Raw genomic sequence first — 144,179 nt, 5'->3', positions numbered from 1 at the left:
ACGGATCAGCCTATGTTTGGTAAGATTTAATCTTAAAATCAGTCATTGTGAAGTCTTGTTTTTTATTTTTTTATAAACTTACTAAAACAAGGGTGGGTGTTGGGGAGTCTCGTGGTGATAGCCTCATATGGCTAGTGTCAGGGTTCGATTCCCCTCAGACTCGTTTTTCTTGCTCTAGCTGTGTACAGGGTAATTTTAGCTCCAAGTTCAATGAAAGAAAGTTCGTATCGGGATTCGATTCCCCTCCTCTACCAAGGCTTCTATCTCGCGTTTCAACCCTAGTATCAGCATCTCAACCTTCAGTACCTGCAATCAAGCAAGGTTCCCTGGATTGACTTGGCCTAGTAGTAGACCATTGAAGCGAGCAGTCTTCTAGCATTTTATGGCAGTAGTTCCAGCAGCACCCTCAGTGACTACCCGCAGTACCCTTAACCGCAACACACCCCATGCTGCCCATTGGTATCAGAGCTCTCTGGTGGTAACTTTTTGGTCTCATAGGTCATTTTGGCCTTTTGAAGACGTAAATATAGCATTTCATTTTGTTTCATTTCTCTCTCTCTACTTACCGTCCATTGTCGCATCGATGACTCAGAAGTTTACACAATTTTTTCAGCAAACAACCACTTCCGACTCCATCCTGCACCCCAAACTCCGTCTCCAGTGTGTTGATGACATATTTCTTGTCATCCTCGAGTTGATCACTGCATTGCAAAATAAAGTCAGCTAGTAATTCAAATAAAAAACTGTAATTCATATTCTTTATGTTAAATAATACTTACTGCCATGGTATATGAACTCGCTGTAGATATGACATGCAAAGATCTCTCATCCGTCGTCTAAAGGCAATGTCGGCTCTGACCTGAAGGATACCCCTGTCAAGTGTGATGTCGCATGTGACACCCAAAGTCCCAGTGCACGTGCGCATCGGCACTGGTGGGCACTAGTGGTGTGGTACTCTGCCGCCGTTGATGCCTACGCGCAATACAAACATACGATATATTGAGATGTGAGTTTGTAAAAAATCCGTAATCCCCATAAAGGATATACCTGCGGGAGGAACGGCCACTACCCTGTGAATCAGGTGTCACCACATGAGTACTAGGAGGTACATCAGGAGCCGCTGACTCTCGTGATGTGATGTAACTAGGATAGGAGTCCTAAACAAACAAAGACATCAAAAGGATATATATATTAAGAATTCTATATGTAAAAAATGGATGACATTACTATTTTATCAATCAAGAAGCTTAGCGATGCGTAGTAGTATGTGCATGCCAAGACGTATCCACTCCTGCATGTGGCTGGGAGGATGTACCCTCTCCAGGCCATACAGGCATACTGAATCTCCCAAGAATCTCAATCGCGCCGTCTAAACCTGCATCATCCATCTCCACATAATCTGTCATGGCCTCTGATAGTGTATGTCCAGAAAGTCCAGTGCCTCGTAGCAAAGACTTGATGATCGCCAACGTCACTTTACGACCGTGGTCACTTATCCTATCTATATATTTAAAACAACTATATGTCAGACTAGAGATACATTGTTAGAGAAGAGCTCAATACATTGTTAGAGAGGAGCTCAATACATTGTTGGGAGAGGAGCCCAATCGGTCCAAGGCTTATATTGGCCAACTGACCACCATAAGAGAGAAAAGGGCTAAAAGATTACCCACATCTTTTTCCAGCAACATGTTCTCTATTATTAATGTTAGATATTGTGATTCAAAAGCTGTTGACCCAGGTGATGGTCTATTGGATACCTCTCCTGAATGCCAGGTACGGGAAGGGCATGGAGACAAGGAGCTGCATGCTGAATAAACCACATGTGGGACAAACACTGATGGAAAAGACCACTCGCCCGCAGGAGTTGCAACCAGCAAGAGGACTTCATCGTTTTGATGGGGAGTGTGGTGCAGGAGAAACCACTTGCGGGAGAAAATATGGAGGACAAATTGGCTGCCAGGAACCACGCTCATGAGAGTGAACCGCTACTCCGGAAGAGGACAAGACCGAACAAGAGGTCAACAGAATACCTGGGCCTCAATACGGGGCACGTAGGGGGGCACAACCTGGGGACACAGAGGGAACTTCCCTGTATAAAACAAACGCCCACAGATAAAGAAGAATGGGGACGACCAGACAATGGAGTTCTCATGGACGGATCGTGGGTGTAGAATAGATCCTGGCTGGAAAGGAACTCGAAACCCGAGCCAGGAGATACATGATAACCTGCCAGGAGACGATTCTCATGAAAAGATGAGATACAAAACCTCCGAACAAAAACAAGAGGATGCAACCACCAGAGGAATGGAGGATGGAGAAGGATGCATGGAAGAGTTTGTTCATGCATTCAGCTTTGGCTGGAGGTTGGAAAGAGTTGAAGACGAATTTGACCATTTCCAATGGATGATGCACCAAGAAGGAGACAAGGAAGATAGTAGCGATGAAGAGGAAACTTTACAGGAAGCCATGGAGGAGGCCAAACAGGCACTTGAGAAATTGCATGTGCAGATGGATAACTTATGGGAAGCATTCATGGAGGATGATCAAGAGTGGAAACGATTGGAGGAGCAAAACCATTCGCGTCATCAAGCATGGGAGAATGAAAACCTATGGTTAAGTGAAGCACATGACCGAAAATGCATCATGGCAGTAGCAAATTCGGAAAGAAACTTCACAGTCGGTACGTTGGAAGAGAGATGGCAGGGACTCATGGACAAGTATGAGAACATCACACAGGGGCCAAACAACGATGAAAATGACAAGGAGACGGAAGATGAGGGGAAAACCAATGAAAAGAAGCATGAACATGTCTATGAAGCGGATGAAGAGGACAATGTGAAGGGTGCAAGGTGGTATGTTGAACCAGATGGGGATTGGGATGGAGACCTCCCCATTCTCATCATGGAGGAAGTAACACTTAAGCCGAAGGAAGGTATGGGACAGGAGAAAATATGGAGGAGAAATTGGCTGCCAGGAACCACACTCATGAGAGTGAACCGCTACTCCGAAAGAGGACAAGACCGAACAAGAGGTCAAGGGAATACCTAGGCCTCAATAAGGGGCACGTAGGGGGGCACAACTGTAAGAAGTCATCTCCTGTCTAGATTTATAAACCAGGGCCTTTGTTGTGGGTGTGCTCGCCCTTATGAGGTGTTTTATCATTTTTCCCCACTCTCTGTATTTTTCCCCATTTTTCTATGGCTTGGGAGATGTAGCCCTGAGGTGGCTGGAGGACCCAATAGCTGGCCGACTGCTCAGACATCAGTCGTGGAGTGTCTCACTGCTGGCCGACTGGATGTATGCAGTCATGGGCCTCATGTGCTGCTGACCGAATGTTGCTAAAGTCGTGGAGGGCCTTTTCAACAGGTCCACTGCCCATCTGGGGGCATATAAATAGGCCCCCAGCCCCATACCACTTAGTGTATCATATCGGGATCTTCTTGTGTATATCGGAGCAGAGTTACACGCCTATATCTCTCTCTCTCTCTCTCTCTCTCTTGTGCTGTTTTTTGCATGCGTTTTTTCTCTTGTGTTCCCAGATCTGGTCATCATCTCCGCTGTGTATTTTGACATGGTATCAGAGCCCTAGGCTCTAGATAGTTCTTGGGATTTGTGTGAGCAAGAGGGGGACTATTTTGTGGCTGATTGGTGGACTGTTTTGGACTGTTCGGGAAGAGGAGAAGTAAGAGGAAGGTGGGCTAATTTGTTGGATAGCCACTTGCAGTTTTTAGTTCTTCTTTGTTCCCACCCACTCTTTTTAGAGTACATCCTCGCAATAGCAGATCTGTTTAAGATGGCTGAGAGAGATGTGAAGATCCCGACACTCCCCACATTCCCGGATGGAACGTCAGTTGGACGGGAGCAACTACGGCATATGGAAGGTTATGATGGAATCTGTTCTGGAGTCCTATGACCTGGCTCTGATTTTGTCATTGTTGGGGTTCCACGGCCGGAAGTTGAGGAAGGGGAGTTACCGTCGACCCGAAAGGACTGGGAGGCTCAGACACACATGTGAGATCGTGTCAACGCCAGGGTCCGTTCGTTTATCTTTCTCAATTGCACACCACAGGTAATCAATCATGTAAAGCATATGACGCTGGCCAGAGGTATATGGCAGCATTTGGCCTCACTTTACAACAGGGTATCACCCATGAAGAGGATTTCCTTGGAAGTACAGATGCGGATTATGAACCCTGCAAAGTCACCGACGATGCGGGAGCATATTAACAAGCTGCAGGCTCTTCAGCGGGAAGTTCTTCAGGCTGGGAAGGAGATATCATCTGAGGACATGGCCATAACATTGATGTCAGCATTTTACTCATCGTTGATTACCAGTGGGCAGGCTCAGCACCATCACGTTGTCGTGACGTGGACGGTATTGCTAGGAAAGTGCGAGATTTCTAGCTGTGAGAGTAGCTTCAAATCCCAGCAAGGAAAACAAAAACACATAACTCTTCAAGGAGCTTAAGACATCTCCATTTTTTATGACATGTACATATGCCAATTCACTTCAATACATTCCCAAATTCAGCTTGATGATTGCACATAAATTGTGTGTCAAGAGCATGACCAGTTCCAAGCATAGATCTCCTGACTCTTTTTCCAAATGCCTCAATCATATCACATGTAGGCATAACACAATCTACAAAAGATTTCCATATACATGTGACCATTCACATCACATGTATTATATATTGCCAACTCCATCATTTCAAGATGTCTCTTGATCTCATAAAAACCTGCTTTCAGATTCCAACAACTCACAAAGCAAAAGATGGCATATGGCATATGTACAACATATTCATGTCATTTTAGAAATGTCTCGAAATCCAAAATCCAACCAAGTAACTTCTTACCAAATAAAATCCAAATCCAGGAAACTCTTTGTACCTCTCTACTTTCATATACCAAGACTCTTTTTCAAAGCCTTCTCCTCCACCAAAAAGCTAAAAGGGTAATATTTTTATCCAAAGACTATACGATTATAGAAAATCCAAAGACTATACGATTATAGAAAACAACAAAAATACTTATCTCAGAGTAATTAAAAAAAAGAAGCGAATTCATGAATCTTGCTTTTCCCATGTTTTGCTTCACTGCAGTATGCGCCAAAATCAGCATTTGTAATGTTTTTGACATCATTTCGCTTGTATATTGTGGGATTTTTTGAAGATCATGTCATTCGATAGTGCTCCCTTTTCTCTTTAATTCAAACCCCAGGATGCCCTAAACAGTAGCCTTCCTCACAATTTTTGAATCTCTGGTCGAATTCAACTCTGGTTCTCTGGTTCTCTTCTTTTTTTTTTACACACACCCCCTTCAATATGCGCCGTTTCTCTGGTTTTCTTCTCTTTCCCGCAAGGAATTCGGTCCCCATTCCCTTTTGTAGCCAAAAATTCGGATTTCCTAAATTAAAAAATACGCTGTGCCTCCTTTTTTCATGCTTAATATTCGGATATTCCCTTTTTTAAAAAATCCTTCGCATTTTTGCCACGCAAGCCACCACCTTGCGTCTGCAGAGCTGCTGCCCTTGCTAGGCGTCATGCGAATGATGCTTTGCCTTTGTAAAAAGCATGTTCCACATAATCATTATTAGAGTGATGCGCATCACTCCCCACTCTCATATGACGCACCCTGGTCACTGCATCCAGTTCCTCTATAAGCACATGCAGAACTTCCTTCTCCAATGACCCCATGAGTGGCACTAAAGATCAACACTCAGAGAAACTGCAAAGCCAATGTGTAACCCGCATCGCCACCAGAAATGGTTGTGTGGGTTTGAGTGTATACTTTACGAAGTGCTTCACATCCATTTAAAACCACACGACTCCTCAAGAATAACACTGCACAGTCTCACTAGGCACTCACACACCATAAAATACAAACATCCAAACCATACCTCTAATGGAGTGATCCCCGGTTTCAGTCGATACACACTGCACTCAAATCCTTCATATTCTCCCATCTCTAGCAAACACTCAATAACAACCTGCTCACGACACAGCAACAACTCTCAAGTGCATCCATAGAAGAAGCATGTATAGAAACACCGCCAAGACATTCTCACAACTGGGCCACAAGCAGCATATTTGACGCCAGCATGAAGTGCAAACGGGCTCTTGCTCTCTTGATTCTTCCCTTTCCTTCTCTCTCAAAAAGCTCACAGTTAGCTAAGCAGTAGTCGCCCTCTTCATAGTCTCCCCCAACCTTAATCATGATGGAGGTCCTTGGTGTTGATAACCTCCCATCCACACCCCAGCCTTGTTCTTAATTCTGGTGGTGGGGATGAAAGCCACCACCCAAGACCTTTCCCTCCATTAGCTTCATCATTGTCTTATTAATGCCCGGGCAAACCCCCAGCCTCCAACAGTGCTATGTTTTTTTTATTTGCGGTCCTGTGAGACCTCAAGGTTCACCATAAGCATAAAAACTTCATGATTCACACCACACTTATGTACAGAGGCTTCGAGACCTAGCTCAGCCTCAGCTCGTCTTATTGAACCTCATTTACAATATGAACATATGTACTTAGGCATCATATAATGACTCAAGTCATGGCACTTAATCCCATACATCTAGATTTATATTTAATGGCCTCACATGCATGGTTTCACACCATAGACATGCCGTGGCACGACATCCGCCCCCTCTAAACCTGCACATCCTCTGGTATGTGCCAAATCATCATCAAGATCCACATATATCTGGATGTCGTCTTCATCTTCCACATTACGAGGGAGATCATCCTCTTCCTCTTCAACCATATCCATGCTACCACTATCAAGCCTCTCATCCTGAGTCTCCTGTGAATCAAAAGGATCACTGTCATGCCTTCTTTTAAACATCTTGATACTTCTACAAGATTCTTTATCTCTGTTCCATCAAGCTCACACAGGGTATACGTGGCATTTCCATGCACATGCTTGACAATGTAAGGGCCAAACCATCTTTTTGCAAACTTTCTTTGGACAGTGAACTGGTTGTCAAGACTACTATCATACATTAGGACCCAATCACCTTCTTCAATAGGCTTTGGCCAGAGTCTGTGTCTTCTATCAAATCTTTCTTTATTTTTCAACCTTGCATCTTTCAAACGAGCTTTAGCAAGCTCTACATCTTTAGGCCTCCTCTCCAGCTGCCTTATTCGCAATGCAAGGAGGTCTTCCCTGTTCAATTCTTCCACCCAAGGTAATACATTCCAAGTTGGAACTACTTCTTCAACTGGCATTACTGGCTTCTGACCATACATTAATTCTGCAGGCATGTATCCTGTCACACTGAGCTATGAGTTGTACGGTCAGCCTACAAAGCATATGGTAGCAGCCTCAACCACTCTCGCATTCTTCCTCTGCATGCCTTAGCCAAAGCTTTAATGATTGGAGGATGTCCTCGCTCACTTTTACCATTGCCCTCAGAGTTGTAAGCACATGTTAGGGCCAATTTGATGCCAATTCTAGAGAAGAATTCCCTTGCTTCTTCAACATCTAGCTCACCCCTATCAGCTGTTATTTTCCCAACACAACCATACCGGCAAATCACATCTTTCAAGAGAAATTTGCATACTATTTCCGTACTCTTTGTTATAAGAGCACGCCCTTCCACATGATTTGTCAAATCTTCTCTTGCAAGTGCTATGTACCGCATCTGCCAAATTCCCAAAGGCATTGTAACTAGATCCACTACCCATTTGTAGTGCATGGCAGGTGGGTAGGTTGGTTGCAAGCCATCACGATGTCGCACATTCGAGTACATTTGACATACCATGCATGTTTCTACATATTGGGATACATCCTTGTACATTCCTTTCCACCAATATCTTTCCTTTATCTTGGTAAAGGTGGCCCACACACTTCGATGCCCAGCCCAGAGACTCTCATGGAATTCTTTCATGAGCTTCCCTTGAGTCTCTTTATCACATATGACTCTCTGTGGCATAGCATTTCTTTGCTTAGGATGCTTCCACAGGTACCCATCTTTTAGAAAATACCCATATGTTTTTCTGCGGATCCTCTTAAATTTTGAGTTAGACCAATTTTCCTATCTTGTCAAGGTACTCAAGTATTGACCAATAAGCAAAACAACCAATCTCCTTCATACATTTCCTCAGTAAAAGACTCAAGTGCATTTGATAAGCAAGTATGGTCCCCTTTTGTATATGCAGTAGTATAGAATTTTGTACCTACATCATCAATGTCACTAATCATCCCTTCTTCATCTTCATACTTGGCTCTTGATAGCATATCTGCAACTGGGTTATCTTTTCCTGCAATATGCTCAAACTCAGGATTTAGTGACTTGATATAGACAATCCACCTAAGCATAGCGATATCTGGAGTGGTGCAGCTTACAATCATCCCAAGGAGTGGCAAGCAATCAGTTTCCACAAGTACAGATGCTCCAATAAGATATTCTTTTTCACATTTTAGAGCAGTGACTATTCCCCATAACTCCCTCTTGATTTGCAGATAATTTCGCTGCGAATGCTTAATACCTTTGCTCCAAATCTGATTACATACCTGTGATCATCTTCATCATCTTGCCCTATTGCCCATCCTATCCTAGTAGGACTAGTATCAACTGTAACAATCACAGGCCTGCCACACTCATAGTCTGCCTTCCTTAGAGTAGGTGATGATTGGAGTAGACATTTCAGCTTCCGCATAGCTTTAATATGTACTGCACTCCACAAAATTTTTGATTTTTCCTCGAGTTGATAAAGAGGATCTGCTACATGTGCATAATGTGGGATCCATATAACATAAAAGACACATGCACCAAGAAATCTCCTTAGCTCTGTAACATTAATGCATATCTCTTTCATTCTTTGTATTACATCTATCTTGGCTGGACAAGGTCGGCGTCCATTAGTACTACAAAGATGCCCCACGATTAGCACTTCACCAACCCCAAACACTGATTTCAATCCAGACAAAGTAAGATTCACCTCTTCAAGCCTGGATAGAATCATATCACAATCTTTTATATGATTTGCCACAAACTTGCGGCACCCCTTCGAATCCAAATCCCCATCTTTATCTTTCTCATCACAGCCCTTTATTGGCACATCATCCAAAAAAGGCATAGTTATTTGTGGTATGAAGTCTCGCAAGACTTTATTCATTCCATTCATCATATGTGCCACTGAGTTGGTGGCTCCCTGTGGTAAGGTGCACATCCTTACCAGACCCAAAGGAGTTTTCATTGTGGTCATGTCCCTGCTTTGTATATCCAGCTGGAACTGATCATATCCCGAATACAGATCACCCATAGAGTATATAGCTTTCGCCGCAAATGCTTCTACAAACTCGTCCACAATCAGACCTGCTCCCACATTCCTGATTGTGACCTTGTTTACAGGTTGCATGTCTTGAATGAAGCGCAATGCTCCATTTTTCTTTGGCACAGTAAACCATCTGTTGGAATATGGAGCACATGATGGTTCCAAAATTCCCATCCTGATCTTTTCTTTTAGTAAATCCATCAGCTTTGGCAGGAGAGCCTTTGGTACTGGAATCGACCGCAGGTTCCAGGGCACATGTGGAACAGTGAAGATCACCATTGGCGCTATCATGCTTGGATCAACACAGCCTATCTCATGCGGCTGAAAAGCAAAGGCCTTCCCATGTTTTACAAGCATCTCCTCAAAGCATTTCTTTTCAACTGGTAACAGAAAATCCTTGTCGCCAATCTTCAGCTCTTTTAGGGTTTCCTGTGTAAACTTATGCCCAATTTTCTTTGGATCTCTGAGATTTGGTTGCATAGAGGCTTCATCTATCTTCTCCTTGCTTCCTGGTGGCAAGGGCAAGGCAACTGGTTTCACCTTCTTTGCAACCGTTTTATACTTTGTATCAACATGAGCATCCATCTCACAATTCATGTTTTTACATTCCATCTCCTCAAATTCCCGAATTATATCATACATCCCCACAGATGACACTTCTATCATCTCATTCCCACCCTGTAAGCATGCTCTTTCCATAGCAAAAAGCACACCCATAGTATCCACAAATGACACCTCATCAAGCACCCCTGAAATAAACTCATTATTCTCCAAAAGACCACACTGCTCAAGACTTTTTTGTTCATTTTGTACATGTCGACGCATGCCACGCTTCAAATCCTTGCTTTTTACAAGGACCAGTGACCCATAGCTAGAAAATCCCTGAAAATTTGCTGAAAAGTTATTTACATTGATTGAGTCCTCCGAGAACTCATTTTCCCTTGTACCATTGGAATCCCGCTTTACAATGGCACCTAGCCAAAATCCCTCATCTCCCTGTAATTCATGAATTCTCTGTTTATCTTTGGGAGTGATTATGCTCGAAGAGACTCACGGTTCCTTTCATGGTTAATGCAAACTGTCAAGAACTGAACAGCTTTCTTGCCATCTTTACTCCTTATTCTTGCGTATGCCGAGCCATCATCCAAAACTTTTGTTTCCATCCTCACAGCTGTAATGTAGGGTTGCCCAAGGATGAGGGGATACGATGACATTTCCTGAACAAAGAAGTTCTGATCATCTTTCACATCCCCTATAGTTACCCTTACATTTCGACAGGCTGCATAGAGCTCTCCAGATGAGTTATTAGCTGCTTTAATCATCCACCCATGATCTACATCCATTGGCCACTTACATTTGTTGTAGAGATTTTTAGCCATAAGATTTATTTCAGACCCATGATCGATTAGAGCGACATACGGCTCTTCCAAGTCACCTATCTTGACAAGGGTTTCAGTGGTGGCCCTTGCCCAATGGCTCCTGGAGTAATGACTCTTTGTAATAACTTCTTTTTCATCATCCTCATCCACAAAGCGCACTTGTCGTGCCCCTTCAGCAGAGTGATTACATTCCACCACATTCTCTCTCTCTTCCTTTTGCTGTACCTATACTCCATGAATCTTGGAAGTGCTTGTCTCCCCTTGTGATGGAATAGATTCAATTATGGACTGCCTTTTCCTTCATATAATATCAATTATCTCATCATGGAATTCTTTCTTTGCAATCCCTAAGACTTCCCCTAATTCCACCCTACTGTTTAGAATCCTCTCTTCAAGTACCTTTTTGAGGTCTGTTGCGGCTTCAATATCAGATTGAAGCTTGTAGAGTGGACTTTTCCCTTTACCCTTCTCCTTCTCATGCTTCATTTTTGCTGGCACTTCTTCCATTGATACTTCCGGCGGATAGCTTGCCAGTAGATGGTAGCAGTTGTTGGCTGGAACTTTCCAGTACTGATGTTGGTAGTTCTTGTGTTCGTCAGTCAGAGGAAGCTGAACAGGTCACTTATGCTCTGATGTCTCGTAGTATTCGGGACAAAGAACCTCCAGTAGTTTTGGATATTCTTTCCACAGGGACCTTTTGAAAAGCCAGGTAGGTGGCAGGTGCTTACTTGCAGAAGGAGGTGGTTTCTCCAAGCTTTGTGGTTCCGAATTCAGAGGGAGTGGTTGACAGGTTTCATCAGGTTTCCAGGACTTGTTTGTGCATCGTAACAGGTGTTGATCTTTGTGAGCAGTGTGATGTTTCTGTGACTCAGAAGCTGTATGGTTCATTGATCTGGTTGTTAGATTGGACGGGAGCTTCCTGATGAGGCAGTTGAGCTCATGGTTGCGGATGACTCTTTGGGAGGCAGGATTGCGTTTCCTGTGGTGTCTACGGCATGCGAAGGATCAGGGACTCTTGTACACAGGAGGGGGATTGTTGGATGGAGTCCGACTCCACGGTTGGAGTGACTTGGTTTGGGGAGGAGATCCGGACACGAGGAGATCTACTTCAGGCCCAGGAGCAGTGAGAAGCAGTCATCTTTTGCCTTGTCGAGTACAGAGACAGAGTACAGGGCTACTTGTGATGCTGCTTGTGAGGTGGTGAGGATGCAGAGGTTGCATTGCAGGTTTGGGGGCCTTCCACTGGGGAGGAACCCATGGTCATCTAGAGGCACTTTGTTCGTGAATAGATCGTTTTGCTGATGACATCTTGCTAGAGTTCTGTTCAACGGAGGACAATACGGTGGACCTCTTCATGAAGTTTTTCTCTCTCTCAGGATTTGCTCAGGCGGCACCCTAGCTCCCTTTGTTGGTTTCACAGCCAGGAGTTGAGAGGGGGTGTTAGAAGTTATCTAGATTTATACACCAGGGCCTTTGTTGTGGGTGTGCCCGCCCTTATGAGGTGTTTTATCATTTTTTCCCACTCTCCGTATTTTTTCCCTTATTTTTTTCATTTTTCTGTGGCTTGGGAGGCAGCCTTAAGGCAGCTAGAGGACCCAGTATAGCTGGCCGACTGCTCAGACATCAGTCGTGGAGTGTCTCACTACTGCTGGGCCGACTGGATGTACGCAGTCGTGGGCCGACTGGATGTATGTAGTCGTGGGCCTCATGTGCTGCTGGCCAACTGTTGCTACAGTCGTGGAGGGCCTTTTGAGCAGGCCGACTGCCCATCTGGGGACATATAAATAGGCCCCCAACCCCATATCACTCAGTGTATCATATCGGGATCTTCTTGTGTATATCAAAGCAGAGTTACATGCCTACATCTCTCTCTCTCTCTCTCTTGTGCTGTTTTTTTGCATACATTTTTTGCTCTTGTGTTCCTAGATCTGGTCATCACCTCCGCTGCGTATGCTGACAGCAACCTGGGGACACAGAGGGAACTTCCCTGCAAAAAACAAACGCCCACAGATAAAGGAGAATGGGGACGGCGAGACAATGGAGTTCTCATGGATGGATCGTGGGTGTAGAATAGATCCTGGCTGGAAAGGAACTCGAAACCCGAGACAAGAGATACATGATAACCTACCAGGAGACGACCCTCATGAACAGATGAGATACAAACCCTCCGAAAACAAGAGGATGCAACCACCAGGAGGAATGGAGGATGGAGAAGGATGCATGGAAGAGTTTGTTCGTGCATACAGTTTTTCATGAACATGTCTATGAAGCGGACGAAGAGAACAATGTGAAGGGTGCAAGGTGGTATGTTGAACCAGATGGGGATCGGGATGGAGAAAGAAAGCCAATTCAAAACGGCCTAACAGGGCAGCAACACCCCACGTGACAGGGAGATCACTGGACGAGATAAAGGGTAAGTCTCGTAAACTAGTGATAATGGAGTACAGAGAGGCTAGATTCACCATAAATCGACATCAACATTCATATAGTGCTTTTGTGGAGTATTGGAGCATGCAGGTCATGCAATGGAACGTGGGAATCATAGGTGAAGCAAGGGGAGCTTGTCACAGGCACCTGAACATCACACACAGGGATATGATACACAAGCCATCAATGACAAACAGGCGGTCAGATTCTCAGGTATGTTACATGACATATAGCATTGAAACACACGAATATGCCACCCACAACACAACTAAGCTTGGGTGCCATCAAGTTTGGCATTCTAGAATGTTGCATTGGATCATCTCAAACAATGGCATGATTAACGTAGAGGACGAGCACAATCAACAAGAACATTGGAATACTTGTGTATGTTTCATTTTTGGTGAGTATGGGGATTTCATGGAACTCAACACAGTCCCCACTACACCCATGCAATGGTTACTAATGTGGGAGCATCAAATTGATCAAAGCAGTCAGTCGTTTTACCCATGGACGGTACCAGCTCATGTAAACCCAATAGAAAACCCAACACAGAGAGACAGGTCAGGTCGCATGCAGAATCATGCAATCAAAAACAAGCTCACTGGAGGCTATGGAATGCACAGGAAAATACAGGCTATGGCTGATTGCCTGGATCAATACATACATACACCGGCAAACCACAACAGCATACTATCAGCCCCCACTTAACACTGAATATTACAAATGGGGAGCCACCTGCATGGGATCTTGTCCCAACACTTGGATTAATCTTATTGATCCATAATAGGAACCTTAATTGGACCATAATCCAAAAAAATTCAAAAATCTTGACTCGTAGGCTAAGGTCTTCTAAATCAATTTTTATTAATTTCAATTGCACCTTGGAAAATCTTTTTTGATTTTTTGTTTCAGGAAAACATTTTTTCGATATCTGTAGAATTTATTTATCCAAAAATGTCCCAATATTGATTTACCACTCTCTAGAAATTTTTATCTCACTAGAGAGGAAAAATAATATTTTCTTGTATTCGGAAACATAGAATGATTACAAGGAATTGAAGTAGTCAATATTCAGCCCGAGAAGGAATCTTACATCCTCTCCCACTTGAAAAACGCGAGATGTCCTCATCTCGCAAAGTGGGGGTAATCCCTCGCCAACTCTTCTTCTTTCACCCAAGTGGCGTCCTCTTCTAGAGGGAAGAACTTCCACTTTACTAAGAATTCTCTGAGGACTCTGCTCCTAAGAATCTTCTCCCGAACGTCAAGAGAAGGACAATTAGGTTTACTATCCGTCCCTCACGTAGTCTAACCAAATTTATTCGGTTTAGTTCTACAAGGATTCCCTTCAACTAAACATCTAGATTTTGGGTAAATATCAATTTAGTGATTTTACCAATTAAAATATCCAAAGATATTCTTTATGCCACATAATTTCTCAGCCTTAATTCATTAGTAGGTAGAATTATGGCGGAAATTCATCTTTTAACACTAAAATTTATTTAAAACCATCTTTTGACACTAAAATTTAATTCAAATCCATCTTTTCTTAAATATCATAAAAATTCTTCTTTTAACTAAAATATCAATACCTATTTTTTTAAATAAAAATAAAAATCCTTTTTTTCTCATTTCAATGAGTGCAATCCAATTATCGTGGGAATTCCTCTTTTACCATAAATTAAATCTACTTAAAATTCTTCTTAAAAATTACATAAAATATCCATTAATTCCATTAAGGTAAAAATTCCACTTTTCTCATTTAAACATTTGAATTCCAATATGGTGGAAATTTTCCTTTCATCATTTAAATTTATCTATACAAAAAGATAAATTTAACTAAATTTTATCTTAAAATTTAAATAAAATTCTCCATTAATTCCTTTACACTAGGAATTACACTTTCCTCATTTAAATATTTGAATTCCAATATGGTGGGAATTCCTCTTTCATCATTTAAATTTATCTATACAAAAAGATAAATTTAACTAAATTTTCTCTTAAAATTTAAATAAAAAATCTCCATTGATTCCTTTACACTAGGAATTACACTTTTCTTATTTAAATATTTGAATTCCAATATGGTGGAAATTCCTCTTACATCATTTAAATTTATCTATACAAAAAGATAAATTTAACTAAAATCTTTCTTTAATTTTTAAATAAAATATACATTATTTTAGCATCACAATTTTTCTCTTACTTCATTTGAATATATGGATTTCCATTGTCATGGAAATTACTCTTTTAACATAAAAACAGATTACTAGAAATTTCTCTTTTTTCTAATTAACTATTTATGAATAAACATAAAAATTAATTTTTCCATGATTATAATGAGACTCATTCAATTAATCTAGGATGATTAATCCTAGAATATGGTAGGAAGTCCTCCAAAAGATTCCAACATATCCTCCTGATTCTGTCTAGCGATTACATCCAACGATTCCATCTTGCTGATTAGGTCTTGCTGATTCCGAACTACTAATTCCAAACTACTGATTTTGAACTTGTTGATTTGAAAACTTGTTGATTTCAAACTGTTGATTCCTATAAGATTCCTCCTCGGGCTGAATATTGACTAAGCCTCTACTTCAATCCCTTGTAATCATTCTATGTTTCTGAATACAAGAAAATATTATTTTTCCTTGTTTGGCCTAGTGAGATAAAAATTTCTAGAGAGTGGTAAATCAAGATTGGGATAAATTCTACAGATATCAAAAAAATGTTTCCTTGAAACAGAAAATCAAATTAGATTTTCCAAGGTGCAATTGGAATGAATAAAAATTGATTTAGAAGACCTTAGCCTAAGGGTCAAGATTTTTGAAATTTTTTTGATTATGGTCCAATTAAGGTTCCTATGGACAATAAGATTAATCCAAGTGTTGGGACAAGATAAATCCAAAGAATAAAAGAAAATACCCAAAAATGAGTAAATGCCCACATAAGATGAAGAGTTGACTAAGCTAACGTCAAATGCTGAACTTTCACATGTGCTGAACGTCAACGGCTGGGGAGAAGGCACTGCCTTAGAGGATGTTGTTGATCGTTGATGGCATGAGCTACTGAAGAGAAGGACAACTGAAGAAGAACATTGAATAGCAGATTGAAATGATAGTGGTGCAAATAGGTGGGTTGTAGTAATTGCAATAGTTGAAGGCTGGTTAGCAGGTGACGGTAGAGAGCAACATAGTAGCAGAAGTAGTGTCTAGCTGTGATACAAATTATTAAAAACTATGGTGGATCAAAAGCTAAATATTTCATGGGTGATAATGTAAACATGATTAGGGATACAAGATTCATAGAATAAATAATGAGGCGGACTGACAATAAACGAAAACACGCATATTTGCTTTGTACCTTTATATAGGCAAAAGGTTCAAGTAGTGTACATCATCGATTAGATCCACAGGTTGCATATTCTCCTCCACAATCTTCTCCACGAAATTAGCTCCTTGATTCTCTCAATCAAACCAGATGTTCACGAGCTTCCCCTTTTATGCTTGGTGAAAGTGTTTTACTAAATGACTCCTATAATTGCTCAAACAACCTTAGCAAATTTAGCACATGTTTGGGCATTATTTCTAGCAGTTATAAGCATCATTCTATTGTAGTGCTATAATATGGAGCGTATATTCTTCCAACAAACTTCATCCGAATCAAAATGGTAGGATGTAATACAAGTTTCACCTTGAAGTAGACATGTATTTGGAGATGAAGATGTTAAGGACAATACCCAGGCAGGTAAGATAACATGCCTTAAAAAAACTCTCCTTAAAAACATCTGTAGAAAATGTCGATACTAGGTACATCTCTTGTACTGTTATGAGCACACCAATTTGGTGTCTTAGGTTAATTTGGTCAGCTACCTAGTAAACAAAAACATGACTGGGGATTAGTCTGTAAGTCAATTATTTCTTGAAGATTTAAAACACTGGATTCAAGACATCCCAAATTTTTATACTAGATGTCAAGTGGTTCAATTTAGATGTTGTGTGTCCAGTTCCTCAAGAAACCATGTTGTGTGTCCAGGTCCTCAAGAAACCATGAAGAAGTATCCCAAGTGTATTTGTGGCATTCAATTCTATAAAATTTTAGCAAATAGACACATTTGTGTTTCACATTTCTACTACCTAAACATTGTGAACATGTACAATACAATCTAACCAAAAATATTTAATCCAAGGATCCATTAGAATACTTATGTATGTATAATAATTAGCACTATATGTGTTCTTCTTACTAGGTTGTGCTTGAATCAAACCTAAGTGACAAGAAATGGTGGTATTCCATACAAGTTTCTCCTTGTTAAAATAGTATTTTTCAAGGTAAGTATGTTCAAGAGCTCATGAATGAGGTGCAAGTCAAAAAATGTGTAGAGGTGGGAGTTGAAGATGAACAAGATTCCGAGTTTGTGAGATACCACCAACTAGTCAAGATGAGGGAGTCCTTATCCAAGATCAGGAATCCGATGATGCAATCGAATCCAAACATGCTAATGACAATGATGAAATGTGCAGCCCACTAGTAGTGGGATGACAATACAATCGAATCCAAACATGCTAATGGTAATGTGCAACCCACAAGTAGTGGGATATATCTTTTTCTTACTATCTTGCAACTGGTGGGGATATGAATCTTAAGATATACTAATTAGCATGTATGGATTTAGCTCAAGATGTGACCAATGTCAAGCAAGCTCACCCTAATATACTATTCATTTTCTTAGTTGTTGGATACTAAAGGTAAAGCATTTGTTGGCTACCTATATTAATTAATAAATAAAATGCTCTCTTGGGCACTTATATTACACCCTAACCCAAACAAACACCAAAAAATGTGCTAATTTTCTCTCTTGAAATTTTCCTAGAGCACGAATATATATGTGGCTACTCTCTCTCACTACTTTCTTTCACTATTGAGTGGCTATGACTTCATGCTCTTATATTGAAATTTCTTAAAGATTGGAAAACATCCTTAGTGAAACCATAATATTTGGTTTAGTTAGGCTATGTTCTTGCTTGTTGCCCTCCAGTGGGCTTTTATTACAATGCAATCCTCACTTGTCCATCTTCGACTTTAATCCCTTATTGGGAAGATTCTACAAGAAGGCGTGCTTGGCATGTCCTCTAATGCCCACTCTATACCCATAGACATGATATCACATGTGAGGGTAAATATACAAACACAATGGCCTAATTGCCCTCCTACTAGTACTTAACCTATTCTATGTATTTATGTGTCCTTATTGAAAACGATCGGGCCATCTTAAACGTGATTGTTGCCACTCACATGCAAGGATCGTAATCAAGTCCCCACAAGTCTTCTCTATCAAATAACATGTGGTATTTGGACACGGGTGCAATGTATCACATGACTCATCATCACGCATAGCTCACAAATTAAACTCTTCTTAAAGTGCCTCCTAAATCGTGTCCCTTTTAGTTCACCTAGGTTTTTGCTAAAGGATTTGTTGACATTCAACTCTTCTTATGTGATAGGCAAAACACCATGAGTGAGGTGGCATGGTGCCCATGTAGTGTTCCATCATCAGTATATTATGTGATCAGAACCCACCTCGAAACAAGCTACATGATCTACATAAAGTTTCCACAATGAGGCCACCTCTATTCTCTCGGCGTGACTCATTCCCCTACTCAAGCCCTTGTAATAGTTAGGATCACATGTGAAAACCCTCCGTTTGGCACTACCACCTTAGTCATCCAGGTCATCATGTTCTCCATTAGATGCAAGCTCGTCAATTGGCTTTGGGTTTTAATTTTTGTCTCACATCTATTGATATTTGTGAGGGGTACATCTACGACAAATCCCGATTCCTCACAACAACCCACCCGTATCAACTATCTTACTCTTATTTGTGTAGGCACACTCTTCCTTACAAAGTCTAGATATCTTCTGATCTTCATTGATTTATTAAAATAAAAAGGCCCAAGAAGATAACCATCTCCATGCTGATTCAAGGTAAGACTTTTGGCTTAAAGTGATGGAGCCTTGGGATTGTATCCTTGATCTCCATGGGCTGGGACCTTGTGGCTAAAAATATACCAATAAAGGACTTTTTAAAAAAAATCATCGTTATGTAGAGGTACTTAGCGGTTCTTAGATACTCTTGTATGAGGTCTCTGGGCCATTACTTAGGTCTCTGCAAGGTGGTGTCTCACTTTTATATTTTTTATCTTCTTAGTAAATTAAAAATAAATAAATCAATAGAATCAAAGGTAAAATCTTATGATAATAACTTAGCAATTTCATTTATGAGGCTAGATAATAGCTAGAGATGGTTTCACCAAAGTGATAGTGTGTAGAGACTAGGGTCATAACCCAAGGCATGCTCTTTGCTCCATTTTTGTTTAGATTGAATTTCGACCAAACTTAATGTCTTAGCTAGAAAAATTTGACCAGTCACAACAGTATTTCTTCACTGGTTAATTAGGTGTTTGCATTATGCTTAAATTTCAATTATTTTCCACATAAACACCTTACTGGTTATACCATATTGCCTTGCAGACATTACAAGACCTTTGACATTTCCAATGCCAACATGCATCTAGCATACAGATTCGACGTATCTTCATCAACATATTTCGAGGACGAAATCTTTCTCAGAAAGGGAGATATGTTAACCCTTGTGCCGGAGACCTCTATGGCATCGATGCCGGCCACCGTATCATTTTCACAACCTTTGGGGCACAAGCGCCGAAATGGCCGGAATTCACTTAAAAACCATGTATTGTATATTTTACATATGTGCTCACTGCTTGTCTATTAAAGGCACACCTTGGGATTTTAAGTAGAGATTACTATTTGTGGATTAGGTGTTGCACAACTATAGTGGCCAAATGAGCCCTAGGACCTAATTTTAACTTTGGTCACCCAAGAGTGTAAACCCTAGAGCCACACATTTGTAACTCTCTTAACTCCTTTTATACTATTCAATAGAGTGCTCTTCTTCTCTATCTACTATCTTATGCTATTTCTTGCCTGCTTAATCTCTTATGTGTACTTGCTTGCTTGTATGTGAGAGACTGAGTGTGAGAGATTAAGTGGTGAGAGGAGGGTCAAGCTTCCTTTGGAGTGCGGCAGTGGTGCCAGTGGTAGAGTGGATCTTTCGAGTACTGGTGCACAGCAACATCATCTCCTATATGAGGATCCCACGCAACAAGCTTTCACAAGGTGACACACCCCGATGGATTTGTGTGCTAGGCCATGGTAGTCTATTGAGTTGTTTGTGCTCTTGAGTGTGGTTGGGAAAATCCCCACAACATTGGATTGTTCCTTGCATTCTTTCTATGGTGCAAGGGCTTCCCATGTACCATTGGTTCACCCGTTTGATGATGATGATTGTGTGTGGCCGATACATTGTGACAAAGTTTCTTTTACAGTAGGTCGAGCATGTAAAACCATGTTAACCGTATACCTCGTTGAGTATACCCCCCTTCCTAACCACATCCTAAGTCACCATGTTAACCTACGAAGTGTTGAGTATTACCTCGTTGAGTTACCCCCCTTCCTAACCACATCCTAAGTCATCCACATCAATGGTAAAGCGAGCTACTGGGTTGGAGATGTGTGAATCGTCGTCCCCAAGATACACCATGAAGTTGGCATGCAAGGTTAAGTGGTGGATTCAAGACTAATCCCATAACCGAAGCATGACATGAGATATTCTTTAACTAGCCCTTGAGGTAGGCACGTCATAGTTGGCATGAAAGGTATATGCGATGTAGAAGTTTTTCATGTGGGGGTCTTCTTTTGGTTATGAAAGTGTCTAGGGCCCTTCAAAATCAAGTAGTTACTAAAAGTGGTGCATGCCTTTCAATTTAGTGGAATTAGAACCAGAATCACAAAATGAATGATTGACACGGGTAGATAGAAGTCTCGACCTTCTTGGCATGTGTGACAAGATATTATTCCCAAATCTCATAACTTGACGGTTAGGGCATCTTTATGACTAGCACATCAGCCAAGGTAGGTGTGTGTGCTGAATTGCAGTTGAACCAAAGGTTGTATTTTTTTGAAGCTCTTTGGAGGTACCTAAAATGTTGATGGGTTATCCAAGTGATGGTTACCTAAAAGTTCGATGGTTATCCAAGGAAAGGGTCGCCGCCGTGGTTCCCCCATCTAGAGATATACCTAGAGGGTTGTACGTTGATTATCATGTTTGGATAGCTTAGGGTGGATAGAAGTAGTGCTCATATATGATGTTCATGTTATACTATGTTCATGCATGACAAGCACACTAAACATTGTGAGCTACACTAATGTGATGTGATTAACACTAATGACTCTAAAATTAATGCAATGAGGGTAAGATTCATGATGATGATAATGGCACATAATGAGATTTTCATCAATTAGAGGATTTTTCATAAATGTAACAAAAATCATTCTTTTAGCATAAAAGTTTTTATGCCTAGAATACGATGGAAATTATGTCATGTGTTTAGCTCAAGGAATTAACACCTAACAGTGCATTAATCATCCCTAATCTTCATCATGATTCTAGCCTCCTTTCCTACAATTTGGTCTCTCTTTATAGTGATTGGAATTCTCCTAACCCCACTTGAGCTAGGTGCCTTGTTTAAGGTAGATTCTAGGGCTTTTGACTTGTTACATACTCGGTTACAACATCGAGGTTTCCTCAAGGCTTTAGGCATTACATCATTAGGATTTAGGCTTTACATCACTAGGCTTAAATGGATGGATAATAATGCTTGATATTTCCAACAAACTCTCCCTCAAGTGTTATCCACCCCCCTAGTAATGGATTTAACCTATTCTATTAAATTTTCCCACTTAAATTTGGGTAATGTTTTGCACAAGGTAGGGATTAAGGGGTGACCACATTGCACTTGATTCTTTAGAAATCCCCATCTTCAAGCACAATGTTAGTCTCTTCTGTTGAGCTAGAGGCCTTCTCACCTTTCTCTTCTTCATCTGCAAAGTTAGCTTAAGTTTGTATTTTCTTTTTAAAGTAGCAATCTATCTCTAAGTTTGTATTTTCTTTTTAAAGTAGCAATCTATCTCTAAGTGATTGGTCCTTCCATAGTAGTTGCACTTCAATTTTCCCTTTGCTTTTGATGATGGCCCCTTGTTGGCATGCTTGTTGAAGTACGCTTGATCTAGTACATGTGCTGTCTTTTCATTGATCCTCCTTTCCTCTTCCAAGAGGGCAGTAGCAACTCCTTCCAAGGTTGGGTTAGCCAATTTTTTGTAGGTGGAGAGACCACACCCTATTGAAAGATCTAATCTTTGTGCTTATGAGATCTCAAAAATATTTATGCTTATGATCTCGAATCCATGTGTTCAATTTCATTAGTCACATATGGCTCGTTAGATACACTTTTGAGAAGAATAGCAATGGCATCCTCCTCATCAATGAGTTCTCCAATTGATGTAGAGAGATGTTGCAATCATGTGACATCTCTAAACCAAAGAATATGATTTTCAAAGCACTTTTAGGATTTGTACCCATAGCTCCAAATAATTTCTCTAACTCATCCCATGCATCTTTTCATGTGCCCTTGCCTACAAGATAGTGTTTTTTATGTTGTCACCCATTCATTATGCAATGATACTAAGTTATTTTTCATCGTTTTAATTCCACACTTTATCTCCCCCAATGATCTGTCTCAACAACGATTTCGCTAACTCATCCCCATGCATCTTTTGATTTGTCATTGCCTACAATATAGTGTTTTTTAAGTTGTCACCCATGCCTAATGCAATGATACTAAGTTTTTTTTAATCCTTTTCTTCCCGCAATTTACCTCCCCCTATTGGACAACGATCTCTCTCAGTTACAATTCCTCATAAGAATTCTCTCATAAACATGCATTTTCCATGTGTGTGAAAGCCCTCCCCCATGAACTTTTCTATTGGTTATGATGCAATTAGGATGGTCTTATCTCTTGAGACTCTCAAGTGGATTGTCTAATCCCCAGTAAAATCATGGAAACTAATTACAAGTTGGTCAAAAATGATGGGAGTGACTTAGTGATGGTTGAATGTATATAGACAGCTTATTGGAAAGCTTGACAAGCGCTAGACCAGATATTGCATATGCGGTCAGTCAAGTAAGCCAATTTTTGCATGCAACAAGGAAGAACAATTAGGTGGCCGCACATATAATTTTGAGAACATAAGCGGATTGGTGGAATATGGTATGTTTTATGATGATATTCTAGGTTGCTAGGTTGCCTTACTTGTCTAACCACTATCTTCTTTTGATATGTTTTCCATGCTATAATCTTTCTTTTTCTTGTTTTCCAATTTATGAGTTTTGGATTTTGTGGAACTTTCATATTGCAAACACCCTTATAATACCTCAGGCCACATAAGTGACCTAGTTATAGGAGGGCTGATGATATGTATTCTTGTAAATCAAAAGAAAGTGACCTATTCACTCGGAAGTTTTTCATATAAGTGTGTGAGGAGTCTACTGCCTTGCACAATTGTTGGAACTTGGGCTACTAACTTTTCCACAAAATTCTCCTTTTTGCTTCGTCCTCTTGGGTCCATATGTCGACTTCAAAAAGTTGTGCATCGAATTTCAAGCTAGAACTTATGTATTAGTTTGTTATTGGGTGATAATTGACAACATAGGCTCCCCGACTTAGCTTTGACACCCTATGTGTAGGTTAAGTTATAACCTTCCATTGCATCCCAACACTTGCTTGCTCCATGATCCTCCTTTGATAAGCTAGGTGATGCAATAGAAACAACCTGCTCATTGCTTGTAATTACATCATCCATGTGTATTACATTCTCCTCCTCTTGGGGATTGCCGAAGGTTTTAATTCGATGCTCCCAACGACCGATATGTCCATTCCACATGTGGCACCATTGGCCAAGTCAAAAACGTCATGAGTTGTATGATCCTTCCAAATCTCCTCTATTGCACTTGTGAAGTCTTACTTCCCCCTTCTATCATAGTCATGGTAATCATTTCTAAGTTCAAAATCAAGCATGGCATGAGCTCACTTCATGCCTTGCCTTTCAAGTCTTACCTTGACAGTGGGATGTCAATCACAAAGAATGTGGTTAGGAATGTGTGAACATTTGCATGTAGGCGTGACTTGATATTGGGAACTCAACCACAAAAACTGTGATTGTCAATGTGCAAATTTTGTGATTAGCTCAAGATCTAATTGAAAGAAGGGCTAATTTATATGGTCCATTGGAGATGATGAGCTCAAGATCTAATTGAAAGGATGACTCATTCGTATACTCTATCGGAGGTGATCTCAACAGCTCCCTAGGAGCCAAGGATACAACATTAACAACCAAGCCTATATCCAAGTGTGCTTATTTGACTTGATCTTTTCATGAGACTGAGTGAAGGTCTTTGCTATAGGCAAGGGATATTATTCCTACAGATAAAGTCAGATCAATGAGAGGCCACTATCACATAAGAGATACGGTTCCTGTCTACCAACACATCCACTACTTTTACTTTGATTTCTCACAGCAACCCTGCCCTCAAATGATATGAACATACCTTGCTACCTATATAGGCCTATCACACTCAAGATTCACCTTCAAAAGAGCTTGAATTCCAGGTTCAAAAGGCAGAAATCCATGGGCTTTCCATAGCATGGATGGTATAAGATTTGCAAAAGCACCATTATCAAGCAGACCTTTATAATGGTGCCACTAATTGTCAACAAAGCCACTAGATGAGGAGCATCAAGCAAAACATAGCAACACCCATGGGGGGGATCCCCTACTGTAATCCTTCATAGATAATCAGCCATGGAGTGCTGTTTTCCTTTTCTCACCACTACCATGAGATAAATAAGTAAAACACGTGAAGATGTCCCCATGATATTTTGAAGTCTCAAAAGCCTCTTAACTCTCATCCTTAGGATATACATAACTGAGAAAATGTCCCCATGATATTTGTGGAGAGATGAATTTTATACAAGATAGTTGATTTCCAAGAGAGCACATATGGAAGCAGACAAACTTAAACAGAGGCCATCATCTCTGCCTCTTCATCCTCTCTCATTTGCTCCTCTAGCATCAGCTCGTCCTCCATCACTTCCTCCGAAAAATCTCTTTCGAAGCTGTTCATACAAGGACGGTGCCCAAGAATTTCAGCCAAGTCAAGTTCATGAAGTACTTCCTTCTGAAGAAGCTTCTCAGCAATCTGTTCAACACCATCTCTGTGTTGTTGAATCAAATCCAGTGTGTGCTCGTATATGCTCTCCCAACCCATTCCCTCACTGCTGCATTGTTGAGATATCGAGCTCTAGTGAGGCGGTGGACACTGATGACCCGGCTGGGGGATAGGCCCCGCACTTACACCACTGGCATGGTTGGTGAGATCTTGGGTGATATGCGGCCAGTGGGATGACAGGCTGTGTGACAGCCATTCTAGAGACTGGCATAGTTATAGCGCCAGCTCATTTAGTCGGCTTCACACTATAGAGAACCCGTGTATGTATTGGTTGAGTACCTTTCATATTGTGTGTACTCTTATCTTGTATATGGTGTGTTGAGTGTTGAGTAGAGAAGAAGAAGATTTTCAGCCTCTCACCTTGTGTGTTCTCTATTAGGGTTTTGTGAGTGTGTGTGTGTGCTTGCAAGAGCTCAAGCTCTCTTCCCCCCTGCATCTTTTCATGGTATCAGAGCCTGGTTCGTGCTAAGGGCTGAGCTGCAAGCAAGAGAACCACAAGAAGCGGTACGAGGGTAAGAGCTACAACTACTCTTCCCTATTGTGTTGGTGACTACACCCTTGTCGGGAGCTCTACGGGAGGCACCGGCAAACAATCTCCGATTGAGGAGCTTTCTTCGCGGGAGTGAAGCTACAGGGCAACTATACAGTCCTTCGGACTACAATTTCCGGGCCGAAAACGCGTTTCGGGCGCGTCTGGACCTCCGTTTTTCAGAAAGCAGGCGATTTCGAGCACTGCGGGTAAGTCACCGATTCTCTGCAGAACTCTGTTTTAAGAACTGCAGGAAGACAGATTGACTGTGCAGACACTGTGGGTGCTGCAAAGAGGTCTACAGTTGCCATTGGGTGTATGTATGTGCATTGAAGTCACTGGTTGTGACATTTGAGAGTACTACAGTACCGCTGTGCAGAAAATACAGCATTTGTGCAGAAAAACCAGAGTGCAGTTTTTGGTAAAATTGTGTGTTTGGCAAGATGTCTAATGATGGCATAACACAGATTGTGGCTGAGAAGCTGGACAAGAATAACTTCCATGCTTGGAGGTTCAGGCTGACTAATTTCCTGATGGGAAAAGGCTATTGGGACTACATTGAAGGTGAGCATGAAGAGGCACCGGAGATACCGGATATAAATCCGACTGCTGCAGATGTGAAAGAGTTTAAAGACTGGAATCAAGGAGCCAGGAAAGTAATGTATTGGCTTTCCATTAGTATACAGGACACCATGATTGGGCACATTCAGGATGCCAAGTCCCCCAAGGAGGCGTGGGACACCTTGGTAAAGCTGTATGAAACAAATACCAAGGCACGTAAGATACAGTTGAAGAATGAACTTCATACTGTGGAGAAAAAGAGCATGTCTGTGAATGACTATGCGTTGAAGATAAAGGGCATTGTTGAATCCCTTGCATCTATTGGTGTGTCAGTAGATGATGATGACAAGGTGGAGGTCTGTCTACGTGGTCTCGGGCCACAATACAAGGCGTTCAAGACGTCTATTCAGACTCGGGAAAACATTCCCAACTTTACAGATTTGGTGTCTATGCTGATTATCGAAGAGAAGAACTTGGGTGAAGATCAACAGTCTTCACAAAGCAAAAACAGTTCAGAGCAACAGGCCTTCTACACGAGTTCAGGAAGAGGACGAGGTAGAGGAGGCCGTGGACGCGGTCAAGGAGGTGGCCGAACAGGTAATCAGAATTATGGCCAGCAGCAGCAGCAACAACAACAGTCCCAGAATCAACAACAACAACAACACGCAGGTGGAAGAGGCAGATTCAGAGGCAGGGGGAGTCAAAGAGGCCGTGGAAATTGGCAAAGGCAATATAATGATGCACGTGAATGCTACTATTGTGGTAAGCCAGGACATGTGCAATCAGAATGTTATAAGAAACAGGCTGACATGCAAAATGGGAAAGTGCAGCAAAACAACTATGCATCCTCAAGCAGAAATAATGAGGACAATGAAAGGTTGTTTGTTATGCAGCATGTTGTAAATGCCATGTCTGAAAATGTTGATGCAGCACAAAAAGATAATGTATGGTATGTGGACTCAGGCGCTTCGAACCACATGACGAGTCATGGGGAGTGGTTCAAGGAGATGAAGAACCCGGAAAGACCAGGTTTTGTGGAAACAGGGGATGACACTGCTCATCCAATTGCCCACGTTGGAGATGTGCCATTATCTATGCAGGATGGCAAAGTGAAGTACCTTGCAGATGTACTTCATGTACCGAACATAACAAAGAATCTGGTTTCTGTTGGCCAGATGATTGAGCAGGGTTTGCAGGTTCGGTTTAACCCTGATGGGTGTTATGTTGAAGATTTCAAAGACAAGTGCAAGTTGGTTGCAAAAGGCAACAGAGTGGGCAGAATGTTTACGTTGGATGTAGACATGCCTGAAATGAGTGCTGCGATGTTTGCAAATGGTTCAGGAGTTGTTGCAGACACAGACATATGGCATAAAAGAATTGGACATGTAAATGTTCAGAGATTGAAGTCTATGCAGACAAAAGGAATCGTGACAGGGCTGCCTAAATTTAAGGTGGAAGGTATGCAGAAAATATGTGAAGCATGCCAATTTGGGAAGCAAACAAAGCATGTGTTTCCACGTAACAGATATGTGAGCAGAAATGCACTAGATGTTGTGCATTCAGATGTATGGGGTCCTACGAAGACCGTGTCTATGGGAGGCTGCAGGTACTATGTCACTTTCATTGATGACCACACAAGAAAAGTGTGGGTATATTTCATGAAGGAGAAGAGTGAGGTGTTCACTCACTTTCAGAATTTCAGAGTTTTGGTTGAAAAGCAAACAGGGAAATATGTAAAGTGCCTAAGGTCAGATGGAGGGGGAGAGTACTTCTCCAATGAGTTCTCTGAATTTTTGAAGAAGAATGGAATTCGGAGACAGTATACATGCAGATACACTCCGCAGCAAAATGGAGTTGCTGAGCGGAAAAACAGGCACATTGCTGAGATTGCGCGGGCATTGATGGAAGAGAAAAATATGCCGCATTGCTATTGGGCTGAGGCTGTTTCTACAGCAGTATACATCATGAACAGGACTCCAACTGCAGCCATACATGATGTAACTCCAGAGGAGAGGTTTACTGGCAGAAAACCAGATTTGTCTCATCTGAAAGTTTTTGGATGCATTGCATATGTGCATGTGCCAGATGAGCTGAGAACTAAGCTGGATCCGAAAGCTGAAAAATGTGTGTTTATTGGATATTCCCTTGAGCAAAAGGGATACAGGTGTTATAACCCTGCTACACGTGAGTTGAGGGTAAGCAGGGATGTTGTCTTTGATGAGATGAGCAGTTGGTATGCTGCTGAAAAAGAAGCTATTGGGGCTGATGTGAGTGGAAGTGTGGTTGCACAGAATGCAGGTCAGCAATCACAGTCTTTGAGTGGACCAGGAGAGTCCTCATCTAGTGGGTCTATTGATAGACCATGGAGTGGCAGGCTGCGTCATAATACCAGCCCTGCAAATGTGATTAGTACATCACGTAAAGGAAAAGAGAAAGTGGTTGAGCCCCTTGGTATGCCTGACATTTCTGCAGGGCATTCTCATGTTGATGGAGAGTCTAGTGGCTCAGATATGAGTCTTGATGAGGAGCTTGGGATCCCAGCTATGAGAACACCTGGTGTAAAGAAGGCTATGGAAGCCATGAATGAGAAGCTGCGAAGATCAGGGAGAGTGAAGAACCCTGTGCAGAGATTTACATATGATGGTTATGTGGCACATCATTATGCATATATGGCAAAAGTTGTGCAGGTTGTAGAGCCCACATGCATTGATGAGGCTGTTGGAAATGTGTGTTGGGAGAAAGCTATGGATGAGGAGATGGATGCACTATATGGAAATGAAACTTGGGATTTAGTGCAATTGCCTGAAGGCAAGAAAGCCATTGGATGCAAGTGGGTGTACAAAGTTAAACATAACAGTGATGGAAGCATAAACAGGTACAAGGCTAGATTGGTAGCCAAAGGATATGCGCAGACATATGGGATTGATTATGAGGAAACTTTCAGCCCAGTTGCCAAGATGGCAACGGTGAGAGTTGTGATAGCAGTGGCTGCGTCAAAGCAATGGTCTTTACATCAGATGGATGTAAAGAATGCATTCTTGCATGGGGATTTGCAAGAAGAGGTGTATATGTTGCAGCCACCTGGTTATGAGGATGTGGGTCACCCCGAGCATGTTTGCAGGTTGAAGAAAGCCTTGTATGGCTTAAAGCAAGCACCAAGAGCATGGTCTGACAAGATTTCTGAATATCTTGTCACTATTGGCTTTCATGTAGCCAATGCAGATTTCTCATTGTACGTGAGACATGGTGATAGAGGGGTTGTGCTTGTTGTCATCTATGTAGATGACTTGATCATTACGGGGGACCATGATGCAGAGATCTTTGATGTAAAGATCTTGCTTAGACAGAAGTTCGAGATGAAGGATCTGGGGGAGCTCAGATATTTCTTGGGCATTGAGGTGATTAGGTCACCACATGGTATTGGATTACTGCAGAGACAGTATGGCTTGGACATGTTGTCCAAGTATGGTATGACAGGCTGTAAGCCTATTTCTGTGCCATTGGATCAGAATGGCAAGTTGAGTGCAGATTCAGGAGAGATCTTGGAGGATCCTACTATGTACAGGAGCATAGTAGGAAGTTTGATCTACATGACGATCACCAGACCAGATTTGAGCTATGCTGTTGGGTTGGTGAGTCAGTTTATGCAGGTTCCACGGAAACCGCATTTGGATGCAGTCAGACGCATACTGAGGTATGTGAGGTCTACTTTGCATTGTGGACTATTCTATGAGACTGGGACAGAGATATGTGTACATGGGTACACAGATGCTGATTGGGCTGGTAGTATCTCAGATAGAAGATCTACCAGTGGATTCATGTTTTCTTTGGGGAGTGCTGCTGTGACTTGGAGCAGCAAGAAGCAGCCTACGGTTGCTCTATCGAGTACAGAGGCCGAGTACAGAGGAGCTGCTATGGCAGCATGTGAGGTAGCTTGGTTGAGAAAGCTACTTGCAGATTTGGGTCTATCAGTGGATAGACAAGTTGTCATTTTCTGTGACAACATTAGCAGTATACAGTTGGCCAGGAACCCAGTCTTTCATGCTCGTACGAAGCACATAGAGGTCCACTACCACTTCGTCAGAGAGAAGGTCTTGGCAGGAGACCTTGACCTTGTTTATGTCAGCACAGAGGATCAGGTAGCTGACATCTTCACCAAAGCATTGGGTACAGAGAAGCTCCGCAGATTCAGGGCTTCGCTTGGTGTACATGAGATGGAGTTGAGCTCGAGGGGGAGTGTTGAGATATCGAGCTCTAGTGAGGCGGTGGACACTGATGACCCGCCTGGGGGATAGGCCCCGCACTTACACCACTGGCATGGTTGGTGAGATCTTGGGTGATATGCGGCCAGTGGGATGACAGGCTGTGTGACAGCCATTCTAGAGACTGGCATAGTTATAGCGCCAGCTCATTTAGTCGGCTTCACACTATAGAGAACCCGTGTATGTATTGGTTGAGTACCTTTCATATTGTGTGTACTCTTATCTTGTATATGGTGTGTTGAGTGTTGAGTAGAGAAGAAGAAGATTTTCAGCCTCTCACCTTGTGTGTTCTCTATTAGGGTTTTGTGAGTGTGTGTGTGTGCTTGCAAGAGCTCAAGCTCTCTTCCCCCCTGCATCTTTTCATGCATCAATCACATCTGCAGCTCCATCACCATATGGTTTTGAGTCCTCTTGTGGAAATGAGATTATCCCAACATTCTTGTTAAATCCATACAAAGCGGCTTGCTCATAAGCCATTTGTGTCACTTTCTCCAGATCGTTTTGTGCACCATTTGAGATACTTCCAAGTAAAACCTGTACAAATACATTATCATGCAGCATTAGGAACGTTCTAATGAAAAATAGAACACAACTTGCACACTTTGTGGAGTACAATTCGCAAACACGACTTCGGGAAACCAACACACTAGACCAAGGATGGCTGGCTTTCATGTGGTAGCTTGCTCAAAAGAGCATGGCATTCGGAGTTATTTGATTAGCACTTTTTAAACACCCAGCACTGATGGTTCAAGCCTGCTAATCTAAAGAAGGCGGAGCATAGTATTTTGCTGCGTCATCCCCCAACAGCAGCATTCAGCATCAAGAACCCAATACCAGCAGCAGCCAGAGGTCTGGTCCCTTGTGGACAAACTAATTGGTCATGTGGACAGGGGAAAAGGTACTTTTAGTTTGAAGTGTAACTTAGTCAACTAATGAGTGCCTTGCTATGATAAAATCCAATGAGACACTTATACTCACGACTGTCTATACAATTGCTAGGCTTGTTTTCAAGAAACTGAAATAGGAGTTGGAGAGAGTGAATTTTCAATGGAGCCTTTGAATATTTGTCGTACGCCATGACCCCATTGTGAGCCCTCAGTCCAGGGACAGTCATGCACGAGCTACGTATGTTAGTCTTCGAGCCTTAGAGGTCAGTCGAGAGTCAGTCCTCTTAACCCACTTGGAGAACTTATCAGATAGTGCATATAGAGTCATCCCTAGAAATAGGTATGCATCAATAGCATTAAGTTTAATGCATGGTTTTGCCTAAGGGCCAGCCTTGGGATTTATTGGCCTGTCCAAGGGCTAATCTTAGCCGTGGACAACATTTTGGGCTAGCTAACAAGCAATGGAGCCTCCATATACTAGTCGCCCAACATTTGCAGTAGGCCGACATCATGATATTTGTGAGCCTCCAATCGGCCAGGCCACAACAATTGGGCATCATTTTAAAAAAAGGCCTCTTTTCCATGCGCAACATATTTGGTAGCATTTAATGCTATTTGTCCATTTTTGCTATTGGTCGACAGCTTCTGTTGGCCAACTAGCAGCATAGGAGCATATAAAAGCATGCACATGAGTACCCATTATTTCATTCAGGTATTCAGCAAGTAGAAGCAGCAGCAGATCATCCAATCATCTCCAGGCTATGAAGGATGATCCTCTTCAACATTCAGCGAGCATATATACAGTCCTACAGCTATTTGGACTTGCATCAGTGGCCCGAAGGGTCTTCAAAGCCTTGGTTTGGTGGATACTCAGCCGACGTACGGTCTTCCTCGTCCTTGCATTGGGCATTCATATCGCTTGTTTACTCAAGTATTGTACAACATTCTGCAAAGAAGCTTGCGTTGAATCCGACATTCCTCGTGCTCTCTTTTAGTGCACTCGGCATCGACGTACAACATTGCGACACCCATCTTGGGGGTTTGTTTTGGTCATCAAGTCTCTATTCAGATAGCACGTCAAGGGGATCTGCTGTTGGAATGAGTGATTCTGGTTCGAGTGGCAGTGCACTGCTCGTACCTGTTCCTTCTACACAAGAACAACTCAGATGGGATGCTAAAGATGCGCATGCTCATTGTAGGCATATGCTCACTTATGGTAGTGCTATGTGTGAACAGGGCTTAACCAAGGGCACTTTTTCCCATGTGGTTTTTCCCCTTGGACATCAAGTGTGAAAGGACACTCTAACATATAATATTTTGTAGTTCTATATTATATGGATGTGGCACACATGCAAGGGTTGACTTGCATTTTGTGGATACCACACTTTTGGCTCTCTCTCTCTCTCTCATTTCTGTGTGTGAGCTTCTCTACCCTGCACCTAACCCTAATGTGCAGGTTTGTGTGTGTGAGTGTGTGAGTCCAACACCCAACACTCATACCTTGATTGCTCTCTCGTGTAAACTACGAGTCATTTCTCACATCCGTTCATGTTCTTCTTCTAAGGAAGCATGTGATATACTTGCCTCTATATATCAAATTTGCAATGAAGCTCGTGTAGCTTATCTCCAAAAAAATGCTTGACATGGAACATATGACTAAGGGTAATTCTATGGATGATTTCTCACCCGTGTTAAGGATTTGCAAGAGTAGTTAATCAATATTGATGAGGTGATATCTTACAGTTCACTTGTGTCTACGGTTCTCAATGGTTTGCCTGAATCCTATCAAGGATTTGCTACCACTCTTCATCTCTTGACAAAAAGAAATTTAGATTTGTACACATTTGATGGTTTGGTAGCTCTCTTGTTACAGGAAGAGCAATCCCGGTCCAACTGGAACAGCATGATTGCTGCAGATTAGGCTTTTGCTACCTCTTATCATGGCAAAGGAAAATCTGGGGTTGGCTCTAGTGCTAAGCCTAAGGGCCAAGCACAAGCCCATTTAGATCCTCCCAAGTCTAAAGAGGTGAAGACTGAGAAGAAGAAGAGACGTAACTATTGTCTGAAACCTGGTCAAGTAATTGAGGAATGCAAGAAGCGTAAAGAGAGAGAAAAAGAAGAAGCAGGAAGGTCTTGCTGCAACTATAGGTGACACCAACGAAGAGGCAAACTTCGCACATGGTGGCTATGCATTGACAGTCACATGCAGTGCTATTTCTATGCCTGCTTCATGCTTGTATTTATCTGAAGCTTATTGGTACTTCGATGGTGGTGCTACAAAACACATTACCTCTTGTAAGAAGCTGTTTGCTACCTTGAGAGATGCATCATCAGGTGGTACAATTCTGTGTGCTAATAATGCATCATATGCCATTCAAGGCATTGGCAATGTGGAGTTTACGTCATGCAGTGGGGACACATTTACTCTTGCAGATACTTTGTATGTACTTGGGATTCGCAAGAATATTATTTCTATCTCAGCACTTACAAAAACTAGTTTCAAAATCCAATTTTCTGATCATTGCTGCTCCATTTATGACAGAATTTTGATGCGCTCATGCTCTCTGGTACATTGAGAAATGCCCTTTACAGGCTTGACATGTATGATAGGAGTAGTGATTCTCATGATGATGCTATGTAGTATGGCTGCTTCCACATCACAGGTTATGCGCGACATTGAGCTATGGCATGCTTAGTTTTATCACCTTAATTTCCCTTCTCTTGTGCACTTACAATGTCAGTCTATCGTTCATGAGTTGCCACCTATGCAACTCCCGCACAAGCATGTATGTGAGGGATGTATATTGGGAAAGATGCATCCTCAGTCCTTTCCAAAGGATGGCACTGTGCGAGCTACTTGGCCATTGCAGCTCGTACATAGTGATCTGTGTGGCCCTATGAGGGCATCATCTTTTGCATGACATTTGTACTTTATCACTTTCATTGACGATCACACTCATTTTTGTTGTGTGTATGGTTTGAAAGCTAAATTAGATGCATTTTCAGCTTTCCAACAGTTTCTTCCTATGGCTGAAAATGCTTGCAGCCATAAGCTCATGACATTGGGTATAGATCGAGGGGGGGGGGGGGGGGGGGGGGGGGGGGGGAGATATTTGTCACATGAGTTTATAGCTTTTATGTAGTCACGTGGTATTTCTCATCAATGTACTACTTATACACCACATCAAAATGGTGTGGCCGAGCGCCGTAGTACACTTATGGAAATTTCCAGATGTATGCTTAAAAGCAAGGATCTGCCATCTAGATTTTGGCTTGAAGTGGTCATTTGTGCTAACTATGTGCTAAATCACTGTACCATTAACGCGTTGAAGTCTATGACAACCTATGAGGCTTGGAATGGCAGAATTCTTGTAGTTACTCATATGCATGTTTTTGGGTGTCTGGCTTACGTGCATGTACCGACATGAATATGCATCTCAGCCCATGCTTTCATGTAGGCTACAACCATCAATTGATGCCCCGGATGTCTTTGATACATTGTTGCCATTATTTGGTACAAGTGCCGAACCTGTTGAGCCTGCTTTGGCTCCAAATCAGCCCCCTGTTGACTGCAAATCAGCAAAATCAGCAGCCAAACATTCCCCATATTGCTCCAGATTTGCCACACTTTGATGAGGATGCCATGGGTGATACATTGGTTGAAGAGGATGCAGCAATTCGTGACTCACAGAGAGTTCCGTGCTGGCTCATTGACACCTTGCATGACAGCAAGATGCCTGCACTTATGCCAAGTCGTACACACGCTGCCTCTTGACATACATCTCATTTTGTTGACATAGCCCTTGTTGCTACCACATGTAATGAGGAGCCACTTTCTCATTTTCATGCATTGGAGAGTGATAATTGGGTTACAACCGTGCATTCGGAGTTGGCCTCCATTGAAAAGAATGCTACATGGGAGTTATGTGACTTGCCCGAAGGTCTCTGTCTCTCTCTTTGCCCCCCCCCTCTTTGGGGTTATTGCCATTTGGGGATTGATTAAGGTTTTGTGAGGTGATAGGTACCTTGAGCCTACCGCCTTTTGCCACTGGCAGCGATCAAGAGTCTGCCAGAGCTTCTTGAGCGGGGTTTGTTGCTAATGTGGCGGAGCTGTGCATCCTGTCTGCAGCTGCCTGGGGGGTGCACAACCAGCCTGCCAGAGCTGCTACGACCACCCTCAATTAGTGTCAGGCTGGGGCAAGATCATGTGATAGGCCTCATCTGGCAGAAAATGAAGCACTCACTGGCGAGACCTCAAAACTCTATCCTTCGAATGAAGAGAGAGCCATCCAGGCTGGGAATAGAGAGCTGCTACACAAGATTTTTGAACGAGGGACCAGACATGGCATTTAGTTGCAGTGTGCCAGACATCTGAGGCCTACTGGACTGAAACGACCATTCCCACAACAGCTCTTGTTCCTAGAGATCCTTCAGAGACACAAAAGTGCTCCACCACAAGCAGTGGTTGTTTGTATAAGGTCAGTAACAGATGCGGGGGGAAACACATTAGCCCCTAAAAGAGGGCTTGCAACTGAGATGCTAGTCCTCTCTTTCTTTTAGTTGGGGAGTTATTTCTCACTATATATTTCAGCTACTACATGGAAGCATTGCAACATTGTCATACTCATGGATGTATGTGGGGGAGACACATTCACCCCTATTGGCAAAAAGAGGACTTGCAACTGAGATGCCAGTCCTCTCTTTCTTTTAGTTGGGGAGTTATTTCTCACTTTATATTTCAGCTACTACAGGCGAGCCTTTCAACATTGTCATACCCATGGATGTTTTTGTCTTTTTAGCTATAGATTGTTTTAACTTTATTCCAGAATATAGTAGCTTCATGGATGTATTGTAACACTTTTGGTCTCATAGAACCATTGGTCTACTCCCCCTCCCCTGGTGTGCTGTCCTGTCCTTATCCACCATCCAGCAATGAGCAACTAGAGACAAATGTGTGACAGAAAAAATTATATGAATCTCAACCAACGGATGCACAAATGGTGGTATCAAAAAATAGAGTTCCCAAGCATGGGAACACGTTACACAACACAAATGCAAAGTACTATTTCACATTATCTTTACAAGTACAACTGTGCATTTGAGCTATCAAAAACCACTAACCTGCTCTGCAGCTCGGCCACCTAAAGCCATACAGGTCTGCTCAAAAACCTCTTCCTTGGTCAATAAAAACCGATCACTTGCTTCATATCGAGAGAATCCTAATGCATCTTTGCCATGAGGCATGATTGAGATTTTCTTAGCGGGATCTACAAGCTCCAGAAACCAGCTTACCACTGCATGGCCTGCTTCATGGCAGGCTATTCTCTTCCTTTCGCCGCTAGTCAAAACCTGTTTCAACAGATTAGGCTTATCACAACAATCAAGTTCTTAAAAACAAATCATAAAAGCAATTTCATAACCTCTTGCTAGGTAAACCTCCCCTCCTTTGATTTTATAGAAAGCTCGTTATTAAATTTTAGGTTACTAAGACAAGTATGCATACTGACGGATTATTGGCTACATATTTAAGCTTTTTCATGTGTCTATGTGCACTGGAAATAGAGAAGAGTGCAGCGGAATAACACCAGAAAAGGATGATTACAACTAGATTATCTATACAAGAGAGAGGCTGAGACTGAAAACATCCACAAAGCCCAAACAAAACCCCAAACGACCTGTTGAACCCCTCTTGGCTTGCATGTGTGTAGAGAAACGCTGTGTTGAGACTAGTGCCGAGCAAATGCAAAGGATTAAGACGATTTGGCTACCCACATATATATATGCACCAATGGTACTGGTCAGTTTGTTTTACTGCTGTTGGCACCAGGTCCACGACCTGCCACCAGGCATTGCTACCATACCACCATTGCCACATGGGACCTACACCTGCCCACAGGCCTGTACATGTTATCTTACGGGTGAGAATGTGACACACCTCACCTGTAGGATAAAATGGGTCTCAGATGTGATACCCCTCACCTGTAGGATAACATGGGCCTAAGAATGTGACACCTCACCTGCACCTGCCCACAGACCTATACATGTTATCCCACAGGTGAGGTGTGTCACATTCTCACCAGTACAATAACATGTAGAGGCCCAAAGGCAGGCGCACGTGGAAACGGGCCTGTACATGTTATCCTACAGGTGATATGTGGCAATGCTTTCAGTGACATTTGAGGTCGTGAGTGAGAAGATGGTTTAGTGGAGAATTGTTGCTGAGTCTACATGTGGAGGATCCCTAAGGTTTTTGGTGTTTCTTCTCGTATGTTTGAGCCCATGTCTCAGGGATGTTGAGACACTCATGTATTTTTTTGTCTATTTGAAGAAGTCGGAGAGTTTGGATTGTATCTGCTTTGAATGGATGCAAAGTTTTTGGATTTGATGTTTTAGTTGTGGTGAATGTGTTGCTTTGAGTTTATGGAGATAAAACACCTGTGTGAGTGTGTGTGTGTGTGTGTGTGTGCGTGTGAGTCTGATATCTGGGAAGTTGATGTTGAGTCAGAGCTGACTCAGTCAACGTCAGATGAGAAGATACAGAGTCAGATAAGGTCGATTGAACATCAAATGAAATCAGTTGAAGGTGTAGAGGACTAGGATTGGTTTATCTGGTTTGAAGGGAAGTGGTTTTGAGTCAGGTCTGACAGTCTGGGGACTGTCAGTAGTCAGATAGACTGATTAGTGGACTACGCAGTGAGCAGTGAGTGGTGATTCAGAGTCAGTTGTAATCAGTTGAGAGTCCATAGTGTTGGATCCTTGCAAGGTTTGAATGTTTTGAGGGTCTAAAAGTGTCAGAGGACGCGGAGGAGAGGAAGTCTGACTCAACTGAATCAACTGAGACAATTTAGTCTGAATAGTCAACTTTGAGTCCGCTACAGTCAGTTGAGAGTCTATAATGTTATATCTTTATGAAATTAGAGTAGCCTAAGACTCAGGGAGTGCCAAAGGACACATAAGTGAAAATTTTTTATTCAGTTGAGGCAGCTGAAATCGGTTGGGTCTATTTTAGACAACTGAGTCAATTTCAGTCAAATTCAGTCTGGCAAGTGTCTCAAGGTCAGGAAGCAATCAGTTTTGCTGTCAGTCTTGGGTTTGTTGTGTTGGTTTTTTGTGTTTTCTGAGGTTTTTGAGAGTGTAGTGGTGTTAGAGGACACTGGGGTTGGTGAGTTGTGAGTCAGATCTGAGTCAGCTGAATCAGCTAGGTCAACTATTTCAGGTTGGTGGTCAGCAAGAAGTCAGCAGGGGAGAGCTGATAGGATCGGTGAAGTTCTGAAGCAAGGAATTTGAAGTTTGTTGATACTAGATGACTTTTTGGAGCTTAGAGGACAGTTTGGGAGCTTGGCGGACATATATCTGGGAGCTTGACAAGGGAGAGCTGATAGGATCGGTGAAATTCTGAAGCAAGGAATTTGAAGTTTGTTGATACTAGATGACTTTTTGGAGCTTAGAGGACAGTTTGGGAGCTTGGCGGACATATATCTGGCTCGAATCAACAGCAGGCATTCGACTCAGGTTACGGTCAAGAACTGATTAGCGGAGTGTTAGAGCTAGGAGCTTTTTAGGTCAGCTGGGTCTAAGCTGAAGTCAGCTGAGGGGTTAGGAGTGAAGATCAGAGCTATTAGAGGTTTGATCTGACTTGGGAGGACAGTTGGAGGAATCAGCTGAGTCAGATTGGGGTGTGTATAGGTGTCCAAAGGTGTCAATTGAAGGACTGAGGATAGGTGTGGAGTTGATTGGTGCCCTTGGAGCTGGGATTTTAGAGTCCCGTAATTCTGATCCCTTTACATTTTCTTCTTGTGTGTCTGCTGGTGGTGTTATGAGGCCATCACCCGGCATCCTCACACCATGACCCCATTGTGAGCCCTAGATGAGGGACATGTCAGGCACCAGCTACGTAAGTCTTTCCAAGCCGTAGGTGAGACTATCACTTAACCCACTTGGAGAACAATCAGTTCATGTAGAAGTTATGTTAGCGAAGGCTCTACGCCATTCCTATTGCCAGCCCTGTGAGCCTTGCATGAGGGCCACCAAAATGGCATACAAGTGTCCTATTACCCAGTCGGCAGCCTTACAAAGGCTTCAGCAATCGTGGGCATAACAAAGCAGGCCGACAGGAGTAGGTAAAAACAACCACCAGCAAATGTTCATATATAGGAAGCCCCTCAGCCCATTGCCAAAATCATCTCATTCTTTCATAGATTCAGTAGTAAACCAATGCAAAAGTATGTGTGCTTGAGTCTTAGGGCTTGTGTATACATCATCTAAGCCAAGAACTTCATTGTGCTCTAGCCCAAGGTAGTCCAAAGCTCTCTTCAGCATTCAGCCTTCATTCTTGCATCGCAAGGCTCTCCATGTTACATGCACTAAAGTTGACCATGGTAACACGCAACAAAGCCTTCTTTAAACCTTTATTTTGTTGAGGTCTTTAGCATCCATTCACTGAGTAGAGAGAAAAAGAAAGAAAGAAAAGATATATTAACGTCTACGGAAGGCCATAATATACAGGGCATCTGCATATGTAATGCTCCTGTGACTCTACCTCTCTATGGCATAATCTGCATACTCTGTCCTCTCTAGGGGTCCATGCTGCTCTCCCTGCCTCAATCTCCAGAGTGAGGAAACTCTGTATCTGACCAATAGCCACCCTCATAGCGTGAGACATGTGTACATCCATGTAGCTTGGTCGTCTGACAAATACATCCTCTATGAATCTAAGGAAATGACCTCTGTAGTAGTAGTAAGTACTGCATCTTGGTGGGAAGGGGACATGACCAAGTCTCCCTAGTGTGCATCTGGATCAAATCCCATCTCAGAACTCTATTCCTATCCTCTCAGGAGAGTGTAAAGTATTGCCTGGAGAAGATGGAGGCTGATTTTTGACTTTATGCTTGACTCATGATTGATGATTTATGCTGAATTCCATGCGCCTGCTTATATATGGACATATGCTGCTAGTCGGTGGACTATATGCTGTCGGCCTGTTTTATTTGGACAAATAATGCTGATTACAGCATTTAATGTTGCGTTGAACATATCATGTGCCTTTTTAATGCTGGCCGACTGTAGGCTTTATCCACGACTTGCTGATGCTCTGTCCCTTGCTGGCCGACTAGAGCAAGGCTAGACTGCCCTCTATAGCTAAAGGACTGACCTACGTAGCTCGTGCCTGACTTTCCCTGGATTGAGGGGTCACAATGGGATCACGGTGTAAGACAAATGTTCCTAAAAAGGTACTATTTTTGTACAAATGTTGCATTGATGATGATGCCAGTGTGTCACTGTGTACCCCAGTGCAGGGTGCACGTGACATTCCCTCTTGCTTAGCTTCGTGGCAAGTTCAGGGCTCCAAGTAGTCCGCCAATAGCTGGGGGTACTCCTGAAAGAACTCTTAATCCAACCATACTGCTTCATGGGTTCCTCGGTCCTTGAACTTCGTATAGAACTATCTGATTCTTCGAACGAAACCATGCTTCCATCTCTGGAGGAGAAATTATTTTGGTTCTCTGACTTCTGCTTCATCGATCATATCTGGTTGTTGTTCTTTTGATACATCCTACAATGCTTGACCTACATATGGCTTCAACCAAGAAACATGAAAGACATTGTGCATAGTCCAACTTTTCGACAACTTTAACTTCAAAGAGACATCACTTAACTTCGGAATGACTAGAAAAGGGCTGAAACTACCAAATGAAAGCTTTGGACAACACTTGCCCACTTGCTTCAACTATTGCTTCATGATCCGGAGATATACCCAATACCCTTCCTTAAAATTGACATCTCTTGGATTTGTTGGCTTGCCAAGTATAAGCTTCCTTAGCATTGGCAAGGCGCTCCTTAAATGACTCATTGATTTTCGAGAATGTTTTGGTAGTCTTGTTGGCCTCTAGGGATGGTGATACCTGTCATGTGCACAGTGGGTATCTACCGTGTGCTATACGCATGCAAGACTAGTTTCGAGGCTTGGGAAAGCTTGAAACTAGACAGGCTGATTGACAAACTGAGTTAGGGATATACTAACGAGCAGGCACCCAAGTATGGACGGGCGGGCGGCCAAGTGTGGACGCCCGATGACCGGCCAAGAGCCTATAAAAGGGTGGCCAAGGTTAGTTATTGTATTATAGAGAGTCTCGCGAGTTTGTGAGAGGTCTATGGTCTTGGAGTCTGGATCTAGTGCAGACGTGCACCTGCTTTATGCAGCCGCCGAGGCCGACAGCAGTCTCGAGGCCCGCGAGGGCAGCTTCGTGGCGGTATGGGACGTCGCGAGGAGGAGATTGGTCGGTACGTCATCCTAGTTAGCTCAGCTCGTGGCTCGGTGGGGACAGCCAAGACTGTGGGCTTGCCGACGGCTGTCATGGTTGGGAGGTGAGTCAAGCCTGCACCCCCTTGCTTGTTTGTTGTTCGTTTGTTTGCAGGATTCGAGTTTCGAACCGAGATCGATCACGAGGGAAGATCCGTTGGGGATTTGACAGTGGTATCAGAGCATACCTCGTGAACGAGCAAGTCGGTAGGTAGAGAAGAAGAGGTCGAAGAACGGTATGTGTTAAAAAACTTGCTGTTTTTTTCTATGCATACTACAGTTTTCAGATTTGGTTATGTGTTTTTTTTCTTCATCAAAGAACCCCATGTTGATGGGAGATGGTAGTGTAATAGGGTTGATTGCTTTTGCAAGGAAGAGGAGTTGTGTTTGTGCAGTCGCATGAAAGAAAACAGAAAAAAAAGAAAAAAAATGCATGATGCTTTTCGTTGTTTTTTGGCGAACGAGAGAGAGCAAGAGACGTGTTGTTCGTTTGTTTGGCTGGCGAGTATTACAGGCGGTGGTTATCGGCGGGCTGAAGGCACCTAGGCGAGGCATGGCGGGTGCCCAGGCCACGTGGCCTTGTGGCCAGGCTAGCGCAGCCAGCCCAGGCGGCGCCTAGGCCAAGCGGGCAGCGCCCAAGCCTGCCCAGGCCTACGCAGGCGCCCCAGCCAGGCCTACGCAGCCTAGCGCAGGCGGCTCAGGCCAGGCCGGCCAGCGCTAACGCCAGGCCGGCGCTCTTGCCTCGATGCCCGGCCCATTCAGGCGCAGGCGCAGGTGCAGATTGGCGCAAGAAAGCAAGCCGGCAGCAGCAAAGACGGCGACCACAGCACGTGTGACGCCTGCAACCAGCCGACGGGCGAATCCAAGGGAAGAAAAAAAAACACTAAGGAAAGCTTTCGTTTTTTTTAGCTTTCAGTTTTTTGGAGTTTAAAAATTTTTTTTCTCCAAAGTTTTAAAAGAACCCCCCTCTCCAAGGTTTCAAAGGTTTCAAGATGTTTATTTTTTTTTTTAAGACAATAGAATATATATATATCCATATATATATGTATATATTTATTTATATATATATATTTATTCAAGAAAAAAAAAACACAAAAGCTAAAGCAAAAGCTAAGCCTAGCTTTTGTAGATTTTTGGCTTTTGGGAAACCTTTATAAACCCCTCAAGTGGGCTTCTTGCCACACATCTCTCGAGTTCTCAAGCTCTCAAGTTCCCGTGCACTTTTGTTGTGCAAAGATCGAATTTTCTCTCGGCGTACCCTCTTCACGATGTCGACCCAAGAATCAGAGTTGGAGCCCCTCGTGGAACGGGAAGGCTTGCCGGCTACGGAAGGTACCAATGCCGATCTTTTTGACGATTTTGTGTCAAAATCAGATTTCCAAGAGTTCAAAGTAGCTCTTGAAGCTTCTTCGACGGAACGTCAGGCACAAATCGCAGCCCAGATGCAGGCTTTGCAGAACTCCATCGCTCTATTGACCACTACTCTCTCTACTTTCTCGGGAATGGATACCTTGGCTTCTGCTTTAGGCCCCAATATTACTCCGGAATCGTTCAGGGGTGAGCAAAAGCAGCGAACCAAGGAGATCATGGACACGTGGCTACACAAGTGGCAAGTTCACTTTCAGTTTCATCCATACGATGATGGAAAGAAGATACAGTTAGTAGCAGGTTTCCTATCCGGCAAAGCATTGCTTTGGTAGAAGGAACTGAACCCAAAGCCAACGACTTGGGCACAATTTGAAGATATCTTCAAGAAAGAATTCCTCAAGAAAGAGGATGATTACGATGTTGTTGCCCAGTTTTCAGCTTTGACCATGACCTCGCAGCACCTCACTTATGAGGTCTACCTCCAGAAGTTTCGTGACTTGCAGATGAAAGCTACAAAGATGGATCCCACTACTCTTTTGGGGTTTTTCGTAGCTGGTTTACCCGACTCGTACCGTTTACAGGTTAAAAATAACAAATGTAAAACTTTGGACGAGGCCATTCTCTCAGCTCGTATCTATGATGATACGATGGTCTCTTCCAAGTCAAAACCCGTTACCGAGCAGGGGAACAAGCATAAAAGAAAGTTCTCCGCACCTATGGCTAACACGACAGAGGGAAAGTCTTCGGACCAACCTTCGAAGAATTCCAGTTCGACACCAGCGAAGAATAAACGACTCCTTCGAGCTTTGAAGCTCAAGAAGGAAGGACGTTGTTTTATCTGCGAAGAAAAAGGACACATGCGTAACGAGTGCCCGAAGCAAAAGGGTACCAAGTCAAACGCAGGACCCAAGCCAAAGGCAGCTAACCAGTTGTCTTTGACAGGTACGTCAATTACTGTACTTTCTCGCCCTAGTACTTGTTCTAATTGTCTGTTCAATTCTAAAGAATTTGGCATGCATGATCTTCTCCGAGTTTATGGAGAAGTGAATGGCCATAAAATTCACATTCTTTTAGACCCTGGCAGTTCGCAGAACTTTGTTAACTACAAACTTGTGCAGAAATTGAGTCTTGATATGAAACTCAGCGACCATACCTAGAAGGTACGTCTACCTGCGGGCAGACAAGTTTGGGATCGCAAGGTGGAGATACTTCCAATCCAGATTCAGGACTACAAAGATACTCTAGAATGCTATGCTATGCATCTGGAAAATGTAGACTTGTTATTAGGGATTGAGTGGTTTAAGACTCTTGACGTCCAGATAGATTGGTCTAGTCATATTTTTTCTTTTCAGCATAGGGACACCAAGTATAGTATTTTAGGTGATTGTATCCATCCCTCTCAGGGACCTCTTGTAAATACAATTGATTTTGAAAATATAATGGACCGCTTTTCATTGTATATTGATTCCACTTTCTTCTTTTCTCATCCCTTCCATGGATGTCAATGAATTAAGTGTGTTTGAAAGCAAAGAATTACAGAAGATACTTGATTCGTTTGAAGACGTATTTTCTAAGGAACTGCCATCGGGTTTACCACCTGAACGGGCAGTAGATCATCGTATTGACTTGATCCCTAGTGCTCATCCTGTCAGTATTCCACCTTACAGGATGAGCTAAGCTGAGGAAGATGAGTTGGCTAAACAACTCGAAGATTATCTAAGGATGGGCCAGATCCGTCCAAGTAAATCACCTTGGGATGCACCTATGTTGCTTAGGAGAAAGAAAGACAACACCTGGAGAATGTGTATAGATTACAAGAGATTGAACAAGCTGACCATTAAGAACCATTATCCTCTTCCTAGATCAGATGACCTGATTGACCGGTTAGCAGGAACGAAATATTTCACGAAGATAGATTTACGTACTAGCTATCACCAGATACGTATTCATGAAAGGCATGTCGAAAGAACCGCCTTTCGGACTAGGTATGGCCATTACGAGTTTCTCATATTACCTTTTGGGTTAACCAATGCTCCAGCCACTTTCCAACAAATGATGAACAATCTTTTTCGTGAACATTTGGGGAAATTTGTGGTGGTGTTCCTGGATGATATTTTGATTTATAGTCGTACTCTTGAGGATCATGTCAGACACCTCACGATTGTCTTATCTATTTTAAGACAGAATCGACTATATGCTAAGTTAAGTAAATGTGAGTTCTTTATGACCGACATCATTTACTTGGGACACAAGATCACTAGAGATGGATTGAGCATTGACTATGACCGAGTTCAGAAGGTTTTGGACTGGCCTATACCACGAACAGTGAAACAACTTCGTTCTTTTCTCGGTTTTGTTATATTTGAGAGGAAGGAAAGCTCGTTGGACAGAGTTAATGCAAGATTTTGATTTTGAGATCCGTTATCGAAAAGGGTCCATGAATAATATTGTAGATGCGCTTAGTCGGATTAGAGAGGTGAATACTTTGTCGTTCACCGAGATTTCTACTGACTTATTTCAGTCATTAAGAGGACTTTGCAGGACTGATAGTTATTTTGATCCATTTTGGCAGAAGATCCAGGACGGGAGCTCATTGATTGACCAAGACTCGGTGACTACGCAGTCTACCATTCAGGCTGCAAGAGGTCAGTGGATGATTCGGAATGGTTTGCTATTCCGTAATGACAAACTTTGTGTACCACAGATTCCGGACATTAGGTCCAAGATTCTGAGGGAGTGTCACGACGCCCCTTCTGCTGGACACCCTGGGGTACACAAGACACTATCATTAGTGAAACACACTTTTTATTGGCCGAAGATGAAAGGGTATGTAGAAGATTATGTTCTCAAGTGTCAGATTTGTCAGGCAAATAAAGCTGAACGCTTTAGACAGGCTGGGTTGTTGCATCCTTTGCAAATCCCAGGTAATAAATGGGAAAGTATTTCCATGGATTTTATTACCGGATTGCCAAGAACACATCAAGGCCATGATTCTATTTGGGTTGTGGTAGATCGCTTGACAAAAATGGCTAGATTTTTACCGACCCGGAAGACTATTACAGCTACGCAATTAGCTCGGCAGTTTATCGAGCAATTGTTTAGACTGTACGGGTTACCGCAGGACATAGTCAGTGATAGGGACTCTAAGTTTACGAGTGACTTTTGGAAACTTGTTTTTGAGAAGTTGGAAACAACTTTGAATTTGAGTTCCTCTGATCATCCTCAATCTGATGGCCAGACTGAAAGAGTGAATCAGATTTTGGAGGATATGCTTCGAGCATATGTATCCAAAAGACAGAGTTCATGGGAGGATTATCTTCCTATGTTAGAATTTGCATATAACAGTACTAAGCATATAACAGTACTAAGCATACGAGTACACGGTTTAGTCCTTTCATGCTTATGTATGGTTTTCAACCTAGATCACGTGTTACAGTAGGATTCTCAAGACTTCAGCATGATGCAGCACGTAATTTTTTGCAAGATATGCAAGAAATGTTACAAGTTGCAAAGGAATCTATTAGAAGTGCTCAAGACCGAGACAGGTTTTATTCTAATAGACATCGTTCACCCAGGGAGTTCTCTGAAGGAACGATGGTGTATTTGCGAGTTTCGAAAGATTCCGAGACTTTACGGACAAGTCGATCTCCGAAATTATCCCCTAGATACTGTGGACCATTTCGTGTTACACGACGGATTGGTTCAATTGCATATGAGTTAGATTTGCCTTCTCATGTGAAAGTTCATCCTGTATTTCATGTCAGTAGACTTAAGGAAGTACTGGGTGGAGCAAATCCGTTAGTTACTCCTCAAGAAATTATAGATGTCCAGGACATGACATTTGTTCCGCACGAACCTGAAAAGATTCTTGGATTTCGTGAACGAAGATTGCGTAGTACGCTTATCACGGAATACAAGATCAAGTGGAAGGATCGTGTTGAGGAGGACGCTACATGGGAGACATTGACTTCTCTTCAGAGAGATTACCCTGGCTTTTTAGTGAGCTCTTAGAGAAAGGGGAGTATGTCATGTGCACAGTGGGTATCTACCGTGTGCTATACGCATACAAGACTAGTTTCGAGGCTTGGGGAAGCTTGGAACTAGACAGGCTGATTGACGAGCTGAGTTAGGGATATACTAACGGGCAAGCACCCAAGTATGGACGGACGGGCGGCCAAGTGTGGATGCCCGATGACCGGCCAAGAGCCTATAAAAGGGTGGCCAAGGTTAGTTATTGTATTATAGAGAGTCTCGCGAGTTTGTGAGAGCTCCATAGTTGCCAGGCGTTTCAGAAACGGCAAGTATGAAACGGATTTCATACGTTTTGAAACGTTTCATAAAAGGTAAGAAACGGGTAAAAAAAGGTTTCATACAAAACAGAAAAAACATGTATATTTTTTACTTGAAATATACAAAAGAAAAAACTATTGACATAACTTATAAGAGACCACATTGAATTCATTTCAATAAAAACAGAATACATGTAAGATATGATGATATCACAAATCACGTGGGTGATCATTGATGACTAAACAAAAATCAAAAGCATCACCACGTGGGTGATGATTCATGACTCAAAATCCAAGATCAAAATAAATAACATGTCCAAAGTTCAAACTAAATAACATGTCCAAATAAAATGATACTGGCAGCTGCTAGCTACTATCTGCATCCTCATCTGCATCCTCATGCTCATCCTCATCTGCATCTTCTGCCTCTGCAGCCTCACTCTCAAGGTCACTGCCGGTAGCCGAGTCCTCAAAGGCCTCATCCTCTAGAGGTGCAGGTGCACCACTAGTACTAGCCTCTCGAGAAGATCGTGTAGTGCGAGCCGGAGCCATGATCTCCTCATAGAGCATAGAATAGATGTCTCTCTCCTCCTGAGGAATGTCGGGAATCTCCTTGCACTTCATGATATCAATCTTATCTGGATTCACTTGGCGAGGCTCAATGGGATGACCCTTTTGTTCTAGCAATCGGAGATTGCAATGACAAAAGACAAGCCTCTCCAATTGTGCTGAGGACAGTCTATTTCTCTTTTTCGTGTGAAAAAGAGCCCATGTACTCCAGTTTCTCTCACAAGGCCCTGAACTGCAATCCTGGGAGAGAACTCTCAGTGCAATCCGTCTCTACATTGCACAAAAAAGAATGTTAAGTTAGAGTCAAAAAGAGAGTAGCATTTGAATGTAGATTTTGAAAGAATAGGACTCACGAGACAAAGATACAAGATTCAAGAATCAAGAAACCTTACCAAGTTGGGTGTCCCAATACCGTATTTCTCCCACCAAGACACTGGCTCCAACTGTGTCTCCCTGAGCAATGCAGTAGCTCGCCCAAACATATGGCTACCGTTGTGGTAAATGAGAAGCTCATCCTCGAGCTTTCTCATCAGCTGTATATCACCTCCCACTCCCACCAACTTGGTAATGTACTCGATCCATCATGACTCTAGCTCCTCATTGAGGTATTGCTCCTCATTCCTCCAAAGGGGATGCAAAATGTGAGCAACAGCATGGATTGGCCTATGAAACCAATCCCAACGCCGATTCCAGATCTCCTTAATATCTTGAACTCTACATGTAACATGTGACATACATAAGAGATCAAGATTTATAAAATAACTCAAAGACTAAAGTTAAAGCCCAAGGGTGAGCACCTGTCACGCGACAAGGTAGTGAAATCATTGAGAGCTTCACCAATTCTGTCCATGAACTCATATAGCAGCCCAATGGTACTTCCCTCCATGTCTGTGAGCCGAAGGAAACTATACATGGGCTGAAGTGCCTTCACAAGTCCCTCTGCATCCTGCCACCAAGTATCTCTCATGACCATACGAGAGAATGCTATAGACTTAGGCTCATCCTTGTCCTCCCATGCTGTCCATTCACGACACACAACAGTGCGTAATAAGCCATATCGCACTCTCACTAGTCTCTCCACCACAATAAACATATATGCAAACCGAGTTTTGGAGGGCTTTAGAAGCTTAAGATCACTATTGGCCCTGTACATGCTCAAAACCTTTGGCCTCTTTGTGACAAAGTTCACCATGGTAGATGCAGCTGAAAATACATGGCTCACCCAATCAAGCTTTCCCACATCCTCAATCATCAAGTCAAGGCTGTGTGCTGCACAAGGTGTCCACACAATCTTGGGGAACTCCTCCTCTAACATCCTGCCCATGGATACACAATTGGACCCATTGTCCGTGATCACCTGCACAATGTTATCAAGCCCAATTTCATTGATTGCCTGGCGCATGTGGGACATAATGAACTCCCCTGTAACCACTATCCCTGGCACCGATGCATCTATGGCACGAATGAACATTGTGCCTTTGCAGGAGGACACAAGAATGTTGTACACATTTCTCTTCCGCGTATCTGTCCATCCATCACAAAGCAAAGTACAACCATACTTTGCCCAAGTGGCCTTGAGAGGCTCCATCTCCATCTCCACAGCCAGTTGCTCCTTGCGAAGCTCAGTAGTGCGCAATGTCTCGTAGGAGGGGCCATCCCACTCACACCCAATGCGGGAGATAGCTCTCATTGCCTTCTTCCATCGAGGAGTCCTGACAATGTGGAAGGATAATCCACATTGAATAAACAACTTCATCAACTCCCTCGTTGCCTCTTTCATGGCAGCCTTTTGCATCCCTGCCTGTACATGTCCTTTCTTGAGCACTGGAAGACTAGTTCTTTTGGCTCGAGGTGCCGAGCTAGAACCACCTGCAACACCACCTGCAACCTCACCACTGGTATCTTCCTCTCTGATACTGCGAGTCCTCTTGGAGACACTTTGACGTGCTTCAGGCTCTCCCAGATTGGGGATATCCTCAAGGGGGATACCTAGCTGCATGGCCTTCCAAGCCTTGAGGCTATCATAGATTTCTTGTGGCACATGCTTACATGGCCCAATGCCGAAACCCTTTGTTTGTGAGAAATGTGCCTTCAACCTGGTGACACTGCCATGGTGCTTATCAGCACAAAAGTTGCATTTCCACTTTCCGGAGCCTGAGCCACCATATCTAGACTCGAAGGTGACATTGTTCCAAAGAGAATCACCTGTTCGAGGCATCCTACAAGACGAGGATAAATGCAGATTGTTGGCCCTGCAAGTGCGACACATAACATAAACTAATCTCAATAGAGCAAGGGTGGACCGTGGAAGATATGCCATAAATATTGATGGAAGAGAAAAAAGTGTGCTGTTTTGTGAGTTGTGCAGAGAAAACCAACTTAAAGCAAAACATGACATTACCCCTTTGAAAGACCTCCACAAGGCCCAAGGACACCAAGGAGCAGGGGGTCGACAGAAGCGATGGAAGGACAAGAAGGATGGCACGCAAATCGGCGAACTCACATGCGGCAGCCACTGGGAAGCGTGATAATCTGCGCCGTACGAATCCACGAAAGAAAACGTTTTTTAAGGTTTTTAAAAACTGCATGATGTATGAAACGCGTTTCATACTATACGAAACGTTTCGTACGTTTTGAAAGTGTATGAAACGCGTTTCTATGCAACACTGGAGAGCTCTATGGTCTTGGAGCCTGGATCTAGTGCAGACGTGCACCTGCTTTATGCAGCCGAGGCCGGCAGCAGTCTCGAGGCCCGCGAGGGCAGCTTCGTGGCGGTATGGGACGTCGCGAGGAGGAGATTGGTCGGTACGTCATCCTAGTTAGCTCAGCTCGTGGCTCGGTGGGGACAGCCAAGACTGTGGGCTTGCCCACGGCTGTCATGGTTGGGAGGTGAGTCAGGCCTGCACCCCCTTGCTTGTTTGTTGTTCGTTTGTTTGCAGGATTCGAGTTTCAAACCGAGATCGATCACGAGGGAAGATCCGTTGGGGATTTGACAATACCTATCTCGTCAAAAGAGAGAAGAACCGGCCACCAAATGCTACCTCATACGCTGTCCGGCCAATGCTAGATGAGTGAGTATCATTCAAGATTGATTATACCAAAACGGGAGTAAGATACTCTCCCCATTTGGACTGTTGGTCATGGCAGTAAGAGAGATTATATATCTCTATTTGGCCATCTATCCTGTCCACATCTAAATGATAAGAAACCAAGGTACAGCTCATTTTGTTTGCCAACTACGGAGAGATGGCATCCTCAGAACTGCCCATGTCCAAGAGGACAATGAACTATTGTCCCCTCACAATGCCATAGACACAGATGAGAGCCTTCTTCTGTCCCTTAGCCTCACCCTCTTGCTTATCATCAAATACCACTGGTGGGACCGAATTCAAAGCTGGCAATAGCTGAACAGCATTAGAGACTGATGGTGGAGGTGTGGATGTGAATGCAAATGGTCGCTATTGTGGAAGTGGGTGCTTTGGCAGACTTTTCGGCCTGCCACTTAGTGCAAACCTTCTTCCCATGTCCCACAGTGTGGCAAAAGAAACAACGGTTCTCAGCCTCGTACCATGTCTGCTCATCCGGGTGGTGGTAATCTCCAGTGATGCCCTCCTTAGCTTTTTCCTCAGGTGTTTTCTTGGGCGTGGAATCTTTCTTATAGCCCGATTGACCCTGAGAATTTTTCCTTTGGACCTTCTAGTCTTCGTTGTTCTGATCCCCCTTACCCTAGTTGGATGACTGATGGGTAGATGCCTACGACTAGGGATTAGGACTAGACTATACCTGCTTGGGCTTACCTCACATCATTTCCTGATTCTGAGCAAGGGTTAGTGCCCGTGCATAAGTCTCAGGCTCAAGTTTCTGACTAGGTACCTGATGTTTTTTTTTCCCGGAAACAAGATCCTTCTATTAGTTAACAAAAAACACGCTCAAAAGGCTAGATACAAACTCACCTCCATGTACGGAGCAAGGATCAAAAAACCAAAAAGGCGGAAAGGATGCACTTCTCCTCCGGCGGGTTGCTCTATGAGGAGAATTCTATCTCATACAAGAGGTGGGGGAGGGAATAACCACACAAGTGGTGTGTAGTGCCAAGTGGGCTCACCACCACTATCTGTGAGAAAAGGACCAAGTCACCAGAGCCTCATGAAGGCTTCCCGACGGTTCTGCATATGGTCACAACCACCCTGAAGCTTCCCCCACTAGCCATGGAGGGTATGAACAATGTTGAGTCAAATACTCCTGATGGACTTGGTAGGCGGAGTGTGGGTGCCTTCAATGGCTTCGCTGCATCGAGCTCTCCAAATGGCCATACGGCAATGCTGCTATAAATATCCCATCTTTGGCTCGAACCAAGAGTAGAGATAGTGTGCTAGAGGGCAGCCCTGCCGAACCAAGCGAAAAAGGGGAAATCTATCACCTCTAGCTCTCTGAATGAGAACCTGACTGTGAGAGGCCAAGTAAAGTCCGGAAACACCACAATTCCACTCCTCTGGAAATCCCATCCAGCACATCGTCCCCTCCAAAAAGCCCCAATCAACTCTATCATAGGCTTTCTTGAAATCCAAAAGGAGCACAATGAGATCCTACCGACGTATACTAGCCAAAGCTGTCACCTCCCAAAAAGTGAAGATGTTGTCCAGAATGCTCTGATCTTGAACAAAACCTATCTGAGTATCATGAATCAAGTTGGGGAGGAAGGGCTGAAGTCTCCAGCCAATGGCCTTGGCCAAAATCTTGTAGACGGTCAAGAGGAGCATGATGGGTCTCTAATCTGTCTCCACCCTCCTTAGGAATCAAGTGTCTCAAACCCTCTAAGCGCCTCTCTGCATGACACCCGTAGTCATGATCTCGTTGAAGGATGCTCTAAGGTCACCTTCTGTCAAATCCCCACCGGATCTCCTCGTGATCGTTCCTGGTACGAGACTCTAAACCTGCAAACAAACAAACAACAAGGGGGTGCAGGCCTGACTCACCTCCCAACCATGACAGCCGTGGGCAAGCCCACAGTCTTGGCTGTCCCCACCGAGCCACGAGCTGAGCTAACTAGGTTGACGTACCGACCAATCTCCTCCTCGCAACGTCCCATACCGCACGAAGCTGCCCTCACGGGCCTCGAGATTGCTGCCGGCCTCGGCTGCGTAAAGCAAGTGCACGTCTGCACTAGATCCAGGCTCCAAGACCATAGAGCTCTCACAAACTCACGAGACTCTCTATATCCTAATGACTAACCTTGGCCACCCTTTTATAGGCTCTTGGCCGGTCATCGGGCATCCATCCTTGGGCGTCCGCCCGTCCATACTTGGGTGCCCGCCCATTCGTCTATCCCTAACTCAACTCGTCAATCAGCCTGCCTAGCTCCAAGCTTCCCCAAACCTCGAAGCTAGTCTTGCATGCGTGTAGAACACACAGTAGATACAGACTGTGCACATGACATACCCCCCTTCCTCTAAGAGCTCACTCCTGAGCTCACTAAAAAGCCAGGGTAATCTCTCTGAAGAGTAGTCAATGTCTCCCATGTAGCGTCCTCCTCAACACGATCCTTCCACTTGATCTTGTATTCCATGATAAGCATATTACGCAATCTTCTTTCACGAAATCCAATAATCTTTTCAGGTTGGTGCGGAACAAATGTCATGTTCTCGACATCTATGATTTCTTGAGGAGTAACTAACTGATCTTTTCCACCAAGTACTTCCTTAAGTCTACTGACATGAAATACAGGATGAACTTTCACATAAGAAGGCAAATCGAATTCATGTGTAACTGAACCAATCCTTCGTGTAATACGAAATGGTCCACAGTATCTAGGGGATAATTTCGGAGATCGACCTGTCTGTAAAGTATCGGAATCTTTCGGAACTCGCAAATACACCATCGTTCCTTCAGAGAACTCTCTGGGTGAACGATGTCTATTAGAATAAAATCTGTCTCGGTCTTGAGCACTTCTAATAGATTCCTTCGCAACTTGTAACATTTCCTGCATATCTTGCAAAAAATTACGTGCTGCATCATACTGAAGTCCTGAGAATCCTACTGTAACAAGTGATCTAGGTTGAAAACCGTACATAAGCATGAAAGGACTAAAACCTGTACTCGTATGCTTAGTACTGTTATATACAAATTCTAACATAGGAAGATAATCCTCCCATGAACTCTATCTTTTGGATACATATGCTCGAAGCATAGCCTCCAAAATCTGATTCACTCTTTCAGTCTGGCCATCAGATTGAGGATGATCAGAGGAACTCAAATTCAAAGTTGTTTCCAACTTCTCAAAAACAAGTTTCCAAAAATCACTCGTAAACTGAGTCCCTAACACTGACTATGTCCTGCGGTAACCTGTACAGTCTAAACAATTGCTCAATAAACTGTCGTGCTAATTGCGTAGCTGTAGTAGTCTTTCGGGTCGGTAAAAATCTAGCCATTTTTGTCAAGTGATCTACCACAACCCAAATAGAATCGTGGCCTTGATGTGTTCTTAGCAATCCGGTAATAAAACCCATGGAAATACTTTCCCATTTATTACCTGGAATTTGCAAAGGATGCAACAACCCAGCCTGTCTAAAGCATTCAGCTTTATTTGCCTGACAAATCTGACACTTGAGAATATAATCTTCTACATACCCTTTCATCTTTGGCCAATAAAAAGTGTATTTCACTAGCGATAGTGTCCTGTGTACCCCAGGGTCGTCGTGACAACCTAATGTCCGGGATCTGTGGTACACGAATTTTGTCATTAAGGAATAGTAAACCATTCCGAATCATCCACTGGCCTCCTGCAGTCTGAATGGTAGACTGCTCAGTCATTGAGTCTTGGTCAATCAATGAGCTCCCATCCTGGATCTTCTGCCAAAATGGACCAAAATAACTATCAGTCCTGCAAAGCCCTCTCAATGAGTGAAATAAGTCAGTAGAAATCTCGATGAACGACAAAGTATTCACCTCTCGAATTCGACTAAGCGCATCTGCACAACTATTCATGGACCCTTTCCGATAACAGATCTCAAAATCAAAATCTTGCATTAACTCAACCCAACAAGCTTTCCTTCCTCTCAAATCATCCGCATCAAACACATACTTGATTGACTGATGATCAGTCAATACCACAAACTTGGAGCCATATAAATAATGTCTCCGAACCTTGAGAGCATGAATCACAACATAAAGCTCTTTCTCAAGGGTTGGCCAACGAGATTGAGTGTCGTCTAGCTTTTTACTTTCAAAAGCAACCGGTCTACCATCTTGAAATAGAGCAGTCCTAATAGCATAGTCACTGGCATCAGTTTCAAGAACATAAGGCCGACTAGAATCGGGTAATGCTAAGATAGGTGCTTCCTTGACTTTATCTTTCAAAAGTCTGAAGGCCATATCAAAATCGCTATTCCAAGTGATAGGCTGATTTGACTTACGTCCACGACTTTTCAATAAGTCGGTCATCGGTAGTGTGAGCTGAGAGTACTCCCACACAGATTTCTGAAGAAAAACAACAAAACCGAGAAAAGAACGAAGTTGTTTCACTGTTTGCGGTATAGGCCAGTCCAGAACCTTCTGAACTCGGTCATAGTCAATGCTCAATCCATCTCGAGTGATCTTGTGTCCCAAGTAAATGATGTCGGTCATAAAGAACTCACATTTACTTAATTTAGCATATAGTCGATTCTGTCTTAAAATAGATAAGACAATCGTGAGGTGTCTAACATGATCCTCAAGAGTACGACTATAAATCAAAATATCATCCAGGAACACCACCACAAATTTTCCCAAATGTTCACGAAAAAGATCGTTCATCATTTGCTGGAAAGTGGCTGGAGCATTGGTTAACCCAAAAGGTAATACGAGAAACTCGTAATGGCCATACCTAGTCCGAAAGGCGGTTCTTTCGACATGCCTTTCATGAATACGTATCTGGTGATAGCCATTACGTAAATCTATCTTCGTGAAATATTTCGCTCCTGCTAACCGGTCAATCAGGTCATCTGATCTAGGAAGAGGATAACAGTTCTTAATGGTCAGCTTGTTCAATCTCTTGTAATCTATACACATTCTCCAGGTGTTGTCCTTCTTTCTCCTAAGCAACACAGGTGCACCCCAAGGTGATTTACTTGGACAGATCTGGCCCATCCTCAGATAATCTTCGAGTTGTTTAGCCAACTCATCTTCCTCAACTTAGCTCATCCTGTAAGGTGGAATACTGACAGGATGAGCACCAGGGATCAAGTCAATACGATGATCTACTGCCCGTTCAGGTGGTAAACCCGATAGCAATTCCTTAGAAAATACGTCTTCAAACGAATCAAGTATCTTCTGTAATTCTTTGCTTTCAAACACACTTAATTCATTGACATCCATGGAAGGGATGAGAAAAGAAGAAAGTGGAATCAATACACAATGGAAAGCGGTATACAAAGAAGAATCCATTATATTTTCAAAATCAATTGTATTTACAAGAGGTCCCTGAGAGGGATGAATACAATCACCTAAAATACTATACTGGGTGTCCCTATGCTGAAAAGAAAAAATATGACTAGACCAATCTATCTGGACTTGAAGAGGCTTAAACCACTCAATCCCTAATAACAAGTCTACATTTTCTAGGTGCATAACATAGCATTCCAGAGTATCTTTGTAGTCCTGAATCTGGATTGGAAGCATCTCCACCTTTCGATCCCATACTTGCCTTCCCGCAGGTAGGCGTACCTCATAGGTATGATCGTTGGGTGTCATATCAAGACTCAATTTCTGCACAAGTTTGTAGTTAACAAAGTTGTGTGAGCTGCCAGCAGGGTCTAGAAGAATGTGAATCTTGTGGCCATTCACTTCTCCATAAACGCGAAGAAGATCATGCAAGCCAAATACTTTAGAGTTGAACAGACAATCAGAACAAGTACTAGGGCGAGAAAGTACAGTAATTGACGTACCTGTCAAAGACAACTGGTTAGCTGCCTTTGGCTTGGGTCCTGCATTGGTCTTTGCACCCTTTTGCTTTGGGCACTCGTTACGCATGTGTCCTTTTTCTTCACAGATAAAAGAACGTCCTTCCTTCTTGAGCTTTAAAGCCCTAAGGAGTCGTTTCTTCTTCGCTGGTGTCGAACTTGAATTCTTCGAAGGTTGGTGCGAAGACTTTCCTTCAGTCGTGTTAGCCATAGGTGCAGAGAACTTTCGTTTATGCTTGTTCCCTTGCTCGATAACGGGTTTCGACTTGGAAGAGACCATTGTATCATCATAGATACGAGCTGAATGAATGGCTTCGTCCAATGTTTTGCATTTGTTATTTTTAACCGGTAAACAGTATAAGTCTGGTAAACGGTATAAGTCTGGTAAACCAGCTACAAAGAACCCCAAAAGAGTAGTGGGATCCATCTTTGTAGCTTTCATCTGCAAGTCCCGAAACTTCTAGAGGTAGACCTCATAAGTGAGATGCTGCGAGGTCATGGTCAAAGCTGAAAACCGGGCAATAACATCATAATCATCCTCTTTCTTGAGGAATTCTTTCTTGAAGACGTCTTCGAATTGTGCCCAAGTTGTTGGCTTAGGGTTGAGTTCCTTCCACCAAAGCAAAGCTTTGCCAGAGAGAAAACCTGCTACTAATTGGATCTTTTTCCCATCATCATATGGATGAAACTGAAAGTGAACTTGCCACTTATGTAGCCAAGTGTCCACGATCTCCTTGGTACGCTGCTTTTGCTCGTCCCCGAACGGTTCCGGAGTAATGTTGGGGCCTAAAGCAGAGGCCAAGGTATCCATATCCGATAGAGTAGAGAGGATAGTGGTCAAGAGAGCGATGGAGTTTTGCAAAGCGTGCATCTGGGCTGCGATTTCTGCCTGATGTTCAGACGAAGAAGCCTTCGAGAGCTACTTTGAACTCTTGGAAATCTGATTTTGACACATAATCATCAAAAAGATCAGCATCGGTATCTTCCGTAGCCGGCAAGCCTTCGCGTTCAACAAGGGGCTCCAACTCCGATTCTTGGGTCGACATCGTGAAGATGACAAGTGGAGATAAAATTCGATCTTTGCACAATAAAAGTACAAGGGAACTTGAGAGCTTGAGAGCTTGAAAACTGGAGAGATGTGTGGCAAGAAGCCCATTTAAGGGGTTTATATAGCCTGCCCTAAAAGCTACTTGAGCTTTTGCTTTTGTGTTTTTTTTTTCTATATATATATATATATATATATATATATGAAAGTTCTGTTTTCTTTATAAAAAAAAAGAAAAAAAACACGTTGAACCTTAGGGACCCTTAAACTTTTATATAAAAAAAAGTTTAATAAAAACCAAAAAAACAAAAGCGCCGAATCGGACTGGGCACATGCTTTTGCTATTTTGCTTCTTCTTTTTTGTCCCGTCGAAAACAGTGCCGCCGGCTACCTGCAAACATCACCACGTTGCTGCCGTCGTCACCTGAACTGCCGGTGCTGACTGCGCCAGTCTCGCGTAGGCCTGGCCACAAGGCGGCGTAGGCCTGGCCACAAGCCTCGCTTGGCCTAGGCGCATGCCTATCCCGGCCTGGGCACCTGCCCGCCTGGCCTGGGCACCTGCCCGCCTGGCCTGGGCGCCTGCAGAATCAACCGAATACATCTCTCGCTCTCGCTCTCTCTCTCGTTCTCGTTAAACCTAAAAGCAACCATGCTTTTTTTTCTGTTTTCTCCCAACGGTTCATGCAACTGCACAAACGAATCTTTACCTACCTCTTGCAAAGCAAATCGACCCTTCTTAGACCACCATCTCCATCATCTTGGGTTTCTTTGATGAAAAAAACACATACTGAATCTGAAAACAGCAGTATGCCCAGAAAAAACAGCAAGCTTTTTGAACACATACCTTTCTTCGACCTCCTCTTCTCTACCTACCAACTTGCTCGTTCACGAGGCATACTCTGATACCACTGTCAAATCCCCACCGGATCTCCTCGTGATCGTTCCTGGTACGAGACTCTAAACCTGCAAACAAACAAACAACAAGGGGATGCAGGCCTGACTCACCTCCCAACCATGACAGCCGTGGGCAAGCCCACAGTCTTGGCTATCCCCACCGAGCCACGAGCTGAGCTAACTAGGTTGACGTACCGACCAATCTCCTCCTCGCAACGTCCCATACCGCCACGAAGCTGCCCTCGCGGGCCTCGAGATTGTTGCCGACCTCGGCTACGTAAAGCAGGTGCACGTCTACACTAGATCCAGGCTCCAAGACCATAGAGCTCTCACAAATCACGCGAGACTATATGACTAATGACTAACCTTGGCCACCCTTTTATAGGCTCTTGGCCAGTCATCGTCGGGCGTCCACACTTGGGCGTCCGCCCGTCCATACTTGGGTGCCCGCCCGTTAGTCTATCCCTAACTCAGCTCGTCAATCAGCCTGCCCAGCTCCAAGCTTCCCCAAACCTCGAAGCTAGTCTTGCGTGCGTGTAGCACACGGTAGATACAGACTATGCACATGACACCTTCCATGAGATCCCAGTGAGACAGAAAAAAGGAGACCCGAAGCCCATCTACCCCCGGGCATTTGTCCCTAGGGAGTGCCGCCAGCTCCTCACCTGTGAAGGAAGTCAATAGGAAAGACTGGAGAGCAAGGGAAACCACCTCTCGTGTGCCTCCAGTCTCGCTCTCACACATCCACCACATGTGAGGATATGGAGGCACCCGTGAGAAGGGATCTAAAAAAAAATGTGGCCAAGGCTTTCACATGGGGGAGGGTCAGAAACAATAGATCCATCCTGGCCTCGCAACCTACGGAAAGCATCTCTCCACCTGTGGGGGCGTACAATCTCAAAGAAATCCCCATTGACGCTATCTCCATCTTGGGTCCAAAAGGAAGCTTTGGCATGGTGTCAAAGTATTCTATGCTAGAAACTGTAGCCATGCCTCTTCCGAGTCTATCCTGTGCTGACTCTATCATGTTGAAGTCCCCACCCATACACCAAAAGTCAGCCTATGGAAGGGATTGGCAAATTGTACTCCAAAAGGTGGCTCTGCCTACAGCAGCGACGTTCGGAGCATAAACATTTAAAAAGCCCACACAATCCTCGCCAATCTTGATGGTCACCCACTGAGCCCGACTAGTGTCACAATGATGCCTGATTGGACGTGGGTTTCGACAGGGAGTAATCACGTCGTAAACACTGATTCAATCCCGTATGAAGGTGTACAGGTCCAAGGTACAAGTAAGTGCACACAAGACCGGGACACATGTTAGCCGTCATCTCCTGTCTGTACACTATATTAGGGCCTCTGTTGTAGGTGTGCCCGCCCGTTTTAGTGTCTTCCCATTCCTCACTCTCCGTGTATTTTTCCCTATTTCCTAGAAGTGTGTTTGGGCTGTCGGCTGCCCTTGAGGTGCTGCCCGACTGCTCTGGTGCTACCTGACCAGTCCCTCAGTGCTGGCAGACTGGATGTATCCTGGCTGACTGACATTTTTGCTAGTCGGGAGCAGTCAAGCTGCTGTCGGCTGTTTATGGGCTGGCCGACCAACAGCCTGGGGCCATATAAAATGGCCCCTTGCCCCCACACTCCACATTGTATATTTCTGCGATTTTCTATGGTGTATATAGCAGAGTTACACACCTTCTCTCTCTCTTTCATCTGTGTCTTGCTCTCTACAGTAGTCTTCATTTCCGTGGTGCATTCTGACATGGTATTAGAGCCCCAGGTGGCTTGAAGCTCGGAGACAGTGGGATGTCGAGGGTTTGCTGATTTGAGATGCTGATTGGAGATTGTTTGGGCTGTACAGGACTTGGAGATCGGGTAGAAGGCGGCCATCACCGTTGGACAGCCACCTTGCATATTATTGCAGCCTCTTCTTCTTCTTTTTTCCCACCCACCCTCCCTTCACAAGACCTTGTGAACCCTTGAGATGGCAGATTTGCTTGAGATGGCTAAGAAGCACGTGAAGATCCCAACACTCCCCACGTCCCCGATGGACCGACAGTTGGACGAGAACAACTACGGCTATGGAAGGTAATGATGGAGTCTGTTTTTGGAGTCTTATGACTTAGCTGATTTTGTTGTTGTTGGGGTTCCACGGCCGGAGTTGGAAGATGGGAAGTTACCCTCCATACCGAAGGAACAGGAGGCACATGCAAAGTTATGGGATCGTGTTAATGCCCGTGTCCATTCTTTCATCTTCCTAAATTGCACACCACAGGTGATCAATCACATCAAGCATATGACGCTGGCCGAAGGGATTTGGCAGCATTTGGCTTCTCTGTACAACAAGGTATCACCCATGAAGAGGATCTCCTTGGAAGTTCAGATGCAGGTGATGAATCCTACAAAGTCGTCGACAATGCGGGAGCACATCAACAAGTTGCAGGCTCTTCAGCAAGAGGTTCTCCAGGCACGGAAAGAGAGATTGTCAAAGGATATGGCCATCACGTTGTTGTCCCATTTGCCCTCTCAGTACTCCGCATTTTACTCCTCTTTGATCACCTGTGGCAAGCTCAGCACCATCACATGGGAGGAGCTTGTGCCAATGGTCTTGGACCAGGAAGAGCGATTTACGAACCCTCCACAGGGCGGAGGTTCTGAGGCCTTGACTGGCCAACGGTCGAAAGGCCGTAACAACAAGGGCAAAGGGAAGTCTTCATTGGAGAAGTCTTCTGAGAAGAAGCCCGATTCAGACCGTGAGAAATTGAAGGCCGAGAGGACCTGTAACGATTGTGGCGAGAAAGGCCACTATTGGAGGAAGTGTCCCAAGCAGACTGGGAAGAGTGTTGATTCTTCAGCTTCAGCTGCAAAGACTCCAGCCTTTGTGCATTTGGAGATGTTGGACGCCAGTGCTTCATCTTCATCGAGTGAGGAGGCAATTTGGCTTCACCACCAAGGATACTCGGGGGTGGATTCTTGATAGTGGTGCTTCCAAGCACATGACTTCTTTCAGGATCTTAAACGGCAGTCAGGTCGCATTTTCATTGGCGACAATTCCACCATACCGATTCACAGTGAGGCCCAGATGGAGATAATTCCTGATGATGGCAGAGGGGGGAAGCATTCCTCTCGTGTTCTTTACGTCCCCACACTTGGTTTTCATCTGTTGTCAGTGCATGGGGTTTGCAAGACTGGCTTCCGGGTGGAGTTTGACGAGCATTCTGTTGCTCTACGGGACCGAGAGACTGGCCGCGCTGTTTGGGAAGGCAGAGTGGAGAATGGTATATACAAACTCTTAGCACTCTCCTCATTGACAGGCTCTCAGATTGGTGACTTGTGGCACTTTCGGTTTGGCCACTTGAATGTGGATGCACTGCGGCGAGCTTTCCGAGACCAAATGGTGGTTGGCTTGCCAGATATTGGCAACAGGCAAGGACGTTGTAGTTCTTGCATTCGTGGTAAGCAGCATTCAAAATCTTTTCCGAAGCAGGCTTCCAAGCGGGCTTCAAAACCTTTCGAATTGGTACACACTGACTTGTGTGGACCTATGCAAACGCCATCCTTGGGAGGTTATTTGTATTTCATGTTGCTTGTTTGATGATTGTAGCAGATTCACTTGGGCTTATTTTCTTTCACAGAAGGACCAAGCTTTTGCTCGGTTCAAGGAGTGGCATGTGATGGTGGAGAAAGAGTCTGGCTTGCACTTATCTCTCTTTTGGGAATGCGGCATGGTCACGTTAATCATCCTTTATGTGGATGACCTCATTCTCACTAGCGGTCATGTGGAGCACATTGCAGTGACAAAGGCTACCTTGTCAAAGGAGTTTGAGATGACCGATTTAGACTTACTCCACTTCTTCTTGGGATTGGAGATCTGGCAGACCCAAAGGGGGTTCTTTGTCTCTCAGCAGTGGTATGTCCATGAGTTGCTTGAGGCCTTTGGGATGGAGAACTACAAGTTTATCACGTCACCAATGGACCCGAACACAAAACTTACGGTTAATGATCCTTGTGAGCCAATTGATGCATGTGTGTACCGGAAGCTGGTTGGTTCATTGATCAGGTTGCTGAACACCAAATTGGACTTGAGCTTTCCTATGGGACTGTTGAGCTCGTTTATGCAAACGCCATTGAAGTCTCGTTGGGACGCAGGATTGCGGATCTTGCGGTATCCGTAGGGTACGAAGGATCTTGGACTCTTCTACGCCACTGGAGGTGAAACGAAGGACCAAGTTCGACTCCAAGGTTAGAGTGACTCAAATTAGGGAGGAGATCCAGACACGAGGAGATCTACATCAGGCTACAGTTTTAACCTCTACTCAGGAGCTGTTTCATGGAGCAGCAAGAGGCAACCAACTATTGCCTTGTCGTCTACAGAGACAGAGTACCGGGCTACTGGTGGTGCTGCGAGGTTGTGTGGCTGCGGAGGTTGCTTGGCGAGATTGGGTTTCCACAAAAGGAGCCCACGGTCATCCAGTGCGATAACCAGGGCTGTAAAGCTATTGCTCGGAACCCGGTCTTCCTCATGCCCGGACCAAGCACATAGAGATACAATATCACTTTGTTCGTGAGAAGATCTTGGCTGGTGACATCTTGCTTCTTTATTGTTTGACGGAGGACAATGCGGCGGACCTCTTCACGAAGTCTCTACCTCAGGCTATGCTCCGGAGGCACTCCAGCTCACTGGGGTTGGTTCCACATCCAGGAGCTGAGAGGGGGTGTTAGCAATCATCTCTTGTCTGTACACTATGTCAAGGCCTCTGTTGTGAGTGTGCCCGCCCGTTTTAGTGTCTTCCCATTTTTCCTCACTCTCCGTGTAGTTTTCCCTATTTTTTGGAGGTGTGTTTGGACTGTCGGCTACCTTCAAGTGCTGCCCGAATGCTCTGGTGCTACCCGGCCAGTCCCTCAGTGCTGGCCGACTGGATGTATCCTGGCCGACTGACATTTTTGTTAGTCGTGAGCAATCAACTGCTGTCAGTTGTTTATGGGTTGGCCGACCAGCAGCCTAGGGCCCTTCCCCCAAACTCCACATTGTATATTTTCGAGATTTTCGGTGGTATATATAGTAGAGTTACACAGCTTCTCTCTCTCTTTCATCTGTGTCTTGCTCTCTACAGCAATTGTCTTCATTTCCGTTGTGCATTCTGACACAAAGAACTCCCAGGAGGTTGGTTGGTGGTGTTCCACAAAACCCAAAGGGGATGTCAGTCCTGTGAGTCAGGAAAGGCTTTCAGGCAACGGTTCCAAGGGAGGATGATCCTCCAAGGGGTGGAGTGAGAGTGCCAGACACACTTCTCAGGAATGAAAACCAAGACGATGTTCAAAGATAGGGCAGGAACGGAATGGGGACTTGATGGAACAAATGTATATATCTTCTTCAAAGTTAGAGTGGATTTGGAGATCGGGTCGGGTATTCAGTGAAAAGGTTGCCACAGTAGGAAGGATATGTCACAACCCTGTGTTTTTCTCTTGACAGTTTGCAAGTGTGCACGGGGACACGGTGGACAGTGTGAATGGCACCAGTTTGGGGCAATAATTTCATGGACAAATTGGTTCAGCTATTGGGGTCAAAGATGACTCTAGGCATTTAATAAGGTCCTTTTGCAACCCCGTGTGGGGGGAAGGGGACAAAGGTTTAAAACCTTTAAAAATTAAAGAACTTCCCTTTTTGAAAGAAATCATGGCCCATAAGCTATATTTGGGGCCTATGCTCTTTTCGGAGGAGTGGGCTGCATCTACACGTGTGTGTGTGCTTTTTTTCTTTTTTCTTTTTTTGGGAGGGGGGGGGGATTGGGGGCTGCAAGCGCAAGGTGGGACTGCTCTCTCTCTCCCACGCGTGGAAGGCAGCACAGTGTTGGACTTGGGTGCTCTCTTTAACGGCTGGTCACCAAGGAGCACAGGCGGGCAGACTGCAGGGCAGCACACAGCTCTGCACGCTCACCCACTCTCTCTCTCTCGCTTGGCACACGGAGGGCTAGACTACAGCGCACATTGCTGCACACGTTTCTCCCTCCTCTCTTGGCTATTGGCGAGCTGCAGACGGTTGTAGGAGGGGAGGCGCAGGACTGCACCTTCTCTCTCTTGTGGAAGGCTGCACAGGACTGCAGGTCTCTCTCTCTCTCTTTGCGGGCAGCTGCAGCCAGGCAGAGGCGTTTTTCTCTCTTTTTGAGGACTGTCAGGGCTGAACTGTGTTTTCTCTCTTTGGGGGGTGGCTAGACTACAGGCAGCGCACAGAGATGAACAGGCTTTTCTCTCTCTCTTGTTTGGAAGAGGGGCGGGCAAAACTGCAGGAGGACCAGAGGACTGTTTTGAGATGGTTTATGGGCTGTTTTTGGTTGGCTGCAAATTCAGCTATGTGCTTGGGTTTCCGGCTGCAAGTACAGGTCACTTGGATATGTTTCTTGGCTTGGAAGTGATGGAAGCTCGCATGGGTGCATGTTCATGGAGCAGATTGTTTTCTTCTTGCTTGAAAGGAACACAGGGACCTACAGTTGTGGGCATCTCTATGTTTCCAGATGTTTCATGAGGAAACAAGTCACTGGATGTATGCTGTTGTTGGCATTGTCTTTGAATGGTACTGTGTATGGTTCTGTGTGGAAACATGACAAATGTTTCAAGGGGAAACAAGCCTAAGGGTTTCATGCGGAAACACGTCGTAGGTTTCTCGAGGAAACATGTGTTTATGGTTTCTCCAGAAGATAGGTCACATGCAGGCAGTGGCTACAAGAATGGGGACATGTTTGGTACAGCCTTGCTGCTGATTGGACAGGGGTTCGGGAATCCATGACTGAGATGGATAGTACCCTTGAAAGGCAGAGAGGGTTGGTACAGGTGTGTCGACTGTATGGTATGTTGTGCTATGATGCGAGTTCTCTTTTGGGAAACAGTTTGGAGTCTTTGTTATGATGCAGGAGCACTAGATGTGTCAGGGTGTGATGCTATTCATAGGGTGAGAGGTTATGGATGGTTGTGGCAGCCTTGACCGAGGGAGAAAGCTTTTGTGTGCAGGACTCATGTGAAAGAGTCTTTTGATGTGAACATTGGTTGGACTTGTTTGTGGATGCCGAGTGGACAAGAAGACATGATGAAGGGTCTTTGCAGGCTTCAGGAGTTCTACTATGACAGCTGAGTTTCCAGCCTTATTGTAATCAAAGCTCTTATAATCAATTAGAGAAATACCGCAAGGGGCGCCACTACGTTTTGGGGCCAATCGGTGTTCGTGTAGTGTTTGCAAGAGCACTCTAGCTCCCACTGTTTGTTTTCCTTTTCTTGGTTCTTAAAGGTGTTGAAGTGTTTTGTGTGCAAGTTTGTTTTTGCACCGCCCTTTGGTTTTGTTTGAAGACTGAGGCCGGTTTACAAGATGACAGAGGGACTCTGGGATGGAATGGGATGATGACAATCATCCAAGAAACAGATTGGAATCCCGTCATCAAGTTTAGCACAGGGGGATGTCATGTGCACACACATGTACATGCTAATCTCAGGACTAATCCTAGAGTGCAGCCAGATAAAGAAGGGTTAAAGACTTATCAGAACCAAGGATTTGGAGCATGTGTTGTTGATTTGGCAAGGATTTGACTGATTGGTGGACATGGAGTGCTGTCGGCCAGAATATGCAGGTTTATATCGAGTCGGCTGCAGCAAGTGAATAAAGTTGTCCATGAAGCTGGCCGACCAAAAGTCAGCCAGATTAGATAGTCATGTCCAGCCAATAAAAGACTCTTTTGCTCATCATTTTTTATCATTCAACCACTTGTTGGCTGGGTCATAGAACTAGGATTTGTTTAGGTGTTTTACCAAGGGCTGCAAGACAAATGTACCTTTTTGTACCATATGAAATACTGAATTTCCATCTCTCTCTCTCTCTCTCTCTCTCTCTCTCTCTCTCTCTCTCTCTCTCTCTTCGTTGTTCCGCCTGCCCTTCGCTGCCTGTCCTTCGCTCTTTCTCTCTCTTCGCTGTTCCGCCTGCCCCTCTCTCTCTCTCTCTCTCTCTCTCTCTCTCTCTCTCTCTCTCTCTCTCTCTCTCTCTCTCTCGCGCTGTTCCGTCTCTCTCTTCGCTGTTCCGCCTGCCCTTCGCTCTCTCTCTCTCTCCCTCCCTCCTCGTTGTTCCGGCCCCCTTTTCCCACGCACCCTTCGTCAGGCCCCCAAGGCAGCAACATAACTCTCTCTCTCTGTTGAATCTCCTCTCTTTCCCTTTCCCCTGCATGACTTGACCCCCCCCTCCCTGTTGCTGCTGTTTCGTGCTGCTGTCATGGATTAATTTTCAGTCCATTGGCTGTGGGAAGTTCTGCAAAAAGCCATGGCCAAGACCGGGTTTAAAGAGGAGCTCGTGAAGGTGGAGGACAAGCTCGGCACAATTATCAAAGAAAACAAGAAGATGGTCGACTCTTCCGTTACCGCAATCATAAACCGCCTCTCCAAACTCGAGAAGGGATTTGACAAAATCCAAGAGCTCGAAGAGAGATCTTCCAAGCAAGAGGCTGAGATTTCAGCCTTAAAGGAGGAACTAGTGGAGGCCAAACTGCATGCTAAAAGTCAAGCAGCTGCAATCTCAGCCCTCAAAAAGGAGTTGGAAGCCACTTCAAAAAGCAAGCTTGAGGATGGAGAATTTCAGCCCTCCTTTATTGAAGAGCTAAATACCATCAAGGAACAAATGAGGATCATTCGAGAGGAGGAGGAGCAACATAAAGAGAAGACATCTTCATGGGTGGAGGTGATCACAAAGACACAAAAGAAGATGGACGAGGCCGAGAAATGGATCGAGGTCGCCAAGAAAGGGAAAGGTAAAGAATCGCCACCCATCCCCACTCCCACCATCATCAACATGACCCTTGAAGAGGAGCAAAGGAGGAAGACCCGGGCCTTACATGTACGAGTGTCCGGTCTAAAAGACCGTGATGATGCGGAAGGGGAAACCAAGGAGCTCTTCTCTATGATGGGCATTGAAGCCACGCACACAAAGGCATGGAGAGTGGGAAAGAAGAGAGAAGGTAGTGGCAAATCTTCTTCTAAGGAGAGAGCACTTATCATTCGTTTCCCCTCCATGGAAGCGAAGGACTTCTTGAAGAGACGTCCTACACTCAAGCAAACGGGAATATTTCTTGGAGATGACCTCACACTCTCGCAACTTGCCCACATGAAAGAAGTTATGCCCGAGATAAGGGCAGCCCGAGAGAAAGGGAAAGTGGGCTTCTATAGAGCAGTGGTGATTATGGAGAGGCGCTCTTCACGACGGCGCGAGACCTATGGGACTACACTCAAAGTTGCTACTTGGAATTGTAATGGATCTCTACGCCTTGATGTAGGGACTTCTGAGGATAGTTTGGGAGGGACATCATCTTCTACTGTGAGACGCATCAGGCTCCTGAACAGTCCAGGCCACATGTTAGTGGATACCAATGGGAGACAGCTTGTAGACAGGAGACTCGTTCAGAGCATAGAGGACAGGGCTCAGGAGGAGTGGCAGTATTGTTTAGAGAGGAGCTACAGCCACTGATACATATAGTCCACAGAGATGAGCAGGCTAGGTACATGTGGGTTAGACTGAGGGCAGAGACCGGCAGATATCTTTACATTGCTATATGCTATTTTGCTCCTAGTACATCAGTGTATGCATCACCTAGCGGGCAGTCTCCCTTTTCTATTTTGGATGATGACATTTGGGAGTTCTCCAGGGATGGTGACATCATTCTCTTGGGGGACTTCAATGCCAGGACCGCCCATAACCAGACAGTATTTTATGATACCTCAGAGGAGATGTTGAGGGAGCTTGATGTTAGGGATATGGGCCTATCTAGACTCTCACAGGATGAGGAACATACAGTGTATGGGCGGTATTTGATAGACATGGGGACTGCACATGGATTGGCCATCCTGAATGGCCTACAGAGATTCTCGACATCGGGCGGTTTCACTAGCTTTCCACATCGGCATGGTGCTAGTACAGTGGACTATGTTATGGCTCAGCCCAGTCTCATTCCCTCTTTTCAGGATTTTATGGTAGGCACTAGGCCGGTTGGAATAGCAGTGGATCATGCTATCTTGTCCTTCACTCTCACATTTCAGTTCAGCACCGCTCCATTGGGACAGGTCTCCACACACACTCGTTATACCTTTACGAGGGAGACTGACACCGTATACATGGATGAGATATACAGACACCTATGTGCCGAGGAGCCGGGACGGCCATTAGATGAGCTCACTCAGATATTGATAGAGACGCTTCATGCTGCAGCATCAGAGGCATATCCCCATAGTCAGCCTACACGGAGACGATCTGGGAACATGCCCCAGAACAGTTGGTATGATGAGGAGTGCAGAGAGATGAGGATCAGATTACAGAGAGAGGTGCTCATGGGTGTTACCACTCACAGACAGTCTCACGAATTACCTTCCGGCACCTAGTGCGACGGAAGAAGAGGGCTTATCTTGCTCAGTTAGAGAGGGATTTGTACCAGTTATTTATGAGTCAGGACTAAGGCGAGGCATGGAGACTATTCCATGAGCATTCACCATCACCAGCCATTACCTCCACAGAGATTTGGGGTGAGTATGCAGCATCCCTGTACACAGCACCAGGACAGCCGCCCCTGCCAGACCCATCAGAGCCATGCCCAGAGACGTGTGCTTTCTTTACTGCTGAGATGGTAAGGAAAGCTATTGACAGGATGAGGACTGGGAGAGCATATGATCATGATGGTTTGGTAGCAGAGCACTTTATTCATGCCAGAGATATGCTTGCAGAGCTTATTGCTATGATGTTTAACCGAGCCATGTGTGAGGGTTTTCCTGAGACTTGGAATATGTCCACGATTGTGCCTATCTTCAAGTCAGGGGATCCCATGCTTCCTGGGAATTATCGTACCATCATGATTGGTCACACATTGGCTAGATTATATGCATCTATTCTTGAGCAGGAGTTGAGTAGATGGGCAGAGAGAGAGGGCATACATGCATCAAGGCAGGCAGGGTTCAGGAGAGGTTTCTCCACTCTTGACCATATCTTGACACTCAGAGCTGTTATTGAGGAGGGCAGATTATATGGCAGGGAGGATTTATTGTTGCTTTGTGGATTTCCGCAAAGCTTTTGACACAGTACCGAGAGCTAGACTGATGCGCAGACTACAGGAGATGGGAGTGCCCACAGAGCTGATTTGGGGAATCATGGCTTTATACAGGACAATTGTGGGGCAGGTACGTACTACCCAGGGTATATCTGAGATGGTTCACTCCACTATTGGGGTGAAACAGGGCTGCCCCCTTTCCCCCACCTTATTTGGGATGTATGTGGATGAGGTTTCGGACTATGTAGAGCGGGAGGGTGACAGAGGAGCACAGCTAGCAGGGACATGGATTCCGCTGTTATTGTATGCTGATGATATTGTGCTGATCTCAGATTCTCCAGAGGGGATGCAGCATCATTTGGATGCATTGCACACGTTTGCAGAGGACAGTGGATTGTCTGTTAACCTTGGTAAAACCAAGGTGATGGTGTTTAACACCACAGCACAGTGGGTTAGGAGGTCAATGCCCACCTTTACATATGGTCAGGAGACAGTGGAGTATACAGATGCATATACTTACCTTGGTGTGGTTTTTAGTGGCCCACTATTTTCCTTGAGGAGAGCAGCGGAGACCAGATTGACCAGAGCTTATGCAGCATTGGGGAGACTAGAGAGGATGTGTTCGCAGGTTCAGTTTCAAGAACCTCGAACAAAGCTCTGGCTCTTTGACACTTTGGTCACTTCAGCCATGCTGTATGGAGTGGAGATATGGGGACCCTCAATGGATCACCACAGCCGAGCTGGTAGCACTGATGGATGGAGACGTATGGAGAGGTCCTTGGTTTCTATGATTTCCCGGATGATTAGGGCCAAGGCCTCCGTACCACATGATATTATCCGTGCAGAGATGGCTGCCCCCCCATTGGTAGTAGAGGCACTCACTCGATCAGTCTCCTTTATACATAGCACTTGGGCTCTCCCTAGAGACAGATATGCTCGCTTAGCCCTGGAGTCTTCACGACAGTTGGCATCACAGGGAGACGGATCATGTTGGTATGCACAGATGACAGCTTGGTTCCAACTGCATGGCTTTAGTATGGACAGGCTACCTCCATTTCAGTACTCCCTGGATGCACCCTCCCTCTCTCTCACACGGGCAAAGATTACCAGACTTATCAGGCAAGACTTGACTCAGCTGGACACTAGGAGCACATGGATACAGCCGACACACGAGCTTGGTACGAAGATGGCTTTCTATAGAGATCATCTTCTCCAGCTCACGGAGGATGGGTTTGTGATTAGACCCAGCTACATGGATACTCATCTTTCTCATAGGGTACGGTGTGCTATTGGTCAGATGCGCACATCCTCACACCAGCTAGAGATTGAGACTGGCAGATTCAGAGGAGTACCAGCTGAGGCCAGGATTTGTCAGCTGTGCCAGCTGGAGCCAGAGACAGAGTTACATTACATATGTCACTGTCCAGTATATTATGAGATACGAGGCCGTTTTCACTGCCTGTTCAGAGAGGGCTTTGGACCACTTTCTAGAGTCATGAGATACCAGGATCAGAGATGCCTCGGATTGTACTTGCTGGAGCTGCGTAGACATAGAGACGGTCTCCTGAGAGGGAGGGGATCAGAGAGGGAGAGACACCTACAGAGGCAGATTACAGACTTCTTTCGACCAGAGATTGAGCAGTCAGGTCAACAGGCATTGCAGCTAGCCCCAGAGTACAGCCGCACCAGAGGTACACTGATTGATCGGGCTATAGAGCTGGGGCGGTCCAGGCGCCCCAAGATGAGAGGCCCATCTCGACACCGGCGGAGACTACAACAGAGGATGAGGACCATACTAGCACGGCATGGGAGACGTCCAGTCAGAGTACTCACCATGGAGGACATTGAGGGCCATCGACCGATGAGAGACATCTTTGGATAGTGATGTGTATGATGCTTACCTTTGTTGCTGGAGTTTTCCTCCCAGATGTTATCCATTAGGAGCTCCTAGTACCGTACTTTTCCTCATAGTTGTTTCAGTTTCAGTTAGTTGTTTAGTTGTTTTTAGCTTTGCTTACACAGACATTGTATCAGATCCACCAATTGTTGTAACCTTTTTGGTCTCATAGGTCATTTTGGCCTTTTGAAGACGTTAATATATCATTTCATTTCATTTCTCTCTCTCTACTCTCCCTTCTGTTTGCGTTTTTGCATCAGCATGTTCTAGATGGTGTTTAGGGCTGAAAGAAGCATCTCAAAGATTCCGCATGTAACAATCCTCCAAAGAAGGATCAACATCCTGTGAGGCAAGAGCTGCATAAGGGTTGGAGTGCTCCACTAGGGATGTGGGTGAAGGGGTAGGTGCGGAGGTCCGAGGGTGCCTGCCATCCCTAACCACAACCCAACGCTGCGTGGTCTGCTGTGGCATAGGAGCAACTGGAGTCTGGGCAACAGCAGAAGGCATCTGATGGGTAGGACCACGCCGCCTCCTAGCATGGCCCCTCGATCTGGGACAATCTCTAGCAATGTGGCCCTGTCAATGACAAATCCAACACTGGTCAGGTCTGCCTGCAATCTCCATCCTCTATCGGAAATGAGATCCGTCAAATCTCTGAAGCATAATATGGTCGTCAGTAATCAATGGATCGGGAACAAGCACAAGGACCCGGGGTACACCATCAAGAGTGGCGGTAACAGCCGCCGCGGAAGCTGAGGCGAGAGGAACCATAGTGAGACCGGCGTAATGCACTGATCCTCCGCCCCTAGGATGGTACCGCTAGAACCGTAGTGAGACTAGTACCTCTAGAACCTGGCCAAAGGATGCCCCTATGGAAGCTAAAAGCTTCCAATAGGACTAAGGAAGAGCAATGAACCGCAGTGAGACCGAGGTAAAGCGTTGATCCTCCGCGACTGGATCAAAGCCCACCTAGTACTGAAAGAAGAAAATCTTCCTAGGGTCAAGAGGGAAGGGGTTGCCAGCCAAAACCTGGAAAGTAGCTTCTAGAGAATGAAAGTCCACCTGGAAGAAGCCTCGACCAAGCAAACGAGTATCCTAGAGGCTAGAAGTGCACAATTAGCTCCAAAGCGAGAGCTGCTAGAAGCCATTCACGGGCCTACGAACGAGAGGGGTGGGAACCATAAACTCTCGCAACAAGGGTGGTCTGGACCTCAATGTCAATGTCGTGCTGAAGAGAGGTGAGCTCGTCTTGAGAAAAATTGATGATTCTCCTGGCCAGTGGGGATGACGAAAGATTGGCTGCAGCAAAAGAAGCCATAAAGCCAATCGCGAATGTGTGGGCGGCTGACTTGAATCCAAATAAAATTGCTGCTAAAAGAAAAAGGGAAACGGGAGAGGACAAGGCGGGTGCAGCATGCGGAAGCAACAGAGGCGCATGCAGATGGAAGGGGACAGAAGCGGGAGCAGTTGGGGGGTGGCAGGGCGGGAGCACGCAGCAGCAGAAGGGCAGTGGGAGCAGCAATGGGACAGGCGGGAGCAACAAAGGGGCAGGCGGGCGCAGCAACGGCAGAAAGGGAGAAGCTGGGGCAGAGGCGAAAGGGGTAGGCGGGAGCAAAATGGACAGAGGCAGGGCAGAGAAGAGGCAACAGCAACTGGGGCAGAGGCGGAAGGGGCAGGTGGGAGTAGAAGGAACAGAGGCGGGGGCCAAGAAGGAGGCGACAAGGAATCGAATCAGCAGCACGAGCTCACCTCTCAATGCTACCATGTTCCTTATTAGTCATTTCAGGAGGACATTGTTTGATAGCTTTGGGACTAAGTTGAATTTCTCCGATGCATTTCACCCACAAATGGATGGCCAGACAGAGATTTACAATCAATTCATGTTCGATGTGCTCAAGTATTATGTCCACGATCAGCAAGGTAAGTGGGAACAGTTTTTGCCTTTAGTTCCAAGTTGTTTTGAATAACTCTTTTTCTTCAGCTATTGGCAGGACTCCATATGAGGCAACATTTGAAAGACTATTCTAGTCTTTTTTGGCCGTGAGAGATGTGTATCCTCAGCACATAGGTGACCAGGAAGCTGAAGTAGACCCGTGTTTTCCTCTACTCACAGAGGGCTGCAGGATCTCCAGTTGCTTGCATTTTCCTTCATTGGCTTGCCCGCGGGCTGAAGTACATGCATATGCTTGAGATTAATGCAGATGGGAAAGATGGGCAAATAGGCACATATATATACAACCTACATGTGCTGGACGGCCAGCTTATACAGGCCAACATGAGGCTTTTGGACAAAATATTCCATAATTGCCTTTTTTCCCTTTTTATGGTGGGCCTTCCTTTGTCCTGTTTGGGTAAATGGGGACCCATTCCATGGGCTGGCCAATTGTTACCTTGCTAGTGACATGGGGCGGGAAACTGGCTTTCACACAGGTAGACGATATAATTTCTAAATGACTTGACCAGTGTTCCAGGTACCAGACCATGCGTCTAATAAGTGTCTAGATATTATGTAACTGGTATTAATCCTCGAGATTAGTGGCCTAATCGGGTAGTTTGGTTATTATAACAACAATGGACACTATGTAAGTGAAACATGGCTTATTATTAATGTAGCCTCATTTATGGTCTTGGTCTTGACTAGGACTCTAGCCACAGTTGTGGCAGAGCATAGATAGGCTTACCGCCTCTACGAGGCATTTGCAGCTGGTAGGATTGCCAGGCTATCAGCCATGGACGTGTGGGAGTCGGGGACCTTGGCCCTTTGGTTTGTGGGAGGTTCGAAGATTTGCCCACTTGTTTCAACCTTTGCTTCATAATCCTGAGATATACCCAATCTCCTTCCAAGAAGATCACATCCCTTCTGTCCTTGTTGGTCGCACTCTTGCACTTTAGCGAACCTGTCCTTCACATACTTCAAAATCTCTTGGTAAGGCTCCGTCAATCTGTTAGCTTCAAGCACTGAGGACGATGTGGCAACCAAGTCATCATCTAAAAGAGGGTAATTCACTGTGGGAATACCCAAGATCGGGTCAATCTCAGTTGGGACTCATTCTCTTGCAGCAATCAAAGAAAATACTCTCTTTGGAGGGGAGGCCCTTAAGTGGGTGCTTGGGACCCCATCGGGTATATATATGTATGCTCTCTCTCTCTCTCTCTCTCTCTCTCTCTCTCTCTCTAGCAACTAACACATCATTAACCACGATTAAGAAGACTTCCGCTACACTGTTGTAACACTTTCAAAGACCAGCAAGCAGCTCAATCGTGCACAAAACCAGCCTGTTTGAGCCCAGCCATGCCTCTAGTTCAGCCTCCACACTCAGCCCACAAAGGTCAGTACACAGTTCACACAGATCATCCAGATCCAGCATTGTAAAATTTACAGATCCAGTAATGCAAGCAAATACACCGCAAGGTGGGGACCCTTGAGTGGGTTAGTTGGGACTCAATAGTGTGTACCTGGCTCACTCTCTCTTCTCATCTCTTCAATTGAAGATAATTGCACCATAGCACAAAGTTTAGCACACCTTAATCAGAAGACTTCTACTATGCATGTCACACCTAGATCCAGTCTATGAGGTGGGTCTTGAGCTGCCGACCCCAAGGGATGTTGGCATGCACTGTACAGGACACGTATGGCAGTAGATCAAAGGCAAGGTGGTGTGAAGGCCCTGCGTCCAGGTGCTCTCACTAGGTCAACTGTCCATGCGCTCGAGTGATCTGGAGCAATCAGGCGTATGGTTGGTTGGAGAGATTGGCTAATGATGAATGATCTTTGGGGTCCAGGTAATCTCTCAGTAGTTAGTGAAGGTTGTCTTGTGCTTTGGATGCAGATTACAAGCAGACCTAAAGTCAAGAGGTAATTTCTGCATGGAACCCTTGTTTGTTTTCCTGATTGTGCAGTACCTAGGCAATTCAAGCATTAAATACAGATAAACTCGAATGAGAACAAGGCATTTCTCCAGACACGAGTGAAATCAAGAAACATAATGAGAAAGGGAACAGACCCTGTGTTTTCTTTCAAGTCCAACAATGGCCCTGTCAATGGCTGCTTCAAAGTGTTCCATGGAGAGACAATTTCCATCATTCCTTGCTGCAACCAGAGCAGCTTCATTACAAATGTTGGCTATGTCCGCTCCTACACAGCCTGATCATGTGCGTGCAGCCAATCTCTCAGCAAAGTGAGAAGCTGCATTATTCAACTTGAGCTTCTTCAAATGGATTAAAAAAATCTGTCCCTTTCCTTGAAACCTGGTCGATCAAGTTCGATGTTTCGGTCAAACCTACCGGGCCTGAGGAGTGCCTGATCCAAAGTGTCCGGCCGATTTGTGCCTGCAAGTACCACCACACTTGACATGCTTGAAAAAGCCATCCATTTCCACTAGAAGCTGGTTTAGTGTGCTATTCCTGTCCTGGCTTCCTTCAGCTAAGTCTGGATTAGCCCTGGATCGACCGACAGCATCAACCTCATCAATGAAGATTATGCTTGGGGCAGCCCCTCTAGCCTCTTCAAATAGGTCCCTTACTCTTGAAGGTCCCACACCAATATGCATATCATGAATTCTGACCCACATACTGGTAGGAAAGGGACCCCAGCCTCATTTGCTGCTGCTTTTGCAAGCATCATCTTTCCACTACCTGGAGGACCAGTTAAAAGGGCACCTTTTCGTATGCAAGCTTCAAATCTTTCTGGGTTCCTCAGAAAATGTACAAACTCCATTAGCTCTGTCTTTGCATCATGGCATCCTGCAACATCTTTGAATGTGACCTGGGAGATGCAAAAAACTGAAAAGGCATGTAAGCCCTCATTGCAACCTTTTTTTAAATCCTTGGCCCAATGACAAAAAGATTGTCAAAAGCCCACTTCCTGAATAGCCTTAAAAACGATATTCCCTTACACCCATAAACATGAAGGAAGGAAGTGTGGCAAACCTTCTCTTCACTGATATTAGCTGGTGTTGCCACCTGTGGTTCCCCTGTCTTTCGAAACCGACGACGTAATCTTATGAATGAAAAGATCTCCAACAAAAGTATGAACCAGAAAAGTGTGTGTGGGTAGATGTATCACAAAGAAAGCCAACAAGGATGAGCCACATATACCACATGTAGTCTGTAGATAATCACATTGTCTTAAACCTATGGTGCGTTGGGCATCTTCAAGCCTTTTTTCAAAGGACTCCACACTACCTACATTCAACAAATAAACAGAGACATGTTCATCGCCCAACTTACTACAACAGTGAGCAAGATGGTGAATTAACCTATGGGCTTTATAGTCATAACTTCCCATTCCTTAAAGGGGGAGATCCCACCCGCATGTCCCTTGGGGGAAGGGAGTCTCCCCCATCCAACCTCTGTCTGTCCTATGGGTGGGGTGAAATGTCTGTAAAGACCCTTACAAGCCCGACCACCATCAGCTTCATTGCCATACCAATGTTAAAGCAATACATGTATCTTGCTCCTTTCAACCCATCCTGTGAGTGCTGCTTGTCACTAGGACTTGACAGTTGAGTCCCCCTTATGTACACTTTGGCTAATGTTCTATTATACAGGCCTCCAACAAATCCCTTCTGAAGTCTTCAAAACTAATCTGTGATTCAGCACAAACCAAAAAAACAAAAAATCAGCATAACAAGCTTGCAAAAGGCATGGTCATATGAGTCCTTAAAAGCATGTACCTACCTCGTTTGCTTTATCAAATCGTGTGCACGTCACAAATGCACAATAGAGAACAATAGAAAGGACAAAGATGACAAAATAGATGTGGCTCCGATCTGGAAACTCTTCTTCTTGACGCTCTGGCTCTCCTACAGTTCACACAAAAAAAACAACTCATAGCAGGCCTGTTAGCAAGTAGACTCTCAACTGTCACGATGATGCTCATACCATACAATCAGTGGTCTCTTGCCTGAGTGGTCAGTTCACAACCCAGCCTACCAAGAGAACGTGAGTTCAAACCCCAACCACTCTTGAAAATTAGTCATACGTGAGCAAATGGATTGCAAAACCCAATGAGCCCAAGGAGACATTAAGAGCTTGTACAATGACGCATGTGGCAAAAACAGTAAGAGGAAAACAATCTCACCAGATCTAGAACCCAATTTGGTGTTTGCATACCCCTTTTGGCCAGCTTCTCTACTTTTGCAGAAGAGATTTTCAAACCCTGAATAACCAAAGCAATCGAAATACCCACTTGACCACACAATAAACCATGCATCTTCACAAATTGCTTGCAATATACTTATCCAATTAGTGATGATGTCTCTTACAATGTTTTCCCAGAGTGTCACTGTGATGTAAACGAGTTCTAGAAATCTGGGATGACCATCCAGACAAATAATTCTGAAAATTTGATTGGCCCAATGTCCCAAGTGAGTGAACTGAGCTGAAAACAGACGATACCCTTCGAGACAAATGGAAACCCTGTAAATGTTAACCATCAGATGCACAAGGCCAAGTGTGCTGTGCAATCAGCTTCTGGTTCTAAAGTCGAAAGATGAAATATAAAGATTTACTACATGTTGTGCAGCATATCGTCAAAAGGTTGAGACAGAATTTCAAAGGCAAAACCACCTATGCATATTCATGCTACACCTGTTCCACAAACTTCTATACATACAGGCCTCTCTCACAGGCCCTATGATGACCTGCTGCTGCATCACAAACCCACGACATCGCTGTATGCACCAGTCCCCCACTGATCAAGACCAGCCAGCCCTAACAGGAGGCGAACATCCACCGAAGCACAAAGGTTAAACCTCAGGGATCAGCACAAATAATATTTGGTAAGTAAAGCTTCCTCCAACTACGAAGATGCTGATCTGACACACCCTTGCAATATCCTTTTAAAAAAAGATCCATGTCAACACTTTTTGAGATCGTAAACCCTTGCAATAGCCATCCTCTGCTATTTCTTCCCGTGTGTGCGAAACAGAACAGGCATGCACTCTTGAAAAAGGGCAGAATGATCCCCCCTTTTAAACTACGGGCCAAAGGCCCCAGCCCCGGACATGGTTGTCTTCTCGTGCCCACTCATGTAGAGCTAAGAAGAAAGATACGGATGTTCTTCACAAGGACCATGATGATGTATGTCTTCACACTGTAAACTGTGGACATGGCTGCATCCACGTCCCCACTCCAAACAAGGAGGGAAACTCTACGAATGGATGGCTCATTTTCTACCCAGGCAAAAGAGAGCATTTGCTTGCAATACCCTTAATTTTTTTGCCATGTCCTCTTTAATTTTCTGCTCCTGGTATATGGTTTTTCAACTGCTAAAAAAATCATTTTAATAGAATAAAATTATTTAGCATTACTTGCAATACCCCTCTCTTGCTTCAGAGACTAACGAGCCTGGTTGTTCTTCTTCTTTTTTGAGAAAAAACAACAAAAAAACATTGCATTAAAACACCTGGTGTATCTGACAGAAACACAGCACGGCATTAAAACCTGGTGTATCTGACAGAAACATAACCTTAAAAAAACCCTAGCATTACAAAAAGACCTTGCAATAACCTGCACACAGGAGTGCATCAAGTGAACAGACGTGAGCATGCATGACATAAAGACAGGTATTGTGCTGCTTTTGAGGCTTTGTTTCCAGAAATAAAACTTCATGCATGGCACGCAGACGAGCTCTCTCTCTCTCTCTCTCTCTCTCTCTCACTTACAAGAGGACGCAGGCAAGATCGCAGTAGAGCTGAGGAGGTGACATGACCCGCCCGGCTGCCGATCAAATTGCTGGTTTCTCCAGCCAGCCGGAGCGACATTTACAGTCTAAAACGCCCGGCAAACTACGCCGCTTCCACACTACGGGGGACGTTTTCTGGAAGGTGCTGATTGAGGCCGCCCAATTTACAATGCGTGCGTGTGTAAGAAATCTCCCTCTGTTTTTGCTTGTATCGCTCCCAACATGAGGTGGTATTTTGTATTTTCTCAAGATGTATATTGCTAACCTGGCTCTTAGAGTTGATACTAAAATAGCTCTAGCCTAGTACCCATGAAGCACTTTATGTCAGTATTTATTTTACTATTATATTCTCGAAATGAATATTGAAATTACTCGTAAAAATAGACAACGCCACAAATGCTCCCATGGTGGAACTCAATAAGAACTATGGAGACAAAGTTGGTATGCACAAAAGATACAAGGGCGTTGACATACAACAGAGGTAGATGAAAAAAAGATGAATGAGGGGATCAAGAATGGTCAACTATTCCTTGTCGGGTTTTAAACAAGAGATCAAAACTCAGTGCAACTTATAAGCCCATCCGAACACCTCTAGACTCAAGTAGGAGGTGTCTCACAAAGAAAGTTTTCGTGTAACCCTTAGCACCTGTAACCTGTTTGGAAATGTGCCAAACATACCTAAGTCGTCTCTTCTTTTGAGAGAGAGAATGTACCTAAGCCATTGCTCTAACCAACAATCACCATCCAATGTCAAAATAGGATCCATCCAAGTGGAGCATGAGCTACCGATTCCTTTTTGAATCGCTACTAAAGATACCTTTTTGACCTGATACTAAATATAACACCAAAAATATTTCTCCCAAAAGCTTTGTGAAGTTGTTAATAAAACTCTTTATTGTGGACAGTAGATTAGTGATTCTAGATCTTAATGTGTTTCATGTAAGCATGAAACACATGCTTCTTTGGAATTGCTGTGCAAGTGTATTTGTTGCAATACTTCACTCTTACTCTATTTCCACTCTTTAGAATCCTTCTTGACCATACTAAGCATGTTGGCACTAATGTTTCTTAATACTCAACCTTTGAAGGCGTCAAAGGTAGATAGCTTCTTATTATTAATCTTGAAAGTATAACTGATGATGTACCTCTATGTGCCTTTGATGTGTTTCAACACTCACATCCCTACCTTCCAATAATTCTCGAAGGGATTATTTGAGAACTTGCTCTTGATACACTAATTAAGAGCAAGAGTATAGCGATTCATCTAGAACCTTCTCTTGATACACTAATTAAGAGCTTGAGTATAGCGGTTCATCCAATAACATCTTTTGATGAATAACATCTTGTCAATATCCATTGGGACCAATTTTGCCCATGTTAAATGCCTTCAATATCTCCCCATCATATTTTTACTAATTGATGAAGATATGCTATCAGACTCAATCTTTGATCCCAAATAGAGGTGCATGAGCCCAAGAGTCACCGTATCAAACTCTTCACTAAGCATATGTTGCATTTGTGGGATGTTCTCTTCATTGTTCCCGGTCAAGATGAGGTCATCCATATAAAGAAACATAAAGAATGACGGCCACATGCATGCCATGCTTGGAGAAAACATACAAATTTTCATCTGAAGGTAAGATAGTACCATGCTCAAAGGGCATCCTTTTTTTAATTGAAGAATGCAGCCCGAGTGGGTTGTTCAACGTAGAATACCCTCTCCTTGACGTTTGCATTAATGAAAGTATGATATGCATATGTCTACATCCTTGGGCATTCTGCATGTGTTGCTAAGGCAAAAACACTACAAATTGTGGTGAGTCTTATTGTAGGCGCAAAAGTCTCTTTAAATCTTGGTCCTTTTTTGAAGTACGTAAATTTTGAAAGATCCAAGCTAGGGAGGATCAAAGCAAAGCACTAACTCCATGATTAAAAATCAAACATTAATAAAAACAATAATAATATTTCAATATCAAAATGATTACATACATAAATATCCCACATAAAGTGAGCAAGAGAGTAAATAAATTTATAGCTCAAGAGAGCAAAGCATGCATAAGTGACTCTTAGCATGTGCCACCTAAACTTTCTCATGTGAACTCCGTAAGATCATCCCAATTACATCATCCAACTTCATCGTATCGTTCTAATTACATTATCCATGACACAAGGTATCTCTACCCTTTTTCTCCTTTTCTCACCAACTTACATTCATCATTCTCTCTTATTATTAATCTTGAGCAAATACAACAAAGTTATGTTTGGGAGACCTCTTACCTCCCTTTTAATCAAGAACTTAACTACTCTCATTGACATAATGTCGATGCAGACCCAAATTTTCAATACTATCCATACCCTTGTTGGCTCTCTTTAACCCAACTTAGTCAAGAAAGTCTCATATCGAGTTAAATGCCCCTTGTTAGATTGGACATGTACCAACCTCTTTGTAGTGATTTGCTATAATTGCCCTTGTTGGTGTAGAACGTAGCTTGATTTGCCCTCCAAAGTGACACAAAACTAGGACCCACCTACTTCTTCCTATTAGTCATCTTATTATGGTCGATATTGACACCTTCTTGTTGGTTGTCCTACCTTAATAATAAAAGCTTCTTGTTCACAGCTTACTATTTACTATCCAAAGGTCCACTTCCCCAGCTCAACCCATGGTTGTATATATAGGAGCAGCTGGTTACCCAGCTCAACCCATGGTTGTATATATAGGAGCAGCTGGTTACCCTAGCCTAGCCATCTTTTGTCATGTCCCCCTATGTCACATGGCATTGGTAAGTGCTTGTAATGAAACTTTTTAATTAAAGCTTTTAAAATATTAAAAAAGAGTTTTTTTTCAAAACTTAAAAAAAAAGCTTTAGAAAAAAAGAGGTTTGAATTTTTTTTCTTCTCTGAAATTTTTTTTCCTAAAAATTTATTTCTTGGAGCCTTTTGGCTTTCCAATTTCCGGGAAACCAATTGACCTTCCGAATTCCGAGGATCTTTTGACCTTTTGGATTCTGGAAACTTTTGACCTTTTGGATTCTGGAAACTTTTGACCTTTCACATTTCTTTTTTTTTCTTTTCTTTTCTTTTCATTTTCCCAAAACTGTTGGCTTTTCGTATTCCGGGAAGACCATTGGGATTCCAAAATTTTTAGACCGTTCGTATTCTAATGCGTTCGGGAAATTAGTGAAAAATTAGACAAAGGTTATTTTAAATTAGTGGAAATTATTTTTAAAAATTCTTAGAAATTAGTGAAAAATTAGACAAAGGTTATTTTAAATTTTTGGAAAATGTGGGATTGGTGATTGGCATGTGGTGTGTCCATTCGGGCACCCGTGACCATTTAAATTCCTTTAAAAGTCTATTTTTTGCCCAAAAATTTAGAAAATCTATTAAAATTGTAAATTTTAATTGGATTTGAGAATTGTCGGGCGGAATTGGAAATTTCGTGAACGATGGGATTCTCAAGAGAAATCAAGAATATTCTAGAAATTATTTTTAGAAATCCTAGAAATCGATATTTATAAAATATCAATGGTATTTTGGCAAATCTAATTGCTAAAAATTTTCTAGAAAAAGATAGGTTGGAATGCCATAAGAGAGGTTTGGTAGAATTCAAAATTAGCATATTTTGAGGCCCTATAAAATTAGAAAAAAATCATGGTAATTCCTTTTTCTCGAGAATTCTTATTTTCGAGGGTTATTTAGAGTTCATGGGTTAGTTGATCTAGTTGTTTTGGTGGATTTTATTGGATGGTATCCAAGTTTTATATGGACTCATCAGGTTCTGCTTAGATCACTTGTGTCTAGGGGTTTTTAATGAATGGTACACACGTGTTTCACTTTTTTACTTTAGAGTTTTGCTTGAATAACACCAAGTTCATATACTTTGGATTGATGAGTTGGCCACCAAGTTTAATGCTTCTTTTGGCATGATTAATGACCATTAGATGGCATGCATTAATTTTTATAATCAACTATGGTTTTCATGGATTCGAGGTGCTTCTATGCTTCTATCCATGGTTTTATGAGGATCTTTTGGATAATATCATGTGCTTTGAAGGTAGCATTTGCCTTCATTTTTGCACGTAATTTTAGATTATGTTCCTTGTACTCTTGTACATATTCCAACTTAGATACCTAGTTGCTTACGTATCTAGGTGAATTGCTATTTTTCTACCCCAGCTTTATTGTGTTTATTGGGTAGTTATCATTAGAAAGGCGCTAATAATCTAAATTGCTTTCTAATGATGTACTCGAAAAGAGTTATTCCTTAATGTGGTCTCAGGTATATAGAGACATGTTTTAGTATGTGAAAGTCTAGGATAAGGCCATCTCATTTCTTTTATAAAGGATTTTATTTATATTTCCTAGACGGCATACTGGGGAAGTTATAGTGTAGGCGTTCTTTAAATAAACTTCTTTTATCTATAGCCTGCATGTTTTGATGAGTGTAATCTCGTCAGCATTTTCACTTGTTGAAATCTCTTTCTTTAGAGTTCAATGAGTTTATCTTGTTGTGTTTGAATTAAGAAATTTTGGATTCTTCCTTTGTTGGCATTTCTTTCTTTAAGTTCTGTCCTTTAGGTGATTTATATAGTCCACTTGATGGTTTACGGATATACATATGTGACTCATCGAGACATTGATGACTCCCTATGTTAATATGGGTAACTCAGGGGACGCCGATAATTCCTTGTGTAGATGTGGGTACGTCAAGCCGCCGATGGATCCCTGGTTCCTGCTGTTATAATGCCATGTCTTCCTACTTTATTTCGAATGGTTTACAACGAGAAAACTACCTTGAGTATGAGTTTCTCTGATTATCCGCATTCTGATGGGCAAACAGAGCGTGAGAATCAGATTGTAGAGGATATGCTTCGTGCATATGTCTCTGGAAAACCATCAATTTGGGAAAAGTATCTTCCATTGATGGAATTTGCCTATATAACAGTTCTAAACATATACGGCTACTGGTTTTAGTCCGTTCATGCTTATGTATGGGTATCAACCCAGGGCACCTATTGATGTCGGTCTTAAGGACATTGAGCTTGATGCATTGATGGATTTCTTGCGTGATATGCAAGAAATGTTGATCGAAGCTCGGGATCAGGGGTGCTCGGGGTAGGGCACGGTTTTATGCTGATAGAGGACGCTCACCTCGGTCTTTTGAACCAGGAGCATTGGTTTATTTAAAAGTTCCTAAAGACTCTCAGACTTTATCAAGAGGAAAATGCTCGAAATTATCTCCTAGATATTGTGGTCCATTTTGACTTATACATCGGATTGGCACGATTGTGTATGAACTAAAACTTCCTCCACATGTTAGAGTTCATCTAGTCTTTCATGTTAGTAGATTGAAAGAGAAACTGGGAGGTGAGGATAACACAATTACTCCTCAAGAACTCGTTGTTGAAGTCGAAGATTTATCCTATGTTCCACATGAACCTGAAAAGATACTTGAATTCAGGGAAAGCAAACTTCGTAGTCGACTAATCCCTGAGGTTAAAATTATGTGAAAATATAGGGAAATGGAGGATTCGACTTGGGAGTCGGTTGAGGTTAGGGTCAGGCATCCAAGGGTCACACATGGGAATTGGAGAGTCAAGAGTCACTTGAGGGCCCTCCTATATAATAAGGACATGGGGCACACTCAAGGGATATTCTCTTGTGTAGAGGATTGTATCTACTCACCTACCATTTCAGGCTAGAGCTATATGTTGCTGGAATGAAGGCATATCTCTTGATGGTATGGGATATCAAGGTTAAGGTATGAGGTACTTCATTGTAATTCATGTGTGCATCCCTTGGGCACAGGGGTGGTTGGGTGGATGAATTTATGCCTGGTTTATGCATGATAATTATCTAGAGAGATCTTAGGGTTTTAACACTCGAGGGCTAATTAATGCGCGTTAACATCATTGCCTGTATAGGGAAATCTAACCGTACCATGATAGAATCTTCAAGAGGAACCACGGATGTTTCAGTTTATGTTTTAGCTTCAGATCTCGTTTCTATTTCATATTCCCATTCACTTTCGTTCTCTTTTTGGCTCTCAACTTTTTCAAGAGAGTGTACCCAATGTGTACAATGGCACACTTGGTCCTCTGACAATTCTAACTGAGTTCTGTTTAGAAACTTGCGAATCCTCACAATCGTGTCCTATGTAGCTCTTTATGTCTTGGTATAACTCATGTTGAGCCCTTAAAGATGCAAGTGCTAATGCTATATTGGCTTCACCACCACCATGAGAGAAGAGCATTCCTCCAAACGAGGTTTTGAGAGATTGCTTTAATTTCGTAAGGAATTCATCGAATTCCTCACGTGCTTTCTCAACCGTATAATTCGTGCATTCTGTCTCTAATGACTCTTCTGTAGAGAGTATGTCTTCCTTTTGAAAGGGGAAGTGGTGCTCCTCTGGGTTTTGTATTTTGATTGCTTTTTTAGAATGGGAATTATTAGGTTCAATCACAACTGGTGATTCTGTAAGATACTCAACCATGCTAAGCATGCTCTCTTGAGCTTGCTTTATGCGTTCCGCATATGTCATATGATCATGATTTTCAATTTGGGGTGGTTGGGTGGGTTCTAGTTTCTTGATTGGTCTATTAAGTACACTGAGTGACGAATCAGAACTTGTTTCATCCTCACTAAGTGACGTACTAAAACTTGTTTCATCTTCAGACTTTCTTTGGATCATCAGGTTTTCATTATGTTTGCCTATGCAACGAGATCGAGTTTTCTTTTAGGCTTTTGTATTTTGTGTTGCACATATGGGTTTTATGGCTTGTGTGGTGGCCTTTGAGGTGGATGCTTCTGCATCATGTGTAGCTTTGGCTCTTTTGGGTTTATGTCCTCCACATGATCCTTTCCATGTCCTTTAATTCACCTTTGGTTTGGATAGTTTGATCTCCCTTGTTTTTCCTGGGTTTAAAAGGTTTTGTTTTCTCTTATGGTTTTTGCTTTAAGGCATGTTCTGCTACCCATTTCGAAGTGCTATTTTTTGCATTCTTTTTTACTGTTTCTCATGCCTTGGCTTATAAGCGTATAAGAACATTTAAGGGTACGATGGACAATTGCATGTTTTGTACAATTAAGATGTTTAGAGTTGTATTTTGTGACCCCTTCCTAGACTAGTCAATATCTCTACAGTGTGGGCATCTATGGGTTGAAAAGGGTTGGTACCTATAAGATTGGTGGGAATGTTAGGTAAAGGACCAAAGTCCGATGGGATTGAAGTGACAGGGGGTGTAAAACTTGATGAAACGCTTGTTGTAGGCATGGCCAATGGTATTGGGAGTTGCAATTAGGGCATAGATCTCAATGGCTTGAAGATGTCAGCCACCATTAGGTTCAGTGAGGGTGTCGACCCACATAGTCTCTCTATCGTTGCACGTCTTGATGTTACTAATTGATCTTTTAATGAGCAAGTACACATGTTTTTTTTTTTGCTTTTTAGATTTTATCACAGTCCGTTTTACAGTCTCAAGAGGCCTGGCACACTTTTCGTTGGGTCAAACGAGCGTTTGTTTGTCTTAATTAGCTTAGACGCTACATGCACGTGAACGACCTCTTAGGGATATTTTTCCGAAAAAAGTGCATGCTAGTAACTTCTTCCCAAATGGAAGAGGAGGTCCTAAAACCTATTTTCCATCACAGTTGAAAATGTTTCCAAGAAATTTTTCCCTGTTTCACAGCACATTTTTGAAGGTGGTCCAAAAGGAATTTGGAAAAACTCTGTATGAGAGAGTTGTAGTATTTTTGGAGTACTACAACTTTGTCTCCCTAAGTTGTTCGTGATTTTATCGTTTAGACCCTCAAAAAGTAGTCAAAACGATTGATTTTGACTTTGGATGGTTAAATCCAAATTTGAAGAGCTCGATGTTGGCTTTCCAATGAGCACTAGAGTGCCTTCATCGGATTCACGGTTTCAGGGATACGAGCCTCCAAACAGGGGTGTTTTCTAGAGTCTTTTTTTTGGTCGACGAACACTCTTTCACGTCGTGAACTAGCAAGGTGCAATTCACAGCATAAATCGGACTTTACAGATTTTATTAATTCTGTTTTGTTTTGTTTTGTCTCAAGGCGTGAGACACTTAGGCTGTGAGACAATTGGGCTGTGAGACACAGGCCGTGAAAGAACCGTAAGATACTTGGGCCGTGAGACGCTTAGGCCGTGAGACACAGAGACCGTGAACCGTGAGACACATGTCTCACATGGTTTTAAAAAAAAAAATGTGAGGATTGTTTTACGTTGTGAAACACCTTAGGGTTCACATCGTGAACCAATTTTATTTTTATTTTTTGGGCGCGGATCCCTAGGACGTGAAGCGTACTTCCTGCCACCATCAGTCTTGTGTTGGGTCTTAGGGTGTGAGAGTGCAGAAAATGATTCACGCGTGAACTATTTTTTTAAATTTTTTATTTTTGGAGTCTAGTGGAAAATTCGAATTTCCCTATATGCGCATTTTCTCGAAAAGCTAAGTGGGAATAAAAAAAGTCAATCTTTTTATGACACCCCCTGACACCCTTCATAAATGACCCCCAAAATGGATAATTTGACAACTCATGGGCATCTACTCATTGAATGCTCATTAGCCTTAATGATTTATATTAAAAAAGTAATTAATAATTAATCAAGATTAATTCTTTCACTAATATTTCTCTCTTTTACACTAATCAAGGACTCTAATTAACCACTAATCCCTAATTAATTCACACAATTGAGTACATCATTGGATAGAGCAAGGGAATGCTAAGCTATGTACATCAACAAATGTTTAAATTAATCTAAAATAGGAGATTAATTAGACTCTTAATTTTGGTCTCTTCTTTTAGGGCAAAATTAAGCAAAAGAGAGTCAAATTTCTCCAATTGATGAAGAAATTGATGTAATTAGGTGTTTTGAAGCATGTAGATGCTTTCAAAACACTCAAAAACACTAATTTTAACTACTTACATGATCAATTTGGATCCCAATTAACACATTTTCTAAAATTTTTTACCTCTTGAACAAGATTAATCACCCTTAATGACAAAAACCAGTCCATTAAGAGAAATTAGTCGATTTAAAGGTTTTTTTATGGTTTTGAGAAATTTTTTGAAGGATTAAGCTACTCCTAATGCTTGTTAACACTCTAATGTAAATAATTTTTACAAAAAACACGCAAATTAAGCTAAAATTAATGATTTTAGTTCTATGTTTAACACTAGAGCTAACATTCACTAAAAATTACATTATATTACATTGTTTGATGCAATGGATGCAAACTAAGCCTAATACAAACTATGTGCATGCCCTAAGAACATGAAAAACCACATTAACAACAAAAACAACAAATTAAGCAAAAAGCATTCTTTACAAAAACAAAAAGAGAGCTATTTCTCACAAAATCACACACAAATCTCCATCAAATCCACATATTTTTCATTGGAAACCATTAATCAAGATAATGGGCAATGGATAATGCGTAGATTAGAGGAAAAACGATGGAAAAAGCCAAGGAATGACTCCCTGGCAGCAGCACCAAAAATGTTATGGCTCACCCTAACTCCCCAACAAGAGATTACCTGGTGAACCGCAACTGTCGTGATATTTCCAATGGCCAAGATCATAACCCTTGAGGTCTCCAAGCTCTACAACTCCTTAAGAAGCAATTCCATCATGCCTCCCGCGCGAGCGTTGTCACACCGCCACGTTGCACTAGCCTCGTCTCATTGACAGCCACTCCACAAGAGACTCGAGCCGCATCACCATAAAAAATACTCATGAGTCTCAAACCTACAACCTCAATGCCAACCAATGTGTCGGAAGGCCCACAACCTTCCACTGTAACTAAAAAGAAAAATCCACCAAGATAATAAAAATCAAGGTATCTTAATGGTATCAAAATATGGGTGGATAAGCAGCTACTTGTTGCTCAAGGCTACTACGAAGGTGCCAATCAAATTTGGGTGCCTCGACAGTCAAAGCCTCTTCCTCAACGTAGCAAACAGAGGCCAAGGAAAAAGAAAAGTACTCCACAACACCGTCCACCACAAAAGCCTATGAGAGTTCCTCAAAGAACTCCAGCAAGTCAACAAGTGTGGGTACCAAAAAGATTAATGTAAGCATAAGTGTACTACCAAGATAATACTGAAGCTTGGATTCCCAAGCACATCAAAAAGTCTCCTAATCTTGCACAAAGAAAGACACCTCAGCACCAAAAGCATCAGCCACTAATTTATAATCAAAGGTGGGTGCCTGTGCATGTGCTTCAACAACAAGGATACTATGATGGTAATCCCATCATATGGTTGCCAAAGTCGAACAACGTGAAGAAAGCCTTACCATCGACTTCAACCCCAACAACTTCACCTAAAGTTCGACAAGAATGGAAACCCAACAACACCAAAGCAACTCACTTCAACCCCAACAGCTTCACCTAAAGTTCGACAAGAATGGAAACCCAACAACACCAAAGCAACTCACTTAACCACTCTCGTGCATTCAGCACCTACACAAGAGCTTGTGTGTGTAAGCAACCCCAATGGTAACCAACCAGTAGTCTTACCTATAATAATAGTTGAGCTAAAAATTCAAGAATCGATTCCCACGTCTGCAAACGGAGACTTATGAGCACATCAAACACCCCCTCTGGATGTGAAGCGTAAGTGAAGAAGCTACGCAACAGATATAAGAACCTATTCTCTCAAAAAGGGGAGTAGCCACAAGAACCTGCTGCTCATAAGGTGGTATTTAAAAAAAGAAAAAAACACAAACACAAGGGAGTCACACATATGGCCTACCTATAGAAGTGATAAAAATCACAATGAACTCCCAAGGATCTTCAATAGCCATTATATTTTGTTAAGCTTATAGCTTACTATTCTTTTGGCTATGTTAATGTAGTAGCTGCTCCATGAGTACATATACATACTCATGAACTAGATAACATTTTCACCAAATCCTCACCATCACAACTTCTAGGTACATCTTTGGATGGGGGAGCCATGGTGGGCGAAAGCCTGGTCAATGGTATAACCCATCGCTTGGGATTTTCTTTCAAATTACAAACCTCTCCAAATGATGCTACCATCTTCATAAATCAATCCAATCCTTAGAGAAGATATCTATATTAGCCTCGCAAGTCGACGTAATTCTTTCAATCCTCTGGCGACTTTAACACAAAGCAGTTCAATAAGAGTCTATATGACATCACTTCTTGTACTTTATGTATATCGGCTTCATAAAAGCACTTAAATATATAAAAAAGCATAAAAAGCACATGGGAAGAAGCATGTAGGAACAAGTCCTGCTCAACAACATTTCAAAAGAATCTTGCCACACAAAGGGACTTCATCAAAGGCCAATTTCTTAAAATGATGAATGTCGATTCAATGAATCAAATGAGGAACTGAGAATCACTATCTTTTCCTGATGGTTATGTCTACGTTCCTCTAGATCCTTCCCTCTCTTCTCTCCCATTATTATTATCTCTTAGCGTCCCCAACCACTAATATAAATCACATGTAACCTTGCTTATGATTGCCAAAAATAGAGTGAGCAAAGAACCCCCCAAAAAAAAGCTCACACAAATATAAAAATGCAATCATTCTGAAAAAACCCCACCCATCCACCCCGTTAGGAATTCCCAATAAACTACTAACCTTTTCATTCACTAACTACCTTTTCTTATTCCTTCCAGAGGGACAATTCCCAATAAACCACTAACCTTTTCATTCACTAACTAGCTTTTCTTATTCCTTCCAGAGGGACAAAGACCATTGAACGTCATTCAACATCAAAGCCATCGACAAAGCTTATCCATTCTCCCCACACAAAGGTCTTCAACGCGATCACGAAGACGTGATCGCCATCAAGAAGGGGGGAATGTTAACCCATTCCTAGGGTTAACAAGAGATACCACCATTATCTTACATCAAGGAGTCAACGTAGATACACCAAAGGTTCATACATTCAAGATATAAAGCAATGGTGTCCAAATCTACAACTTGGATGGGCGTCTGTAATGGTCCGATGGAATACTTAAGGCAATTCTCGCTTTAAAAGCATGTGGCAGCATGCAGGATGTTGAGATATCGAGCTCATCTAGTGAGGTGGTGGACATTGATGACCCGCCTGGGGAATAGGTCTCCACACTTACACCACTGGCATGGTTGGTGAGATCATGGGTGATATGCGGCCAGTGGGATAACAGGTTGTGTGACAGCCATTCTAGAGACTCGCATAATTATAGCGCCAGCTCATTTAGTTGGGTTCACACTATAGAGAATCCTAGTATGTTTTTGGTTGAGTGCCTTTTCATAGTGTGTGTACTCTTATCTTTGTATATGGTGTGTTGAGTGTTGAGTGAAGAAGAAGAAGATTTTCAGCCTCTCACCTAGTGTGTTCTCTTTTAGGGTTTTGTGAGTGTGTGTGTGTGCTTGCAAGAGCTCAAGCTCTCTTCTCCCCTACATCTTTTCATAGTATCAGAGCCTGGTTCATATTAAGGGCTGAGCTGCAAGCAAGAGAAGCACAGGAAGCGGTACGAGGGTAAGAGCTTCATCTACTCTTTCCTATTTGTGTTGGCGACTACACCCTTGTCGGGAGCTCTACGAGAGGCATCGGCAAACGATCTCTAATTGAGGAGCTTTCTTCGCGGGAGTAAAGCTATATATTATCTTGTTGGACGCCATTTTTGGGCCAAAAACGCGTTTCGGGCACGTTAGGACCTCCGTTTTTCAGAAAGCAGGTGATTTCGAGCACTGTGGGTAAGTCATCGATTCTCTGTAGAACTCTGTTTTAAGAACTGTAGGAAGATAGATTGGTTATGCAGACATTGTGTGTGCTGCAAGGAGGTCAACAATTGCCATTGGGTGTATGTATGCACATTGAAATCACTGGTTGTGACATTTGAGTGTAGTACGAGACCGCTGCAGAAAATATAGCAGTTTGTGCAGGACAAACCAGAGTGCTATTTCTGGTAAATTTGTGTGTCTGGCAAGATGTCAAATGATGGCATAAACCAGATTGTTGCTGAGAAGCTTGATGAGAATAACTTCCATGCTTGGAGGTTCAGGTTGACAAATTTCATGATGGAAAAGGGTTACTAGGACTACATAGAAGGTGAGCATGAAGAGGCACCGGAGATACCGGAGATCAATCCGACTGCTGCGGATGTGAAAGAGTTCAAGGATTGGAACCAAGGAGCCAGAAAAGTTATGTATTGGCTCTCTATCAGTATATAAGACACCATGATTGGGCACATAAAGGATGCCAAGTCCCCCAAGGAGGCGTGGGACACCTTGGTAAAACTCTATGAAACAAATACCAAGGCACGAAAGATATAGTTGAAGAATGAACTTCATACTGTGGAGAAAAAGAGTATGTCTGTGAATGACTATGCATTGAAGATCAAGGGTATTGTGGAATCCCTTGCATCTATTGGTGTTTCAGTAGATGATGATGATAAGGTGGAAGTCTGTCTACGTGGTCTCGGGCCACAATACAAGGCATTCAAGACGTCTATTCAGACTCGGGAAAACATTCCCAATTTCACAGATTTGGTGTCTATGTTGATTATAGAAGAGAAGAGCTTGGGCAGAGACCAACAGTCTTCACAAAACAAAAACAATTCAGAGCAACAGGCCTTCTACACAAGTTCAGGAAGAGGATGAGGTAGAGGAGGCCGTGGACGTGGCCAAGGAGGTGGCCGAACAGGTAATCAGAATTATGGCCAACAGCAGCAACAACAACAGTCGCAGAATTCAACAACAACACACAGGTGGAAGAGGCCAATTCAGAGGCAGGGGAGTCAAAGAGGTCGTGGAAATTGGCAAAGGTAGTATAATGATACACATGGATGCTTTTATTATGGTAAGCCTAGACATGTGCAGACAGATTGTTATAAGAAGCAGGCTGACATGCAAAATGGGAAATTGTAGCAAAACAACTATGCATCCTTGAGTAGAAACAATGAGGATAATGAAAGGTTATTTGTTATGCAGTATGTCGTTAATGCCATGTCTAAAAATGTTGAAGCAGCACATAAAGATGATGTATGGTACGTTGATTCAGGTGCCTCGAACCACATGATAAGTCATGGGGAGTGGTTCAAGGAGATGAAAAAACTTGAAAGACCAGGTTTTGTGGAAACAGGGGATGACACTGCTCAGCCAATTGCCCATGTTGGAGATGTGCCATTGTCTATGCAGGATGGCAAAGTGAAGTACCTTGCAGATGTACTTCATGTTCCAAACATAACAAAGAATCTAGTTTCAGTTGGCTAGATGATTGAGCAGGGTCTACAGGTTTGGTTTAACCCTGATGGTTGTGATGTTGAAGACTTTAAAGAGACAAGTGCAGGTTGGTTGCAAAAGGCAACAGAGTGGGCAGAATGTTTACATTGAATGTAAACATGTCTGAAGTGAGTGCTGCGATGTTTGCAAATGGTTCAGGAATTGTTGTAGACACAGACATTTGGCATAAAAGAATTGGACATGTGAATGTGCAGAGAATGAAGTCTATGCAGACTAAAGGAATTGTGACAGGGCTGCCAAAGTTTAAAGTTAAGGTATGCAGAAAATATGTGAAGCATGCCAATTTGGAAAGCAAACAAAGCATGTATTTCCACGTGACAGAAATGTGAGCAGAAATGCACTAGATGTTGTACATTCAGATGTATGGGGTCCTACGAAGACCATGTCTATGGGAGGCTGCAGAGCAGCAGGTATTATGTGACATTTATTACCACACAAGGAAAGTGTGGGTATACTTCATGAAGAAGGGTGAGGTATTCACTCATTTTCAGAATTTCAGAGTTATGGTTGAAAAGCAAACAAGGAAATATGTAAAGTGCCTAAGGTCATATGGAGGGAGAGAGTACTTCTCCAATGAGTTCTCTGTATTTTTGAAGAAGAATGGTATTCAGAGACAGTTTACATGCAGATACACTCTGCAGTAAAATGGAGTTACTGAGCGAAAAACAGGCACATTGCTGAGATTGCGCGAGCATTGATGGGAGAGAAGAATATGCCGCATAGCTATTGGACTGAGGCTATTTCTATAGGAGTTTACATCATGAACAGAACTCCAACTGTGCAGGAGTTTACATCATGAATAGGACTCCTGTTTCTATAGGAGTTTACATCATGAACAGGACTTCAACTACAGCCATACATGATGTAACTCCAGAGGAAAGGTTTACTAGCAGAAAACCTGATTTGTCTCATCTAAAAGTCTTTGGATGCATTGCATATGTGCATGTGCCAGATGAGCTGAGAACTAAGCTGGATCCAAAAGCTGAAAAATGTGTGTTTATTGGGTATTCCCTTGAGCAAAACAGATACAAGTGTTATAACCTTGCTACACAAGTGAGTTGAGGGTAAGCAGGGATGTTGTTTTTGATGAGATGAGCAGTTGGTATGTGTCAGGCAAAATTCTGTAAAGGTGTTTTGAGTCCGTGTACATATGGGATGCATGGTGTGCTATAAAACTTTGCCCTGAATGCCCTGGCAAGTGTACAGACTGAATGGCTTTGGAGTGAGTTAGTGCATGCATTTTTCTTTGGAGCAGCTGTTTGAGACTTGAAGTTTTTATTTGTATGAGCTTTCCATTTGTCAAGAGGGTGTCTTGGATGTGTGCAAGTAAGAGGTGGAAGAACATGAGGATGTCAATGATGGGGTTTTGATGAACCTCTGGTGGAAATGGATGTACATATGCATCTGCTGGTTATGTGGAGAGAGCCCAATTTAGACTGTAAATATTGAAATCTACAAGGGACGCCAGCAAAATATGAATTGCTCTTATGCTTGAGTTTGGAGGGTCTTTCAGGTTTGGAATGGCCGTATGTCTTCACATTGCAGAGGGTTTGGGCATAATAGCCATGGTGATGAGACGTGGTATTTGTGTGGATTCTGGTGTTAAAAAGATCTTGATGAAGGCCTTGATAGGCATTGAAGTATGGCTGGGAAATGGCCGTGTTTTGGTAATGATGTAGCTGACGAAAGCTTGTGGGCAGCTCTGGTTCTGTAAGGTCCGACGCGGCGTGATAACCTGAAATAAGAGGAGAAGGATGGAGCCATTATAGTGTGTGGCCATTATGAAGCTTTAAAAAAATAAATAAAAAATATAATACACGTGGCCAATAAAAAAATGACCACATGGAAGTCTTTTTGGGCCGCCAGCTCGACGTCTAGAAGACTATGAGGAGAGAAGGAGAAGGGTGGCCGCTTAGAGCCGAGGAGACGGGGGGAGAGAAGAGCGAACGAGGAGCTGTGTGTGTGAGTGCAAGGCTGATCCAGAGCCGCCCTTGGAGCTGATAGTGAGCTGACGGGAAAAGAGAGAGAGAGACCACGATGTGGAAAAAGGAGAGTGGATGGGCCGCCGGGTAGAGTGTGGAAGAAGATTGCCTGACTGAGGGAGCCGCCTAGAAGATGTTATAGTGGCTGGGTTGGGGAGTATTTTAGCAGAGAGTCGAGGAGCTTCACCAAGCGAAGGGAGAGAGTGCAGCTGGGTGCTAGCGAAGGAGAAGAGGCTGTTCACCTAGCAGTTGGTGTAGACAGCTGCTGACGGCAGACAGAGGCTGGCAACGGGCTGAGGAAGTCGCCTTGGTGAAGAGCTTGGTGAACTGGGGAGTAATAGCTGAGGCAAGAACAAGTGGGTGGCGCAATGCAGAGAGGAGCTTCGCCAGGATACAGTGCAGGAGGAGGCGTTGCCTTGCTTTGGGCCTTGGTCGTCTACAATTGACGGTGGCTGCTGGCGACAGAGAGAACACGAGTTTGTGGGCTGCTGCAGAGAAAGCAGGAAATGGGTGTTGGTCGTGGCTGCTTTTGAAGAGGGAATGTTGGTTTTTTGTTTTAGGAGCTGGCAGTTTTGCTGGTAGTGCAAGAGAGTTGCCTTCAGTTGAGTCACAGGCACAGAGAACCAAGAGAATAAGCTAGTGTGAGGGTGGCCACCTTTGGAATGCGAAAGGAGACCACCAGCTAAAGGGAGTGAAGGAAGCCGAGTGGAGCCAGCTAATTTGTAAAAAAGGGATCTTCTTTTTGCATTATTTGTGGATAAGTGTGCGGGTTTTCATTATCTTGTGGAATACAGGGTTTTTGAGGTATCTCTGTGTGGTGTTTTGAGAGATTTCTGTTTCCAGCATCGTGCTGGTGGTGCCCCTTGTGTTTGTTGTGTCTTCCAAGGCTGCTGGGTAGGCAGCTGCAGAGGCATTTCTTCTTTTCCCAGCCTCCCGACAGTTTTTTGGTGCCCTCACTGAGGATAGCTATGCTATTTTCTTCAGTTTACCAGGGTGTATGTCCTAGGAGTTGAGAGTTTCAGGGAAGGTGTTTTTTTTTGGGTTTCGAGGTGAAGTTTAGGGATTAAAATGATGTCTTATCCAGAGTTTTATGGTGGTCCTAATGAGGATGTGGCAGATTTCCTTGAAAGAATGGAGGTTGCGTGCATAAGCAACCACATCAATGAGTCGGTACAGGTGTTGCGGCTACTGAGCATCTGTTTGAAAGGGGATGCAAGGACCTGGTACAGAGCTTATGAGGAGTCATTGAGGGTTGCTATTCCACGTATTGATATGATTGAGAATGGATTAAAGACAGCACTTAGCAACAGGTTCAAGAAGGTAGAAGACCCCGACAAGATTTGGCATGAGGTGCAAGCTCTAACACAAGGTGAGTTGGAATCAATTGATGATTATGTGAAGAAATTCTCTTTGCTGTGGGAGACTTTATGTAGGGCTTTAGGGGAAGACCAGGTACCTCCTGACATGATGAAGAAAAACAAGTTTGTAGCCGGGCTTAAGAGGAGTATTCGCTGGAAAGTGGAATTGAAGAAGCCCAGGTCTTATGAGGATGCGGTGGAAATTGCCAAATCAAAGGATTGGAAGTTGCAACGGATGAATCAGCTGGGGATGATTCTAGTTGTAGCACAGCTGGAGATTCGTAGAGTGGAGGCTACACCCATGAATGTAGTGATTGAGAGGATGAAGCCCACTGAAGCCCAAGCTATGCAGATGGTGCCACAAGCTAGTCAAGGAGTACCTATGGTTCCTGCAGGTTCTGATGAGGGATTGCGATAGGATATGAAACAGATGGTTGATCTTATGAAGAATTTGAGCTTAAATATAATGGAAAGTACAGGTGGTGGATGTGGTAGAGGCAGAGGCAATAATCATGAAGGGGGAGATGGACAAGCAGGGTATGGACGTGGTCGCGGTAGGAGCCGTTGTTTCATCCCTACATGCTGGAACTGTGGTGAGCTTGGTCATCTGAGTACAGATTGTGATAAGCCTCAGCGAATGGGTGGTGATATGTACCCACTACCTTCACAGTTACCTGACAGGTCAAATGATTATGGTATTGATATCAGGGATCAAGCAGGCCCCAGTGGAATCACAGCTGAGGAGAAGGGGAAGGCAAAGGTCATGAATGTTGTTACTCTGGAGAATGTTCAGGTGAGAGAAGGGGATGTGATGCCCGTTGGCAAGCGCACTATGGATGAAAGAGAAGGAAAGGGAGTAGCTGGACCCAGCCGTAAGAAGGGGAAGCAGCAGGAAGGAGAAGATGTGAAAGCTAAAAGGAAACGAAAGCCTTGTAAAAGGTTCCAAGTGTCAGACTTCCCACTGGGGGGATGGGCAAACCAGCTATGACTTGAAATCTGATTTGGTGAATAGGAAGGCCAACATCACCTTTGGGCAGTTGGTGGAGATGGTGCCAAAATTGAGAAGGCAATGGAAGGGACTTGTGAATCCAATGGAAAAGGAGTCAGAGAAGAGGTCAGTCAAAGTACTATCTTTAGAAGAGCTTCCAGATATTTGCCCTATTGTGGAGGTGTGGAGTAAAGGTAGGAACCTTGGTCAGGCCTATATAGATGGAGGAGCTCAAATCTGTGTGATTACCCAATCATGTGTGGAGCAGTCAGGCTTGAGGGTGTCTGGGGTTTCTGGTTTTCGAATCAGGATGGCTAATCATCAAAAGGTAAAATGTCTTGGTATGGTAAAGGAGTTGGAAATTGAAGCTTTTAATGTCAAAGCTATAGTAGATTTTCATGTGATGCCTGCGGGTCTTGGCGCTTTTCCAATTATTCTTGGACGACCCTGGTTGCGAGTGGTGGGTGCGGTTAAAGATTGGAGGTATGGGACCATTTCTTTGCATAATAAGCGGGGTAATAAAAAATCTTTTGATATGCATAGTAGGAGATCTTTGAATGATGTGTGGGAGAGGCCACAGGATTCGAGTGAAGAGGAAACACCAGTACTTCTGAATCAGAGATGGATTCATCGACTACTGCTTCTAGTGAAGAAGAGGCAGATGTGGCTTTCCTAATATCAGAGCAACAAGGTAATGAAGATAAAAAAGTGCATGAAGTGGGTGCTGAGGGAGAAGATACCTTGGGGTCGTATGAAGTGATCGAGGAATTACTGCAGCCAAAGATAGAAGTGAAGAAGAAGCAGGAGCTGATTGAAGGAATGCTGAGTCCGGATCTCTCGAGTGGAGAAAAAGTTAGGTATGTTAATATGCTGTCTCATTTTCCAGAATTGTTTATCACCTCTTATAAGGAGATTCGAGGATTTAAAGGGCCAGACTTGAGGATTGAATTGAAAGAAGGTGTAAAAACAGTTAGGCAGAAGCTTCGCAGGATGGGACAAGAACAAATGCAGGCCTTGAGAGAGGAAGTTGATAAGCTGTTGAGTGCAGGTTTCATTACACAAGTGGACACAGCTGAGTGGGTAAGTCCTACGGTGGTGAGTCCAAAGAAGGATGGCAGGTGGCATATATGTGTGGATTTCAAGCCTTTGAATGCTGCTACAAAGAAGGATTCTTACCCCCTACCTTTTTTGGATGAGATCTTGGATACTGTAGCTGGATATGAAAGGTATAGTGTTTGTGATGGGTTTTCAGGTTATTTCCACTTAAAGATTGCAGAAGAAGATCAGCGCAAGACAACTTTCATTACACCTTGGGGATGTTTCTGCTACAAAGTTTTTCCTTTTGGATTGATGAATGGGCCAGCCTACTATCAAAAAAGGGCAAATTGGGTATTATCTCCTTTTTTGAACAAGTTTGTCAAGGATTTTATTGATGATTTTTGTATATATAGCTCCAGGCAAGAGCATTGTGATAGGCTGGCTACAGTTTTTCAGCGTTATGAATGACGAGTGTGGTGGTCAATTAAATCCAAAAAAGTGTTTTTTGGCTCAACCGAGGGTGAAGCTCTTGGGCCATATTGTTTCAGAGTTGGTATTGACCCGGATCCTGATAAAGTCGTCTCTTCTTCTTCTTCCTACACCAATGAATACAAGGCAACTGACTACTTTTGTGCAAAAGGTGAAGTATATGGCTCGATTCATCTCTCTACACAGTTGTTATATTCTTTGCAGCAAGCAGCAAAGCATGATCCTTTACATTGGTCGGAGGAGTGTGAGGTAGTTTTTCAGAAAGTGAAAGAGGTGTTGGGTGCTATTCCTACAATGCAGGCGCCTAATTGGGAACAGGTATTTTATGTCAACACCAGTCTACTATGCTAGCAGGGTAAAACTTGCTAGAGAAAGGTTGTTATTATAAGTGGAACTTATTATGGTTAGTGTGCTGTATGCATGTAGGCGGTTCTGCCATTACTTGTTGCCTTGCCCCTTTGTGTTTTTGATGAGCTACACTTTTTTGCCTCAGTTGATAAATGGCACAAATTTATCCAAGGCTATGATGAAGTGGGTGATTGAGTTGCAGGAGTTTCCTTTCTCATTCTTGGTGGAAGAGAGTACCAGGGCTACCTTAGCTGATCTATTGACATATAAGGAGAGTCCTCTTCTTATCTCCTTCTTATTAAGGAGGAGACCATCAAGAAGCCAGTTGAGGATGCGGCTGAATTGGTGAATGCACACTTATTATATTTTGATGGTTCTTACAGGAAAAGCCATGATGCAGCCTCAGGAGGTTTGGTGCTTTATGATCCACAGGGTTGCCTTGTTTTTAAGAAGGGTGTTAAGGTGGATGCACATAGCAACAATGAAGCGGAGTATCTGACTTTGGAAGTTGGATTGCAAATATGTTTGAAGCATGGTGTACACAGGATTTGCATTCGAGGAGATGCATTGCTTGTGGTAAAACAGGTATTGGGAGTTTGGAAGTCAAAGAATATGTTACTCAAAGAAATGTGTTTCAAGATTAAAGGTTTGTTGAAGGAATTTGAAGCTTGGAGTCTTAAGCATGTGGATCGAGGCCATAATGAGGAGGCTCATGAAGCAGCCCAGGGAATGATTGGTGAAGTTTTTGTTCTTAAAGCTCATGCATCATTTTATTGTGGCAGGGAGAATTTACAGGATGTTGAGGAGTTTTTGTTAACAGGGATGATTCCTAATGGTATTGACAAATCAAAAAATATGGTTTCATCAGGAAAGCTGCAAGGTATGTGATGGTTGGTGATGCTTTGTATTTGAAGGGAATTGATTTGATAATGCGACGGGTACCTTGGAAGGAAGAAATCTACAAAATTCTTAAGGAAAACCATGAAGGAGCATGCGGTGGACATTTTGCCTCAAAGATTACCTTGCATAAGGTATTGCAGGAAGGTTATGTATGGCCAAGTGTACATAAGGATGTTAATCACTGGTTCAGGTCATGCAAACAATGCCAAGCTCACAGTAGACGGATATTAAGGCCTGAATTGAGGAAGACAATTCTTGCTTATGATGTTTTTGAAAAATGGGGAATTGATGCTGTGGGACCATTGCCTATTACCAGCCGAGGGAAGTGCTACATCTTGACTACAGTTGATTACCTTTCTAGATGGGCAGAAGCAAAGGCAATGAAACAAATTACTGCTAAGGAGGTGGCAAAGTTTGTATATCAGGATATTTGTTATAAATTTGGTGTGCCATTGGAATTGCTTTCAGATCAGGGTCCAGGTTTCAGAGCAGAGCTTATGGACTATTTGTGTACAAAGATGAAGATCAGTCACAGTTTTACCACACCTTACTATCCATAGTGTAATGGCCTGAATGAGCGTTTCAATGGTGAATTGATCAAGATTTTATCTAAGGTGACAGAGCGACAAGGCAAGAATTGGGATCTGGAGTTGCCTGCTGCCTTGTGGGCATACATGATAGCAATTAAGACTGGTACGGGTTTCACTCCATTTCATCTTGTTTATGGGAAGGAAGCCTTATTGCCTATTGAGGTGGAGATACCAACTGTTAAAATGTTGGAAAAGCTTTTGGAAGAACCTAAAGATGCCCTTAAAGGACGACTGTTATATTTACAAGAAGCACAGCTGAACAGGGATAATGCTTTGAAGCATTATGAAGATATGCAGGCAAGGACGTTGGAGAAGTTCAACAAGAAAATTAAAAGCAAAGGAATTATGAAGGATGACTTGGTATTACGTTATAATAGCAGGCTGGATAATTCCTTTCATAAGAAGTTCCAAATTAAGTGGGAAGGACCTTTCTTGGTGATGCAAGGATTTGCAAATGGTACCTATCAATTGGCAGATTTAGATGGGACTTTACATGATTCCAGGGTAAATGGATATAGGCTGAAGAAGTATTATGCACGTTTGATGGTGATTGTGCAGGATGCAGTGTCTGAAGATATGATTTCAGATGAAGGGCAGTTTTTGGATATGGATTTAGGTCTTGAAATGCTTTTTACTGCTGATCATGAATGATTCAACAGGCTGGGGGTTGGGCAAAGTATGTCAGGCAAAATTCTGTAAGGGTGTTTTGAGTCCGTGTACATATGGGATGCATGGTGTGCAATAAAACTTTGCCCTGAATGCCCTGGCAAGTGTACAGACTGAATGGCTTTGGAGTGAGTTAGTGCATGCATTTTTCTTTGGAGCAGCTGTTTGAGACTTGAAGTTTTTATTTGTATGAGCTTTCCATTTGTCAAGAGGGTGTCTTGGATGTGTGCAAGTAAGAGGTGGAAGAACATGAGGATGTCAATGATGGGGTTTTGATGAACCTCTGGTGGAAACGGTACATATGCTGGTTATGTGGAGAGAGCCCAATTTAGACTGTAAATATTGAAATCTACAAGGGACGCCAGCAAAATATGAATTGCTCTTATGCTTGAGTTTGGAGGGTCTTTCAGGTTTGGAATGGCCGTATGTCTCCACATTGCAAAGGGTTTGGGCATAATAGCCATGGTGATGAGACGTGGTATTTGTGTGGATTCTGGTGTTAAAAAGATCTTGATGAAGGCCTTGATAGGCATTGAAGTATGGCTGGGAAATGGCCGTGTTTTGGTAATGATGTAGCTGACGAAAGCTTGTGGGCAGCTCTAGTTCTAAAAGGTTCGGCGCGGCGTGATAACCTGAAATAAGAGGAGAAGGATGGAGCCATTATAGTGTGTGGCCATTATGAAGCTTTAAAAAAATAAATAAAAAATATAATACACATGGCCAATAAAAAATGACCACATGGAAGTCTTTTTGGGCCGCCAGCTCGACGTCTAGAAGACTGCGAGGAGAGAAGGAGAAGGGTGGCCGCTTAGAGTCGAGGAGACAGGGGGAGAGAAGAGCGAACGAGGAGCTGTGTGTGTGAGTGCAAGGCTGATCCGGAGCCGCCCTTGGAGCTGACAGTGAGCCGACGGGAAAAGAGAGAGAGAGACCACGATGTGGAAAAAGGAGAGTGGATGGGCCACCGGGTAGAGTGTGGAAGAAGATTACCTGACTGAGGGAGCCACCTAGAAGATGTTACAGTGGCTGGGTTGGGGAGTATTTTAGCAGAGAGTCGAGGAGCTTCACCAAGCGAAGGGAGAGAGTGCAGCTGGGTGCTAGCAAAGGAGAAGAGGCTGTTCACCTAGCAGTTGGTGTAGACAGCAGACAGAGGCTGGCGACGCGCTGAGGAAGTCGCCTTGGTGAAGAGCTTGGTGAACTGGGGAGGTCGAAGAGAAGGTGGCTGGTAATAGCTAAGGCAAGAACAAGTGGGTGGCGCAACGCAGAGAGGAGCTTCGCCAGGATACAGTGCAGGAGGAGGCATTGCCTTGCTTTGGGCCTTGGTCATCTACAATTGACGGTGGCTGCTGGCGACAGAGAGAACACGAGTTTGTGGGCTGCTGCAGAGAAAGCAGGAAATGGGTGTTGGTCGTAGCCGCTTTTGAAGAGGGAATGTTGGTTTTTTGTTTTGGGAGCTGGCAGTTTTGCTGGTAGTGCAAGATAGTTGCCTTCAGTTGAGTCACAGGCAGAGAACCAAGAGAATAAGCTGGTGTGAGGGTGGCCACCTTTGGAATGCAAAAGGAGACCACCAGCTAAAGGGAGTGAAGGAAGCCGAGTGGAGCCAGCTGATTTGTAAAAAAGGGATCTTCTTTTTGCATTATTTGTGGATAAGTGTGCGGGTTTTCATTATCTTGTGGAATACAGGGTTTTTGAGGTATCTCTGTGTGGTGTTTTGAGAGATTTCTGTTTCCAGCATCGTGCTGGTGGTGCCCCTTGTGTTTGTTGTGTCTTCCATCTAGTGAGGCGGTGGACAACACTGATGACCCGCCTGGGGGATAGGCCTCCACACCTACACCACTGGCATGGTTGGTGAGATCATGGGTGATATGCGATCAGTGGGATTTCTTACTCTCTCTACATCTTTACATGACTTTTTGTCATGTTTGATCGATTGATGGGGTAGACTGAATTTTCCAATGTGTTCCAACTTTGAAGTGTTATAGGCAAGATTTGTAGTGTGAGCAATGTTGTAAAGTTTTGCAATGAAGTGGTGCCACGTTGGAGGGGGATTGCTATAATTATTTATCCTACAAGGCAGTTGTGGCTACAAGGGTGGACCCAATTTATAAATTCATAAGTTTTGCAATGAAGTGGTGCCACGTTGGAGGGGGATTGCTATAATTATTTATCCTACAAGGCAGTTGTGGCTACAAGGGTGGACCCAATTTATAAATTCATAGGTGTCATTTTTCTTCCTCTGACCTTGTTAGTGAACTATAGGGTATATAACCAAATGTTCCAACACCACCACTAGGCAATATCAGATGTCCAAACCAATAATAATAGCAACAATAGTAGCCATGCTAGCATTGTTAGCTCTTGGGCCCAAATCCATGATGGGTTATAAGGTAGGCATCTCAAAAGCTTAATAACTTGGCCATGAAGCACCCACAAATATTCCTCATATAAGTGCTCATTTTAATATACATATATTAATTTGTATATGAATATACATATAAATATTATTTGCATATTTTCAAGGAATTTCATTTTTAAAATTATATATCAAAGTTCAAATAATGCATCTCATATGCCCGACATCAAAGTGCTCAAATCAAGGTTCCAAAAACAAATCTCAAATACTCAGTACCAAAATACTGAAACCAAATTTCCACTTCTAAAACTATATATTACATGTAGCACTGAACACAAATTGTATATATTCTTCTAATTAAGTGCATGCTCTCAGGTTAAGGACTTTTTGGAGAAGAAGCATGCCAACTTTACATGAAAGTGTAGTTTAGTACTTTTTTAGAGAGAAGCGTGCCAACTTTACACCCACATGATAATGTAGTTTAGTACTTTTTTAGAGAGAAGCGCGCCAACTTTACACCCACATGATAATGTAGTTTAGTATTTTTTTAAGAGTAAGTGTGCCAACTCTACACCCACATGAAAGTGTAGAGATATAAATGCGCGCGTGTGTGTGTGTTTGTGTGTGTGTGTGTGTGCTGCCTGTGTGTATATATGTGTGTGTGCAGTAATACGATGTGAATTATTTGTGTAGCTTGGTTTTATCAAATCTCCCATGGGAAGCTCATCACAGAGTATATGTTTTGGATTGTCTTATATCTGATGTGTGGTTCTAGTTTCAAAGGAGATTTCTATGTGGCTCTATGTCCATGGTTTAGGCATGTAATTTTGGACCAAGCCCAGATCTTTGTAATGGCCTACCATGAAAAGCACATGTTATGTGACCTAAATTGAGCTTTTGGTATTCTGACATAGATACTAGATATTACATCTTATACTATTTATTGACTTTTGTAGTGTACACTAGAGTTTGATTGCTAAAGATTCTGAGTCGAAGCGATGTTTTGTTGCCTACCTATGCAACTGTAGGATTTCATTGTAGCGTGAGGCAATAAGTCCACATGATCATTTTTTATATAACTGAGAGAGAGAGAGAGAGAGAGAGAGAGAGAGAGAGAGAGAGAGAGAGAGAGAACTCTTAGTATTGATAATTGAAAATGGGTGTGTAGATCTATTAGAAAGTTAATAGAGCTACTTTCGAGACCCTCACCCAAGAGGAGATTTTAGAGTCCACAGACATCATTAGATGTAGAGTCCCACACTAAACAGGTTGAATTTAGCTATGGTTAGAGAGTGTGCTACAACGCCATGTTACTGATGCACTCCATGTTGGGATTGCCCTTAGAAAATGTAATCATGCACTTCTTCTTTTATCCAAAAAGTTTTCCTTGTTAGTCATTTGAGCCATTCGTTCAATTTTGTTATAGATGGCATGAACAAAGCGTACTGTGAGGGTCCTCCTCGTGCAAAGATCCTAAAATAGGTTAAAAAGTTGGATCGGGCAAAAACATATCTAGCCTTTGGTCAATGATGACTCGGAGGCATGTGTAGCATAAGTCTATTCTTTAGGACTTGTGAAAGGTGCAGAGGCACATGCGTAGCACAATTTCAAAGCTCCCATTCCAATTCCTTGTCAAATCTATTTGTAAAAAGAACCACATTGGCATGCATTGGCAGGGTTTGATGCTCGGTTTCTTTGGAGGAGGCTACCGAGGATTGGCTTATTGAGTATTTTTAGGACAACTATGTTTTGGCTGCCTGTGCACATAGAGTGACAGTGATGAACAAATAACATGTACTCCCTATGACTGCTTAGGTTTAGGTATGACAAAACGCTAGAGTTAATTCAACTCACTGTCACAAACATGAGAGGTATCTTGGAAATCCCTCCCCTAAGGAAAAGAGTTACTATCACTAAAGAGACAAAGGTTAATCATTAACATGACACATGGCTCAACACACAAAGGACCAATAACCAAGTCAGAGTAATAGGGAGAGTATTGAAGGGGTGAGAAGTAAAGCTGCCTGTCTAGAACTATATAATGCCAATGTTGAAGCTTTGAGGTATTTTGGCCCCTCCTTTATTGTGAAGCTTTCGATGTGAAACACTCCTCAATGCTTCCCTTTTAACATAGAGGAGATTGATATCTTGTCCAAAGTGCACAAGGAAGTCAATGACAGAGTTATGTCAGCTATTTTAGCATTTCTATGTCCATGTGATTGACTTTAATTTAAAGTGTTATGCTTTCTCAAAGTAATATGATGTGAATTATTTATGCAGCTTGGTTTTTATCAAATCTCCCATGGGAAGCTCATCACAGAGTATATGTTTTGGATTGTCTTATATCTGATGTGCGGTTCTAGTTTCAAAGGAGATTTTCTATGTGGATGTATGTCCATGGTTTAGGCATGTAATTTTGGACCAAACCCAGATCTTTGTAATGGCCTACCATGAAAAGTACGTGTTATGTGAACTAAATTGAACTTTTGGTATTCTGACATAGATACTAGATATTACATCTTATACTATTTATTGACTTTTGTAGTGCACACTAGAGTTTGATTGCTATAGATTCTGAGTCGAAGCAATGTTTTCTTGCCTATGAAATTGTAGGATTTCATGGCAGCATGAGGCAATAAGTCCACACGATTATTTTTTAAATAACTGAGAGAGAGAGAGAGAGAGAGAGAGAGAGAGAGAGAGAGAGAGAGAGAGAGAGAGAGAGAGAGAGAGAGAGAGAGAGAGAGAGAACTCTCAGTATTGATAATTGAAAATGGGTGTGTAGATCTATTAGAAAGTTAATAGCTACTATTGAGGCCCTCACCCAAGAGGAGATTTTAGAGGCCACAGACATCATTAGCTGTAGAGTCCCACACTAAATAGGTTGACTTTAGCTATGATTAGAGAGTGTGCTACAACACCATGTTACTGCTGCACTCCATGTCGGGACTGCCCTTAGAAAATGTAAACATGCACTTCTTTTATCTAAAAAGTTTTCCTTGATAGTCATCAGAGCCATTGGTTCGATTTTGTTATAGATGGCATGAACAAAGCGTACTGTGAGGGTCCTCCTTGTCCAAAGATCCTAAAATAGGTTAAAAAGTTGGACCGCGCAGAAACATATCTAGCCTTCGGTCAATGATGACTCGGAGGCACGCGTAGCATAAGTCTATTCTATAGGAATTGTGAAAGGTGCAGAGGCACATGCATAGCACAATTTCAAAGCTCCCATTCCAAAGCCTTGTCAAATCTATTTTTAAAAAGAACCACATTGGTATGCGTTGGTAGGGTTTGATGCTGGGTTGCTTTGGAGGAGGCTACCGAGGATTGGCTTATTGAGTATTTTTAGGATAACTATGTTTTTGCTGCCCGTGGACATAGAGTGACAGTGATGAAAAAATGACATGTACTCCATATGATTGCTTAGGTTTAGGTATGACAAGACGCTAGAACCAATTCAACTCAGTGCTGTCACAAACATGAAAGGTATCTTGGAAATCCCTCCCCTAAGGGAAAGAGTTACTATCACTAAAGAGACAAAGGTTAATCATTCACGTGACATGTGGCTCAACACACAAAGGACCAATAACCAAGCCAGAGTAATAGAGAGAGTATTGAAGGGGTGAGAAGTAAATCTGCTTGTCTAGAACTATATATTGCCAATGTTGAAGCTTTGAGGTATTTGGGCCCCTCCTTTATTGTGAAGCTTCCGATGCGAAACACTCCTCAATACTTCCCTTTTAACATAGAGGAGATTGATTTCTTGTCCAAAGTGCACAAGGAGGTCAATGACAGAGCTATGTCAGCTATTTTAGGATTTTCTATGTCCATGTGATTGACTTTAATTTAAAGTGTTATGCTTTCTCAAAGTAATACGATGTGAATTATCTATGCAGCTTGGTTTTATCAAATCTCCCATGGGAAGCTCATCACAGAGTATGTGTTTTGGATTGCTGTGTGGTACTAGTTTCAAAGGAGATTTCCTATGTGGATGTATGTCCATGGTTTAGGCATGTAATTTTGGACCAAGCCCAGATCTTTGTAATGGCCTACCATGAAAAGTACGTGTTAGGTGATCTAAATTGAACTTTTGGTATTCTGACATAGATACTAGATATTACATCTTATACTGTTTATTGACTTTTGTAGTGCACACTAGAGTTTGATTGCTATAGATTTTAAGTCGAAGCGATGTTTTTTTGCCTATGCAATTGTAGGATTTCGTGGCAACGTGAGGCATTAAGTCCACACGATCATTTTTTAAAACTGAGAGAGAGAGAGAGAGAGAGAGAGAGAGAGAGAGAGAGCTCTTAGTATTGATAATTGAAATTGGGTGTGTAGATCTATTAGAAAGTTAATAGCTACTATCGAGGCCCTCACCCAAGAGGAGATTTTAGAGGCCACAGACATAGCTATGGTTAGAGAGTGTGCTATAACGCCATGTTACTACTGCACTCCATGTTGGGACTGCCCTTAGAAAATGTAAACATGCACTTCTTCTTTTATCCAAAAAGTTTGCCTTGATAGTCATTGGAGCCATTCGTTCGATTTTGTTTTATATGGCATGAACAAAGCATACTATGAGGGTCCTCCTCGTCCAAAGATCCTGAAATAGGTTAAAAAGTTGGACCACGTAAAAACATATCTAGACTTTGGGGTCAATAATGACTTGGAGGTACGTGTAGCATAACTCTATTCTATAGGAACTTTGAAAGGTGCAAAAGCACATGCGTAGCACAATTCCAAAGCTCCAATTCCAATGCCTTGTCAAATCTATTTGTAAAAAGAACCACATTGGTATGCATTGGCAGGGTTTGATGCTGGAGGCTACCGAGGATGGCTTATTGAGTATTTTTAGGACAACTATGCAGGAGGCTACCGAGGATGGCTTATTGAGTATTTTTAGGACAACTATGTTTTCGTTGCCTGTGCACATAGAGTGGTAGTGATGAACAAATGATATGTACCTTATGACTGCTTAGGTTTAGGTATGACAAGACGCTAGAGCCAATTCAACTCACTGTCACAAACATGAAAGGTATCTTGGAAATCCCTCCCCTAAGGGAAAGAGTTACTATCACTAAAGAGACAAAGGTTAATCATTCACGTGACACATGGCTCAACACACAAAAGACCAATAACCAAGCCAGAGTAATAGGGAGGGTATTGAAGGGGTGAGAAGTACAGCTGCCTGTCTAGAACTATATAATGCCAATGTTGAAGCTTTGAGGTATTTGGGCCCCTCCTTTATTGTGAAGCTTTCGATGTGAAACACTCCTCAATACTTCCCTTTTAACATACAGGAAATTGATATCTTGTCCAAAGTGCACAAGGAGGTCAATGACAGAGTTATGTCAGCTATTTTAGGATTTTCTATGTCCATGTGATTGACTTTATTTTAAAGTGTTATGCTTTCTCGTAATATGATGTGAATTATCTGTGCTGCTTGGTTTTATCAAATCTCCCATGGGAAGCTCATCACAGAGTATATGTTTTGGATTGTCATATATCTACTGTGTGGTTCTAGTTTCCAAGGAGATTTCCTATGTGGATGTATGTCCATGGTTTAGGCATGTAATTTTGGACCAAGCCCAGATCTTTGTAATGGCCTACCATGAAAAGTACGTGTTATGTGACCTAAATTGAACTTTTGGTATTCTGACATAGGTACTAGATATTACATCTTATACTGTTTATTGACTTTTGTAGTGCACACTAGAGTTTGATTGCTATAGATTCTGAGTCGAAGCGATGTTTTCTTGGCTGTGCAATTGTAGGATTTCATGGCAGCGTGAAGCATTAAGTCCACACGATCATTTTTTAAAAGAGAGAGAGAGAGAGAGAGAGAGAGAGAGAGAGAGAGAGAGAGAGAGAGAGAGAGAACTCTTAGTATTGATAATTGAAAATGGGTGTGTAAATCTATTAGAAAGTTAATAGCTACTATATCGAGGCCCTCACCCAAGAGGAGATTTTAGAGGCCACAGACATCATTAGCTGTAGAGTCCCACACTAAATAGGTTGACTTTAGCTATGGTTAGAGAGTGTGCTACAACGCCATGTTACTGCTGCACTCCATGTTGGGACTGCCCTTAGAAAATGTAAACATGCACTTCTTCTTTTATGCAAAAAGTTTTCCTTGTTAGTCATTTGAGCCATTCGTTCGATTTTGTTATAGATGGCATGAACAAAGCGTACTGTGAGGGTCCTCCTCGTCCAAAGATCCTAAAATAGGTTAAAAAGTTGGACCGGGCAAAAATATATCTAGCCTTCAGTCAATGATGACTCGGAGGCACGCGTAGAATAACTCTAGGTGCAGAGGCACATGTGTAGCACAATTCCAAAGCTCCCATTCTAATGCCTTGTCAAATCTATTTGTAAAAAGAACCACATTGGTATGTGTTGGCAGGGTTTGATGCTGGGTTGTTGCTTTGCAGGAGGCTACCGAGGATTGGCTTATTGAGTATTTTTAGGAAAACTATGTTTTGGTTGCCTATGCACATAGAGTGACAGTGATGACATGTACTCCCTATGACTACTTAGGTTTAGGTATGACAAGACGCTAGAGCCAATTCAACTCACTGTCACAAACATGAAAGGCAATTTGGAAATCCCTCCCCTAAGGGAAAGAGTTACTATCACTAAAGAGACAAAGGTTAATCATTCACGTGACACATGGCTCAACACACAAGAGACCAATAACCAAGCCAGAGTAATAGGGAGGGTATTGAAGGGGTGAGAAGTACAGCTGCCTGTCTAGAACTATATAATGCCAATGTTGAAGCTTTGAGGTATTTGGGCCCCTCCTTTATTGTGACTTCCGATGCGAAACACTCCTCAATACTTCCCTTTTAACATACACGAGATTGATATCTTGTCCAAAGTGCACAAGGAGGTCAATGGCAGAGTTATGTCAGCTATTTTAGGATTTTCTATGTCCACGTGATTGACTTTATTTTAAAGTGTTATGCTTTCTCGTAATACGATGTGAATTATCTGTGCTGCTTGGTTTTATCAAATCTCCCATGGGAAGCTCATCACAGAGTATATGTTTTGGATTGTCTTATATTTGCTGTGCGGTTCTAGTTTCAAAGGAGATTTCCTATGTGGATGTATGTCCATGGTTTAGGCATGTAATTTTGGACCAAGCCCAGATCTTTGTAATGGCCTACCATGAAAGGTACGTGTTATGTGACCTAAATTAAACTTTTGGTATTCTGACATAGATACTAGATATTACATTTATTGACTTTTGTAGTGTGCACACTAGAGTTTGATTGCTAAAGATTCTGAGTCGAAGCGATGTTTTGTTGCCTATGCAACTGTAGGATTTCATTGCAGCGTGAGGCAATAAGTCCACATGATCATTTTTTATATAACTGAGAGAGAGAGAGAGAGAGAGAGAGAGAGAGAGAGAGAGAGAGAGAGAGAGAGAGAGAGAGAGAGAGAGAGAGAGAGAGAGAGAGAGAACTCTTAGTATTGATATTGAAAATGGGTGTGTAGATCTATTAGAAAGTTAATAGCTACTATTGAGGCCCTCACCCAAGAGAAGATTTTAGACGCCACAGACATCATTAGATGTAGAGTCCCACACTAAACACGTTGAATTTAGCTATGGTTAGAGAGTGTGCTACAATGCCATGTTACTACTGCACTCCATGTTGGGACTGCCCTTAGAAAATGTAAACATGCACTTCTTCTTTTAATTTTGGGACCACCCTTAGAAAATGTAAACATGAACTTCTTCTTTTAATGATATCTAAGTTTTCTTGTACAATTACTAATAGCATATATGTAATTTTTTGTTCTTGTAGAATCCACGATTAGCGAAATATACAGATTTGAATATACAACTATTCATAGCCACAACATTTGAAAATATAATAAAAAATATTGGGCAACAACGAGAGCGTGATGTGCCATATGCATTTGTGTCCCCTCCACAATGGCCATGACCATTGCAACCACCCCACGACAGTATCCACAAACGCTAATCAACAGGGAGTGGATCCACCTTGGAGATTTACCATCTCCTCAGCAGGAGCAAGCACAATAAGAGCATGCTCGTGAGACCCTCTCCACTAGCAAGAGCAATTTTTCTCTCCCCAACAGCAAGAGCAAGCTTCCTCTCCCCAACAGCAAGAGAAAGCTTCCCTCTCCAACAACATTCTGCATCAGCCTAGTTAACTAGAATTCACATGTTTAGAACAAATCTCTAATGCAATGTGTAAATTCAATATATTGCACAATGTAAGAAGGCATTGATCTTTGTATTAACTGCTCTCGACATGTATATAATTTTGTCATGATTTATGTTAACAAGGCATTTTTGCATCTTGATGTTATAATGATGATCTCTATGATATAGTTGGTAGCACCAAGAAAACCTGCTTCATGGTGGTAATGTCGTTACATGAAATGGTCCTTTCTTTCTCCACGATATCTACATACAAAATTCAGAGTAATGTATGTAAGTAATAGCCTATTATGACTATTACAGAATTCAAAGTAATGTATGTAAGTAATAGCCTATTATGACTATTATAGAATTCAAAGTAATGTATGTAAGTAATAGCCTATTATGACTATTATAGAATTCAAAGTAATTGTCACGTAGGTTGTAACGCCTGTGACCAACGATAGACCGGATGGCCATGTTCGGGGTTCAGTGGGAGAGGACGCCCATCCGGAGTCATGGGCGGCCAGGCTAGTGTGGACGGCAGGCCACACACTATATAGCCTGGGGGATGAGGGACAATCCTCATTCTTCCTCTATGGCTGGGTGGTGAGCCAGAGGCCGTCCCCTTCTGTGGTAACGCCCGTAGGCGGCATTACGGATATCTAACACTGGTATTAGAGCATCGGTTTGATTGGGTCGTCAGGGTCCGCGCGTGACCGGGGGACCGGAGCCCACTCAATGGTTTTCAACCATTCATCTTCTCATCCTTATCTCCACAATGGAGTGTGTGGAGGGAGGCAGCCAAGACAGAATTGAAGGGAAGAATTCTCTCTCTCTCTCTCTCTCTCTCTCTCTCTCTCTCTCTCCCCGTCACACACAACAAGCGAATTGCAGGTAAGATCTCGTTTTTTTTTCTCTACGTTGAAGCTTGTCTGCGAGGCATTTTCGCTTGGTAGAGAGAAAGTCGCCTAGTGAAATGTTGAAGCTGTCTGCGAAAGACGTTTTTTTTCTTTTGCGTTGAAGCTGTCTGCGAAAGACGTTTCATTTTGGTGAAAAGAAACGTAAGCTGTAAAGAGAGAAAACATACTGGCCTACGTTGTGCAGAAAGAGCACAACGGCCGCTTTCTCTGTCCTCGGCTGTGAGACATCAACTGCGCCAGCCAGGCCAGCCAGGCGGCGGCCTGCGCGGCCAGCCGGGCGGCGATGGCGGCCAGCCAGGGGCGGCACGACGACCAGCCAGGAGGTGGCCACCAGAGCAGCCGGCGGCCAGCCACCACCACAGGCAGCCAACCAGCCAGCCAAAGAAATAAAAAATTATTTCTTTTCTTTCATATTTTAATTATTCATTTTTAATAAAATTAAAAATGAAACTAAATTCAAACGGATCCTCTCTCTCGAAATTGGGGAGGAGGGATAATCCCGGCAAGGGATAATCCGATGTTTCTGTTGTGTATTTTTGGTTTATTGCATTGTTTACATTGCAAGTAAATAAAAATGTCTGCCCGTCCAGTGTGTCCCCACCCACTAGTCTGGTAGGTTTTTCAGGACTTCTCTCCTCGGTCGCGGGCCTTACCCCGACTGAGTTGGCTGGCCGTAGACACCATTCCGTCTCCCGTTCGGAGGGGCGCTCTCCGGGCACGTCTCGTGACCCGCAGGCACCTTCCACATCTCGTGACCCTGCCCTTGACCTTGGCATGCCCGTAGAGGCCGCCGACTTGGCTGACCCCGCTCCGGCCGATGAGCTGGATTATATGGACACTGACGTCGCCGAGGGAAACGATGACCTCTTGGCAGACCACAACTTTGACCAGCACCTTATTGACCCTGCTGACATCCTCACGGAGACGGAGCGCTCTAGTGGGATGTTTAGATATGTTAACACGCAATTGATGACCTTACAGAGGGTCCAGGATGACGTTGTCACGATGCTGCAGGGCATCTCCATACGCCTAGACGTGTTGTCTGCTATTTCGACATCTTCTCCTCTTCCTCATGATAGACGCCCGCCTGCGACACGCGTCAGCGTAGCCTCACCCGTGGTGGTCCCGGGAGGACAGGCCGCAGTGCTTGCGAGGTCGCCCGCCGTAGAGGCAGCCTCGGCGTTACTTAAAGATTTTAAGTTGCCTAGTTTCGGCGACGAGGAACGAGAACGTAACAAGGATTCTGTTAATATGTTCTTAGCAAAATGGTCGGACATTCATGAGTTGCGTAAGCAGCCTAGTCATGTGCAGCCCGTAGAGGCTAGTTTCTTATTGTCTGGCAAGGCATACAAGTGGTGGATGAGTCTTACCACTCGCCCTACCACTTGGGCAGCTTTTGAAACAATGTTTCAAAAGGAGTTTTTGCTAGGCAATGAAGAAGAGAGAAGTTGGGATGCGTGGGACAAGTGTTTGATAGAACACAAGACCCTCACCCAGTACATCTCTGACTACAGAGAGCTCATACTCAAGTTGAAGGGAATTGATGCATTCCAAACATTGAGGGACTTCAAACGAGGCCTAACAAATGATTATCTTGAGTATGTAGAGCCCTTGCAGCCTAAGGACCTCTCTCAGGCCATCAAGTATGTGCAAATCTATGATGACATCAAGCGTCGGGGTGCGCGAGATGGGGCAGGGAGATCAGTGGGGATTAAAAAAAAAGGGGTCGGGGTTTTAAAGAAAGGGTTTCCGTAGTGAAAAATCAGGGGAGAGGATGGTGGAGGGGAGTCAGGGGGTCGTTGGTCTAAAAAACCAAGACCCTTCAAGAAAAAACGAAATTCTGAAACCCACAAAAAGGAGCAGTACTTGCAAGCACAAAAGGAAATCGTTGCTTCAACTGCAATGAAGTGGGGCACAACAAGGCTAATTGCCCAAAGTTAAAAGCAAGCACTAGTGGCAAGGCGCCTAAGAGCGATGGTAAATCCTCTAGGTAGTTTCACACGGTGCAGATGCTACCTCTCAGTGCCAGAGAGTTCAGAGAGGTTACGGTGAGTCATTGTGACGAGCGTCACGCTTGTTCAGTGACACAAGCTATGTGTGGCAGCCTAGTGTTGGTCCGCATGACATGGTGCGCATGTATGGCACCATAGGTGGCTGTAGAGTCACTGTCTTTATAGACGATGGGGCTAGCCATAACTTTTTGAACTATTCATTGGTCAAGAAGTTGAAATTAAAAGAGACCGCAAGTGATCATGAGTATACCGTTGGTTTGGCCAATGGTTATGATAAAAAGGTATGGAATACCATGGTCTTGGGAGTCCCTTTGATCATGCAGGACTATGAGGCCGTGCTTGACTTCCAGGTCATGCATTTGGCTAGAGCAGATGTTTACTTAGGCAGGGAGTGGCTGTATAGCCTCGGTCCTAGCCTAGTTCGGAGTTATTTACACAACACATTACAGTTTGAGTCTGGGGATAATATCATCACCCTACAGGGAGACCGTAGTGTCCCCTTTTCACCACTTATATCATCGCTCGAGTTATGCCACGCGGTCCGCACAGCGGCCAGGTAACACACGTATACGCTTGTTACCCTCTTGTAAATTTTGTTTCCGTAGAGCTGAAACTGAAAGTAATGTTTGCGTACACAAACATGGAAAACAAAGCCTTGGAAGAGACCCACTGTTTTCTGAAAACCCTGTTTGGCATGCATGTGATGATGAAACAACAAAGTCCAAGGCAAAAGAGACTCTAAAAACAAAGTACATAGATGCTTTGAAAAGTTATAGCAGGAATTTCAAGATGTCTTTCCTACAAAGCTTCCAGATGGTTTACCACCATCAAGGGAAGTAGACCATGGCATCGAAGTTATGCCTCGGTCCAAACCAATAAGCAAGCCTGCTTATAGGTTGAGCCACTCCGAGGCACAGGAGGTGGAAAAGCAGTTGACCGAATACTTAGAGAAAGGGTTTATTCGCCCTAGTTTGAGTCCTTGGGCATCACCGAGTCTTCTGGTAAAGAAGAAAGACGGTTCTATGTGCATGTGCATAGATTATCGGGCTCTTAATCAAGTCACGATTAAGAATAAGTACCCTATGCCACGTATGAACGAGTTGTTTGATCAACTCTATGGGTCAAAATATTTCTCTAAGATAGACCTGAGATGTGGGTATCATCAGGTTAGAATTAAGGTCGAGGATGTTGCGAAGACAGCATTCAGGACACGATTCGGTCACTTTGAGTTTTTGGTTATGCCGTTTGGGCTAACCAATGCTCCAGCGACTTTTATGACGCTGATGGAAATGGACAGTGTTTTATGTCCATACTTAGGAAAATTCGTAGTAGTTTTCCTAGATGTTATTCTTGTGTATAGCAAAATGCGTAAAGAACACTTGGCACATTTGCGATTAGTGTTCCAGTTATTGCGATAGCACAAGCTATTTGCGAAGGAGAGCAAATGTGAATTTTTTGAAAGAGAAATTCACTATTTGTACCACATTATATCCACCCATGGTATGCGGATGGAACCTGAGAAAGTGGAAGCTATTCTCAAGTGGCTAGCCCCGAAAAATCTCGAAGAACTGCAGATTTTTCTTGGCATGTCGGGGTTTTACCGACAGTATGTAAAGGACTACGCGAAGATCGTAGTCCCGTTGAGACGGATCAATTGCGCACAAAAACAAAGAATATATGTTGGGAGGGAGACCAACAAAAGAAGCTTCAAAAAACTTAAGGTAGCCATAACAGCTGCACCTGTTTTGACTATAGTTGACCCTACTGAGCTGTTTGTCTTGGAGACAGACGTTAGTGGTGAGGCCATTGGAGCCGTGCTTTTGCAAAGGGGACGCCCTGTTGCATTTGAGAGCAAAAATTAGATAGGGCTCAGCGTAACTACTCGGCTTACGAGCGGGAGTTATTGGCATCGTACATGCACTTAAAAAGTGGAGACACTATTTATATGGTGCCACTTTTGAAGTACGTACGGATCACGAAAGCCTGACATGGCTTTCGAGTCAAAACAAGTTGAAAGGTCGGAAAGCTCGGTGGGCGGAGCTCCTACAGGAGTTTGACCTTCAGATTCGCTACCAAAGGGGTAAATATAATGTTGTGACGGATGCGCTTAGCCGCATGCCACAAATTAATGAGTTAAGCTTTACGGTTTTCAAGAATGAGTTCTTGGAATCACTCTGTGGCTTGTGTGAGCATGATCCTGTCTTTACAGAGGTCTGGCGTGCTGTACCCATATGCACTTTGTCACAGCCGTGCCCACCTTCCTCGCCGGCACGTAATGCTAGTCCGGAGAGACTGGCCGTAGGTGCGGCGGGTAGCGAGGCGAGAGTTAGTTCGGAGAGGCTAGCCGAGTCTTCGGGGTATAGTTTTGAGTCGGAGAGCTCAGACGTAGGCCCTTCATCACCTTTGTTTTCCGACACGGTTTCAAAGGATGATGCTAAACTTCGTCGGGAGGAGAAGTATGCTAACTACTCCATTGACGACGGGTACTTTCTCTACAAGGGTAGGGTGTGTGTACCAACTATTGGTGACTTTCAAGCATGTATTCTTAGAGAAAGTCACGATAGTCCAAGTGCTGGTCACCTCGGGATACAAAAGACCTATGCACTAGTCAAACGATAATTTTATTGGCCTAGTTGTTCAAGGATGTCCAAACTTATGTACTGTAATGCAATAAGTGTTAGGTCAATAAGCATGAAAGGCTAAAGGTTGGGGGCTTGCTCCATCCTTTAAGCATTCCTCAAGGGAAATGGGAAAGCATTTCCATGGATTTCATCACCGGTTTACCCACGACAAGTCGAGGGAATGACTCGGTCTAGGTGGTGGTGGATAGGTTAACCAAGATGGCAACATTTATTGCCACCAAGAAAACGGTAAAAACGCCAGAGTTGGCAAAACTCTTTATTGAACATCTCTACAAGCTATATGGCCTACCCGGGCAGATATAGTGTCAGATAGAGATAGAAAGTTCAACAGTCATACTCAGAGTAGTATCCAGCAGGGAAGTCTTCAAAAAGCTGGATACTACTCTGAGTATGAGTACGGTGAACCATCCGGAGTCTGATGGTCAAACAGAAAGGGTTAACCAAATACTTGAGGATATGTTGCGTTCTTATGTAAGTAAGAAGCAATCAAATTGGGAAGAATATTTGTCCATATTGGAGTTTGCTTATAACAGCTCCAAGCATTCAGCGACTGGATTTACACCATTCATGTTAATGTATGGATTCCAGCCGAGATCTCCGATGGCTGTAGGCCTAGAAAAGGAGAAGATTCAATCTATCAAGGATTTCCTTGAAGATATGAATGATATGCTCAGAGCCGCACGTGAGAGCATTCGTAGCGCTCAAGATCGCGCTAAAACTTATGCGGATAAAAACGTAGAAAGGTGACCTTTGCAGAAGGTGGCTTTGTATTCCTCAAGGTTCCTGCGTAGTCAGAAACCATCAAAACGGGAAAGTGTGATAAACTTTCTCCGAGATATTGTGGTCCTTTTAAAATCCTTAAGAAGATTGGGGACGTAGTATATAAACTTGAGTTACCGGAGAGTTCTCAAGTCCATCCCGTCTTTCATGTCAGTAAACTGAAGAAATCAGTTCACGGGTTAGAGAACGCAGTTTCTCCAGAGATTTTGGTGGACTTGATAGAGCCACCAAAGATACCACATGAACTTGAAAAGATTCTACAGTATCGTGACAGACAAACCCGACATAAAGTGTACCAGGAGGTACTTGTTAAATGGACAGATAGGGATGAGGAGGTAGCTACTTGGGAATGCCGTAGTGCAATTTCCAAAAGGTTTCCCTAGTTTGTTTTCGAGGACGAAAACTCTTCTTAAGGGGGGGTAATGTCACGTAGGCTGTAACGCCTGTGACCGACGGTAGACCGGATGGCCATGTCCGGGGTTCAGTGGGAGAGGATGCCCATGCGGAGTCATGGGCGGCCAGGCTAGTGTGGACGGCAGGCCACACACTATATAGCCTGGGGGATGAGGGGTAATCCTCATTCTTCCTCTATGCCTGGGGGATGAGGGGTAATCCTCATTCTTCCTCTATGGCTGGGTGGTGAGCCAGAGGCCGTCCCCTCCTGTGGTAACGCCCATAGTGGTGTTACGGATATCTAACAGTAATGTATGTAAGTAATAGCCTATTATGGCTTAATATTGAAATCTAGAAATTTTTAAGGTAGAGAGGAGCAGGGACGCCTAGGATGTCTAGTTGCTATTGAAGCAAATAGAAAGGAAGCAAATGAAAGAAGAGAGCTAACCTAAAATGCAAAAAATAAAATAGAAGAAGAGATAACCTCCAAAACATATGAAATTTTTAGAGGAAAGACGATTCATTAAATGAGTCCAATTCTCCCCCCTAATGTTTACGTGTAAATGGTGTTTTCTACAAGCCCTGGTCATAGTAACATTTACATAACATATAGCTTAAAGATAACTCTTGAAATTTTATTATAGATGAATATGTTTACGTGTGAATGGTATTCTTTGCAAGCCTTGGTCATAGTAACATTTACACAGCATATAGCCCAAAGATAACTCTTGAAATTTACACAGCATATAGCCCAAAGATAACTCTTGAAATTTTATTATAGATGGAAAGGTTACAATCTCAAGGTGATTCCACAACCTCTAAGATATGTGGTTTAATACAAATAGAGCAGGTTTTGGAAGCTTCACTCCTACTTCCGATTTTCCTACCATCTAACTTAAAATAGAAATCCATTGGTGCATCACTACACATTAATTGGATCTCTTGTCTAAAAAAGGCCAATTGTAAATAGCGTTCTAGATTGACCACTAACACCTTGTGATTGGATTACAACATCTATGATGGAAGAGTGAGTTCCATCAAGCATGTCTTGTTCCAAGCTTTGCCAAACCCCTCTCCACAATTGCCATCTTGTGTAATGAAATCACATGTATAATGTTTGCCTCCCAATGAAATACCTGGTCATAGAAATAACCAATGCTTAAAAATAATGAATAGAATTTGCTACAAACACAAACTAACATTATGTTCTAATTTCACCTAAATGTAACATCTGCTGGCATTGTTACTTTGCATTCAATGGCATCTTTTATAAAGGTGCTCTTTATATCACATCTCTCCCTCAAAAGCTTGTTTATCCAATCATTATCTGCTAACTATATTTTCTTGACACCCTTACATGATGCAAACATCTGTTTAAAGACCCTAAATAGTGTAAACCAACTTAGATGGATGTCCTTAGAACCTGTTAATGATTTCATTGGTGCATGCATATCTGTTCTTATCTTATTCTTGCATGCTACAATGATGTCTGTGCAAGAACATAACAAACCCATTATTGGCTAGACAATGGTGGTAGTGGGATAGACTCGTCTATCAACATTATCATTTGCATTAGCTAAAATATACATGAAATTGTGAAAGAAGATTCCCTATATTGCTAAATGGTTGGTGGGTGGGTATCATATAGCAATGTGCTTATCTCTAAATGGAAGACATTGCTTCTTCCACTGATGCACTCTGCATTTTGCCACTCTTGCATCGCGATGGATATAAAGTTGCAACAAGAAGATTTTAATGCTTAGCTATAGAGCACAAAACAATTAGATATTAAACACAAAAAAACAAAGACTACGATTGAATCTTACTCTTTGTCTTAGATCTTGTACTTTCATTGTGGTGATGTAGCATTATATATGTGTGCATATAAACATGCTGCACAAGGACCTCTATTACACCATTTGGCTCTGTAGAACTCCAGGATCCTATCTTTCCAATGCCTGTTAGCATCACCAATGTCTTTTTATTTTACCTTGAATGCTCCTCGAGTGTTGGGTCTCATCCTGATCTAGTCTAACTTGAATCGTTGAGGGATCCAGCTGCCATTCGCATCCTTCCTATTATTAAAAAGCTTAACACTTTCAATGCTATAGACGTGTTTTCTCCTAGAGCTTATCTATAAAGGGAAAACAAAAAATATTACCATTTTTATGGGCTTAATAATCTAAATAACTAAAATAAAACTTTAAAAAAAATGTTGTGGACCATACATTGCACTTGGTTTTCCTTGTAGTCGAGTTGACAAATGACCCTATAAGTTTTCACAAATGACATTATGGTTAGTAAGGTTCCATAATAGATAAACATAGCAAAAAAAAATTATGATTAGCAAACATATCTTACAAGCTTTACTAGACTATTAAGATGGAAGTAAAAAGAGGTAGAGAGAAGAATAAGAAGAGATGAAGCAGATATGGCAAAAATGAGTGACGCACAGGAGAGGAAGGAAATGAAGAGAACAAAGCTCAAAGCTAAAATTGTGGAGAAAGTGAACATATTTTTGGTTTTCTTTAAACACAACTAAAACTTGGTGAACACATTAGGTGTGAACACCCTCTTATTTAGGGTCAAAAGATAAGGCCTTGGTGCCTATAAAAGCATGTACTTAGGTCCTTAATTCTTAACACAATGAGTACCATTAGAGTTGTGAAATCTCTTTCTCATACTTGAGCTCTATTGCTTCTCTCTCTCTATTGCTTCTCAATGTCAAACAAGGAAAATGCACGAGAACACCATTTGTGCCACTACTGATAGCACTAGCTGTGCTGCCCTCAGTTAGAAAAGCGAATGTTGTGAAGCAATTTTAATGCCTTGTTGAATTTCTTTTGTGACAAGGTAGATCTCAATGTTTTGTATTGATTCACTCTTTTGGGAAAAGATAGATATTTTAGGACAAGGTGGATCTCAAAGTTTTTTATTTATGCAGTCTTCATACCCACAAGTGTGGCCAAATCAATTTGCATGACAACATTAACAAGATTCAAAGGAGGTATAGTTCAACAAGGGAAGAAGTCTAGAAAGGATAAATGTGTTCAAGATACAAAGATTCGCCAAAAGTTTTAAGCACATGAGCAACAATCTAGGATGGGCATCTATGATGGTTACACATGGTGAAATATGCCAACAACATGGTCATTCAAGTTGAATTACAAGTCTACATCAACAAAAGAGGGGTTCAACACCTAAAGACAGTGATTGTTTTTTGGATTTCAACTTCATTGAGACATGTTTATGTAATGCAAGTTGAATTACAAGTCTACATCAACAAAAGGGGGTTCAACACCTAGAGATGGTTTTTTTAAAAAAATTAGACTTCATTGAGACATGTTTATGTAATGCTAGGTGCATGTTGATGGCAATACAATATATCCAATTATGTATGTAGGCCATAATTATTGATTAAAATCTAGGAGAATGAGGTAGAGACTAGGTTTTTCGTTGATAAGTGTGAATTCCAATATGTATGTAGGCCATAATTATGTATGTAGGCCATAATTATTGATTAAAAGCTAGGAGAATGAGGTAGAGACTAGGTTTTTGGTTGATAAGTGTGAATTCCAATATGTTCACTTGTATATAAGTTAAAATATCCAATTATGTATGTAGGCCATAATTATTGATTAAAAGCTAGGAGAATGAGGTAGAGACTAGGTTTTTGGTTGATAAGTGTGAATTCCAATATGTTCACTTGTATATAAGTTAAAATATCAAGACTTGGTAGAACTTTACATGCTATTTTTCAACTTGTCAGGCTATTGGTTGATAAGTGTGGATGCCAAAAAGTTAACTTGTATATAAGCAAAAATCTTAAGGCTTAATAGAACTTTACATGCTATTTTTCAACTTTGTTCTCTATTTCGCTCTCTTATTGTGATACTCTTTGTTTTCATGCTTATGTTGTGCTTTCCTATACTCTATTATTTCATGGTACTTATGAGTAACTAGGTAATCAATGTAGCTTATGTGTATTGGTTTTACCTAAGGGAATTGGTACCAAGATGAATATTGAAACTTGTGTGAGTGTCCTTAGATTACTCTTGACACTTCTATGAGTGTGGGAAGCTCCCCTAGATTTCTCTTAAAAGAAGGGAAAACTATAGTAGGGTTCAAGTCTTCACATTAGGAATGAAGTGATATTAACGTGGAAGGTGAATGAAACATGGGAGATGAGAGAAAGTGATCCACAAGAGAGAATAAGGAGCTAACTAGAGAAGATGTAAACAAGGTGAGTAGACTTGGAAGAAGGATTGTAAGAGTCCATTGGCTCCCAATGTATTTTTCCTTGTGTAGCTCAAGGTAAATATTGCACAAGGAGGCATAACCTTGAAGTTAAAAGGAAAGAGAAGAGTGGAACAAGCTTGGCTTGATCTCTACAAAAAATTTGGTGTGACCACTGTAATGGTGTGCCACATCATCACTACACATTAATAGACATTGTCTCTTTATGAGTGACTAAAACTCTATGGATTAAACTACTCACATCGTGTCTTTGACACTGCTCGTACAACATACCTTTACACCGTGGTACAAATAGACACGTTCTATATTCTAAAGTGTTGAATTGCCAAAGGTTTTCACACCATATATAATAAGAACTTCCAAATTCAAATATTGAACCCATCATATGACCATAACACTTGTGTTGATACATGCTTTGTTTGCTTCTTTAATTGTTGGTTGATTGATGTGATCTAAGGCTAGTTGGATAGAGGAAATGTGATTGAATGCACTACAATCTAGTAGATTGTGACACCAATAATTTTCCTAGTCCATATGTACATTAAGATATTACTCTAAAAATATTGAACTTTTTTTGGCTTTGTTGAGGTTAAGCTCTAGGCTAGAACACTGAGTTGGCAACTTGGGATCACACATACTAGTTCTAGAAAAATATTTTCCTCACATTGTGAGGAAAGCTTTCCTCATACTAGTTCTAGGAAAATAGTTTCCTCATGATTTCCTTATGTGGTGTGAAATTTTCTCTCCTCACTGCATGAGAAAAGCTTTCCTCATGGCGGTGTGAAGCTTACTTAACCATGGGTTCTAGGCATACATGGTAGGTTTTCATAATGAAACTTGCTAAGCTTCCATTAAGATTACCTTAAGCAAGGAGTCTTGGGAAGAAATGAGTCAAACAAATCTAGACTTGGGTAGAGGGCCTATTGAATATCCTATTATTGCATGTGATGTTGCAATCCAAGTAGCCAAAATTCTTGTCTATGCAAGATGGAAAAATGAAGTACTTGGCTGATGTACTTCATGTTTTGAATATTACAAAGAACCTGGTTTCTGTTGGATAAATGGTTGAGCACGGTTCACAAGTGAGGTACTTGGCTGATGTACTTCATGTTTTGAATATTACAAAGAACCTGGTTTTTGTTGGACAAATGGTTGAGCACGGTTTGCAAGGATGTTTTGTGAAAGACTTCAAAAATAAGTGTCTCTTGGTTGCAAAGGGTAACAGAAATGGCAGGATATTTACTTTGGATGTGAACATGCCCGAGATAAAGGCAGCCATGTTTGCGCATGGAACAGGTGTCATTGCAGATATTGACATATGGCACAAGTGCATTGGTCATGTGAATGTACAGCGAAACTGAAGTCTATGTAGGCCCAAAATATTGTTGCAGGTTTGCCAAAGTTTAAAGTTAATGGTATGCATAAGGTATGTGAAGCAGGCCAACATGCTTTCCCACATAAAAAGCATGTCAGTGCAAGACCATTGGATGTCATACATTCAAATGTATGGGGGCTGACCAAGACTGCAAATAATTGCAGGTTTCAGGTACTATGTTACATTCATTGATGACCACACTAGGAAAGTGTGGGTTTATTTCATGAAGGAGAAAAGTGAGGTGTTTGCTCACTTTCAGAGATTTAAAGCCTTGGTCGAGAAGGAAAAAGGCATGCAAATCAAATGCCTAAGATCAGATGGTGGGGGAGAATATTTCTCCAATGAGTTTAGTGATTTTTTGAGAAAGCAGGGAAGGCAGTTTATGTGCAGGTACACTCCGCAACAGAATGGTGTTGCAGAAAGGAAAAACAAGGACATTGCAAAAGTGGCACGTGCCTTGATGGTGGCTAAAAAGAATATGCCACATTACTGGGTAGAAGCAATAGCAACTATTGTGTACATTATAAACAGGACACTCACTGCAGTTGTTCATGGTATAACTCCTGAACAGAAGTTTACAGGCATAAGACCATATGTGTCTCACTTGAAAGTGTTTGGGTGTATTGCATATGTACATTATAAACAGGACACTCACTGCAGTTGTTCATGGTATAACTCCTGAACAGAAGTTTACAGGCATAAGACCATATGTGTCTCACTTGAAAGTGTTTGGGTGTATTGCATATGTACATGTTCCTGATGAAGTGAGAACAAACTTGGATCCAAAGGCAGAGAAATGTATCTTCATTGGTTATGCTATGAAGCAAAAAGGTTATAGATGTTATAACCTTACCACTCGTGAGATACGAGTAAGCATAGATGTCTTCGATGAGATGAGTAGCTGGTATGCACCAGTAGTGAAGGCAATAGAAGATGCAAATGTAAGAAGTGCTGATGTTGCACCACATGTAGAGCAGCAATCACAGATGCTTAGTGGACCTGGGGAGTCCTCGAGAAATGGATCCAATGTTAGCCCATGGTCAGGCACATTGAGGAATGATGTAGGTACACATGTATCACGAAAAGAGAAGGAAAAGGTAGATCAACCTTTTGTGCTTAATCTATCAGCAGGTCACTCATATAGTGGGATGCGCAGTATCATCACCTGTTTCTACATAACCTGGTTTTTCCATTTTCTGCATATCTCTAAACCACTCAGCAGCATGACTGGTCATATGGTCAGCAGCATGATTGGTCATATGGTTAGAGGCGTCAAAATTCACATACCATATATCTTGAGATCTTGACACATCCCCTGTTATGGAACTAAGCATGTGCTACATCACCACAAACAGCGGCTCACTTCTGTCATCACCTTCATGTTTGCTAGATGATGTGTAGTTGCCTTGCTACAACTTTCCACTTTTAATGTCATTTTGCTTTTTGTGTAGTCCTTTGCCATGTGTCATGGTTTGCCACAGTAATAGCACTCTATGCTATTTGCATTTTGATTCACCACCTCGGCCTCTTTGGCTCCTCGTGCCTCTAGATTGGCCTCTTCCACCTGTGTATGATTGCTGTTGTGAATCATTGGAATGTTGTTGTCCAGAATTTTGATTTCCTTGTCGGCCACCACCTTGGCCTCGACCATGGCCTCTACCTCTGCCTCAACCTGAATTAGAGTAGAAGGCCTATTCCAATGTGTTGTTGCTTTGTGAAGAAGAATCCTCACCTAAATCCTTTTCTTCTATGATCAGCATAGATATCAAGTCTCTAAAGTTGGGGATATTCTCCCTAATTGCAATGGAGGTCTTGAATGGCTTGTACTCTTTCAGACAGACACTCACCAAATCATCATTCTCCATTGATACATTGATAGATCCAAGGGATTCAACAATGCCCTTGCTTTTTAAGGCATATTCATTGATGGACATGCTTTTCTTTTCCATAGTATGCAACTTAACTACAACTTATGCTTTAACTACAACTTCCTTGCCTTTGTGTTAATCTGGAACATTAGAACCAGATTCTGCCAACTGCTGGAGTGTTTGCATCCTGTATGTGTCCTATCATAGTGTCTGTAACACTAATTGTGAAAGCCAGTACATGACTTTTCTTGCACCCTAATTCCAATCCTTGAATGCCTTTATATCTGCAGGAGTGGCATTCTCCTCAGATAACTCTGGAGGCTCCTCATTGTCTCCTTCTACATAATCCCAAAATCCTTTACCCATTAGGAAATTGGTCATTCTAAACTTCTAGGCATGGAAGTTATTCTTATCCACCTTCTCACTAACAATCTGATTAATTCCGTCAGACATGTTATCCTGCAGTAATCAAATAACCTGCAAACAGACAACTTCTATATGCAACTTGTAATACAGCAATATCTCCTGTAAGGCTGTGCAGCAGCGGTACTTCAACACAGCTCTGTGTCACTAAATGTGACCACAGTACATGTACATACACCCAGTATCAACAATACATGTGCAAACCCTGTCTGCACTTCCAAAATGCTCTGCTGCACTGCAATAACCAGACTTCGAGCAGAAACAATTCTCTACCAGAACTTCCAGAAAACTACCAAAACTACCAAAAATTCCCTACAGTGACGAAATGGGCCCGTAACCTGCCTTGTAGCTTCGCTCCTGCAAAAACAGCTCCTCAATCGGAGATGTGTAGCTTCCAGAGCTACTAAGGGGGTGTTGTACCTAAACCAAGAAGGGGAAAGAGATGATGGTGCTCTTACCCGTGTAGTACTGCTTTCTTCCTTGCTTGTCTTGCCTCTTGCTTGCCTCCTTAGCTCTAACACGAACCAGGATTTGATACCATAAAGAGAATGTGGGGGAGAGGGAGAGCTTCAAACCCTAGCAAGCAAACATACACACACAAGAGAGAGCAAGACACAAGAGAGAGATGGATAGCTGAATTTTATTTTATCTTCTTCTTCTCTACTCAACCAACACAACATAAAGATAAGAGTACACACTATATGGGTTAGGAATCAACTACTACAACATACAAGGGTCGGTCCATAATGTGAACCTGACTAAAGGAGCTGGCACTATAACTATGCCAGTCTCTAGTAATCCAAAATGGCTATCACACAACCTGTCATCGCATTGGCCGCATATCACCCATAATCTCACCAACCATGCCAATGGTGTAAATGCAGAAGCTATCACCCAGGCGGGTCATCAATGTTCGCCGCTGCCATAGCACTAGTTGAGCTCGATATCTCAACAATTCGCTCACAATCAAAATCCCATAATCTTTACACACACCACATGTCTTAGAACCAACTCCTACATTGGATTCACTCACAATGTCTTCATACACATCACACGTATTCACAGGGTACACCACACATCTCACACGTGTCTTAGATGGTTGGATTCACTCACAACTAACTAGGATCACCCTCTAAAGAATCAAGTTCACTCTTAATTCTTATAGGTCACCCTCATCAAGAATTAAATTCAGCAGAGTTGATTGGATTCACTCACAATCAAGCGCACGCATTCATTACATATGGTTGGATTCACTCACAATCAAGCGCACGCATTCATTACATATGGTTGGATTCACTCACAACCAACACTCAATTTGTGATAAGTTATCCATCACAGATAAATATCACTAAGTGTTCATAGACATGTAAAAGAGACATTGTATCAAGGACTTCTATGTGTAATAAGTTCTAGTGTCCCATGCCACCAGAAATTATCCCACACAAATCTAGAGATAAGTATGCATCGGAATACTTCACACAAGATTAATCTCGTGTCCCATACCACAAGACTAATACATAGTAAAAAATGCATAAAGTATAGTTCAAGATGGAAGGACCAGTTCCTCCAAGAAGTTCTATTTTTGATACGTAAGAACTCTCCTTGAAATTTACAAAAAGTCTTAAATAAAACTTATTATAGAGATAATCAAATGAATATGTTACCCTAAGAGTCCGAGTAGTCATCATGGTAGTCTTGTTGTTCTTCATCGTTGATCATATTGAGTCCAAGTGAAATAAACTTAAATGAAAAATATTAAAGAAAACTGGATGACGTAAAATAAAATCCAAAAGTAAGAGAGTCTTACCTTGATGTATTGGTGGCTACAAAATGAGAAAGTTAAGAGAAATAGAGAATTTAAAATAATTTGTCAATAAATTATTCGGTAAAGATGAGGACTTATTGAGTGTAAGTTGAGATAATAATTGTCAAAAACTCAACGTGGTTCCATGATAGAAATGATCGGAATAACCCAAATCATGGGTCCCTGCAAAGCTAAGAAAATATCAAAGACCATTAAGTTCAAATGATGAGAGAATAACAATAGTCGCTTTTTTCTTCTTCTTCTTCTTCTTCTTCTTCCTCTCTCTCCTCTTCTTCTTCTCCTCTTCTATTTCGTCTCTCTCCTCCTCCTCCTCTTCTTCTTCTTTTCTTTCTTCTCTTTCTTCTTCTTCTTCTCCTCTTTTCTCTTCTCTTTCTTCTTCTTCTTCTTCTTCCTCTCTCTCCTCTTCTTCTTCTCCTCTTCTATTTCGTCTCTCTCCTCCTCCTCCTCTTCTTCTTCTTTTCTTTCTTCTCTTTCTTCTTCTTCTTCTCCTCTTTTCTTTTCTCTCCTATTCTTTCTCCCCCCGACTCACCGTGCACTACCAATGTTGCTTCTTATTATCCCCCACATAATGTTTTTAAAAGCTCGCAAAAAGGGTATAAGGGAGAGAACCGCATGCTTCTTGTTTTTATCTCTTAGGAGACATCGCGCCTTGGTGACTACCAATTGTGTGTTGTCAGTGTCGTTTGCTAACCATTGATGCGATGTTTATGCCTATCGTCAGGTGGCGTTCATCAGTCCATCAATGCCATGTGGTGTCGATGTTATTACCATCGGTCGATGATGGTGCGCCGATCGTGTTGCTAGTCTATTGCGTCGCTTGATTGGTGTCTCTCATTGGGATATGTGCACATGGCTCCTTCTGGTGTGATGTTCGCACGAGGTGGATCCTTGGTCTTCATGCCTGCACTGCTCTGTGCACCTTCACACATGACCTATTGGTCTCGGGCCATTTGACTGTCCCAAATACACACATCTTTCTAGCAGAGCATACACTGGGCTCTGATACCACTGAAAAACGGGAAAGTACATAAGACCTTGGGAAGCGTACCAACAAAAAAATACAAATGTGAGAGAACACCAAATTGGGTCCCAATTGCCCCCCCAAGCGTGTGCTAAAAGCATCCCCGCTTGAGTATTTATAGATTTTATTACTTCAGAAATAGGTTGCATGGCTATTTTAGCCCAAACTTGCTCTACAAGCTTTCTTTTTACAAAAATTGTATAATAAAATTTTTCAAAAATCTCACTCCCATGATAACATCATCCACACTAGCCTAGACTCCATGATAATAAAGGGGAAACTAATCAAGAGGAGGCCACCCAGGTGATGTGTGTAGGTAAAGGTTTCCGGATTGCAAAACCTGCCCCATAACAAAGACATCGAAACCTTCTACTTCTAAGGCAAAGTTGAAAGGCTAGGTGGAGGAGCTAAAAAACAGGTGGAATTGTTGGAAAAGAAGTTAAAACTTGTCACAGTTGCATCAAAATGTCTTACGGGGGAGATGCTAGATTCCAGTGGAAAAAAGAAACTTTCAATGGACTTTGGTGGGGTGCATGTGTGTGTGTGTGTGTGTGTGAGAGAGAGAGAGAGAGAGAGAGAGAGAGAGAGAGAGAGAGAGAGAAGTAGTAGAGCTCAAGTATGAGAGAGAGATTGCACAAGTTGAATGGTACTTATTGTGTTAAGAATGAAGGGCCCAAGTACATGCTTTTATAGGTACAAGGCCTTATGTTCTGACCTTAAATAAGAGGGTGTTCACACCACTAAGGACACTTGAGTAGACTCTAGAATAATAACTCCGAAATATCCAACAAACTCCCCTTTGGAGGGATGGCGGAGTTACATGCATTACCTTCAATAGTCCCGTACACCAATATAAGCAAAGACACAAGATGTGTTCCCCGCTTCAAACCCTGAGGCCAGTAAGCTCATACTTAGAGGCAAGTGAGCATCACACAAAAGACTCAGAGACTCAACAAGCATGGCTCAGAGGCTTAAAAAGCATGGTCTTAGCAAAAGACTCAGAGGTTAGGTCTTACCTGGGGGGACAAAGACAACCTATATTGGCATACCAAAACAACCCCCCACCTAAAGTAGGGGCAAAAAGGGTATGATGGAGAGGAGCCTTCTATAGAAACAAGGCGTTACAAAATCTAAAAAGATCCAAAATAAATAACTCAAATTTTGGAGGACTACCCAAGCAAAGAATCCTTCAAAATAAAACTAAAAAATTAGATTTTGGAAGGTTTAACCGCTCCTTAGGGTAGAACAGTGGAGATTATGGAGTCACTGTTGTGGAGGGAGCCCGACCAAGGTAGGTGCTAAAGCAAGGTAAGGGTAGGAGCAGCGCTGTGGAGGCTGATGCTACTGTCGACGTAGATAAGACGGGGGGCTGCTGGCTGTTCGGCACTGCGGGCTTGGGGTAACGAGTAAAATGCAGGCAGAGGAACGGAAACGTGTTTACAAACTTTTCATATGCCTTTCCTCTTGTAAATTCTAAAGAGGGAAAAAATATGGTTTTATTTCTCTAGTTCAATAGATATCTTCTTTATTCAAAGTTGTTGAAGACCCTTTTAATTTTCTCAAATGGAAAAATGAATAAAGAGTGGAATCCCATGTATGTTAATGTTCCTGTGACCTACGAAGCCTTACCCAAACACACTTGGAGAGAATATATCATAAATCATGGCAAACCTAAAGGTTCTAGAGGTAATTTTGTTTGACATACCATCACAACATGTTTAAGGATGATAGAAGTAATCAACCCATGGTAGAATTCTATTCGCGATTGTATGATGATTAAATCATGCCACTATTGGTCACTGTACTCATAAATGTTGATTTAAATCACTCTGAATACTCACAATGATCCAATTTTGAATCTTTATGAATCATGAGGAGTTTGTTTTGAAAACTAGAGCACCTGTACAAATAAGAAAAACTTGTCAATCTCTCTCTCTCTGTCTCTGTCTTTGTCTCTCTCTCTCTCTCTCTCTCTCTCTATATATATATATATATATACATGCATGCATGCATGCATGTATGTATGTATGTATGTGTGTGTGCATGTATTACACACACATACATATATAGCTTAGGAAACATAGGTAAAGATGTATTTTCACATGGGAGCATGTATGCAAACATTTCATTTTTGTGCACATGCACACAAATACCATGTATCTGGACCCCCCTCCCCTCAATCATAATACAAACACACTAAAACATGCATACACGCATGCACCCATGTACACATGTGTGTGACATGCACATACCCACACATAAACGCATCCACTTCATTCATTTGTACGCACGCACACACACACACACACACACACACACACATGCACTTGCACACAAACACATCCATCTCATTCACTTGCTCACAGACACATGCACACTTGTACACGTGTGTGGTGTGTGTGTGTGTGTGCATGGCACATTGCACATTGCATATGTGCACGGGCGCGTGTGCGCGCGCGCACACATACACACACACACACACGTGTACTTGTGCACATGTGTCTATGCCTACATGCATGGGGTGTGCACACCACGTATGCACACATGTATACACATAGATGTCCTTCATATGTCTATTCATCCCACACATGCGTGCACACCATGCATGCATGCATGCATACACATAGATGTCCTTCGCATGTCTATTCATCCCTTTTATTTTATAACTCTACATTAACATATGCATTCTTGGATATAGGTGAATTGCTATACTACATGAGCTTGTAACTCATGTATACACTTCCTTGGTGATTCATAGCATCATGGATATATTCTAGACACATTTCACTCACAAAGGTGTTAAAATCCAAAAATTATGTATACCTAGTGTTGGCATGAATATTGAGAGTAATATGATGCCAAAACACTTCAATATGAACCCAATCACTACCATATCCATGGTATTTAAGTAACCTGCTGAGAATCCAATTGCATTTGGGGGAGTTGCAATGGGGAGCATAAAAGAGAATTGAGATCCAATAGCTGCTGGGACCATGAGAAACAATGGGTGTCTACCAATAAAGGTTGCAACTTGAGCTACAAGAGCAACAAAAATAGTTGCAGTTGAGTTGTTAGAGGTAAATTCTGTAATTACTCCAGTTAGAATGCCAATCACAGGTGTAATGAGAACATAGGGTGCTGATTGTAGAAAGTCTAGGTCATTTGAAATGATACTAGATAAACCACTAGAGGTCATTCCATCTGCAATTGCAAAACCTGTTGTGCATGCACCATCCAAATTTAGGTTATCTTCATAGCTATGATTAATACTTATAAAATAAAATAACATTTAGCAACCTACACAAAGACTAAACTAAGCATACGATTCTTACCTCCACCAAGCAACAAAATGATGCCCCATGGAATGTTTTTACATCTTGACCAATTCATGAGCTTCTCGCCAGCCCTTTGCCTATTTGGAATGATGAACAAGGTAGTTGCCATCAAGACCTGCCATAGTGAGGATTGCACAAGACACATCATCCCTAATTTGCCAGGCCTTCTATTTTCTATCTTCTCATGCACCTTGTCTCATCACCAAAGAGCATCCTAACAATTTCAGCATTGGTGTATTTTTCATATTACTTACACTTACTGTACCGTTGCCTGGATAATCATCAAAAAGGTCGCCCCATCCCTCAACATTTGTGCCAATTGATTTTGTAAGCCACAAGATTACAAGGATCTGCCACATGTATGATCTCTTTTAATCTGATATCATTTAGTATGACATTCAAAAGATGCCATACAATTGGTGCTAACCAATTGTATGACATTCAAAAGATGCCATACAATTGGTGCTAACCAAATGTGTGATGAAGGATAGGAGGTTATTACCCCAAAGACAAAAAGTACCATAATTTCGGCAAAAGACATGGGTCCTGTGGGAAAAATAGTTATTAGAAAGAAAGTTATCAAGGGTAGATAGAATGTTGCCTATCAATAAATAAATACATTTACCACTTTTATTAAAAACAACGGTAAGGATGTTGCCTATCACCGAAGAAATACATTTTTCTCTTCTATTGAAAGCAACAATAAGGTAAGGATTTTTCAAATAGAGCTAAAGATGGAATTGAAAAGTACGATAACTGAAAAGATGTAATTTCTCGCTGCTATTGAAAACAACAATAAGGTAAGGATTTTTTTTGTAAAGGTAAAGATGTAATTGAAAAGACGTAATTTCTCTCTTCTATGGAAAGCAACAGTAAGGTAAGGATTTAAAAAATAAAAATAAAGGTAAAGGTGGTATTGAGAAGAATGATAATTATGCAATTATTATAATTGTGAGTTGTAATTAAAATAAGGTAAGGATTTTTTATTAAAAAAAATAAAGGTAAAGAAATAAGGTAAGGATTTTTTATTAAAAAAATAAAGGTAAAGATGGAATCGAGAAGAATGATAATTATGCAATTATTATAATTGCGAGTTGTAATTAAAATAAGGTAAGGATTTTTTATTAAAAAAAATAAAGGTAAAGAAATAAGGTAAGGATTTTTTATTAAAAAAATAAAGGTAAAGATGGAATCGAGAAGAATGATAATTATGCAATTATTATAATTGCGAGTTGTAATTAAAATAAGGTAAGGAATTATTAAAAAAAGAGAGGTAAAGATGGAATTGAGAAGAATGAGATAATTAGGTATTGATTATAATTTTGTGAGTTGTAATAATCACCCAAAGCTCGAAGCTCCACGTCAACGTGGGAAGCGTGTAGAGAGTCGGCGACGGTCTTGACAGAGGAGCGAGGGCAGAACCAAAAGCAGAGAAGAAGCCAAAGGAAGAGGAGCATGGAGAGGGCCAACGGAAACCCAAAGAGGAGCCACTGCAGGTAAGTGATAGGGGCTGCGTCTGGGAACGAGCTCTCATATAACCCAGCAAGGATTAAATTAACCCCCGTCCCGGTTAGGGTTGCCATGCCGCCCAGCGTCGCTGCATACGCCACTGCCAGCACAACAGCTTTGGAGAAGCTCGCCACCTGCTTTTTTGCTCTTCTCTCTTCCATCTCCCTCTCTTCGCCCTCCTCCACTGCTCCTTTTCCTCCTTTCCGCCGCTGCTGCTCTATATCAATCGCCATGGCTGCTTCTGCTCCTGCGCTCGCCGCCTCCGCCTTCTGCAACACTCCCAGCCCCACTGGCATCATCATCACTGCAGCTGCCGTGTTGTGAATCCACATGCTTACAAACGCTGGCCCAATGCAAAACCCTAACAGTAGCAGCCATGGATCCATCCTCTCCCCCCCCAGCAACACCAGCATCTTTAGTGCCATCCTCTTGTGCACATTATAATGCTCTATTGCAGCTGCTAATATAAACGACCCAATTAACAGAAATATAGTATCATTCATATAAGATTTGGAGACCTCACTGGCTGTTCTAATCTCCAAAAAGGGTAATAGAAAGAGAGGAGCTAAGGCTGTGATGGCTATGGGGATGGCCTCTGACACCCACCATATGAAGACCCAACTCATGACAGCAAGCATTGAGCTTGCTTTCCCATCCTCATCTTCATTGAAGTGCACAAACTGCCATATGAGGATGGCCACAAGAGGGCCTGCAGTGAGGGCAATGCTGTTTTTGTGAGAGGAAAGGAAGCTGAAGAACCCTGTGATGGAGTGCCTGATTTTGCCCACCAAGGTTCTTGATTGGGGCTCCAAGAGGGGTGTTGATAATTGGTCATCATCAGGATCCATATGTGCAAATCTTATAAGCAAAACCCCAACTATGATAGAGATACCTGCGTATCAGATAGGGAGATAATTGTGTGCACTAATCTCTGCATATTTAAGATAGCTTAATCTAATCTGTCTTTGAAGGATCTAGATTCTATATCATCTAGCTTTTGGGCTGTGTGTGTGTTGGGGGGGGGGGGGGGGGGGGGGGGCGGGGGGAAGGGAGTTAAGAGGCACTCTTTGTGTGTGTGTGTGTGCGTGTGTGTTTTGAAGGGGGTTGTGACTATTCAATGATCTCTACATAACTACATTAACTTACTCTAATCTCATTTAAATTACAAAGATTAATGGGTGCTTGCTTAATGAGCATGCATTTGTTGTTGTATAGTAATAGTGGTGATGTTACTATATACAATTATAGAATTCTTAAGAGGACAAAGAACATCATATAGTACAAATAATTCAAAGGAAGAAGGCAATTCGAATAGCAACAAACTACTTCATTGAAAAAAGACCACATGCTAGTTTTCTTTTTACGTGCACAATGGTGTACTCATAGCGGCTTGGCTAGTGATGATTGGCTGGAAGAAGGGACTCAAGTGTCAACATATATATATATATATATGTATATATATATATTCATATATACATGTATATATGAATACATACATACATATACATATATATATATGTATATATATATATATTCATATATATATATACATATATATATATATATATTCATATATATATATACATATATATATGAATATATATATGTATATATATATATGAATATATATATATATGAATATATATATATATACATATATATATATATATATATATATATATATATATATATATATGTATATATATATATGAATATACATATATACATATATATATATGTATATATATGTATATATATATATACATATATATATGTATATATATATATTCATATATATATATACATATATATATATGTATATACATATATACATACATACATACATATATATATTCATATATACATGTATGTATGTCTATATGAATATATATATGTATGTATGTATGTATATATGTATATACATATACATATATATATATATATATATATATATATATGTATGTATGTATGTATGTATGTATGTATGAATATATATATATGTATATGTATATGTATATACATATACATATATATATATTCATACATACATACATACATACATACATACATACATATATATGTATATGTATGTATGTATGTATGTATGTATGTATGTATATATGAATATATATATATGTATATGTATATGTATATACATATACATATATATATATTCATACATACATACATACATACATACATACATACATACATACATATATATATATATATATATATATGTATATGTATATTCTCATTCACATTCATATATATATGAATGAGAATATACATATACATATATATATATGAATATGAATGAGAATATATATGTGTGTGTGTTGTTGAGAGGTAGCGATTGTGTTTTTTGCAATGCTACATTGATATGGGTGATGGATGATGGGTGAGTTGTGGAACACCTCGATTAAGAGGGGGTGTTGAGAGATGTAATTGTGGTGTTGTGTGTATGTGGAAAAGCACCTTAGAGGTGCAAGATATTGTGGTGAGATAGGAATGCCATATGTAATATTGAATAGTGTGTGAGTGTTGACAAAAAGAGTGAAAAAGGAAGTGCCACATGGATGATGATGTGTAAAGTGGGATAAGGCTAGGGGGGCTATATCATTATATGGTTCATTGTGATATGCAATAGAATAGAATTGAGTCTTGAGTGTGCAATCTCTCTCTCTCTCTCTCTCATAAATGCAAATCCAAATGATAATATGAGTGTGCATATTTTTTTTATAATAAACTGAAAAATAATGCTTAATAAAATAAACACATAACCAAGAAATCTATACATAAATAATCACCATAACCAAGAGCCCACCCAAGCTCTGATACCATGTTAACAATCCAAAAATGGGATTGATCATGGTGATAGACATAGATTAAGCAACATAATTAAGGTAGATTAAACCACACTAAGAACTCCATGAGAGAGAGAGAGAGAGAGAGAGAGAGAGAGAGAGAGAGAGAGAGATTGCACACTCAACACTCAATTCTATTCTATTGCATATCACAATGAACCATACAATGACATAGGCTCCCTAGCCTTATCCCACTTTACACATCATCATCCATGTAGCACTCCCTTTTCCACTCTTTTGGTCAACACTCACACACTATTCAATATTACATGTGGCATTCCTATCTCACCACAATATCTTGCACCTCTAGGGTGCTTTCCCACATACACATAACACCACGATTACACTTGGCGTAACTTGCGTGTCATCCTCATCCCTCATGATTTCTTTCATCAAATACTTCATTTCCTCAATTATGAAAACATGGACATTGGAGATGTACTAGGTGGCCCTAGAGTGCATGAATGCAAGTTAAAGGCTTTCTTTTAAGGATAGTTTATTAACACAAATATATATATATATACATGTATGCATGTACGTATGTTTTACATATCTTGCCAAGTCCATTTTTTGTGTGTCTTTCTTGAAAAGCTGTGATTGTTGTATAGGCTTTCTTCGAAGGGTAGTTTCTTAACACAAATATATATATATACATGTATGCATGTACGTATGTTTTACATATCTTGCCAAGTCCAATTTTTGTGTGTCTTTCTTGAAAAGCTATGATTGTTGTATTTCAAATATGATATATTGCATATTAATATATGCCTCTTTCAAGTTTTGAAGCTATTATATTTAAATGTTTATAAACAAGCTTAAGTTGCTTGTTATTGCAAAAGTAGTTGCTAGCTATATTTCTCATTTATAATTATGTAAGATATGTCTATAGAGCATGTCATCCTGGAAATGAGAAGCTTCATCTAGTTTCATTATCAGTGCTACTTGTTTTCTTGTTGTATTTTTTTTAAATATTTTAGGCATATGTTGCAAAATGGTGAAGATAATAGTAATAAATAAAACCCCGATGCTAATATTGATCGCATGTCAAAGAAATTTTAACTTTTTATTAATTCTATATAGATAAATGCTTGGTGGGTTGGGGTTAAATATAAAATGTTTTTTTGCATACAATTCCTTGACATAACCTATGAGCACCCACATAAATGTAGATCTAGTAAGTTTAATGTCTCCACAATAGTCTTTACTCTCTTCAATTGAAACCTTACATGAGGCCTCTCATCTGAGCCCTACTGGCTCTAGAATATTTTCTTTATGCTATGAAATGGCTTATACACTCATTATGAAGGAGCATGACATATGGCCTAGATTATATTTATCACCATCATAGGTGAATAGACCATATGGCATGAACACAACTCATGAATGAGGATGTTTAACCTCCTACATTCTATAATGGTCTAAAGACATATGCATTCAAGATGTTTTGATTATAAACTTTAATAATTTTTATTGATAATGAAATGTTTTTAGTGTGGCATTTTCTTCCTTCAAGAGCCTACCTAAATTTACCTTTATTCTCAGTTAGGAAGAACTTTTAGTAGTCAATACTTAGCACTTTATAGGATATTACAAATATTTTTGAGATAGTAAAACGATAGGTTAACCTTTGAATATGTTTTGTTCAAAGGCAAGAGTCTAAAACATCCAATTATCTAGGAAAATTACATTGATAATGGGACACAATATTAAAAAAATCCCATTTGAAATCTATAATAAATGGTATAAACAAAGAAATGATACTAGTACAAGGATTTGCTCTTCCAGCATAGGCTTGATGCATTATACTAAGTGAGAACACTATTCTTCTCTTATATATAATGCAAAAACACTTGCACTAAGTTGGACCTACTCTAAGAAGTTGTCATGGTGCTTAATGAGGCCATTTTTTTAGTATTCCTAAACATAGAAAGGGTCATACTAGTTAAAATAATATATGCCCTTTCAATAAGGATCATAAAATTTATTATTTTATAATATAATATAAGTATAATATTCCACCCAAAAAAAGAATAAGGGGACATGTATTTTTTACACTACTTTCAAAAAAGTATTTTTATAATATAATATAAGTGTAGTATTCCACCCTTAAAAAAATTATGAATAAGGGGATATGTATTTTATGCACTCTTTCTAAAAGTAGTATCATTCATGGTAAACTTCAAGAGGGCAACCTAGAGCTCCATGAATGGCATTAGTGAATATCTTCTATTCTATTAACCACAAGTTTCTCCCCTTACTTACCACATGTCACTCTCTCTAGCCATCTCCCCTTCCACATGGCCAAAGGAGAGGGGGGAGTGAACCAAAGGAGAAAGGAGAGAGATTCATGCTACCCCTTCTCAAATTTGATTTTTCTCATCTCATGTCATTTCAATTATTGAAAGGAGAGAGATTCACGGTACCCCTTCTCAAATTTGTTTTTTCTCATGTCATTTCAATTATTGAAAGGAGAGCTATCCCTTCTTACCGAATGATTTTCTTGAAAAAGAAAAATAGGAGCCTCCCTCTTAAAAGGTGAGCTTCATGATAAAAACTTCAACGTGTAAGTATCTTTCTTATTGTAAAGAAAAGACAAAAGATATTGTATGTAAGATACACTTATTTAAGAGTGAGCACACCTCACCATGCATCCCCACCCATTAAAATTTAATATTAATTAACTAAAATTATATGTATATATGTGTGTTTATTTGTTTTATAAATACACATGTATATATATGTGTGTGTGTGTATGTGTATAAAAATACACACACACACACACACATGTATATATAGGTATATTTGTCTAAATATAATGAGAGAGAGAGAGAGAGAAAGAGAGAGAGAGAGAGAGAGAGAGAGAGAGAGAGGGTTTCTGAGCCTGCACAGTGTTTGTGTTTGCCCTAATTTCTCAGTGGGTCATTAGGAATTTTTTGGACCCAAAAAGGGCCTCCTAAGGATTCCTAATTTTAAGAGATTAGAGCTTAAAAAGCTGGGCTTAAGGGAGAGAAAGGCTATGATGACCCCTATTTTTTGCCTTGCCACATGAGCCATACCCTCCTAGTTTCACTTTTTATAAGGGAATATTCTCATACTCTCTCTCTTACATTTTGACTTTTCTCATACTTTCTCTCTTACTTTTTGAATTTTTTTATCTTCACTCTCTATAAATTGAATCTTTCCACATCAGCAAAACATTCTCGTATTTAGGCGGGTCCCAAAAAGTGAAAATTTTTTATTTTTAATTTTTTTACATTTTGAGGTGGAAAAAACACCACCCAACCAATATGTATGATGAAAATAATTTTTTCCCTCCAAAAAGCTTGTAATTCAAGGGTCACGTCAGAAACCTATCAAAAGCCAGTACATCCATAACTAACTGTCAGGTCCCCACAACCCCATAAACATAACTAACTGTCAGGAACCATTACATCCATGAGATTCCAAAATTGTGGGGATCCCAAAAATTATTATTTTTTAATTTTTCTCATAAATGTAATTTATTGATGAAACACTCCATGTTAGTATATTTGTATATCAAAAATATCATTTTCTACTTAGAAAAACGGATTTGTGTTAAACCTGCAAATAGCAAAGTTTTACACACACACTCTCTCTCTCTCTCTCTCTCTCTCTCTCTCTCTCTCTCTCTCTCTCTCCCCCTATGAGGATCTCTATGCTTTAGCTTCTTCCTCTGCTTAGCTATGGAGCCTTTGCAAGCTGTGTGTGTAGCCCCTTGTGAAGCTAGAAAACGGAAGGTTGATTTACACATTCGTATTCCTGAAGAGTATGGCAGCTCTAAAAAAACCCATCCTACTGATGCACAATCTGTCCAAGCTCGTAGGATAACTAAGGAGAAAAATGTAGATCTTTGGGTTGATGGGCATCTCTATCCAGTTGACCCTCCATTAAGAGCAAACCCTCCTTTCCGCAATTTATCATCTTTTATGCAATTTGTTGGTGAAGGAGAGCTTGGCTTGTTAGGATACTGCAGAAAATTGACTACAAGTGGAGCTTGGCAAACCCATATTCTCCAATATCAGTTGCAAGCATCACAATTCATCCTTTTACAATGTCAAGAAGAACTTAAAACATCATCAGATAAAATGAAAGAGATCCTTGCAGAGAATGTGGAGAAGGATGCAAAGATTCAAAGGCTAGAGAAACTTATCAAACGACTCAAAGCAACGCCAAATGGTGCTCGTGAATGCAAAAGTGTTCACCAAAAGTGTGCTAGGTGCTTGGGGAGAGAGTAAAGTAACACACTATATGGTAAGTTGTACAGTAAAAAAATAAACTGGTGTTTTAACCTTGACTTTTTCTAATTAAATTCTATTGTCATGTGTACAGCACATAGTTTATGCGCATGGTGCGTATTTCATGAACAAGTATGGATTGCTCGACATGTGGAGTACCCAAGGGATGGAGAAATCACATTATAAAGCAAGAGGGGTTTATTTCAAAAATACAAGACATGGAGGTGGAGCTTCTGCAGGAGGAACACGTACAAACTATCTAACTACAAGAGATGTTCAATTGGTTTTATCGCACAACCTTTGGAAGGGTATTGGTTAGGGAGCGGGCCCAACAATCTAAGCTTGCGCAAGGGGCATGCAAGGCTGCAAAAAGTCATGCTCGGCTTGAACGGTGTGTGATGTTTTGTGGGAACCTCAGAATCAACTTGTACATGTGTACATGAGTGTCGTCAGTGTTGTGGTGAAGTCATGGGAGCACCCATTGACTCAGTGTGGGCGTCATGGATGCAGCAGTCAGGCTTCTGGCTTTGATGGAAGTAAATATGCAGGAAAAAGATGAAATTCTGGAGACAAGCTCGTCCGGAACGTAGCTGGAGATGGTCTCAACTGTTCGGCCACTTGAGTTGTATGCGTGTCCAAGAGAAGCGAGCACTCAAGGTTGCAATTGAAGGTATGTGGAGCATGAAAAAAGGGTGAAGAGAGCCAAGGCAGCTTTAGATGGTGTGAAAGTAATATGGTGGCCTTTAATTTTCAAAATTAAATAAAATAGAAGATGACGTTTTGGAAAGTGGCGTGGAATTTGGAGCTGCCGCCAGCTAGGTTATTCTGGAAGGTGGCCAGCGCAACAGGATTGCGTGGAGTGGGGGATTCTGGAGAGAAGCGGGGGTGCGCCACCGAATAGAAGTGTGGTCTGGGTCGTAGAGGAGGAGCAGAGGGAGACGGCTGGAAGCCGTGTTGCAGAGTGGAGGGCTGCAGAGGAGCAGCGGGGAGAGAAGTGGACACATAGACGGGGGGCAGGAGGCCACCGCTGTGTGAGGTGGAGACGGCTGGGAGCCGACGGGAAGGAGGCCCCCAGGTGTGTTGTGTGTGAGCTGCTGCAGACGGCGCAGCTGGACGAAGAGAGGGAGACAGCTGGGAGCCGACGGGCAGAGGAGGAGCCCGTGTGTGTTCGTGGGTAGTTGCTGAGCAGGCGCAGCTTGGGCTCTGAGGCGCTGGAGCAGCGACGGGCTGCTGAAGGTGAGAGAGAGCACGTGGACGGGAGGAGCCCGGTGTTGGGTGGCTAGTGCAGCCAGGGGCGCAGAGGAGAGTGTGGAGGGCGCCAGTTGTGGACGCCTTGGTGACGGGCTGCTGGATGCGAGGCTGGGACTCTCTGGGGGTCCAGTAGCGGGTAGGCTTGCTGGCGCAACAGGGAGGGAGAAGTTGAGGTGCGCAGCTGCAAGTAAGAACGAGGGGGGGCCCTTGTGTGTTTTTTTTTGTGGGGTGCTGCAGCCACTGGAAGTGCTGGAGCGCAAATGGTGTAGGAGGGACAAAGTTAGAAGGGTGACTGGTTCTTTGCGTGAGGACAGGCAGTGTGTTGGTGGTGTAAGACAGAGTAGTCATCTGCCGAGGTGCAGTGCAGAGAACGAGAAGGGCTGCTGCAGAGAAGCAAGGAGCCAAGGGAACAGATTGGGAGCGACCAGGAGCTGGAGAGGACTGATTGCGAGCGGTGCTTGGTGTAGCTGGTGTCTGGGATATTTTGGGATATCCGACTCTGTAAAGGTCAAGGTCTTTTCTGAAATATGAGTCTTGTTCATGCTCTTTGGTCTGGTGTTCTGGTGTGTTTGCATGCGTGTGTGGAAGTGTGGCATGCTATAAGGGCGTAGACAGCTCTACCGCTTCCGTGCCATCAACGGTTGCAGACCAATGCTCCCCATAGGCATGGTGCTTTTGGCATGCACGAATGAGGA

At 42.5% G+C, this 144,179-nt stretch overlaps 4 protein-coding genes and 1 pseudogene across 10 annotated transcripts; all 5 read right to left on the bottom strand.

Annotated features, from left to right (window-relative positions):
• Positions 1-24,936: 24,936 nt before the first annotated feature.
• On the bottom strand, positions 24,937-25,337 carry LOC147609486 (uncharacterized). The gene has a single exon (XM_086787622.1). It carries the CDS (start codon positions 25,325-25,327, stop codon positions 25,076-25,078), a length of 252 nt encoding a protein of 83 aa, XP_086643748.1. The 5' UTR covers positions 25,328-25,337; the 3' UTR covers positions 24,937-25,075.
• A 5,663-nt stretch (positions 25,338-31,000) lies between these two features.
• LOC147609484 (ATP-dependent zinc metalloprotease FTSH 3, mitochondrial-like) lies at positions 31,001-76,944 on the bottom strand (annotated as a pseudogene). The gene is made up of 4 exons (XR_015264274.1): positions 76,813-76,944; positions 75,888-76,648; positions 36,649-36,876; positions 31,001-31,174 (listed from the first exon to the last, which is right to left on the bottom strand). The product of XR_015264274.1 is annotated as an ATP-dependent zinc metalloprotease FTSH 3, mitochondrial-like (transcript).
• Positions 47,724-48,903, bottom strand: LOC147609485 (uncharacterized). The gene is made up of 2 exons (XM_086787795.1): positions 48,447-48,903; positions 47,724-48,324 (listed from the first exon to the last, which is right to left on the bottom strand). Exons 1-2 carry the CDS (start codon positions 48,582-48,584, stop codon positions 47,851-47,853), a joined length of 612 nt encoding a protein of 203 aa, XP_086643921.1. The 5' UTR covers positions 48,585-48,903; the 3' UTR covers positions 47,724-47,850.
• Positions 76,932-79,248, bottom strand: LOC147609483 (uncharacterized). 2 transcript variants are annotated; one of them, XM_086787620.1, is made up of 4 exons: positions 77,966-78,452; positions 77,563-77,687; positions 77,312-77,470; positions 76,932-77,067 (listed from the first exon to the last, which is right to left on the bottom strand). In XM_086787620.1, exons 1-3 carry the CDS (start codon positions 78,318-78,320, stop codon positions 77,414-77,416), a joined length of 537 nt encoding a protein of 178 aa, XP_086643746.1. In that variant the 5' UTR covers positions 78,321-78,452; the 3' UTR covers positions 76,932-77,067; positions 77,312-77,413. The 2 variants fall into 2 exon arrangements, with proteins under 2 accessions (XP_086643746.1, XP_086643747.1); XM_086787621.1 differs by lacking the exons at positions 76,932-77,067; positions 77,312-77,470 and having other exon boundaries at positions 77,966-78,043; positions 78,150-79,248.
• Positions 79,249-130,786: 51,538 nt separating this feature from the next.
• On the bottom strand, positions 130,787-136,204 carry TDT (tonoplast dicarboxylate transporter). 5 transcript variants are annotated; one of them, XM_086787786.1, is made up of 7 exons: positions 134,944-136,204; positions 134,104-134,147; positions 133,856-133,951; positions 133,599-133,716; positions 133,090-133,482; positions 132,108-132,166; positions 130,787-131,156 (listed from the first exon to the last, which is right to left on the bottom strand). In XM_086787786.1, exons 1-6 carry the CDS (start codon positions 135,956-135,958, stop codon positions 132,135-132,137), a joined length of 1,698 nt encoding a protein of 565 aa, XP_086643912.1. In that variant the 5' UTR covers positions 135,959-136,204; the 3' UTR covers positions 130,787-131,156; positions 132,108-132,134. The 5 variants fall into 5 exon arrangements, with proteins under 5 accessions (XP_086643912.1, XP_086643914.1, XP_086643911.1 ...); XM_086787788.1 differs by having other exon boundaries at positions 133,180-133,482; XM_086787785.1 differs by having other exon boundaries at positions 130,897-132,166.
• Between the last annotated feature and the right edge of the window lie 7,975 nt (positions 136,205-144,179).

Source organism: Cibotium barometz, chromosome 51, assembly GCF_041138505.1.
Source record: "Cibotium barometz isolate CiBa-2024 chromosome 51, ASM4113850v1, whole genome shotgun sequence".
NCBI classification, from domain to species: Eukaryota; Viridiplantae; Streptophyta; class Polypodiopsida; order Cyatheales; family Cibotiaceae; genus Cibotium; species Cibotium barometz.
The sequence above is the reverse complement of the archived record's forward strand: the minus strand, read 5'-3'. Positions and strand labels throughout refer to the sequence as shown.

What these genes read in the sequence shown, in the direction of transcription:
- LOC147609486 (XM_086787622.1), bottom strand. Translation starts at nt 25,327, where the DNA reads ATGGGTTGGGAGAGCATATACGAGCACACACTGGATTTGATTCAACAA.
- LOC147609485 (XM_086787795.1), bottom strand. Translation starts at nt 48,584, where the DNA reads ATGAGAAAGCTCGAGGATGAGCTTCTCATTTACCACAACGGTAGCCAT. An exon ending in GTATTGGGACACCCAACTTG is followed by an intron (nt 48,325 to 48,446) that starts GTAAGGTTTCTT and finishes TGTGCAATGTAG; the next exon opens with AGACGGATTGCACTGAGAGT.
- LOC147609483 (XM_086787620.1), bottom strand. Translation starts at nt 78,320, where the DNA reads ATGGTTAACATTTACAGGGTTTCCATTTGTCTCGAAGGGTATCGTCTG. An exon ending in CAAATTGGGTTCTAGATCTG is followed by an intron (nt 77,688 to 77,965) that starts GTGAGATTGTTT and finishes TGTGAACTGTAG; the next exon opens with GAGAGCCAGAGCGTCAAGAA. An exon ending in GATTTGATAAAGCAAACGAG is followed by an intron (nt 77,471 to 77,562) that starts GTAGGTACATGC and finishes GCTGAATCACAG; the next exon opens with ATTAGTTTTGAAGACTTCAG.
- TDT (XM_086787784.1), bottom strand. Translation starts at nt 135,958, where the DNA reads ATGGATCCTGATGATGACCAATTATCAACACCCCTCTTGGAGCCCCAA. An exon ending in CGTGGAGCTTCGAGCTTTGG is followed by an intron (nt 134,148 to 134,943) that starts GTGATTATTACA and finishes TTTTTCCCACAG; the next exon opens with GACCCATGTCTTTTGCCGAA. An exon ending in TGGTACTTTTTGTCTTTGGG is followed by an intron (nt 133,952 to 134,103) that starts GTAATAACCTCC and finishes TACATGTGGCAG; the next exon opens with ATCCTTGTAATCTTGTGGCT.